Below are 144,179 nucleotides of genomic sequence, written 5' to 3'. Positions count from 1 at the left end.
GGGGGTGGGGGGGGGGGGGGGTGGGGGGGGGGGGGGGTGGGGGGGGGGGGGGGTGGGGGGGGGGGGGGGTGGGGGGGGGGGGGGGTGGGGGGGGGGGGGGGTGGGGGGGGGGGGGGGTGGGGGGGGGGGGGGGTGGGGGGGGGGGGGGGTGGGGGGGGGGGGGGGTGGGGGGGGGGGGGGGTGGGGGGGGGGGGGGGTGGGGGGGGGGGGGGGTGGGGGGGGGGGGGGGTGGGGGGGGGGGGGGGTGGGGGGGGGGGGGGGTGGGGGGGGGGGGGGGTGGGGGGGGGGGGGGGTGGGGGGGGGGGGGGGTGGGGGGGGGGGGGGGTGGGGGGGGGGGGGGGTGGGGGGGGGGGGGGGTGGGGGGGGGGGGGGGTGGGGGGGGGGGGGGGTGGGGGGGGGGGGGGGTGGGGGGGGGGGGGGGTGGGGGGGGGGGGGGGTGGGGGGGGGGGGGGGTGGGGGGGGGGGGGGGTGGGGGGGGGGGGGGGTGGGGGGGGGGGGGGGTGGGGGGGGGGGGGGGTGGGGGGGGGGGGGGGTGGGGGGGGGGGGGGGTGGGGGGGGGGGGGGGTGGGGGGGGGGGGGGGTGGGGGGGGGGGGGGGTGGGGGGGGGGGGGGGTGGGGGGGGGGGGGGGTGGGGGGGGGGGGGGGTGGGGGGGGGGGGGGGTGGGGGGGGGGGGGGGTGGGGGGGGGGGGGGGTGGGGGGGGGGGGGGGTGGGGGGGGGGGGGGGTGGGGGGGGGGGGGGGTGGGGGGGGGGGGGGGTGGGGGGGGGGGGGGGTGGGGGGGGGGGGGGGTGGGGGGGGGGGGGGGTGGGGGGGGGGGGGGGTGGGGGGGGGGGGGGGTGGGGGGGGGGGGGGGTGGGGGGGGGGGGGGGTGGGGGGGGGGGGGGGTGGGGGGGGGGGGGGGTGGGGGGGGGGGGGGGTGGGGGGGGGGGGGGGTGGGGGGGGGGGGGGGTGGGGGGGGGGGGGGGTGGGGGGGGGGGGGGGTGGGGGGGGGGGGGGGTGGGGGGGGGGGGGGGTGGGGGGGGGGGGGGGTGGGGGGGGGGGGGGGTGGGGGGGGGGGGGGGTGGGGGGGGGGGGGGGTGGGGGGGGGGGGGGGTGGGGGGGGGGGGGGGTGGGGGGGGGGGGGGGTGGGGGGGGGGGGGGGTGGGGGGGGGGGGGGGTGGGGGGGGGGGGGGGTGGGGGGGGGGGGGGGTGGGGGGGGGGGGGGGTGGGGGGGGGGGGGGGTGGGGGGGGGGGGGGGTGGGGGGGGGGGGGGGTGGGGGGGGGGGGGGGTGGGGGGGGGGGGGGGTGGGGGGGGGGGGGGGTGGGGGGGGGGGGGGGTGGGGGGGGGGGGGGGTGGGGGGGGGGGGGGGTGGGGGGGGGGGGGGGTGGGGGGGGGGGGGGGTGGGGGGGGGGGGGGGTGGGGGGGGGGGGGGGTGGGGGGGGGGGGGGGTGGGGGGGGGGGGGGGTGGGGGGGGGGGGGGGTGGGGGGGGGGGGGGGTGGGGGGGGGGGGGGGTGGGGGGGGGGGGGGGTGGGGGGGGGGGGGGGTGGGGGGGGGGGGGGGTGGGGGGGGGGGGGGGTGGGGGGGGGGGGGGGTGGGGGGGGGGGGGGGTGGGGGGGGGGGGGGGTGGGGGGGGGGGGGGGTGGGGGGGGGGGGGGGTGGGGGGGGGGGGGGGTGGGGGGGGGGGGGGGTGGGGGGGGGGGGGGGTGGGGGGGGGGGGGGGTGGGGGGGGGGGGGGGTGGGGGGGGGGGGGGGTGGGGGGGGGGGGGGGTGGGGGGGGGGGGGGGTGGGGGGGGGGGGGGGTGGGGGGGGGGGGGGGTGGGGGGGGGGGGGGGTGGGGGGGGGGGGGGGTGGGGGGGGGGGGGGGTGGGGGGGGGGGGGGGTGGGGGGGGGGGGGGGTGGGGGGGGGGGGGGGTGGGGGGGGGGGGGGGTGGGGGGGGGGGGGGGTGGGGGGGGGGGGGGGTGGGGGGGGGGGGGGGTGGGGGGGGGGGGGGGTGGGGGGGGGGGGGGGTGGGGGGGGGGGGGGGTGGGGGGGGGGGGGGGTGGGGGGGGGGGGGGGTGGGGGGGGGGGGGGGTGGGGGGGGGGGGGGGTGGGGGGGGGGGGGGGTGGGGGGGGGGGGGGGTGGGGGGGGGGGGGGGTGGGGGGGGGGGGGGGTGGGGGGGGGGGGGGGTGGGGGGGGGGGGGGGTGGGGGGGGGGGGGGGTGGGGGGGGGGGGGGGTGGGGGGGGGGGGGGGTGGGGGGGGGGGGGGGTGGGGGGGGGGGGGGGTGGGGGGGGGGGGGGGTGGGGGGGGGGGGGGGTGGGGGGGGGGGGGGGTGGGGGGGGGGGGGGGTGGGGGGGGGGGGGGGTGGGGGGGGGGGGGGGTGGGGGGGGGGGGGGGTGGGGGGGGGGGGGGGTGGGGGGGGGGGGGGGTGGGGGGGGGGGGGGGTGGGGGGGGGGGGGGGTGGGGGGGGGGGGGGGTGGGGGGGGGGGGGGGTGGGGGGGGGGGGGGGTGGGGGGGGGGGGGGGTGGGGGGGGGGGGGGGTGGGGGGGGGGGGGGGTGGGGGGGGGGGGGGGTGGGGGGGGGGGGGGGTGGGGGGGGGGGGGGGTGGGGGGGGGGGGGGGTGGGGGGGGGGGGGGGTGGGGGGGGGGGGGGGTGGGGGGGGGGGGGGGTGGGGGGGGGGGGGGGTGGGGGGGGGGGGGGGTGGGGGGGGGGGGGGGTGGGGGGGGGGGGGGGTGGGGGGGGGGGGGGGTGGGGGGGGGGGGGGGTGGGGGGGGGGGGGGGTGGGGGGGGGGGGGGGTGGGGGGGGGGGGGGGTGGGGGGGGGGGGGGGTGGGGGGGGGGGGGGGTGGGGGGGGGGGGGGGTGGGGGGGGGGGGGGGTGGGGGGGGGGGGGGGTGGGGGGGGGGGGGGGTGGGGGGGGGGGGGGGTGGGGGGGGGGGGGGGTGGGGGGGGGGGGGGGTGGGGGGGGGGGGGGGTGGGGGGGGGGGGGGGTGGGGGGGGGGGGGGGTGGGGGGGGGGGGGGGTGGGGGGGGGGGGGGGTGGGGGGGGGGGGGGGTGGGGGGGGGGGGGGGTGGGGGGGGGGGGGGGTGGGGGGGGGGGGGGGTGGGGGGGGGGGGGGGTGGGGGGGGGGGGGGGTGGGGGGGGGGGGGGGTGGGGGGGGGGGGGGGTGGGGGGGGGGGGGGGTGGGGGGGGGGGGGGGTGGGGGGGGGGGGGGGTGGGGGGGGGGGGGGGTGGGGGGGGGGGGGGGTGGGGGGGGGGGGGGGTGGGGGGGGGGGGGGGTGGGGGGGGGGGGGGGTGGGGGGGGGGGGGGGTGGGGGGGGGGGGGGGTGGGGGGGGGGGGGGGTGGGGGGGGGGGGGGGTGGGGGGGGGGGGGGGTGGGGGGGGGGGGGGGTGGGGGGGGGGGGGGGTGGGGGGGGGGGGGGGTGGGGGGGGGGGGGGGTGGGGGGGGGGGGGGGTGGGGGGGGGGGGGGGTGGGGGGGGGGGGGGGTGGGGGGGGGGGGGGGTGGGGGGGGGGGGGGGTGGGGGGGGGGGGGGGTGGGGGGGGGGGGGGGTGGGGGGGGGGGGGGGTGGGGGGGGGGGGGGGTGGGGGGGGGGGGGGGTGGGGGGGGGGGGGGGTGGGGGGGGGGGGGGGTGGGGGGGGGGGGGGGTGGGGGGGGGGGGGGGTGGGGGGGGGGGGGGGTGGGGGGGGGGGGGGGTGGGGGGGGGGGGGGGTGGGGGGGGGGGGGGGTGGGGGGGGGGGGGGGTGGGGGGGGGGGGGGGTGGGGGGGGGGGGGGGTGGGGGGGGGGGGGGGTGGGGGGGGGGGGGGGTGGGGGGGGGGGGGGGTGGGGGGGGGGGGGGGTGGGGGGGGGGGGGGGTGGGGGGGGGGGGGGGTGGGGGGGGGGGGGGGTGGGGGGGGGGGGGGGTGGGGGGGGGGGGGGGTGGGGGGGGGGGGGGGTGGGGGGGGGGGGGGGTGGGGGGGGGGGGGGGTGGGGGGGGGGGGGGGTGGGGGGGGGGGGGGGTGGGGGGGGGGGGGGGTGGGGGGGGGGGGGGGTGGGGGGGGGGGGGGGTGGGGGGGGGGGGGGGTGGGGGGGGGGGGGGGTGGGGGGGGGGGGGGGTGGGGGGGGGGGGGGGTGGGGGGGGGGGGGGGTGGGGGGGGGGGGGGGTGGGGGGGGGGGGGGGTGGGGGGGGGGGGGGGTGGGGGGGGGGGGGGGTGGGGGGGGGGGGGGGTGGGGGGGGGGGGGGGTGGGGGGGGGGGGGGGTGGGGGGGGGGGGGGGTGGGGGGGGGGGGGGGTGGGGGGGGGGGGGGGTGGGGGGGGGGGGGGGTGGGGGGGGGGGGGGGTGGGGGGGGGGGGGGGTGGGGGGGGGGGGGGGTGGGGGGGGGGGGGGGTGGGGGGGGGGGGGGGTGGGGGGGGGGGGGGGTGGGGGGGGGGGGGGGTGGGGGGGGGGGGGGGTGGGGGGGGGGGGGGGTGGGGGGGGGGGGGGGTGGGGGGGGGGGGGGGTGGGGGGGGGGGGGGGTGGGGGGGGGGGGGGGTGGGGGGGGGGGGGGGTGGGGGGGGGGGGGGGTGGGGGGGGGGGGGGGTGGGGGGGGGGGGGGGTGGGGGGGGGGGGGGGTGGGGGGGGGGGGGGGTGGGGGGGGGGGGGGGTGGGGGGGGGGGGGGGTGGGGGGGGGGGGGGGTGGGGGGGGGGGGGGGTGGGGGGGGGGGGGGGTGGGGGGGGGGGGGGGTGGGGGGGGGGGGGGGTGGGGGGGGGGGGGGGTGGGGGGGGGGGGGGGTGGGGGGGGGGGGGGGTGGGGGGGGGGGGGGGTGGGGGGGGGGGGGGGTGGGGGGGGGGGGGGGTGGGGGGGGGGGGGGGTGGGGGGGGGGGGGGGTGGGGGGGGGGGGGGGTGGGGGGGGGGGGGGGTGGGGGGGGGGGGGGGTGGGGGGGGGGGGGGGTGGGGGGGGGGGGGGGTGGGGGGGGGGGGGGGTGGGGGGGGGGGGGGGTGGGGGGGGGGGGGGGTGGGGGGGGGGGGGGGTGGGGGGGGGGGGGGGTGGGGGGGGGGGGGGGTGGGGGGGGGGGGGGGTGGGGGGGGGGGGGGGTGGGGGGGGGGGGGGGTGGGGGGGGGGGGGGGTGGGGGGGGGGGGGGGTGGGGGGGGGGGGGGGTGGGGGGGGGGGGGGGTGGGGGGGGGGGGGGGTGGGGGGGGGGGGGGGTGGGGGGGGGGGGGGGTGGGGGGGGGGGGGGGTGGGGGGGGGGGGGGGTGGGGGGGGGGGGGGGTGGGGGGGGGGGGGGGTGGGGGGGGGGGGGGGTGGGGGGGGGGGGGGGTGGGGGGGGGGGGGGGTGGGGGGGGGGGGGGGTGGGGGGGGGGGGGGGTGGGGGGGGGGGGGGGTGGGGGGGGGGGGGGGTGGGGGGGGGGGGGGGTGGGGGGGGGGGGGGGTGGGGGGGGGGGGGGGTGGGGGGGGGGGGGGGTGGGGGGGGGGGGGGGTGGGGGGGGGGGGGGGTGGGGGGGGGGGGGGGTGGGGGGGGGGGGGGGTGGGGGGGGGGGGGGGTGGGGGGGGGGGGGGGTGGGGGGGGGGGGGGGTGGGGGGGGGGGGGGGTGGGGGGGGGGGGGGGTGGGGGGGGGGGGGGGTGGGGGGGGGGGGGGGTGGGGGGGGGGGGGGGTGGGGGGGGGGGGGGGTGGGGGGGGGGGGGGGTGGGGGGGGGGGGGGGTGGGGGGGGGGGGGGGTGGGGGGGGGGGGGGGTGGGGGGGGGGGGGGGTGGGGGGGGGGGGGGGTGGGGGGGGGGGGGGGTGGGGGGGGGGGGGGGTGGGGGGGGGGGGGGGTGGGGGGGGGGGGGGGTGGGGGGGGGGGGGGGTGGGGGGGGGGGGGGGTGGGGGGGGGGGGGGGTGGGGGGGGGGGGGGGTGGGGGGGGGGGGGGGTGGGGGGGGGGGGGGGTGGGGGGGGGGGGGGGTGGGGGGGGGGGGGGGTGGGGGGGGGGGGGGGTGGGGGGGGGGGGGGGTGGGGGGGGGGGGGGGTGGGGGGGGGGGGGGGTGGGGGGGGGGGGGGGTGGGGGGGGGGGGGGGTGGGGGGGGGGGGGGGTGGGGGGGGGGGGGGGTGGGGGGGGGGGGGGGTGGGGGGGGGGGGGGGTGGGGGGGGGGGGGGGTGGGGGGGGGGGGGGGTGGGGGGGGGGGGGGGTGGGGGGGGGGGGGGGTGGGGGGGGGGGGGGGTGGGGGGGGGGGGGGGTGGGGGGGGGGGGGGGTGGGGGGGGGGGGGGGTGGGGGGGGGGGGGGGTGGGGGGGGGGGGGGGTGGGGGGGGGGGGGGGTGGGGGGGGGGGGGGGTGGGGGGGGGGGGGGGTGGGGGGGGGGGGGGGTGGGGGGGGGGGGGGGTGGGGGGGGGGGGGGGTGGGGGGGGGGGGGGGTGGGGGGGGGGGGGGGTGGGGGGGGGGGGGGGTGGGGGGGGGGGGGGGTGGGGGGGGGGGGGGGTGGGGGGGGGGGGGGGTGGGGGGGGGGGGGGGTGGGGGGGGGGGGGGGTGGGGGGGGGGGGGGGTGGGGGGGGGGGGGGGTGGGGGGGGGGGGGGGTGGGGGGGGGGGGGGGTGGGGGGGGGGGGGGGTGGGGGGGGGGGGGGGTGGGGGGGGGGGGGGGTGGGGGGGGGGGGGGGTGGGGGGGGGGGGGGGTGGGGGGGGGGGGGGGTGGGGGGGGGGGGGGGTGGGGGGGGGGGGGGGTGGGGGGGGGGGGGGGTGGGGGGGGGGGGGGGTGGGGGGGGGGGGGGGTGGGGGGGGGGGGGGGTGGGGGGGGGGGGGGGTGGGGGGGGGGGGGGGTGGGGGGGGGGGGGGGTGGGGGGGGGGGGGGGTGGGGGGGGGGGGGGGTGGGGGGGGGGGGGGGTGGGGGGGGGGGGGGGTGGGGGGGGGGGGGGGTGGGGGGGGGGGGGGGTGGGGGGGGGGGGGGGTGGGGGGGGGGGGGGGTGGGGGGGGGGGGGGGTGGGGGGGGGGGGGGGTGGGGGGGGGGGGGGGTGGGGGGGGGGGGGGGTGGGGGGGGGGGGGGGTGGGGGGGGGGGGGGGTGGGGGGGGGGGGGGGTGGGGGGGGGGGGGGGTGGGGGGGGGGGGGGGTGGGGGGGGGGGGGGGTGGGGGGGGGGGGGGGTGGGGGGGGGGGGGGGTGGGGGGGGGGGGGGGTGGGGGGGGGGGGGGGTGGGGGGGGGGGGGGGTGGGGGGGGGGGGGGGTGGGGGGGGGGGGGGGTGGGGGGGGGGGGGGGTGGGGGGGGGGGGGGGTGGGGGGGGGGGGGGGTGGGGGGGGGGGGGGGTGGGGGGGGGGGGGGGTGGGGGGGGGGGGGGGTGGGGGGGGGGGGGGGTGGGGGGGGGGGGGGGTGGGGGGGGGGGGGGGTGGGGGGGGGGGGGGGTGGGGGGGGGGGGGGGTGGGGGGGGGGGGGGGTGGGGGGGGGGGGGGGTGGGGGGGGGGGGGGGTGGGGGGGGGGGGGGGTGGGGGGGGGGGGGGGTGGGGGGGGGGGGGGGTGGGGGGGGGGGGGGGTGGGGGGGGGGGGGGGTGGGGGGGGGGGGGGGTGGGGGGGGGGGGGGGTGGGGGGGGGGGGGGGTGGGGGGGGGGGGGGGTGGGGGGGGGGGGGGGTGGGGGGGGGGGGGGGTGGGGGGGGGGGGGGGTGGGGGGGGGGGGGGGTGGGGGGGGGGGGGGGTGGGGGGGGGGGGGGGTGGGGGGGGGGGGGGGTGGGGGGGGGGGGGGGTGGGGGGGGGGGGGGGTGGGGGGGGGGGGGGGTGGGGGGGGGGGGGGGTGGGGGGGGGGGGGGGTGGGGGGGGGGGGGGGTGGGGGGGGGGGGGGGTGGGGGGGGGGGGGGGTGGGGGGGGGGGGGGGTGGGGGGGGGGGGGGGTGGGGGGGGGGGGGGGTGGGGGGGGGGGGGGGTGGGGGGGGGGGGGGGTGGGGGGGGGGGGGGGTGGGGGGGGGGGGGGGTGGGGGGGGGGGGGGGTGGGGGGGGGGGGGGGTGGGGGGGGGGGGGGGTGGGGGGGGGGGGGGGTGGGGGGGGGGGGGGGTGGGGGGGGGGGGGGGTGGGGGGGGGGGGGGGTGGGGGGGGGGGGGGGTGGGGGGGGGGGGGGGTGGGGGGGGGGGGGGGTGGGGGGGGGGGGGGGTGGGGGGGGGGGGGGGTGGGGGGGGGGGGGGGTGGGGGGGGGGGGGGGTGGGGGGGGGGGGGGGTGGGGGGGGGGGGGGGTGGGGGGGGGGGGGGGTGGGGGGGGGGGGGGGTGGGGGGGGGGGGGGGTGGGGGGGGGGGGGGGTGGGGGGGGGGGGGGGTGGGGGGGGGGGGGGGTGGGGGGGGGGGGGGGTGGGGGGGGGGGGGGGTGGGGGGGGGGGGGGGTGGGGGGGGGGGGGGGTGGGGGGGGGGGGGGGTGGGGGGGGGGGGGGGTGGGGGGGGGGGGGGGTGGGGGGGGGGGGGGGTGGGGGGGGGGGGGGGTGGGGGGGGGGGGGGGTGGGGGGGGGGGGGGGTGGGGGGGGGGGGGGGTGGGGGGGGGGGGGGGTGGGGGGGGGGGGGGGTGGGGGGGGGGGGGGGTGGGGGGGGGGGGGGGTGGGGGGGGGGGGGGGTGGGGGGGGGGGGGGGTGGGGGGGGGGGGGGGTGGGGGGGGGGGGGGGTGGGGGGGGGGGGGGGTGGGGGGGGGGGGGGGTGGGGGGGGGGGGGGGTGGGGGGGGGGGGGGGTGGGGGGGGGGGGGGGTGGGGGGGGGGGGGGGTGGGGGGGGGGGGGGGTGGGGGGGGGGGGGGGTGGGGGGGGGGGGGGGTGGGGGGGGGGGGGGGTGGGGGGGGGGGGGGGTGGGGGGGGGGGGGGGTGGGGGGGGGGGGGGGTGGGGGGGGGGGGGGGTGGGGGGGGGGGGGGGTGGGGGGGGGGGGGGGTGGGGGGGGGGGGGGGTGGGGGGGGGGGGGGGTGGGGGGGGGGGGGGGTGGGGGGGGGGGGGGGTGGGGGGGGGGGGGGGTGGGGGGGGGGGGGGGTGGGGGGGGGGGGGGGTGGGGGGGGGGGGGGGTGGGGGGGGGGGGGGGTGGGGGGGGGGGGGGGTGGGGGGGGGGGGGGGTGGGGGGGGGGGGGGGTGGGGGGGGGGGGGGGTGGGGGGGGGGGGGGGTGGGGGGGGGGGGGGGTGGGGGGGGGGGGGGGTGGGGGGGGGGGGGGGTGGGGGGGGGGGGGGGTGGGGGGGGGGGGGGGTGGGGGGGGGGGGGGGTGGGGGGGGGGGGGGGTGGGGGGGGGGGGGGGTGGGGGGGGGGGGGGGTGGGGGGGGGGGGGGGTGGGGGGGGGGGGGGGTGGGGGGGGGGGGGGGTGGGGGGGGGGGGGGGTGGGGGGGGGGGGGGGTGGGGGGGGGGGGGGGTGGGGGGGGGGGGGGGTGGGGGGGGGGGGGGGTGGGGGGGGGGGGGGGTGGGGGGGGGGGGGGGTGGGGGGGGGGGGGGGTGGGGGGGGGGGGGGGTGGGGGGGGGGGGGGGTGGGGGGGGGGGGGGGTGGGGGGGGGGGGGGGTGGGGGGGGGGGGGGGTGGGGGGGGGGGGGGGTGGGGGGGGGGGGGGGTGGGGGGGGGGGGGGGTGGGGGGGGGGGGGGGTGGGGGGGGGGGGGGGTGGGGGGGGGGGGGGGTGGGGGGGGGGGGGGGTGGGGGGGGGGGGGGGTGGGGGGGGGGGGGGGTGGGGGGGGGGGGGGGTGGGGGGGGGGGGGGGTGGGGGGGGGGGGGGGTGGGGGGGGGGGGGGGTGGGGGGGGGGGGGGGTGGGGGGGGGGGGGGGTGGGGGGGGGGGGGGGTGGGGGGGGGGGGGGGTGGGGGGGGGGGGGGGTGGGGGGGGGGGGGGGTGGGGGGGGGGGGGGGTGGGGGGGGGGGGGGGTGGGGGGGGGGGGGGGTGGGGGGGGGGGGGGGTGGGGGGGGGGGGGGGTGGGGGGGGGGGGGGGTGGGGGGGGGGGGGGGTGGGGGGGGGGGGGGGTGGGGGGGGGGGGGGGTGGGGGGGGGGGGGGGTGGGGGGGGGGGGGGGTGGGGGGGGGGGGGGGTGGGGGGGGGGGGGGGTGGGGGGGGGGGGGGGTGGGGGGGGGGGGGGGTGGGGGGGGGGGGGGGTGGGGGGGGGGGGGGGTGGGGGGGGGGGGGGGTGGGGGGGGGGGGGGGTGGGGGGGGGGGGGGGTGGGGGGGGGGGGGGGTGGGGGGGGGGGGGGGTGGGGGGGGGGGGGGGTGGGGGGGGGGGGGGGTGGGGGGGGGGGGGGGTGGGGGGGGGGGGGGGTGGGGGGGGGGGGGGGTGGGGGGGGGGGGGGGTGGGGGGGGGGGGGGGTGGGGGGGGGGGGGGGTGGGGGGGGGGGGGGGTGGGGGGGGGGGGGGGTGGGGGGGGGGGGGGGTGGGGGGGGGGGGGGGTGGGGGGGGGGGGGGGTGGGGGGGGGGGGGGGTGGGGGGGGGGGGGGGTGGGGGGGGGGGGGGGTGGGGGGGGGGGGGGGTGGGGGGGGGGGGGGGTGGGGGGGGGGGGGGGTGGGGGGGGGGGGGGGTGGGGGGGGGGGGGGGTGGGGGGGGGGGGGGGTGGGGGGGGGGGGGGGTGGGGGGGGGGGGGGGTGGGGGGGGGGGGGGGTGGGGGGGGGGGGGGGTGGGGGGGGGGGGGGGTGGGGGGGGGGGGGGGTGGGGGGGGGGGGGGGTGGGGGGGGGGGGGGGTGGGGGGGGGGGGGGGTGGGGGGGGGGGGGGGTGGGGGGGGGGGGGGGTGGGGGGGGGGGGGGGTGGGGGGGGGGGGGGGTGGGGGGGGGGGGGGGTGGGGGGGGGGGGGGGTGGGGGGGGGGGGGGGTGGGGGGGGGGGGGGGTGGGGGGGGGGGGGGGTGGGGGGGGGGGGGGGTGGGGGGGGGGGGGGGTGGGGGGGGGGGGGGGTGGGGGGGGGGGGGGGTGGGGGGGGGGGGGGGTGGGGGGGGGGGGGGGTGGGGGGGGGGGGGGGTGGGGGGGGGGGGGGGTGGGGGGGGGGGGGGGTGGGGGGGGGGGGGGGTGGGGGGGGGGGGGGGTGGGGGGGGGGGGGGGTGGGGGGGGGGGGGGGTGGGGGGGGGGGGGGGTGGGGGGGGGGGGGGGTGGGGGGGGGGGGGGGTGGGGGGGGGGGGGGGTGGGGGGGGGGGGGGGTGGGGGGGGGGGGGGGTGGGGGGGGGGGGGGGTGGGGGGGGGGGGGGGTGGGGGGGGGGGGGGGTGGGGGGGGGGGGGGGTGGGGGGGGGGGGGGGTGGGGGGGGGGGGGGGTGGGGGGGGGGGGGGGTGGGGGGGGGGGGGGGTGGGGGGGGGGGGGGGTGGGGGGGGGGGGGGGTGGGGGGGGGGGGGGGTGGGGGGGGGGGGGGGTGGGGGGGGGGGGGGGTGGGGGGGGGGGGGGGTGGGGGGGGGGGGGGGTGGGGGGGGGGGGGGGTGGGGGGGGGGGGGGGTGGGGGGGGGGGGGGGTGGGGGGGGGGGGGGGTGGGGGGGGGGGGGGGTGGGGGGGGGGGGGGGTGGGGGGGGGGGGGGGTGGGGGGGGGGGGGGGTGGGGGGGGGGGGGGGTGGGGGGGGGGGGGGGTGGGGGGGGGGGGGGGTGGGGGGGGGGGGGGGTGGGGGGGGGGGGGGGGGGGGGGGGGGGGGGGTGGGGGGGGGGGGGGGTGGGGGGGGGGGGGGGTGGGGGGGGGGAGTTCTGCAGCATTCTGCTTCCCTTCAGACTCCACCCCTTTCTGGGTCAACCCATTCTGGGCATGGGGGTTACATACATAGTAATTTTCAGCACTGAAAAAAATCACAGTTCTGGAAAACGTGATACTGGTCGTTTTTGCAATAACTTTAATTCTCTTGTACTAAATGGAACCACTTTTGAAGCAAGAGAAAGAATTCTTAGCATTTCACACCACTGAAGAACAGGATTAAAAAAAACGTCTGGTTAGATATCCAAAATCCTCCAGATTTGTACACATTAATCTTAAAGTGTTATCTTCCCAACAAGTTTGCCTCCTTTGGAAAATCCAAAAAGCTCTAACTATGTGACATTGGCTTATTAGGCTCTTTGAACAGGATGATTGATAGTGGCAGAAAATTGAAATAATAAGAAGTGCTGGAAAGTTCACGAAAATACACCATATGTTTCTCTGTTTTTTTCTCTGCTAGCATGATTATGTTTCAAGATTCTTTGCTGAAGTCAGAAGAACTACGAAAAGGGTATATTCCCCTCAAGCAAACAAATGCAAAGAAGGAGGTGGTAAAGTAACAGAAGAAGAAAAAACTTCACTGAAATCAAGTAGAGCATGCAATTTATATGGGAAATAGCTGATGCCAAAACATCATAGCAATTCTGTGTTTTGGGGTCATAATAGTGTTCAAAATTATACAAGGAGCACAAAATGATTAACATAAAAGAGAAAATGGGACAAAATAAGTAAGAGATTATTGCAAGTACAACAGGGTACAGGAATAAGGCAGAACTGGGCTTTTTTTCTAAAAGAAAGACAACTGTATCACAGAGCCATGCCAGTGGATTTGCCTTCCCCAAGGCACTTGCCCCAGTGGAGGGTGAATCAACTGGTGGGTGGCTGCTACAGCCCTCCACCATTGCCCTTGTTGCACTGGCAGCCAGAGCTTTGTCCATTAAGCCCAATGGGGGCTTCCCAGCAGCAGGGAACCTCTTTGGCCCCTTCTGCACACGCAGAATAATGAACATCCAATCCATTTTTACAACTGTTTGCAAGCGCACAGTATTCCGCTATTCCGCACAGTAAAATCCAGCTGCAAAGGACATTGAAAGTTGTTCCTCCTTTTTGCCCACAGAAATTCTAAATGGGATCCAAGCTTGCCTTGCCAAGGGATTTCTTCATTTTCCTTAGCTATTTCCATTTGATCCCATGTCACTGTTTCATATCTGACCACAATAACATGATTAGCAGAACAAAACACAAAGATTGACTCTGTTATATTTTGGTAGTAATAGTTCCTTATAATAATCCAACACCCAAATAGCTCAAGCTATTTATCTGAAACATTTATATCTCAACAGCTTCCAAGGTGGTTTCCAATAAAATTAACACTAGTTAACCAAGCTTTTATTGTTAAAAAAAAATGCCAGATTTCCAGAGACTGTATCATGTTGGCTCACAAAGCATAACAATATAATAAAATCACAAAAAAGTAAAAGAGTTATTAGCATTAATCTAACAATTAAACAAGCCAGGGCATAAAAGCAGCATACAACACATTCTAAAATAGTAATATTCATAAAAGGATATAAGTAGACCGCGAGAACAGCTTTTAAAAGAAGAAATCCCGCAATTAAAAATCTGAGTAGAAGGAAATGATTTAGCTGGGTCTAGAAAAAGAAATAAGGTAGGCACTAGGCAAATCTCAAAATCAACAACAAAAATGTCAGAAAAAAATAATAAAAATCCCCCAAAATTAGTTAGAAAAATCCATTATCAGCAGAATAAAATGCCACTGATACTGTGTCCTTTCATAGGCATAATTCAAGTACACAAAATGAGTATAATGTATGCAATGAATAACAAAATAATCTCTATAAATGACATCCAGTCATGATATTCCATATAATAAAAGAAAATGCTCATACAAATATTAAAATACAACATAGATAAAATAACTAGGCCAATTAAAATAGCACATAATCAAATAATACATTAGACTGGAATGTACATAAAACCCTTCAGTTTTAAATCTAAGGTGAACAGTGTTAATTAAAATTTAGATACTAAAATGGAGATCTACCTATTAGAGCCTGACAATAGGAACAGAATTTTCTGAGAATTATTAAAGAAAAATTTTCTCCGTAATGAAGGTGAAAGAAATATATTACGGAGCTCAGCAAATAAATTGCATTCTAGAATAATGTGAGTTTTTTTAAAAAAAATGCTATAAAATTGGATTTTAAAATAGTGAGCATATATACATAACTTGCTCTTTTGGGATGGGGAAGTAAATCAACAAAATAAAATAATCAGTATAATCTTCGGTCACTGAAAAAGAGCCAAGTTCAAACTGTTTGGAAGTCAGAGTATTAAAACATGATTAATGTGTTCCTTGCACCCCATGATTAGGTTCTTTGCCTTTTTCTCTCTCTTTTTGGGGGGAGGGGGGCAGGTAGGATCTACAGTTCCACTACATCACTAGGAAACCTTGGCCAAAGGAAGGATGGACCATTCTCAAATCAACTTGTTGCCTTCCTTGCATTTCACAGGTATAAATGAACACGCCCATCACTTCACACTTCCCTCTTCCATACCTGGAACCCATACCTAGGATAAGGTGACCAGATGGTCACCTTTGTGATCCGGGACGGGAAGCGGCCGCAGAAGCACAGGGGCTTCTGGGGCTTGCCATTTGCCGCCCTGTGACAGAGCGGCAAACGGCAAGCCCCAGAAGGCCATGCACTCCTGCGGCCGGGCGCACAGGAGGCTGCCGCACTGCCTTGCACCCCCAAGGCAGTGCAGCAGTCTCCCAAAAATCGGGACAATTTGTAGAACCCGTGGGACGCGGGACAAATTGTCTAAAGGTGTGACGGTCCCGCCAAAAGCGGGACGGCTGGTCAGCCTAACCTAGGAGAAGGAGCTGCCGGATGGATTTGCCTGTGCCCAAGATAACACATTAGAAACAACTGGTAAATGTCATCATAAAATGTATATATCCAATTTAGGCTGAAAATTTTTCCACAGAATGAATTTTTTAAAAACAACAAATGAGGTGGCTCTTAATGACATAAGTATAGAGAATGAGAGACAATAACTAGTCCAAGATTTGGTGAGAGTGCACATAACGCAGCAGTTTTGCTAAAGCTACGCAGCTCTGAGTCTGGTCAAGAGTCTGAATGGGAAGGACAATGCAGTAATGGAAGAAAGTTAGCCTTTTTAAAAAATCTAATAACTAAGATATCTCAAGGATGGGATAGCTCTGTCAATACTGGTGGAAAATAGCAAGATAAAAGTACTTGTTCAGGCTAGCTCCTTCACTTCTGGGATGGTGAGATTTCACAGTCAATAAATAAGTCGCCCATAATTTATGAGAAGTTTCCAAGCAATGAATGGAGGTGGGGGACCCTCCAGGAAGAAGCTGTGCCCATTCATAAGCAGAGATCAAAAGCTTAAGCATGCATGAAATTATTCTTCAAGTCGGGTCTAAGCACAGCATTTTATAGCTGCAGGAAGGAAGGAAGATGCAACTTTCTCAGCTTTATGGAAGTTACAGCTTATTTCCAGCTCTCCCATGTCAAGAGGTGATGGGAAAAAGAACAAGGTGACATGCAGAGTTAAAAATATATCTCCCTTTGGTAGAAAAGAAGAGAGGGACATTTGTCAACATAAGCTGACGTGGAAGATGACAAAAATAAGACCAGAATGTCCATAGGGGGTCAAATCCTTTGCATCTTGAACAGGTGTCTGTGATTACACTTATTCCACAAAAGGAAATGAGATCTGGAAGCAGGTGCTTTCATCTGGACAAAGATAGGTCTAGCTTTGCTGAAGCTAATGAGAGATTCAATGTGAAGGTGACAAATTGCCTATGATGAACTTTATTCTGTGACTTCTTCTCTCAGTTCAGTGAGTCGTGTTTTCTTATCCACCATTATTCATCCTCAAAATGTGGGCACAGAGAAATATATGAAAACTTCCCAACATGAAATTACTCCATTCTGCCTTGCTCTATGAACCTTGTGCCATAAAGGAAACACTTTGTAGCTCATGATCATTATTTTCTATCAAATATTCTTAGAAATGTTAAGTCACACATGTGTATCAGGTGTGTTTTGTGCTATCAGGATTTTTTACTGAGTTCTATGCAAGAAACATGACTGGTATGCATTTCAAACTGTAAAATTCCAGCTATCTGAATCAAGCAAATGAACTCCACTTCTGAATAGTATTTCAAGTATCTATTAGTTCTTTCCCCCACTGTTGGATGGGTTTGTTCCATGGGTTTGCTACTGTTTAAAGTACCATTGATGCTGTGGCAACTATGGAAGGATAGGGGGACGGACAATGGAAGCTTTCTGAGGCAGCTGCCTTATGAACCAGAGAATGTCCAGTCTTCCACTCTGACTTCTCCTATGGATTCTTTAAACAACTACCCACAACCATGTAAAAGGGGAGGGCACAAACTTGCCTTAAAGAGTTGGTACCATGTATGCTATGTGCTTCCGAAGGCTGTAATATTTATGAGATAAATAGAAATCCCTTTTTAAAAACCTAGAAATACAAGGTCAATTGAGCTGAACAAAAAACATTTACTGAATGGAAAATAGAAATATTTAATAGTGTAAATGTTTTGTGTGGATTGCTTCAGTACATGAAGAAAAACTGGCTCTTAACTTCACCCCCATAGATTACATAGTTTTCTCCAATGAGAGTAATTACTTCGTAGCTGAGCCTCAAGTAACATAAATAAACCCTGAGGGGAGATTTGGTTTCCCTTTCTTCAGACAGGTCTCCTCAGCTTACATGGTTTGACTGGAACCTGTTTTCCATGACAGGATGCTCTGTCTGATTTTGCACAGATAATTAATTTTAAAAGATACAGTGCTAGAAGATGAACTCCCAGATTGGATGGCATTAAGGCAGCTACTGGGGAAGAGCTGAGGACAAGCACAAGTAGTGCTATTCTTAATGACACAATTGGACTAAAGCCGAAAAGGCCTTCAGTCGTTGACATGAATAGATGTGAAAGGAAAGTTCAAAGCTGTTTAGTGCATATAATAGGAACATGAAATGTAAAAACATATGAAATTTGAAAAGTATGAAATCAAGTAAAAAAGAATGAAATCAAGTAATTTTTTTAAAAAAGTATGAAATGTAAAAAGGTAAGTTTGGAATTTTAAAGTAGGAATTGGAATGTTTAAACATTGCAAACATTGGACAGGGTGAACTAAAGCTGGCTAGATTAGGACATTGTCAGTCAGAAAATTATGAAGTATTTTATTCAAAAAATGACAAACACAAGAAACAAAGTTGCAGGTTCAAGGAGAGAAAGGTGGTGAGGCATACAAGATAGAGGACAACACATAAAACCCATTTTCTTTAGTAAAAATTTGCTGACCACAGCTTATTTATTCAATCCAGGTCAAGGAGCATCATGGGGCTAGATCGTGGCATCAGGTGGCCTACCTGCCAACCAATGAACTCATTCTCATACTCCACCTGCCGGGGGAAACCCATGGAATTGTATATTAAGATGCTTAAGCAAAGTTTGGTCTGATTAAGGAGAACCAAATGCAATTTTTTCCATTGTTACAGTAAGTGGATTAAATTTCCCAGGTAATTTTTTATATGTATAGTATTTATATCTGTAGGTTGTTCTAAGTATTTTTGGACCAAATAAAATTGGCATATATTTCTAATCATCTGTCTTTGTTATCATCTTAGATTGTGCTTCGGCATTTTGGGGGGCGTTTTGGGGCGTGTTCAGTGCAACTTTAACTCCCTCTAGTGGTACATTGTTAATTTGTAAATCGGTAGCCAAGAGTTTAATTCATATGTGTGGGATCCAACAGCGCTCCCAATGGGTCTGAGTGGGATGCAGTCCCTATGAATTTTTTTTTTTTGGGGGGGGGGGGGGCCATATTGTTGAGGTGGAAGAACTTCTGTCTTGCAGAGTTGTTGATGCATGTTAGGATGGAGCAAAGAATTCTTGATCAACTTGTTCGCTTGTCAGGTGATTTTACTGGTTGGGTCTCATTGTATGTTGTGGGGTCCAAGCAAAAGAAGACAAGGGGAGGGGGCATAATCAAAACTCTGCTCGGCCATGCAAAACAGATCTGTGAACCTCACCTTCTCACTGATGAACTGAATCAGCTAGACTGGGCTCTACAAGCAAATGGCTACTCCACAACAGAAATCAGAAGAGCTATAAAACTATGAGAAAAATGCAGAACTGGAAAAAACAGCCTCCCAAAGGAAAGGTATTTCCATTGTACATCAAGGGAATCACTAATTGAATGGGAAAACTAATGGAAAAACATAAACTTCAAACACTCTTCAGACACACCAGAAAAATACAACAAATGCTACAGTCAACAAAGGACAAGACAGAAGCCTTAGGAGTCTATCACATATCATGTGGACACATACACATAGAGACTACAAAACACAGCATACCAACAAGAATAAAATAGCATGAAAGGCACTGCTGACTAATCCAACCTGAGAAATCCGCAGTAGTTGAACATGCTCTAAACAAAGTCAGACACAGGATCTTATTGGAAATCACAGAAATTCTTGACAACTCCGACAGCTACTATGTCAGACTCACTATACAGAGAAGTCACTGAAATCTACATACACCAGGATATTTCCACAAAAGGCAATACAGTCTGAAAATCAACAAAACCTGGCTAGCAGCACTAAAGAACACCAAAACCAGAAACAAAGGCTGCTGAAAATGAACTCCATCCGGACACATGCTAATGTAATTGCAAATGTGATTGCAAGTGCAGCAGCAAATACAACTGTAAATGAACCCTGCCTCGGCACATACAAATATGCTTCACCCCCCGCCCCCCGTGAGATGGACAAAATGTATACCCCACCATGCAATCATGCCATACTGTGCTATGAAGAGAAACACGCCTCACCATGACATGCCCCTGAAGATGCCGGCCATACATGTGAAACATTAGGAGCAATAACTACCAGACCATGGCCACACAACCTAACAAACCCACTACAGCCAACAAAAGCCATCCCCACCCAGTTCTGAAACAATATCAGACCCAAAGCCTACTGAGACTTTGGGCATTCTAAAGTCCCTGCTTTTATTTATTTTATTTATTTATTTCTTCGACTTTTATACTGCCCACCCCCGGAGGGCTCTGGGCGGTGTACAACAACTAATATAATCTAAAATAACAAGAAGAGCACATTCAATAAATACATACAATATAATAAAACTAGGGCTCCAAATCTCACATTAAAACTGTTTAAAACAGCGCACAAAACATTGCATCCAGCAATCTAAAGGTCCCTCTGAGGAGGGAACGGAAAGGCCCAAGATGTAAAAGGCCGCAGATGATAAAAAGGGAAGGAGGGACTATAACCTGCCCTATTTGCAAAAAGGAAACAGAGGGAGCATAGTATGTGGGGTGATCTTAACTGATGGGAAGGAACATATAGGAAGAAGCCAGTCCTTTAGATATTTATCTTTTAAAAATTAAAATCTATCATAGGTGAAGAGGAAATCAGACTGCAGCCATAGCACTGAGGAACAGCAGGTGACAGTAACTCATACCCAGGAGCCAATATGATCTCCTCTTGCAGATGGCATAGGTGCTTCCAACCTCTTTGCTTCCAACCATAAAACACATAGCAAGTTGGAGGTTGGGAAGGAACCCAAGTGGAAAAATTGTGTGATTGAAGGCTTAACCCCACCCTCCAACAGCCAACATTTCACAGATTTTATTCTTTTTGCAGCTGATTTTACAAAGGGAGATCCAATTATCAATCTGCTGCCAGCTTATCTAGCATAGTTCTGAGAGTAAAGTAGTAACTATCTGCGATAAATTTTCCTTAATGATGCAAGAAACTTTCTACAACCTGCAACATAAATGGCAGACAGGCTACGCAAGGTTTTTCTGCAGCGTTTGACCACTCCAGAAACAAAGATCAGCAGTTGAGCTTTTCCCCCTTTTACATATACAGTTTCTAGCAAAGGCATTTTTATAAAGCACATTTATTGAGCATGAAGATGAAATCTTTCCTCCTTACCACTCAGACCTCTTTATGGCCCATGGCTCACAGGATCAGGTTTCTGTCCTGATGCTTAACTTGCCTTTGAGCAGGGCCTACACCTGATTGCATTACTGGAAAGGCTACAGATCAGGATTTCATTTAACCCTTGGAGGGTCAGCCTATTCAGCTTTACGATTCCTCAAGCCTCTAGCAAAAGTCTACTATTACCTGTAATTTCACTACAGTTGGTGTTAGGCCAGTATTTTGAAGCAGGGGCTTTTATCTTATGGGGTCCATATCAATCATTGCAATGGTATTATATTGTGGAGGGTGTCCTGCACATGGTAAATTCTTGCAGACTGAGGTTTAGATCTTGTTGAAATTTTCAACAGGTGGTAAGATTTCCACCCACAGAAGAGAGATTTGTTTCCTCTCCCACTGCAGCCCAAAAATACTTCTGAATGCTGCTCCCAGAGAATGGGAGACCTCTAGGAATAGAATGATGAGGACTCGGAAGCCTGCTATGAGAAAGGGGAATCGACAAAATCACCAATCAATCAATCAATCAATCAATCAATCAAACCTTTACTGACATATCAACAATAAGCTAGACATGAATATCAGAACTGCAACCAGAGGGAAAAATGTAGTCCAGCATTCCCATTCATTTAAGAGTGCAGCTTAACAACAAGATATAGGAATTTAGCTATTGATTCTGTTATAGCACTAATGTTATTGTTCAGTAGAAAAAAGTATTTTCTGTTGGTCAGAAAGATGCTCCCTTTTGTTCCACAAGGGGGACAATAACTTAGTCATAACTGTATTATAAAAAGGGCAATAAAGTTATACATGGTCAACAGACTCTACAGATTTCAGACTGCATGCACATAATCTTTGTTGATAAGAAAGTTTTCGATGTCTCCTCATTGTTATTGCCAAAGGTAACATATTACACCTAGCAAGTGAAACTGATCTTCAAAGGCTAGGCAAAGTTAGACGGTAAAGGTTCTTAGCCACACTATCTGTGGGAAGCTGAATTCCCAGAGAGAGAGGGGAATAAGACACAACAGCTTTCTGCATTAGATTTTGAGGTTCCTTGTCAAATAACCTCCATTTTAAAGTTTGAAAAATCTCTCCCGCTGAAAGCATGGCCAGAGTCCAAAGCGAAACTCAGTGTGGAGATTTTCTGTACCACGAGCGGCCACCAATCAGACGATTGCGGATTGGCAATGGATTTATAGATCAAGCTCAAATCCTCAGAGCTAAAACAGAGATGGAGCGAGACCTTAACATTTGCAAGCCATGCTCTTGTTTCTAGGAGATGTTGACCAGTTTCCAAGCAGAGAAATGCATGGGGCCCATAATGAGGTAGATCTAATATCTTACACAGGAAGCAGGATTGAACCCATTCAATGTTATGATTCCACACACACATCCATATCAGAACTCCATAGAGAAGTCCATGTTGTAAAATAAGCATGTGATGGCTACAATACGGGTAGTGCAGGTTGCGATCGCCTGGCCCTGTCTTTGGCCCAGCCACTTCTATGATGGAAGTGGGGGCCCAAATATTTGAAGAGCTTGACTTGCTCCACAGTATTGCTCTTAAGCATTCATCTAACACGACTCCAAACTCTTGAGAAGTCCACAATCTAAGGCTGTTTCAGCACAGCCCAATAACAGAGTCCTAGGGACGGTAAATACAACGTCCCTGGGGTGCTGTTCGCACAGCTGATGCTGCATCGCAGCAGCGCTGTGCTTGTGCCGCCTAAGCAGTGCAAAGAAGCCGCTTTTGAGCGAAGTTTTTCGAAAGCGGGGAGCAAACTGCACCAGCATGAGGGCACCACTTTTGGCCCCTCCGGTGTTTGTGAGGCACTTACCTTTCCTTCCTGTGCAGCTCTGGATGGCTGGAAAGGCATGCCCACACTGCCCTCTGACCCCCCCCCCCAGGGGTTGGGGGGCAATGTGGGCTTGTCTTTCCAGTTGTCCAGAGCTGCACAGGAAGGAAAGGTAAGTGCCTCACAAACACCCTGGGCAGCTCCGTGCAGAGCCGCCCCTGTGGGCAGCAGTGGCATCGGGACTGCCCGCACAGGACCGTGCAAGTGGTCCCAACGCTCCACCAGCTTTATTTGAGCCAGTGGAAAGCCGCTGCTCTGGCCATGCGGAAACAGCCTTGGACTTGCCAAAATTTAGTTCCAGGCTGTTCTTTATGCAATATTCATTGTAACATGCTAGCAAGCTTTTCAAGCCCACTTTTGTAAAGGTCAGCAGAACAGCATCATCGGCGTATAACAAAATTGGAATTTAGAGATCATCTAGCTTTGGGCAATGAGAGTTGATATTCATGAGTGTGGGGGCAAGGTCCTTGAGATAAAAGAATACTAGAGCCCAAATGCATTCCTGTTTAACTGGTGACAGATATGCAGGGCACAAGCAGTCCAGCCTGATTGCATTTAATTGGGCAGACTGTGTCCCTATGTAAGGAATTAATAAATATTAAAAGTCTATTGTCTATGCCCAAGATTTTCTCCCAGAGTCGAACTCTTGAGGCAGAATCAAAGGCCCCCTTAAGGTCAAGAAAAACAGCATACAGTTTTAGAAGAAGAGTTTGGATTTATATCCCCCCTTTCTCTCCTGCAGGAGACTCAAAGGGTCTTACAATCTCCTTGCCCTTCGCCCCTCACAACAAACACCCTGTGAGGTAGGTGGGGCTGAGAGAGCTCCGAGAAGCTATGACTAGGCCAAGGTCACACAGCTGGCGTGTGTGGGAGTGTACAGGCTAATCTGAATTCCCCAGATAAGCCTCCACAGCTCAGGCGGTAGAGTTGGGAATCAAACCCGGTTCCTCCAGATTAGATACACAAGCTCTTAACCTCCTATGCCACTGCTGCTCCTTGGCTTACCCTTGGTTTGCTTCAGATCTTCGCAATCAATCGATCAAGAATTAGACAGTGATCAAGGGTAGATTCTTCTTTCCTGAAGCCTATCTGTTCAGGCCCCAATATTTTGTTCTGAAATATCTACTCATGAGTAGAAATTTGGCATACAATTTCACTATTATTGACAAAAAATTGATAGGTCTATAGTGTGATGGAGACAGATGATCACCTTTCTTAAAAATAGGTACTACTAAAGTGCTTGTCTAAGCTGATGTAATTAGCCCAGTTTTGTTAATTGATGTAAAAAAGGAAGCCAACAGAGGAGCCCATCAGAAATCCTGTAAATGTAAAGGAAATCTCTCCGGAAACCTAGGTGAGTCACTTCTTATGTGAGACCAGTGATAAGATCTCTGAATTGAAACATAGCTTGGCCTTAGTTACAGAAACATGGGAGTATGTTCTTAGGCTGATCCATCAACTAAAGCCTGGTAAGGCTGAAGATCCAGACATCATTCCTCAGAATTGTTCCTCTTAAGTCCTACCAGTTGGCTCTGCTCTTGGCTATCCTTTTTACCACAATAGACTCAACAGAAGAAATCTCTGCAGATTAGCAATGATCAGTTGTGGTACCCCTCTACAAAAAATAAGGGTGCGCACCCAGATCCCACAATTATAGGCCCATTAGTTTGCTTTCCATGTTAGGCAAATTGTATGCCATGTATTTGGACCATAAGCTGAAGTCTTGGATAGATGCTCACAATATTCTGGGACTTGAACAATTTGATTTCAGGATGGGTTACACAATAATGTATAGCGGGATAATTTTGTCTCATCTGGCTGAAAAATATCTAATGAAGGATGGATTATATACTGCTTTTTTGACCTAAAATCAGCATTTGGTACTGTAAATCGAGAAAGGTTGTGGGCCAAGTCGAAAAAGTACACAATTTAAAAATCTTTATTGTATTTAATTCAACTGCTGTACAATAATACATCATTACAGATCAAGTAGTTGAGGAAAGGTCTCTTAATTGATAGTATATCTGTTGTAAAAGAAGTCCAGCAAGGCTGAATTCTGACTCCCACTCTTTTTGCACACTATCTAAACAATCTGAATACTCTTCTGTTGAAAGCAAATGCCATGGCTCCATGTCTAGGGGAGCACTGTATCAATATAATGCTTTGTGCTAATGATGCCTTATTATTATAATTGACAAGGAGGGTTTAAGAAATCAAATAAAATGATTCATTAACTATTGCTAAATTGAGCAGCTTACCATAAGTCAAAATAAATCCGGACTATTACTGTTTGGAGACTCTAGGAAGACAGGATGCCTTTGGAGGTTGCAGGGAATGGAGTTTGAATAAGTTTTCTCTAACAAATATTTGGGTATCTATTTTGATGCTCAAATGACATGTAAAAGGCATTTGAAACATATTGCAAACAGTTTTCAGCTTCTGTCCATATCTGTGAAGAAATTCTATTTTATAAAAGGTGGACAGTCCTTTCCAATACTGTTCAAGCTATGTAAACATTTTGCCTGCTGTCCTATATGGAGCTCCATTATGGCAACATATAATAACTAAAATCTTGACAGACTGCAAACATGTTTCTTCCAAACCATCTTGGGAATTCCCAAGTGTATCTCCAATTCAGTAATTAGACTAGAGATTGGATTGTACTTCTTACAATCAATCACATGAAAATATGCTATCAAGATGCAGCTAAAATATTTGTATTGAAACCCCTGGGTAATTAATGCATCTAATGAGGCAACTCTGCCATAGCTGGTCCCAAGCCTGGATGTGAAAGGACGAGGGATGCGTGTCAGGCCAGCAACCAATCCGTCTAAAAACCCCAATTGCTATGGAAACAACAAAAAGAACTTCAAGCAGTTCTGGTAAACCAAGAGGGAATTCAGCTTCACATAACATGATGGTGTCAAAGCAAACTGGCTGTGGTATTTGGTACCTGATGTCAGAAACAATCTTCTCTGCCAAAAACATTACTAGAGTTGGAACATGGAATGTACAAGTAGGCTTGGCCAATACTTTAAATATTCGGTAAAATTCGGATTTGGGCTTTTTCAGGCATAAAAGTATCTGTATGCCCGAATAAGCCCAAATACTAGATTCAGTATGCCCAAATATATTCGGATGTCCAAATATTTTTGGGTCCATCTGATTTTTTTGGTATTTTGGGGGTTTTTTTACATTTTGGCCTGCAGGGGGCGTATTTTTAATGTTAGTGGCACCAAAATTTCAGGGTCTGATCTGGAGACTGTCCTGATGATGTCACCCAAGTTTTCAATTGGAGCTAACAGGAGATGGGGGCTACCCCTTTGTGGGTCCATAACTTTGGCCCCTCCTGAACCAAACTTCACCAAACGCGAGGTGCCTCTACCTTGGAAGATGTGCAGCCTGCTTACACACTCAGAAATCTACATACAATAGAAATTGTTATTGCAAAAAAGAAATCTGCAATCATGGTCCACCCCCATGCCCCCGGATCTAAAATCATGATAAATGTTTTCTCAGAGCACACTCTTAATTGGGATACAAATATTTAATAAGTAATTGAATTGTCTGTCATTAACCTATATTTGCTTTTTAACTTTTCCCCACATGAATGTGATCACATGCCAGTCACCTACCTGTGACGTCACCTACCCGTGATGTTATCATTAACTGTCACACATATGTTGCTGTTCTAGTTTGCTAAAATATATTTATTATCAATATCTTGGATACATTAAAACATCCATGGAAGGACCACTGCTATTCCCATTTTGGCAGCAAAGAATTAAGATTGATATGCAGATGTATCCAGACATCAAGTGAGTCTTTGGATGGTGTAGACTGGAATCACTTTACACCCGGGTTCTAATAATTAGGTGCATCATGATTAAAATGTGGGACAGCAGAAATGCTGAGTGGTGTGGTAATGCCTATCATCAGCTTAAAAAAATTAAAGGACTCACTACAGTCTGACAGCAGCCTCCCGATTGTCTGTAGCTGCTCTACTAGGTCTCAAGGACTTGGCGGCTGCTTGCCCACTCCTGGCTTTCCTACTAAAACCAGCTCCAAACACTTTCCCAGCAGTTGTAATCTGAGCAGATGACTGCTGCCTACTAATCCACCTGGATTTCTCCTTTCCCATGTTTTTAGCTTTAATCCTTCCTTTGGGGATACCAGTTTGCACAAACTCATACTGTTTTCTAGCTGGAGAGCCTCTTCATAAAATTTTTATTTAGTTTTCAAGATCTATTGAAGATAATCCCAAAGCAAGGAAACTGGTGTCGGTTACAAGCCTTTTCCAGACAGTGTTTTAGGTTATGTCATTTCTAATAAGTCAAAGCACAAGAACTGACTGTATCAGCTTTGTTTTGCTGGCCTGAACTCTGTCGATTCGCCACCTACAAGGCTTTGCATGTTTGCTTTGAGCTGACTCCCTGCATTTGCTTAACAAATTCCTTCATGCCAGCTTGAATTATCCAGGACAATGGAAAAACTACTCAGCATATTCCATTGTGCATAGTGCACACAGGGTTCCTTCTTTTCTCCATAGAGAGAGAGTATAAGTGTGTGAATATATGCACGCAAGCACATGCAACAAGAGGAAACACATCTAATTTTATACACACAATATTAAAGCTAGTGTATCTCAGAGGTGCAGCTCTGTTGTCCGCTACACCCGTAAAAGCTATCTCCCAACCCAGTTTTCCTCATAAAACCTCCACTTCACAACCAGTCTACACAAGAAAATGAGGATCTATGGTCAGATTGTCAGGCATGCAGCTCAGCTGCTGTATAGGGGGAGTTGACTATATTCCATTCAGGATGGAAGATATTCTTTCTCTAGTTGCCACTGGCTCCCCAGGCTGCTTTAAAACCAGGTGCGTGGAAGGGGGAAGAGACAGGTGTATATATTCAGTCCTGATCTAGCTCTAAGGACCTTGGTACAGCATACAGTATTTCCCTCTTTCCTCATTAGGAGCAGTCACAGGTGTGTGTTTTTTTAATCAGTGTTTTTTGGTTGAGGTTTAACCATCCTGGAAATTTTCGAAACCCCCTCCCCAAAAGAGTAGATTCCTAATCTCATATTTTGGAGGATTTTTTGAATGTTTTTGGTCTATTAAACCCAACCCACCCTCCAAAAAAACTGTGCTGCCTCTGGCTGCAGGTAGGCACAGAGATGAATGCTGGGCTCAGCTTTTGTGCCTGCTGCTTCTGAGCTCAATGTGGAGCAATGTTGGTGGTGGGTCTGAAGAGGCCCAAATCATGATCATTTTTTTTCCAGCATGGTTCAGAATCTGTTTTTTGGATCCCTTTTAGCTGCTGCCTTTTGGGGAGGAGAGAAAAACTCCAAAATACCAATAAGGCAGCGGTGGGATCCAGCAGGTTCTCACAGTTTCCCAAGAGTAGGTTACTAATTATTCGTGTGTGCCAAGAGGGGGTTACTAATTGGTGATTTTGCCACGTGATTTTTGCCTTAGATACGCCCCTCCTCTCAGCAGTAGCGCGCAGAACTTGAAGCAGTCTAGCAGGAGGTGCACCGGCATGCGTGGCAGCCTGCACCTGTGTGCATTCGTTTCCCACCTTGTGTCCTTGCCAAAGCCCCGCCCAGGAATGCCCCACCCCCAGAATGCCCGGCCACGCCCCTGTCGTGTCCCACCCAGCCCCATTGGCACTACGCCACAGTTTGAATCCCACCACCATGGGAACCTGTTACTAAAATTTTTGGATCCCACCACTGCAATAAGGTTTTTTTTTGGGGGGGGGGGGGGTTCTGTTCAGCTTTAGTCAAATTCCCACACCTATTCCTCACAGCAACCCCCCTTCCCTCCCCCTTATCAGTTATGCTGAGAGAGACTGGTTCAAGGTCACTGAACAAAAGCTGGTGTTTTGAGCATGTTTCTCCCTGATACTAATCCAATTCTGTAAAGACTACACCTCACTCATTCTGATACCCTTATTGCACCTGTCCTTTTTCTCCTACCAAGGCTTAAAACAGCCCAAATGACACATTTTCCATTGGGGAAGTGGCTTTAGGGAGAGAATTAAATGCCATTCCCCCATTACCTTGGCCTCAATCTACGTCCCACTCTATCTGCTTTTTGCAGTAAAACCACATACCTGGAGCTGCATTGTTGAAGGCTTTCACAGCTGGAATCAGCCGGCGGTTGTGGGTTTTCTGGGCTGGGTGACCATGGTCTGGCATGGTTTTTGTTCCTAGTGTTTCACTTGCATCTAAGACTGGCATCTTCCAAGGCAAGTCATAGTAAGATGTGTTTCTCTCTGTGGCATCCCTGAGGCTGCTATCATGGATCCCCAGCATCAGGTTAGTTTAAGTATAAATGCCCTACACTTAATAAATCCTTACCTAAAATTCCTTGATTTCAGATTCACCAACCCTGTCAGCTCTATTTGTTTTTGTTTGTTTTGTTTTAGTATAAAATTAATCTTCCTATTGTTAATGCTATTAAGCCATTGGACTTCAACAGGTGGAGCTGGACACACCAATGGGTCTGCATCCCAACATAAGGTGTTTTTGAAAGGGAAGAGAAAGGAGGCAAGAAAGAGAAGACATGAATGGTTGAAAACAGATAAAAGTGTTTTTCCATCCCCTCACCCCCACCTCAACACCCATTACAGATTGGGGCGAGTGACGGATCCTGAGACCAAACTGCTTTTAAGCAACAGCAATAGATTTGAAGATTCTGCTGATGGAATTTTATCAAAATGATGGAATTTTATCATTAATGAAAGCGGGGGACCACAATGGAACACAGTGCCTTATTTCAATGGGCTTAAGCATGTCTAACTCTGCCCTTGATTGTGGCCAGTTTATGTTTATACGTTGCTCAAAGAGCTCTCTCCCTGAAGTGATATGAATAACTGGATTAATATAAAAGGATTTTCCTTCTAACAATTGGCATCCAAATCACAGCAGCCAAATCACAGAGAAGAAATTATTTTAGAAGAAATGGAAGTTGTCCAATGTAGATTCAACCAGCAATAATTTAAGTTTGGCTGCCCTTTTCAAGATGAAGTTAAATATCTGACTGGGTGGCCAGTTAAATAATGTTGAGAAATCAGTGTGCTCTGCAGCTTGTATATATAGGAACAAAAAGAAGTAGCAGGCATTGAATTCCACATTCGGAGAATGTCAAAGAAGCATGTTTCTGGTCCTTAAAGGTACTAAATCTTATGCGTAATCCCTGATGAACATATGGTCTTTCAAGGTCAATACTTTTTTCTCTGACTGAAATGGTTCTTCAGGGCCTCTATCTAAGATCTTTAATAACACGTACTAACTGATCTCTTTTAACTGAAAATTCAGGGGGCTGAATTTAGGACCTTCTTCATGCCATGCAGATACTCTGTCGCTGATTCATGACTCCTTCAATGAAATCTGTGAAAGCAAAGGAAAACGTAGCTGGGACTGAATGGCGAAGAGGCTCTGATATGGGCCAAGTAGAGAAGGTGCATTCCCATGTTTATCTGGGGGAAGCACCACCATTTTAAAGAGTGACTTTCCAGTTGGGAATTCCTTTAAAAATGTGCCATGGGTTTCGAATCCTGATCAGGAATACCCCTGGAGAGGGGAAAGGATCCTGCTTTTCCCTCTGAGCTGTTTTTCTGAGCCACAATCAAGGGCACAATTGAGCTAAAACGAAGCCCATGGACTTTTATGAACAAATAACACCCGATCAGATGCAAGCCCAGGGAGTATTCCTGCCCTTCTCCAACTCTGGGTCAGCAACAGTGCAAATTCAAGACATTTGATCAATTTATTTCCAACTATTCAGTGTTTACCCAATTCAGCAGGATGCTAAGCTACTGCTCTGGCAAACTGTACAGTGCAAAAAATGGAATGGAAAAGATGCAGCTCTGAACCTTTTGCATCCTCCCTTCTTCCATTGTTAGATTTTTATCTGTGACTTTTAACAAAATGTGGGAGGATGACTGCGAATGATGGAAAATGAACACTCAGTGCAGTGGCAGCTTCTCAGGTATCTGGCAAAGAACACACACGCACACACCCCTTTTTTTCCAAGTGCAGTGCAATTTGTGTAATTTGACTACCTGGGGGGAATGTTGGTAGGATGTGTCTGTCTCCTCAGCAGGTCAGAGTTTTCCACACCTCCCCCATCTTTACCAGCAGCACAAGTGTTTGACTTTGAGCCATCCAGTTCCCCAAGCATTTACTTTTTTGCTGAAAAAATCCAGTTCTCAAATAATCCCTAGTTGCTGTCCTGTTCAACATGGAAATGTGTGTTTTGCTGCCTCCATGTGGTTGGTTCCAGAATGATCTGCTTATCAGAAACCTGTGCTATACTCGGGGAAGCTTCAACAGTAGCCATCTCTTTAATATCCTGAATTACTAATGTCCATTTCTGAACTGCTGAAGTTCCTACATGGGAACAACTTTTTATACTTTATCCAAATGTCTGCCAGTAACTGTTTGAACTGTGATGCACAAAAGGAGAAAAATTATATGAGGCTCCAACTCTGCAGCTAAAATTATACATGGGAATGCCACTCTCCAGCCAAAGATTTGCAGACAGACAATCAGTTCAAAACAATCTGTAGCAATTCAATCTTCTGCACTGTATTTCTTTCTAATGATGCAGATGCAGTGATGCAGTGCAACAAGCACATCCTCACACAGCCCAACTGAATACTACTACCTCCTGCATCCTTGCTGCATAACTGTTTAGCAGGCAATTATTTAAATTTCCCTGGAGAGAGCAAGAAGCACCCACAGAGCAAGAGGAAGTGCATCTCCTCTCTTGACGCGCCATGAACAGGAAGCACGTTGGGACAAGATTTCTTGCCCCAACATGCTTCCTGTGCCATGGCGTGCTCCTGCGCTGGTGGGTAATTGACCTATCAGTCACAGATCATACAAATTGGTAGCCATAATAAATGAATGCTTTTAAATAAAATCCTACCTTTTGGTGTTCGCCTAAGTCATCTCTAGTGAAGTAAATGGCTACCAATCAATTTGAATCAGAAGTGTCTTTGATCATGTACACTGCTATACGAGATACAGACCTTCTTATACATGTGGAGGAGCAGATGTGTCATTTAGCAGTTTATGGGCCCTGTGGCTGTAAAGGCAGGAGTGAAATCTCTGGTGTCAAGAGGAGGCATAAGTAGAATCTTCAAAAGTTGAGCCAACTGACTTAAATTCACTGTGTCACTTCTTTTCCCTTGCTCATAACCAACCATATGTTAAGTGTAGAACAGCGAGCATTTTTAAAGAGAGTATACCTATTCTTTCATGTAGCCCTGCAGAGTCCTACAAAATCTCACTCAACTGTGAAAGAATACCACTAAGATTTTCAGAGCAGTCTTTACACAGCCTTGTTCCCCAGCTATAAGCAGAGGCTTGCACACCTTGCTTTGGAAGTCAATCATACAAGGTAACCAAATGGGTGTCACCTACATGAAACTATGGGGTGGATAGCTTGCCTATTTCCTTTTCATTTCCCCAAACATCTACTTCTTCTTCTTTTTGCTAAAGCCCTAAAGGGAGTATAAAACCACAGCTTTCTCTCCTACTTGGAAAATAAAGGAGCTGTCACAAACTCATACATCTCAAAATATTAATGTCTGCTGCTGAAATTTCCATTGGGACTGCCAAAAACTTTGCCTAACAGTACTGTGCAGGGCTCAGCTTACAACTTTCTTGGATGGTTCCTTTCTTGGCCCAAACAGGAACTTCAATAATGCTTAACATCAACTTCTCATCTTGATTAATCAAAAGTTTTTAGAACTTATTCCTTACATGAGGTACATCTCTCAACAGGATAAAAATGGAGGAAACATCCAACTCATTTTTCCTCTCATTTATGGTGCCCTGCTGGTTAAGGAAGTGTCTGCTTTGTGTAGAACTCTAAACCAGTGTGGTAACCCCAGCACTAAGGCACCTGCTGACATTTTCCTGGTGCCCACCAAACTTCACATACACGCTACAGGGGTCAGTGCTATCAGTCACATACCAGGAAAGGGACTTGGGCGTCTTAGCTGGTAGTTCAATGGAAATGTCAACTCAATGCATGGCAGCTGTGAAAAAGGCAAACTCTATGCTGGGGATAATTAGGAAAAGAATTGATAATAAAACTGCAAAGATTGTCATGCCCTTATATAAAGCAGTGGTGCGACCACACTTGGAGTACCGTGTTCAGTTCTGGTCGCCACATCTCAAAAAGGATATTGAAGAGATAGAAAAAGTGCAGAGAAGGGCAATGAGGATGATTGAGGGACTGGAGCACCTTCTTTATGAGAGGCTGCAGCATTTGAGACTGGAGAGGAGACATCTGAGGGGGGATATGATTGAAGTCTATAAAATTATGCATGGGGTAGAAAATGTCGACAGAGAGAAATTTTCCACCCAGGAGGAATGTAGGAGTGCGGAAACACATCTGGTTCACCAGATAAGCCTCTGCCACTCAAGTGGAGGAGTGGGGAATCAAACCTGGTTCTCCAGATTAGAATCCACTTGCTCTTAACCACTACACTGGCTCTCTTCAAACTGCAAGTTAGAATATGCACAGCTGAATTGTTCTTCATGACCCTTCAAATATCTCTGCAGATAGAAAACTAGCGTCAATAAACAGATTAAATAAAATCCCTTCACCTAACTATAAAGCTCTGTATGTGATGGAGTTGCTTTCTTCTTTTATGTCAAAGCAGTCTATCCCACCTCCTGTCAGTCTGAAGTGCAATCCAGACAGATTCAGGACCTCAGTAAATGGAAAAATAGAACAGATATGTATTAACTAGTGTGGACCTTAATAAAGCACTCAGAATTCACACCAATCTAGACTTGGGAGAGGAAGAAGTTACAGAATGAAGGGAAGTAGGAGACAGAGAAAACAAACAAATGACTTACAAAACAAATCAGGACAAAACTATTTTGTTAAACCTTTTAGCTTCCACTTTTGTCAGTCATACAGTTAGATTTCAAAACAGAAATTGGGAGCCAGGGTGGTAGCTTGTGGAGTATGGAAAGAATGCTCAGGAAGGCAGCCTGTGCCCTATAATGGGAGTTTATGAGTGCAAGAAGAGTTTAAAATAGAATTTAAAACACAGGCAAAGTCAAAGTCTTCTAAGTCAAAGTCCGAGTGTTTCAGGCAAAGATCCACACATCACAGTATATGGCACTTTTGAAGATCTGGTGTCAGCTTACTCAGATGTAGCTCATGGATTTTTGAGAGCATTCTGAGAGTGAGACCCTTTGAGACATCTATGATCTAGTCACAGATCTTTCCTGGGAAAAAAATAAACCAAATTTAATCTGGCATTTATTTCTTAAGAGGAATCTTCTCCAAAGCAATGCTGCAAAGAAAAACCTTATTACCAGACCTCTGAGGCACTGTACACTGTAAAAAGAGATGTCTGATAAGTAGAATTAAAAAGTCTCCTATGTGTTCTCTCTCTCTCTCTCCCCCCCCCCCAATCATTTGGGGTTTGGTGGGTTCTTCTTGTCCTACTTTGTCCTTTAGCAAAATATGTCCATGGAAGTTAAGCCTTCAGAAGCTGCTTCTGATCAGAAACCAAAGTAGCAAAGCAATACAGTACAGTAGATCCTCTGAAGATGCCAGCCACAGATGCAGGCAAAATGTCAGGAGAACATGCTACTGGAACACAGCCATACAACCCGGAAAACCCACAACACCCTAGTTATTCTGGCAGTGAAAGCCTTTGACAATACAGTACATTGTTGCATCATATTGTAAGGAGAGCATTCAACTGGCAAGATCATAGTTACAGACTAGTGTGCACACATCAACAAGAATGAGCAACCAGGAGGAGCTTCATTATAGGCTGCAAATGAGAAGTGGGCTACTTCAAATTCATATTTTCATCCTGCCACTGACAATAAGTGTCTGGCCACTCTCCCAAAGCAGTTTCATGCATTCAGTCCAGAACGCATAGTAGCTTCAGTCTAAAACTATCAGTACAAAACTAAATCCCGGTTGATAAAACATCTGTCTTCTGGGGGTGGGGGAGGAGGTAAATAGAAGATAACAAAAGCTTTACCTAAATGCACTAAGGGGTTTTGTGGCCATCTTTTGGCAAAGATTGGTTCAGATACCCTACTGTCACACAGAAGCAGGGCAGGGACAACAATCTGTGCCTTTGGCTAAGATGCTCAGCTAGGAATAAGACAAGTGTCAGCTTTATTGTCGTGGTGTAACCCCCTTGAAAATTTCAATTTACAAGCTTCATCAGGGGGAGCTATAAAATATAATTTTACAGTATTTTTAATTGGTTGATTTGATTTTTATTCCACTGTTCCCAAAAAGGAAAGGCTCAGCGCGGCTATATAATTATTATAAATATGAGTTATAAATATAACTGTTTTGGGGTTTGCTGGCATGTTCCTTGATGTAGCCCTATTTCTCCTTTCTCTTTCTGATCTAGAAAGAGTGTAACCCTGCCCTTTATCCCCTGCCTTATGAAATATTGGATTTTCATATTATTTGCTACACTGTGTGCTATAAAATGCCAGTTTCCATGTTTGTATGGGTGGATAGCAGAGTTTCCAAGCTGAAAGCAAGCCTAAAGCGAAACAGTCTGTTTGCAAGGATTAGATCTATGAGTTACTCCAGTGATACAATCTGGAAGCCTCATGACAAGGACATGCATCTTGATTATCACACCCTGCCACAGAACTTCGTTAACATAATGGAATCTATAGAACTCCTGGATATCACACCTTGCCATGGCTGCAGCTATGCAAACAATACAGGAACATCCTGCCCTGAGATTGTAGTATCTCTTTGTATTTTCTCCCTAACAAAATGATCCCTTCCTGATAACAAACGCCTCAGGCAAATTTGAATACTCTGGGCAGAGACTTTAGGAAGTACCTCTGCATAAACCATTCAAGGTTTCACTGATGCACTCAAGGACCAATTGTCCCCATTGTCCTAGGAAGTAGAAACAATAGATAGAGTTGCTAATTAGCTCAACCCCGCAAGCACAGCAAGGAAACCCCAAGCAGTTGCAGAGAAATGAAACCGAAGTTTGAATTTCCCGCCTTACCTGCACAAGGGGGTATAAAAATACTGCACACCCAAGCCTCAGTGCTCAATACTAGCCTGAACCTCTCTTGGTCCCGTTGGTTTGAGACGCGATATCGTCCTTTACATTGGGTTTCTGTGCTGGCATAGAAATCCTTGCCTTCTTCTAGATCTCCTTCAGCTGAATTTAGGTAACATATGGTCCCCACTTCCCCTCCTATTCCATCTTTTCCTCCCTGTTTATATACTTAGGAACTGTGTGTATGAGCCTTAACGTCTCACTGTATGATTGCTTGCAACCAAAATTTATATAAAAACATTTAAAACTACAATTTGGTCTCTTTTGCCTTCTCTGTAGAACGTTTCAAAAGCCAATTCTGGTATAGTTGTCTAAAAGATCCCACCTAGCCTGCCTCTCGCACTGCCGAGTTATTTTCCCCATCGCTACTTTGAAAACTACATTCATAACTGTTAAACTAGGTAACAAGAGGCAGGCAGAAAGGCCTTGGAAAGAAGGGGTGAAAAAATAGGGAGTAAAATTACATAGAAAACTGATAATTAGGATTGAAAAGGTAACAGGCCAAAGTGGCAATGAGGCTGGAGGGGAACTGAAAAAGACTGGAAGAATCAGTAGATGTAAGGGGAAATAAATGAGTTCGGAAACAGACAAGGCTATAGCAAACACACTTTGAAATAACTAGCCAGAGCTTTGACTGCTGGCCAGGGCCAGAGCGAGGGGGAACTGCGCCTGGGACACGCGTGTGCCCTGCACCCCTGCCATGCCCCCAGAACACCCCTGATCCAGGGCGCGCCCAGTGCATCAACCCCCCCGTCCCCTTGGTGCAATGCCACTGCTGCTGGCTTTTCATGTACTACTTACATTCACTTTGTCCCCCATCCCAAAGAAGCAGGAGAAAGTATGGCTTTTCTTCAAAGATAGTAAAGACATCCATATTTATAATCAAGATAAGATGCAGCGTGTGCCTCAGTATTTTGGGGTGCATTCATTTGTATCTTTACACCCTGTCATTTTTTTTCTATATCTGGAAACTGAAAAAGGTGGCCTGATTGTGAACGAAGCAAACATTTTCTGTGACTTGGCTCAATAACTCAAAAAAAAACCTTTATCGCATAAGGATTATAGAAAACTATACCAAACACAAGGAAGATTATCATGGTCAGGTCAAGAATATATTTTTGAGGCCAGTCTGAAAGATTCTCTCCAGTGATAAGCAAAAGAAAGTAGAAGGGAGAAGTAACTACAATGGAAATTGCAGTGGCTCAAGGTCTCATACTTGCCAACCAAAAAGCAACCTTCAGTCCAGATTCAAAAGGTTTTGGTTAATATCATATGTGCGCATTTATTTTAAAAACTAGAAAATGGAAGTAAATGTAACAAGAACACCATGAGAAATTCCATAATTCATTATATTCCTGGCATGGCTAAAGCTACAAAAATACTAGAACTCTCTGATTGGTGCCTGATCTTGTGACATTTTCATGCTTGTTTTCAAAGACTTCAAAGAGGCACTTCCAAATGCTTGTGGAATTTCCCAAGCCCTAATATGTGGTGTCAGTATCTCTCAAAAATGAATTTGAGAATCTCTCTAGGAAGTGGTTCTTGCCTGTGTATGCTAAGAATACAAATTCAGTATCTTGTTGCGGCAGTTTTATGGCTGAAGATAGCTTTCATGAGCCAAACAAAAAAAGAGCACCCAACGTTAATAGCACAAAGTTAATGTTTACACATCTATGGAAAGCATTCACAAAAATCCTATTGTGCTGTGGCTACAATGCAACATTGGACACTGTTCAAAAAGCTGTGCTTGTGCAATCGTAAGCTGTTCACCAAAGGCTACATCATGGGGTTTTCAATCATCAGTACTCATGGAAACATATCTGCACCCATCCCTACACATATATGTCCCTGTGCAGAATTCATCCAAAGGAAAAGAACTATAGGAACCAAGCCTTTAAATATGCCATGCAGATAGTAGAGGATTGTAAAGGATTCAATGGTGTTGATGAGAAGGGCAGCCGCCTGGCCTTGACTACATTCCACAGCCCGGGCGATGGGCCAGCTTCTCCGGCGGAGACCTTATCTCTGCGAGGGAGATGAGACCTCCGTTCCCATGGGAATCCGGGAGGGGGGATGGGATGGACAGAGTTATAACCTGTGTTTCTGGCGGGAGATCTTATTCCTGCCACTGCGTGTACTTGAGCTTTCTAAGATGTCTGAATAAACGGTCTTTTACACCAAAGAGCCTTTTATTTCTGCTTCTATGGAATTCCTTACATTGTGGCAGGAAACCTAATTCATCTATATTCCTAGTGCAGTGGACCTCTGGTGTCTCGGCATGGAGAGGTTGAATGTTTCTGGGGAAGGTGCGGTAGCCCCCAAAGAGGGCTCCGACCTTTCCCTTCTGGATCTGGAGGAACCGGCGGGAGAACGGGTCTCGCTGGTGACTCTTTCCCGCCCTCGTATCAGCACGAGTCTTCCTTTACTCCGCTGGAACGAGGGACGTGAAGACGACCATGGGGACTTACATGAGTCGCTTGGCGCTGTCTATGGATCGAGCGCCTGTGGATCGGATATCTACCCGTTTCGTATGGATTACAAACCTCAGATGCAACCTGTCACGGAGGAGACGGGCCTGACCACCTTTCATGCGGCAACCCAGGAGTCCATTGAACGATTCCTGGACTCGTATTTTGGTGATGCTCCCAAGGAACCACCGTGGCACAGCACTGGGGCCCGTCCGAAGACCACCGGTGACACTGGGACTATACCAGGGATTGGGAGGGGTATCCGTACCGTCTTCCGATCGGCCCCCCCTGATCCCGGACCAGCGGCTGCACCTGAGATGCCCCGTGGAGCCACCGGTGGGCACGATGTCTCAAGCGTCCAGACGACGCAGGAGTCCGAGAAAGCCTGCACTTCCCAGCCGGATCTGTTCCCTCTCCCATCGAAAGAGAGCTGGGATGAGGAAGTGGAGCCGACCGCACGAAAGATGCCAAAAAAGCTATGGGCCCGTGGAACGCCATGGCTATGGGAAGAGGAACGAGGAACAGCTGCAGCAAAGAGCGTGAAAACTCTGGCAGAGAGACCGGGAGCAAGCAGCGGCATGAAGAAGTCCAACTTCGAATTGGACCGTGCCAAAGAGGCGCCCAACGGGCAATATGCGCCAGAATCTATCAGTCCATGATAAAGTCCTGAACACTCCAAACTGAACTTTACGAAGCGTCAACACGAAAAGTGTTCCGAAGGCCTTTGGCGCATTGCACAAAGTGAACTTACCTGCAGCTGTTCTAACGGGACCTGAACTGGCTAAATTGGAACGGGAGAAAGCAGCAGCTTTGCATGCGCACCAGGTGATGCATTGACTCTGCAAGGAGAGAGAGCTGGCTGCCTTTGGAGAGGGAACTGAAGAAGCAGCAGACCAGGACAGCCCAAGTTGGAGTCTACGCTGTCACGGGCAGATTTACAGCCCGGCTTCAGAGGGGCGACGCTGCTGGGTCCAGCCACCTTCCAAGGACGAAGGCTCCCACCTTTGGAACATCTTCAGCTGCACCGGCGTTACCGATACCTCCACCGATTCCGGACCCCTGGCGCAACCGCTGCCTCAACCTCGCTCAATCCTGCGCGAACCGCCGCCCCTGTGGTAGCCAAGGAGCCATGGAGAGGGTTACTACAGACCTCCAATACCTGCCCGCTTCGACATGTGGGGACCGCCTTCCAAAGCTTCCCTACTTCAAATGCCTTGCAACTTTCGCTGATGCCCACATGGAGGACTATGATGATTTATACCGGGTCTGAGCTTGAAAAAATACGGGACATTCGGCTCAGTCCCGGATGGGGGGAACTTACAGCAGCCGCAAAGCTGGTTTTGGTGACTCTTTTGAACCTGCGTAAGATGAAGATACTCGCGACCAGGGTAATTCCCGCATTCCTCCAAGCCTTGCGAAGGGCTCGCTTCGAAGATCCGGGTCGCGGGAAAATGAAGCTTATCCGCGACCATCAAAACTATTCAGCAAGGCAACCGCGTCGCTTGCAGAATTGTGCCCGCGGAATTTCGGTGGCGGCGGCTGTTACTCGACTCCCTCCTGAGTGGCCTTGAGCGCATGAAATGCGAATACTTCGGATGCTGTCGACGGCAAGCTGGCGTTGGAAACGGTATTTTTAATTCGGGTCCCCTCGCGACTATTAAGCTGATTGGATTGAAGGTTGGTGGGATCCCAGAGTGGCGCTGCCTCGCTTTGATGTGTTACGCTTCGTGCCGGAGGCCGCCCACGCCCGAAGCCGGCCACTGCGCCCACTTCAAGCTGCTTCCAGCCGCCCTACCGAGAACCCACTCTCCGAAGCCGTGCAGCCGACTGGGATTGTGTTCCTTTTACCGCGATAAGTCCCGGTCAAGTAGCCGCCAACTGCCCGAAAAAACAGAAGCCAACCACTCCAGAAGCGCGCCAAGACCCCATCTGCCAAAAGCCACCACGCGAAATCTTAGGGCCGCCCCCAACGGCTCGCCTAAAGCAGTCATCGAAGGCGAGCTTAATCCGGAGGAGGGGAAGCAGCTGTTTGCCTTTCTTCAGTTCCCTAAATGGACATGGGTTAGTTCCCCGACAATTTTTCCAGACGAGCGGTGAGTGAAGGCAGCGCTCCCATTACAATCCAAGCGTTTCTGGCCAACCCCGCTAAGCATACTTCGTCATTATAGCCTCAGCCCTTGTGGATTCTGGCTGCTCCCATTGTTGTTTAATCGCGGCCCCAGGTGGCATGGAGGAGCTAGGTCTAGACCAAATCCCCCTGGTTGCCTAAACCATACCTTTCACCCGCAAATGGATTCGGCAGTCCTTCTTCGAGTGAAGCGACCGGCCCAGTTCAAAACGCAACCGGTTCTCCTCCGCTGCGCCGACCATTGGGAGAAAATTAGTTTTATTCTGGCGCCAGTGGCTTCGAAACACTCCATACGGTTCTGGGCATGCCATGGATTTGTGCTGTTACATGAACCAAAATGTCCCTTTGGAAAGAAAGCGGATCTTGGAATTCACTTCGACCCTCCCTGCGGGGAACACATGAATTGGGGAAAAAACTTCGACTTCTCCTGACACACCCCCCTGGCTTCATCAGCTTATTTTGCTCCTAAGTCTACCGTGCATCCCACCGGGCGTACCAAGATCTAGCCAGCCAGTATTTCCTTAGGAGTTAAAAGAATGCGATCCAGCGTTACCACCCCATAGAGACACTGACTGCAAAAATCGTGAATTACAGCCAGGGGCGAACATTTGCCCAAAGGTAGAATCTACCATTATGAGTCCCAATGAGGGAGGAAAGGAACTTCGTGCCTTCTAGGATAGACAAGCAGACCATCGCCTCGCTGGATTTCATACGGGCGGAGCTACCAAACACACACATGCTGCTCCTGTATTGTTTGTAAAAAAAGAAGGATGTTAGGTCTTTCACGGCTCTGCCACAGATTACCGAGGTCTCAATGCAGTCTCCCACCTTGTCCAATAAATACACTTTGCGCTTTTGATCAAGGACCTTTAGACGCATTGGGCAAAGTGTATGACGATACTTTACTAAGGTTGGACTCTTGAGAGAAGAGCTTACTACACAGGGTCATCAACAGAATTGCTGAAGGCTATGAACACTTGACTGCATTTAACACAAAGTTTAGCGGACAGCTTTGAATACTTAATAATGCCATTCGCCGGTTAAGTGGGGCCCCTCGTGAGCTTTTATGGCCCTTATCAACGAAGTTCTCCATGATTTATTGTACAAGGGAGTAGTGGTGTACTTAGGACGTGACGTTTTAATTTATTCACAAAACCATGGAGGAGCATGAAGCATTGGTTAGGAAGTATTGAAACGGCTTGCTCAGCAAACTCCCTCTTTGCCAGAACTTTCCAAGTGCTGTTTCCCGCAAACCTCTATTGACTGGCATTTGGGTTATCGGGATCGCCCTACCAGAGCCTAAAATGGATCCTGCTAAAATTGATGCGGTCCTCCAATGGCCACAGAAGTTCCCCTACCAACCGAAAAGAACTCCACAATCTTTTCTAGGTTTTGCTATAATTTCTATGTCGTGACTTTATAAATTCCCAATGGTCGGGCTGAACTGGGACTCTCCCCTCTCACAGACCTCTCTTACGCACTAAGGGTTGCAAGATCCACTGTCCGCCCAAACCCGGGGACTACTTCCTGGTCCAAAGAATGTCAGTGACAGCCTTTCAGCTTTTAAAGTCTGCTTTTACCACCGAATCTCCTGGCATCCCTGCAAAAGCTAACCCTGAAGCCCAGGATCTCCCGTTTGTGGTTCACGTGGATGCCTTACCGGACAAAGCGCTTGGGGCAGCCCTGTTGCAGAAGAAATAAAGATGATAGGCTGGTTCCGCGGTTGCTTATTTATCAAAGAAAATTCTCCGGTGCTGAACTCAACTGGATCTGTGGGGGGATAAAGAGACTTCGCGGCCATTAAAGTAAGCACTCTCCCACTTGGCGCCATTGGCTGGAGGCGGCTAAACACCCCTTTCAAGTTTGAGGTCGGATCACAAGAACTTCTAGCGCCCTCTCCACCCCCCTCAAGATGTCCAGCGAAGCAACCTCGTAATGGGCCGATTTCTTTTACCGTTTCTCTTTCACGGTCCATTTTTCCCGGAAAAACCAATAAATCCTCGGCTGATTTCGCTCACGCGCCTACCAGGGGACGGGTGGAGCCAGGCTTTACGGAGACATTCAGCAAGCACTGTTTTCTCCCCCTCCCAATTGATGGGGCTGGCTGTCACCCGATCTCAGACATCCACTCCTCCTTCTCCGCCCATTCCCCAGCTCTGGTCTCTCCTTTCCTAAGAGAACTTGAGGAGGCGGGGCGACGCAGCCTCCGGCGGAGGAAGGCGACTCCCACCAATTCGCGTTTGGAGAATTAGGCGCTTTGGCGGCGATTGTTGATACGTGCCTCCCCTCCGCCAAAGCAAGCAGGTTCTCGAGGCCTGCCATGATGCCCGCTCGGCTGGACATTTTGGCTTTCTAAAAACTCTATCATTCGGCCGCGTGAATTTCACCGAGTGGCGCTTGCTGATGCGCCAAGGACATTGTAGACGTATATTAAAGGTTGCTCTGTTTGTGCAGAAGCCAAGACCGTTCCGGGAAAGCCCCTATGGTCTGTTGAAAGCCCTTCTCCTCCGGTGGCCTCCCGCCTCTGGGAAGCCATCTCCAATGGATTTTATTACAGATTTGCCAGAAAGTCATGGCAACACGGTCTTGTGTGGGTGGTGGTGGGACTTATTTTCTAAACAAGCCCATTTTATTCCATGTGCTTCCATCCCCTCCGGCCTTCCCTAAGTTAGCTTCCGTCTGTTCATTTCAGCATGTTTACCGTCTACACTCCGCCCCCGTATAAGGTGGTCTCCGACCGCGACCCCCAATTCCATTCTCAAAGTTCTGGAAAGCTTTTCTACAGGGTTGTTAGGGGCCGCCTTCGGCGGTTTTTTTTTTTTCCTACCTTCACGTCTCCAAAAGTGACGGGGTGAGTCGGTAGAGAACGAACAGAACTCCCTAGAGCAGTATTTACGCTTTTGTTACACCAACTACCACCAAGACAATTAGTGCGAGCTAATTCCTGGGTTTGCGAAGCACGCATACTGCAACAATGCGGTTCATTGCCAGCACAAAAAAAAACCCCTTCGAAATTGTGTCTGCAATCGCATCCTTCCCGCCGTTGCCGCAACTTCACCTCTGCGGAAGCATTGGATCCTCCAGGAGTTTCCAACCAATGGATTTCATCTCTGGCCGAGGGTGGAAAAGCGGTCCAGGACTGCCTTTACAAACAGGCTAAAGACTCCCAAAAGCTGTAAGCGGATAAGCACCGCTTCGGATTTCCCGCTGCGTGTAGGCGCCTGGGTGTATTTGAGTTCTTACCAAAAAATTCTCAGAGACGATGCATACGGTGAAACCAAACTAGGCAAAAGATTCGTGGGACAGCTTTTCAGATTACTAAGAAGTGATTAATGATGTCACTGCCCTATTGGATTTGGTTGTCTCCTTACAACTCTCTTAGTAACGCGTTCCATCCTGTCTTCCATTTCCAGTTTACTTCCAAGGAGGCTCCATACGTTTCCGATTAGCAAGTTCTCGGCACGCACCTTCGGGCCGGAGAGGCCTCTAATCGCATTATTATTGATGGCCACAAGCATTCACAGGAATTGACGCATCCTGGACTTCACCAGCTTTAATCGCATGGCGGCTTACAATATTTAGTCTTCTTGAATTTGGGGTATTCCTCTGGGCATAATCAATGGGTTTATTCCGAAAATATTGGTATTTACGCCTGCCTCTTATTTCTGCTTTCCACCGGGGCTCTCTCCGCACATTAAAAACCTGGGGAGGGGTCTTCTTTAAGGGGAGGCAGGAGTGTAAAGGATTACAATGGTGTTGATGAGAAGGGCAGCCATGGCCTGGCCTTGAGCTACATTCCATTGCAGCCCGGGCGATGGGCCATAGCTTCTCCGGGCGGAGACCTTATCTCTGGGCGTAAGAGGAGAGATGAGACCTCCTCGTTCCATTATGGGAATCCGGGAGGGGGATGGGATGGACAGAAGTTATAACCTGTGTTTCCTGGCGGGAGATCTTATTCCCAAGCACCACTCGCGATGTGCACTTCTTGGAGGCTTTCTAAGATGTCTGAATAAACGGTCTTTTACACCAAAGAGCCTTTTATTTCTGCTTCTATGGAATTCCTTACAGGATGCATGCTCCTACAGTCCAAACTGGACAGAGGATTACTGTTTGTTTAGCTGGGAAAGCCAACCCATAATTATGCTTTATTTCCTGGGAAAGTCAGACCAGGATAACAGCAAATCCCAGTCCTCCTTTCCGAGACTCAGCCAAATCTATTGCCATAATACTGAATGCTCTGAAATTATATCACTTAATTCTGCTGTTATAGTCACCACAAAAGTCTCAAGATGTTATTTTCCTCTCAGAGAAACAACAGCAGAAACCCCATGAAGGGCACAGGATGTTCATGAATCCACCAGCCAAAAATAAGAATCCTGACTCGCTTATGTATGTGTTGTAAAGTTGCTACCAATTCATGGTGACTCAGCAGGGGCTTTCAAGGCAAGTGAGAAGCTGAGGGGGTTTACTATTGCCTCCTGTTATGCCATTGCATAAAATGCTACTGGACTCGAACTTTGCTCTTCTTGAGGCTTCTTTAGAGGAAGTTCTTTGTATCCTTGTGTGTGCGTTCAAGTACATAAAACAGGGTTCATTGTAGACTTGAATATGACTAATAAGCCTTATTTGATGTTCATTACCACTATAACTGAGGAACTCATGCCAATTGTGAAACCCACATCAAGCTACCCATATAAAAGGTGGAAGTTTCCATATATTCGGTGGGGGGGGGGGCTATGCTTGAAAGGGAGGAAATTGCAGGGAATACTCACAATTTTGTTTTTCATAGGACGTTTTCAATTTTCCAAACAGAAAAAAATGAACTTCGAGGGAATCACTGACCCAAAATCTCCTGCTTGGAAATGATTGAGATATTTCTTAAGACAGGTATTTTCTTACTCCAAATGTGCTAAAATTTGTATAATTTCCCCCCCTTCCATTCAACTTAGATCCAATGGTCCCACAACAATATGCATGCTGTTTATCAATATTAACTGTTCTGTGATATTGCTGGTTGTTTACACTGGCTAGATTTAACATGCTACCATCTAATTGATGACAGGAAGATATAAAAAGATTCCTTCCAATTGCAGATTTTTTCCTGATTGAAGAATTTCTTCATGTGTAGTTTCCTTGTAGATTTTATGCACAGGAATACGTGGATTTTATTGGAACCTGTGTTGGTTGACAAAAATTGTTTTCTGAATAGAAGACTCTCAAAATGTTATTGTTAAAAGTTGACCAAAGAACTACTGTATCTGTATCTATAGCTAATGAAAAACCAGGCTGAGAGAATGCCCTGGGTACAATTCACTCAGATTCTTACCCTAAAACTGCTATATATACTGGGATAAATGATGTGTACAGAGATTTTATGCCAGCAATTAACTCAATAACAGTGTGGTTTTTCTGCTTCCATATGACTTGTGGGCCATAACAGTGACTTGACAGACTAATAAAAAGTATAGAATTTTTTTTAAAGACAATCTACAGTTTTAGTAAGTGATAACTTCTCTACTAGACATAGCCAACATCTGAATCCAAGATGCATTTCTAAATCTATAGGGCACTGATATTTTTCATGAGAAGAGGGTTTTTTATCAGTAGATTACTACTTGCCTTCCTCCAGTGACCCTTCAAACTAACGTATATGTTCTTAAATAGCATAGAATGCAACCATTCGCAACTGTCTCTTGTATTGGATATATTTGCAATTTTTCTTTCTAAACTATCAAGTATAAATGTTTTAGTTGTTTACATTTCATAAATATGCCAAATAGCACAATTTTATACAGAAGCTAAATTATAAATGATACATTTCAGGGAACTAAAACCTACAAAGCAAGGTTAAGTTTGCTCTAAAATGTTATTTTTTTTCCCTAGCTTTAAAAAAAACATGAAAAAAATTCATCCATAGCGTTTACACCACCGGGTCTGCAAAAAATATGCTTGTAAATTAATCTAATGAGGACGGAGTGTGTTCCAGGAGGCACAAAATGGTGAATGAAAGGGGGAGGGGGAGAAAAGTCGGAGAGATGAGGAAATTGACCTGCTGAAGCTCTTGAAAACTTCGAAAAATATTAGAGGGAAGGATTTCCAAATTGTTTAATTTCGCTCCCCTCCCTCAATTCTTCACAAATCTCAAGCTTGCGCATTGACATTTTATCAGATGATTATTCTAGTTTCTCCAAAGAATGGGTATGGTGGTGCAAATGCTATTGTGATTCTTGGTTTCTGGCTTTCAAGGAATGAGCATTGTGATCATTGTGGACTGCGACTCCATGTCAGTGTATGACAGGGAAGCTCCTCTTTTGAACGTCATTCCCCAGATCCAAACCACATGACTTACCTTACTAAGGACATTGTATGAATAACCAATATAAGGGCTACCCCATAAAAGGGGTGAAGTGGAAATGGCTAAAAGCAGCAGCAACTCATATCAATGTTGCTTAATTGTTTTATCAATAAAGGATCCTTTCTAGCATTTGATTGAGTCAGAAGGAAAGCCAAGCATACTTAAACTACGTATGGGAAACTCCCTACTATGAAAACTATTCTAAAGACAGATTTCACTTGGAAGAGTGATCAAATCAGAAGCTTGCTTTGGAATCAATGAATATACACTATTTAATGACTGGCAGATAAACATGAAAAATACCACTACTGGAATGGATTATGGATGGTAACTAGAGAATCTGAAAGACATATACATTACTTTTGTCCTGTGATGGCTGGTGAGTGTACTGCAGTCATTAAGAGATGAATGTGTATGTCTGAAGTCACTCTAACAGCAGACTGAAGAAAATAGGAGAATAATTAACATCATTCCTCTCCTTGAGGACTTGAATGTACATCCAAAACTCCTGCACATGCAAGTTTTAATTAAGGGGGGGGGATCATCATGTATGCACAGCATTATGAATAGAATTGCTCTCCTGCAATGAGGTAAACGTGGAAGCCCTAATAGATTCCATTGTGCATATTAGGCTTTTAAGCAGTTTAAGAATATAGTTGATTTTTTTTCTTTTCAAAGGTCTCTGCGTGTAAGTTGACAAAGCATGCATGCCTTGATAAAACTGAAAATTAAAAGCAATCACAAAAACAAAAGATTCTCTCTATAAGGAAAATGATGGAAATTGTTCTGTACAATAAATCGAAGTGATAACATGAGAAACACTGGGGAACATAAAGCTGCCATCATCTAGAAATACACTGGCAGAGTTTGCTTCCTCCCACCTGAAGGTGAGTGATCACAGGTCTGATTGCCTGTATTCCCCTGCAGACAGCATAAGCCACCAGAACATATGTTACTGCTTAGATCTGGTTAAACGGTCTCAGCGCAGGTCCAGATGAAATATTAATTAGGAAATGCAATCCTTCTTGCTAAAAGAGAAAAAAAATCCACACATCTTTCATGACTGGTTCATAGTTTAAGGAAATCATAGAGCTCTAGGGGGCATAAAACCACAGAAGTTTGGATTGTAAAGCATGCACGTACTTTATAAATATTATAATCATAGTATGCAGAGAAAGGAGACACTGGATTCCACAAACACAAATGGCTGTAGCAATGTAATAAAAATTAATGAATGGAACTGGCCACACAATGTAATACTCCAAATGGGTCAGAGATTTCCATTCATAATTCTTTATTACTCTACAGTGCCTGCGGTTTATTTATGTACATGAAGAATTCTCAGCTGGTGAGAACTGGCTGTCACACCAACAGAAAGAAATTATATAGGCCTGCATGTCAGTGAAGATTAATTGGGTATGAATTTTGAAGGATTTTCCCTATTAAAAATTCAAACATTTGCAGGCCATTTGAAAGCTGCAGTGTGATAAAATTACTATACATATGCTTCCCTCACCAGTGAAGGTGTATTATACAGTGAAGGTTCAGTATAGGATACACCAATAGTGGATACACTGATAGTTGGGCTGAGGTTGTATTTATCACTGGGTAGAAGATAGAGATGTGTACATGGAAGTATTGCACCGGATCAGAGACTGTGTAACTATTCAAGACACATTGCCCATCCAGAAAAGATATGCTGCTTCTGGTGGGCTTCACACGGCTTGTATCAGACCAAGGGGGAAAATATTTGGGAACAGGCCAAAGAGAAGTCACGTCTCTCTAATCCTCCTCCATAAAATTTAAGGGAGAGCAGCTGGGCACTGACATAGTTCAGAAATTTCAAAACAGAAAGGCTCATTCATAAGTGTTGCAATTAGACTGGGGAGAAAAGCAAACCATCTCTTCAGATCAGGAACTTCCCAACATGAAATCCAAGTAAGTGAAACCAGGAATGCTAACAGATTTATTTGTTCTCTCCTTACAACTATCGTAGGCGCAACAGGTAACAGCATGCACATGACCAGCCCTCTCCCATGGCAGAATTCATAGAAAGGCGCCCCCCAGTAATTAAGAGGCAGGGGAAAAAAGATTATGATTTCTTCTTTAATGAAACAAAGGGTTATGCTATCGTGGTAGACATTTGGCGGTGGGGAAAAAAATCACCAAGTTGTGTGGCCTGAGATGGAAAGAAAGCAATATCTTATTGGTAACAATGCAAGAGTTGCCTGTCGGTTGAGCAAGAACTGGGCAAAATAAATGGTGTGAGCAAGTCCCATGGACAGCCCTTTTCCTTCACAGTTTCAAAGAATATTAATGAAAGGATATTGTCACAGCTTTGTAAGCTTCCAAGACATGCAACCAAAAGAATGATAGCTAGTAATAAACGTGACCACCCAAAAAAAATCTAATATGCAGTGTTTATTCATTTGGCATCATGCATGGTTGTATGTGCTGGTGTCAACAACAGGATTTAGTCCCATGCACAGACTGTGCCTTGCTTGTTTTTTGCTCTGCAAGCAACAATATTTAAACAATGACACACCCATCTCTAGAGTTGACATCATCATTTGACTCCTGAGGCAAATAACCATTGCTTTACACACTAGAAAGCAGAGAAAAAGAAAGTACTAGTTTGTCCAGTGCAGCACATGGGAGAGTATGGAAGTTAGGTAGCATAAAATATTCCAAAGTACCAAAGTGGTGTAAGAACCTTAAGTGGATTAGGCACTTTGAAAGTCAAAGGAAATTGGAACAGACATAGAACTCAACCTGATCCACACGTGCTAGAACCACAGTCTTCCATATGAAGCCTCTGTTGTTCTCAGGGCTGAGCACACCTAGATCCAGTTTCATGAATGGTTTTGAGAACCTGGAACAACTATTTCTTAAAATCCATTTAAGCTTCAATTTGTGTAAGTTACACTCAAAGAATGAAGTAAAAAAAAAGTGAGGGGAGAGACAAGCCTCTGGAAAGTGATATGTCATTTGTATGAATATTTCATTTCCATGTACACGCTGTTATATAAGAACATCTGACAGAGAGCTGGTGCCAATTAGAGCTTCCACAGTAACACCCACCTGCAAGTGCTTATCACATGTAATGGCACATACAATAAAGTTGCACTTACCTGCAACTGTTGTATATCTAGTGCCTTCTGCGCAGGCACAAATGAGACGGTGCTGGTCATGGAGAAGTAACTAGAAGGCTTCTAGAAGCTTTGAAGCACTTGGAGCACTCCCCTTCCCCTCCATCTGGAGCTGAGGGCTGGCAGGTTTCCTGCCCAAATAGCCGTGTGACAGAGGTGGAAAGAGTGCTCCTCCCTCAGGTCTCTCTCCACCACCGTGGAATGGTACTAATAAAGTTAACAGCAGCCCACAGCAGGAACAGGAGGGGGGGATGCGTGCCTGCACAGAAGACACTTGATGAACAAGTTACAGGGACTTGCAACTTTGTTTTCATTGCTGTGTCTTCAGTACAGTCCCGCATGGGACAGTAGCAAGTTCACTTACCATGGAGGCAAGACCGAAACAATGATTGAATAACTGCTCTCCCAGCAGCTGCATCTCTCCTGGAGTCCACATTGATAGAGTAATATCAGAGAAATGTGGACACAGTAGGCTGGGCAGCCGCTTTGCAGATATCCTGAAGATCAAGCCCGGCAAGGAAATCAGCGGAAAAGGCTCGGGCCCGGGTGAAATGGGCCTTAACACAGTGTCAAGTTCAGGACTGGCATAGGCCAAACAAAACCCAGAAACGGCACATCTAGAAATGGCCAGTGAAGAAGTAGCTTCACCCTTTTTAGACCCTCTAAAACAAATAAGTTTTTGTCCTGTCTGACCAAACTGGTATGGTTTAATTATTTTTTAAAAAAAGAACGCCCTTTTGACATCAAGCGAGTGGAGTGATTGTTCATATGGTGACTGGGGATTTGGGGTGGGGGGTGGGGAAAGCAAGTAATGTAATGTCCTGGAACATACGGAACTGGGATACTACTTGGGGCCTAAATTCTAAGCTAACACTATCGAGGAAGCGGTACCTGGTGAAAGGGGAACCAATCTGAAGAACCAATAACTGACTCAGTTTCCTGGCCAAGGTGACAGTGACCAAAAGTGTGACCTTGAATGATAAAAAAAAGACAACTCAGAGGTTGCCAGTGGCTTCTGGGGTTTATGCATAATTTGCAATAAAACCAAAGAGAAACTCCAAACAGGAAGAGGAAGCTTTAACACAGGAAAAAGATTAATTAAACCTTTCAAACATTTCTTGAAATCAGGGGCTGAAAACAGTGTGAGAATCAACACGAACATGAAATGCAAAGATGGCAGCCAAATGGAGTTTAATAGAACTAGCGGCTAGACCATAACAAATAGCAAAAAATATCATGTAAGGAACAAGAGTCGGGAGGTGAACCTTCATACTGAGTCCATTGCACAAAATGCACCTACTTTACAATATAAGCCTTGTGAGTGGACAGTTTGTGTGATGCTATTAATATTTCTGTGACTTTATCTAGATCCCAGCTTAAGACTGGAGTAGCCATGTTGTTGGGTGTAGGGAGAAGGTATTGTAATGGAGAAAGGACCCTATCATAGTAAGATCCTCTTTTATTGGACAGGCTATGAAGGTTCCGAGAGAGTCTGGGTGGGAAACCAAAATCGTTTTGGACATTTGAGGGCTATGGATGGTTGACAGGGAAATGTTTCACTGAATGGCCCATTGGCACAATCAGGAAACGTCAGCACAGAGAGCCATGGAACTTGTGCCCATTTGCTAGTTGATGTAAACTTTGCTGCTGTACTGTGACCAGATGTTTTCCCATGACACAGACTGAAACAGACTGAACAGCATATCTGATTGCCCTGACTTCTAATAGATATATATGCAAACTAGATTCAGGTTCTGATCACAGGCTCATAATAAATGAGAGGAAACTCTTCAACCAATTAAGGAAGCATCTGTGAAAATGGTAACCTCAAGAGGAGAAGTACCAATGATGACATCTCTAAGTAGATTATCTTGAGAATTTCAGCACTGAAGAGATCTCAAAACCTTCTGAGGCACTGAAAATCTACATCTTCCTACATTGGCCTTAAACCTCCTGAGGAACCAATTTTGTAAACAGTTCATGTTCAATCTGGCGTGGGGTACCACTGCAGTAGTTGAAGTCACCAGCCATCAGAGCTTCTGGATGCAAATGGCCCTTTGGAATATTGTAAAGGTGGTGATCAAGGTCTGAGTGGCCTTGGACCTTTCAACTGATAAGTATGCCTTAAAGGAAATGGCATCTAAAACTGCCCCAATGAATTATATCTTTCGGTTAGGCTGTAATCAGAATTTTTCCACATTGGTCACTAAACTTAAATTGGTTAACATTTGGAAAGCCAAAGACAGATCATTTTCCAGGGACTGGCAGGAAGAATCCAAAAACAGCCAATCGTCCAGACAGGAGTACGCAACACATCCCCTTGATGCTGAGAATACAACATAGATGGTATGCATTTGGTAAAAAATACAAGGCTAACTCAATGGGAAACCATTATATTCGTAGTTGAAGGGTAACACATTACAAGCATAGTGATTACCTCCATATTCAAATCTTAAAATCTTCCTGAAAAACTTATGGATAGAAATATGAACACATCCTTTAAATCTAGGACTGCAAACCATAGGTTGCTGAACAAAAGGGAAGAATGTCTGAAAGATACAGCATTATAAATGTTGAAACCTTTAAGTATTTGTTGAGAACTCAAAGGTCCAGTATTGGCTCTTACCACCAGTCTTTTTATCAACAAGAAAGTATCTAGAGTAAAACACTTTTGCAGGAAAAGGTGGACCAAGTTGAGAAATGGCCCCTTTCTGCAGCAGAATTGAAACCCTGGCTGCAAGCAGAAGGGAGGAACAATGAGAAAGAGGTGGTGGAGATATACAATAGGGATATTTTTAAAATGTAAATGATAACCAAACTTTATTACAAAAAGAACCCATTTACTCTTAGTGATTAGAGACACAGTGACAATTTATTAAGGAAATAGTAATGCAATCTAGTCTTGCAATCTGTTTTACCCTTGAAGGTGATCTCTAGGGGACTGTCCCCTCCCCCTCCCCCTCCCCCACCCCTACACTTTCTGCCTATGGTGGGTGCATCTCCCTTACTGTTGGGAAAAAAATGGGATATGAACTCCCAAGATTACTGGTTACAATAGGACCTACTGGAAAAAAATAATGTTGAGAATGATGAGGAAAATACCTCTGCTTAAAAGTCCCAGCGCCCTGAGAGGTGATACCCAAAGACTTTGAAGTTAATCTACTCTTCCATATGCTATTGAGGATGGAATCAATCTCTTAATTGAAAAGGTTCTTTTCTTCGACATTTTGGAAATACAGCTGAGGCAGCAACTGTTATCACCTTTGGGCCTCCCCTCCCCTCCCTTCCCTTCTCCATTTCACCTCACTTTATTTTATTTCATCTTATTTTATTTTGCTCTGCCTTAAGTGGTTATGTTATTTGTTTTCTACTGATTTTGTTTAGACTGATGTGGTTTTATCAAATGCCATCTTAAAATCAACAAAGACGGTAAATAATGCCCCATGTGGTTTGATAGTATATTTCTATGATAGGTGGTGGAGTAAAAGACAATGGTCCATTTTGGATCGTCCACCTCTAAGACCTGTTTGTCCCTTGGCAATGATATTTTGCCTGTCTAGCTCATCCCAAAGCTTCCAACACAGATGTGTGGCATACACTTAACATACTGATTGGTCAGTAATTGAAGGGATTTAATTTCTCAGAGCAGCCTTTGGAGTACCTTGCTGTATATTCAAAACCTTGCTTAGGTTAGAAGCAGGCTGGTCTTGCTAGAAGTGCATGCCTGGCTTCAAACCATATATTTCTGGCTCAGCTCTTTCCCTCTGGCTTAAGTCCATTAATCTTGGCAGATAATTTCCACTCAAGATGGCTGCGAATAATTGAAGGAAAACTGCTTCATCTTGGCATGTCCAGCATAGCTCTATGGCATGTTGGGCATCAACGGAGTATTAATTAACAAAGATTATGGGACATTTCCCTTGGAGCTGAAAGAGTGAGGAGTGACTCCACTCTTGCAGTGGGGAACACTAATACAAACTTTCTCCCCCCAAGTTATTTGTATACTTTGGAATTCCCTAAACATCGAAAGAGTATTTAGCTTAGACTAGTTCAAAACCCTTCCATGGGCTTTATTGAAAGGAAGATATGCCCGCATTCCTTATTACCTTTGTCACTGTCCATGCCAGTCAGGAACATTGAACATGTGTCTTTATATTGTAGTTTCTATAAAGAAATTTGGATTTGGTTCATCTCTACAATTTTGTCTAAATAACCAGGCAAAACAAACCACTTTTATATCTCCATTCCGATAGCTCCAATGAAACTACCTTCAAGGTAGCAAAATAATGTGCTATGGCATGCTCATTGTGGTTCAGTTTTAACAACCCAGTATTTTTATATTTTAAACAATGCATATGACCTGCATTGAGTATTTTAATGCAATCATTGTAGAATAGGTATCATCAATATGTTTGTTTGCTGATCTGGGAACATAATAATGTATAATGTAAGGAAAACAATTGTTCCCTCAAAGGAGAAGTCTTCCTCCCTGGCCCTAGTGTCATGGGGTAAGGACAAAGCCCTGGGCCAAGCACATCTTTGTAAAACTATTCTAGATACCATGACTTTGCTAGCTTTGCCAGCCATATGTCTCATAGCATTTAACTGCTGTTTGCCCAACTCAGACCCATCCCCAAGGTCTTGTCTTTTGGTAGGCAATCAATACACTGTGCCATGCCATCTTTCAAAGGAATATTTCATAACATCACGTGACACCAGTGAAGTTGGAAACCCTCAGGCCAAGAGAATCATAAGGATATACTTTTCTCCTTAAAGCATCTAATTTCATCCCCATCTCATCCATTGGGGAGGAATGGGACACAGAATGGTAATGGGAGGGAACACATCTGTCCCTATCAAATTAGGTGTGCAGTGATGGAAGAGAAATTCAGACCTTTGTTTTTTAATTTTATATAGGTCTATATAAATTTATATAGGAAACTCTGAGGTGAAAAGGATGAGTGGGGATCAGACCTTGATCCCTTTTTCTGATCCAAATGAGGTAAGGGAACTTCAAAGATATCACCCTGTAAGGAAGAAGAAGATGATGATGATGGAGGAGCTTGGGACTCTTTCTGACAGCAGTGGAAATTTCTGACAGCAGACTCAATCACTGGACGATATTCAAAACTGAGGGGAGCAGCAGCTTCAATATCAAGAGGCCCCCCAGACTCTGACCCTGACTGTGACAAGCCTCTGTCTAGGTGGGGACAATCGACATCAAGGAAACTATTGACCCCAAACAGGAGAATCTCAGACTTTAGGCGATCAAGAGTGAAGCGCTGGCTGACAAATCAGGTAATTAGACTGTGTATGCACTGGCAATTAGCTTCAGCATCAAGGTGACAACAGCTTAGACTGAGAGGAATTTTTTTAATCTTATTTTTAGCCTATTTAACAAGGGGCTCAGAAATTTCCCGTTTGGCCACCAAAGCCAAGTCAAAAGTCAGATCAGATGGAGCCTTCAGGACTAAGGAGACCAAAGGTATACAAAGCCTCTTCAAAGATTTCTCTGTGAGAATATTCACCATAGTGAGGGATTTTTTCCCCATTAATGCAACTTTAAGCCTTGAGGCACATTCATATCTGGCCTTTGGAGTAAAAGATGGGTACATCTCAGAGACATGAGTCTCACCAAGGCAAAAAAGACATTTCTTATGCTCATCATTCCAAGCCATATTCCACACTTGGAACAGTGAATAAAGCCAGTGGGACAAAGAAGAAAAGTAAAACTGAGGTAAATGACATGTTCAGCTGAAGTCATTCCTCTCTCCACGGCAGTGAAGAGAGATTTGAGGAAGGAGTGCTCTCCCCACCTCCATCACATGGCTGTTTGGGCAGAAAACCAGCCCACCCTCAGCTCCAGATGGAGGGCAGGAGGAGAGCTGTAAATGTTCTGAAACTTCTAGAAGCCTTTCAGTCAGTTCTGTGGCAGGCCTGTACAGTCCTATGTGGGACTGCACTGAAGACATGGCGAAAAATTGCCAGTAACACACAATCCCAACTGAAATTGTATCTCTTGTCATGTAGGAAGCTAAAATTATAAGCAAAGAACCTCAGAAATCCTAGAAGGGTCTGATCATGAAATTTGTTAGTTTCCAATAAATGAATGTGAATTTCATCATCTCCAAGATATGTTTTGGCATTCCCATGAGCTTAAATAAATCCCAAGTATCTGACAGAAATATAATTGTGATTCTTAGTTCATTTTTTGCCCTTCTAATTCCAATTATATCATCACTGAATTATGTACCCAAAGTTCTTATCCTGTTCAGTCCTTATCCATGGACAACCTAGGCTATATTAAAAAAACATTCACTCCAATAGATGCTAGACTAGAATCGTTTTGACATACTTTAAGAATGAAGATCCCACAACCTCTCTAGGCAGCATGCTACATTGCAAATCTGCATTTACTACAGTCAAGAGATTCCTTTTAATATTTAACTTCAATCTATTGGTTGGAACCCATCTGCTCTTATCATTGGTGGACTGTGTAATCAAGTATTTCCTCTCCCTGGCCACCTTTGAAAACTGAACAAAAATCTGGATTGTACAGGAATAGCTTAAAATATCTAAAGAAATAATGACCATTAATATGGCATGTGAACATAAAATAAAAAAGGAAATCAAATTTTAAAATTCTGATTAGATAGGACAGATAACGTAGGCATGTTTTACTCAAAGACTATGGAAAGGTTTTTGCATCTGCCAAGAAATAAATTAAGCTAAGTCATAACTGATGGAACAACTCAAAAAGCACCTAAGTGATTAAAATACTAAGGCTCCATCTACAATCTAATGCCTAAAATAAAACCTGAGGCATGTAGTGTTGATTCACAGAACAGTCAACTTTCTAGACTGACTTACAGCAGACAGCACTGGCATTCTTTTACTATTGGAAACCAATGGGAGTATTAATATCTGCTATTAACACTGATTCTATCATATAAATCCAGCCTGTCTGTTACCACAGCACTCAAATAAAGGTGTTCTGAGGTCAAGAGGATGTGGCATCTAAACAGATCTCGCTATTCCAAGAGGAAAGCAGCAAAAACACTCTCTAAAGCAAGCATCAGATCCATATGTAGGAAAACCAAAAAGCTGGTTTTAAATGTCATGTTTTTCAAAGTGAGAATTGATGCTGGAACCAGTTCTAAACACTGTCTGGCTGAGCTTTAACCACAGCTGAAGACAATCAATCAAAACAGCTTGAAATCAATGGTGGGGAGGGGGGTGAAGGAAAAGGGGAACCCTGTGCACATACAATGGAAAACTAGGGGCAAGTTACAAGGCATCCTGGGCCTTTAATATTACAATGAAATGTGAACCTGCCTTATATTTTGTCTGCAGTTAAATGCCTCCTGAAAGGATTTCAGCAGACATACACAAAGAACCAGTTGAATTGTAAAGTGTGGACTGCAGGAAAGCAGCAGAGCAACTGCCTTAGAAAAAAATCTGTGTTACAAACACCAGTGTTCTTGAACATCACCTGGTGCAGCCACGGCTGGATTTGGCACTGCTTCACACTGATGTTATTGCTCTTCACAGGGGCACACACAATAAGTCATCAGTCAAAGGACAGAATCTTTTGCACTAAAATGTCCCTTCAGTACCAAACACTAGCAGCACAATACCTTTACCATTCTACAGAATTAATACTGCCACATTCAGTTCAGGAAATGCAATTGATTCATCAGGAAAAACTAGCTCTGGCATACTGAACAGCACCAAAGCTCTGGTTTCATCATACAATACTGAACAAAGAGATGTGTCACATGAACTTAAGAGATCCCTGTGATCCACCATCACAGTATGGCCATAACTAGTAGTAGTGAAAGCAGAAGCCTGTTTTGCACAGCTTTAGAAACAAGTACCACTGGTAGAAATCTGAGTTTGGATTTAACCCTATGAGTGTTAAAAGAAATAATTAGAAGGAATGTTACACTTCAATAACTCCTATGCATGTTAAGTTCTAAATTCAGTTTGGACAGAGTCTGTTTCAGCCAAATCCGTCATGAGCAAGACTCATTCAGGACCAGAAACAGAAGAAATTGGGGAAGTAGAAGGAGGAGAGGAAGAAAAGGTAATGTGTCAAATTGTTAGTGTATGCATGAGGTCTGAGTGTCCAAGACAGGCTTTCCATATTTTTTTGCCAGCTTGAAACTGGCATTATGATTCTGTGCATCTACCTGGACTTCACCCTCTTACTGAAATCTGCATTTCCTTTGTTCTAGTTTGCTTTCAGGAATCTCCCTTTATCCAGTCAAGTGCACTGAACTTATAGTGGCCCACAAGGTCTCTTGCTTAGTTGGAGGTTACATATCGTTGCTTAGCTAACCACCAAAAGATCAGCACAGCTACATTGTTTCCATGTATCTTAAATCCCATGTAACATGGATCCCAGATCGCTCCAGAAGTGCAGATGATTCCTACCACCATACCTTTGAGGACATCGTTACTCACTGAAGATTGCAGGAATAAACCCCCCAAAAAATTGGATAATAAGACACCAATAACACCTCAAACAGCAGGTTTCTGGATCCCCAGATGCCTTTCAAGTACAAGTCTTTCTTCTCCCAACTTCCAAAGAACTGAGCCATCTAAACATAAACCACGTTTTTTTCTTGGATTTAAATAGTTCCTCATTCTAATTGATCCTATCCTTTCCCAGCAAAGCCCAATAAATACTAATCTTTGTAGCTTCAGCTGTTGTAGCCTTTCTCATCACCCATTGCTTAAAAATAAAAACAAAGATTCTGTTCAAATCAAGTTCTTAACATAAATATTAAAATAACGGTAGGAACAAAATATAACTCTACAAAGGACTTCATAACTACTGAAGAACCTGTTACCATAAACAAAAGCAATTCTGGTTTGATAAGAAACAGGAAAAAAGGGTGGGAGCTGAGAATATGGTTATAGAATTCTTGACGGTCATTTAAATACTTAAATCACTCTTTTTAATTTTGTTTTAAGGTTGACAACCTTATTAAAATTCATTTCACTAACCAGTTCATTCTATCTCGCTATGGATACAAAGAACCTTTAAAAAATTCAGGAGGAGTGGCTAGGATCTTACAACAACAAAAAAAAGGCCAGTGGCAGATTCTCCTCCAGGTTCCCTTCCGATGAAGACTTCTCTCCTCCAAAACACACCACAGTCCACAGAAGGGCAAAACCATTCATGTATAAGTCCATTTCTCAGTTTCCCAGGATAAGTTTGACAAAAGAAGCCACATCTGTCTCTTTGGATTCATGTAGGGTGAAGAAAGGGTGATGCTTAAAAAAAAAAGATGGAAGAAAAAGACAAGAAGTCATGTTAAAAATTTCAGTTTGAACTATGATAGTCGTCCTAATATCTACTCATCTGTTTCTTTTTAGATCTGTTTATATTTTAAAATATGTTTTAGTTTCCCCACTTTACAGTTTTGTTTGATTTATGCAGCCAAACTTTACAGTTTTTACAGGCAATTTATATAGACAACATAGACTATTTATAGTGCAATTCTAAGCAGGGAACAATTCAGTGAATGGAAACACAATGGCACAATCTTTCCCCCATACGGTCATGTGGGAAACAGTGAACAAAGACACCACAGAGTGATCTGAACTCTTATTTTTCAAACATTTTATATAAGCAGACTAATGTCTTTTGAGGGGGGGTAGCTTTGAGGGTGCACATTAGGAGTCAGCACCATATTTGGGGCATTTTTTTCCTATCTGGATTTAATAGTCCTGGAAATTTTTGAAAACCTCCGCAAAAGGCAAATCCCTATACCGGTTTTTTTCAAGAATTCAAATTCCTTTGGGTCTATTATACCTGAACACAAAAAATTCCAGCTGCCTCCAAACTCTACATGGCCTTGGAGGTGGCAGGCGGTGCGGGGTTGAACTCTGGGCTTGGCCTGGTCTAGCCCAGAATTCAAATGTGTGCCATTTGTCACCTTTGAGTCCATGAGAAGTTCGGAGGTAACAGCAGTGCAGACAGGGACATAGGTATAGATTTTTTTATGGGGGGGGGGGGTTCAGGGGTAGGGCCACGCCCCCACCTGCCCCTGGGGCATGGCCATGCCTCCCCAAGCCCCACCCCCAGTGCTTATAAAAGCAGCTCTCAGAGGCTGGGTACAGCAGACTCTCTGCCCTGCCCTCCCCCCCACCAGCTGGGCTCCCAGTCAGCAGCCGGCAGCCCCTTCTGCCCTCCCCTCTGGGCAGAGGCGTAGCTAGGGAAAATGGAGCCTGGTACAAAACCTGAATTTGTGCCCCCCCTCCCCCGGCAGCTGCTGTGATGCTGGAATCCACCCCCAAACTGCATCACTTTCAATGGTGTTTAAACAAGAGAGCCCAAATTCTCCTTTTAAATCCACCTTAAAGGGAGAATCTGGGGTCCCCAGTTAAAACAGCATTGAAAGTGATGCTGTTTTGGGGTGGATTCTCCCCACCCAGAAACAGCATCACTTTCAATGTTTAAACTGGGGACTTCACATTCTCCCTTTAAATCCATGCTGAAGGGAGTTGATTTAAAAGGAGAATCTGGGGAAATTTTGAAGATGCCTGCTGTCAGGGGTGCAAAATTTCAGGGTATCTGTAGGAGACTCTCCTGATGATACCTCCCAGGTTTGGTGAAGTTTGGTTCAGGGGGTCCAAAGTTATGGACTCTCAAAGGTGTAGCCCCCATCTTCTATTAGCTCCCATTGGAAACAATGGGGAATGGGGCTACCCCCTTTGGGAGTCCATAGCTTTGGACCCCATGGACCAAACATCACAAAACCTGGATGGTATCAGTAAGAGACTCTCCTGATGATACCATCCAGGTTTGGTGAAGTTTGGTTCAAGAGGTCCAAAGTTATGGGCCCTCAAAGGAGCAGCAGTGGCTTAGGAGGTTAAGAGCTCGTGTATCTAATCTGGAGGAACCGGGTTTGATTCCCAGCTCTGCCGCCTGAGCTGTGGAGGCTTATCTGGGGAATTCAGATTAGCCTGTACACTCCCACACATGCCAGCTGGGTGACCTTGGGCTAGTCACAGCTTCTCGAAGCTCTCTCAGCCCCACCTACCTCACAGAGTGTTTGTTGTGAGGGGGGAAGGGCAAGGAGATTGTAAGACCCTTTGAGTCTCCTACAGGAGAGAAAGGGGGATATAAATCCAAACTCTTCTTCTTCTAGCCCCCATCTTCTATTAGCTCTTATTGGAAACAATGGGGGATGGGGCACCCCCTTTGGGAGTCCATAACTTTGAACTCTCTGAACCAAACCTCACCAAACCTGGGTAGTATCATCAGGAGAGCCTCCAAAACAATCCCTTAAAGTTTGGTGCTGCTAGCCTAAAAACTGCACCTCCTGCAGGCCAAAAACTGAAGAAAACTGAAAAATACAAAAAACCCACAAACGGAGGGCGAATCTTCGGACATGCAATGGGGGGGGTTGAACCCGAGAACCCCCCCCCCCACCTACGTCCTTGAGTGCAGAGGTGAATGCTGAGCTCTGCACCACCTGCCAGCTCCAAGATCCAGCCAGAAAGTAAGTTAGGGGAAGATGGGGAGAGAGTTTTCTTAAACAACCAATGGGGCTGAAACTGCCCAAATAATACCAAAAAAAATCTGGCATTATTCGGGATTCACCTTTCAGCTCCCTTAAATTGACAGCATTTTGTCAGCATAAAAGCCTCTGGAAATACCAATAAGGTATTTTTCATGTTTTTTTTTCAGTCTCACTTTGTCAAATGCACACCCCTAGTGCACCTCACTCTGGTCTCCATGGATAGGATTGAATTTCTGGTTTCAAAATAGCATGCCCTATTTTCAAAAATGTCTGCATCTCTGCTGAGGAAGAACTGCCTGACAGTACACTTTTCTACCATGTGAATGACAGCACACCCCTCTGTATCCCTAGAATGTGCTCTGTGCACCAGTTTATGATAGTTATCTGTTTAGCTACTGGGCCTGTTGCCCAGCGGACGCAACATCCTTTCAGACAATCTGGCCTTCTGGGATGTTTGTCTGCCACTAATTATATGCTCATTGGGAAACCCCCAATAACCTTCCAAGAAACCCCAGAGTTCTCCCACGGGCATTCTGAAAACCACTCTATAAAGTAGAAGAAAAGAGAGTTCAAAAAGGAAAATTAGGCTTTCTTTCTCAGTGGCCAAGTCACCATCTCATTTTCCATCTTAAACCTCAACTGCCCAGAAAAGCAAGGAAGGAGTCTCAGCCCAAATAGGCAAGCTTGTTCCACTACCACAATGTCTACTGCCATGAGAAGGCGGGATGGGGTGGGGGGGGATCTTAAACCACAAAACCTTGCAACAATAATGTCAGCTATAAAATACCACAATGCTGAGATATGTTTGAAAGGTGATCCAACATCCTAATTCAATAGAAATGAACAGGGTTGCCAACTGGCTCTTGGCCGTAGCAGATGCCTTTCCTCATTACCTACCCCAGTGAACCCCGCGAGTGCTAAAAAGCCACCTAGTAAAACAATGCTATTCAAAAGGGGTGAGGAGAGACTCTATATTTAAGTACCTATTTTTTTAACCAAAAGTCAAAACAAAAAAAAGCTAAGCCTCTCTCAGCCTCCAAAGTTGTTCATAAAAGCAGATCTATATATAGCCCATCATAATGGCATTATAGACCACAGTGCAGAAATGCCACAGAAATTATTTAATGTTACCATTAGGGTTTTTTTAAAAAGACTGGCAAAGCAAATTGTTAGCAAACACAACCAGGACCAAAACTGCTATTTACTAAGAGCCAAAAAGTGGTGGCTGGCCTGTGGCATCTCAGAGTTATTGTACCCTGACTGGGTGCCAAATATAAGGAAGAGCAAGTTAGATAGCTTACATCTGGATAAATCTGCTCCTCAGGTGCTTCAGAGAGGAGTATGTGAATAGGTTGGCTATCACCATAGGAATAAACAGTAAGGACATTTTTAGCTTTAAGGGACCATAATGCAATGACTATAATGCAATGATTTTCAGATTAATGAGATTATCAATATTGGCAGGCAATCTGTCCAGTATGCTGCCTCGCAGGGGTACTGAGTGCATGGAGTGATGATAGCTAAAGCTTCTGTAATACGAAGTAGCACTTATATGGAATTTACAAAAAAAAGATTGCTTGGGTTAAGTATATCAAGGCACTGTTCAGCCCCTCATGTTTGATCACCACAATGACACTCTCTGAACTGTGTGATTTTAGGACACCCCCATTGTATCTGCCTTGAGAAAAACTCACCATTAGTTCAGGGTATGTTGGCCTTTCTTCAGAATTCTTCCTTAAGCTTTAAAGATAAAAGGACAATTATGTATTGTATTCACAATAACAAAATTGTTAAACAACCCTACAGCAGAGATCAGAGAAAACAACCCTGTAAATGGGGAGAACTTGCTCAGTACCAAAAATCTCATAAGGAACAGATCATGGTATGCTGGTTGGGGAGAGAATAATAATATAGGAACATCCTAGCCATGGCACCCTCAACAAATATTTATTTTTAATTAATTCATTCCATTTATACCCCACCCTACACTGAAGTCCCAGGGCGGCTTACATACTAGGGTTAAAAGTCCCATTAAAACATTACAATCCTAAAAACATAAAACATTAAAAACCACCATAAAAACATCCTTTAAAAACAATCAATAAAAACATCCATTAAGAATCCCTCCCCCTCCCTCCCCCCACCTTTCAGTTGGATTCGATAAGGGAGACCCCAGAGGTCACACACTAAAGGTCTGAGTAAAGAGGAGGGTTTTAACCAGGTGCCAAAACCACAAAGTGTCGGCGCCAGGTGAGTTCCTGCAGGGAGGCTGTGCACAGCTTGGGGCCTGCCACAGAAAAAGGCCTCTCGTGTGCCCCCTCCTGCTGCACCACGGCAGCTGAAGGGATCACCAGGAGGGCCTCCCCACTTGAACTCAGTGCACGAGTGGACTCATATGGGTGAATACAATATGAACACAAACACCAGGGAAGGACATTTGGGAACACTTGGGATAATGCTTCTGGATTTCATTTTAGGGAACTAAAAGATCAAATGTAACAGGGCAACTTTTCCTGTTCTGATTGTTCAAGGCATTAGGAAGGGATGAAAGCTGTAGGAAAGACAGAAGACAAAGCTCTGGGCTGACTGAATTTAGGAACTATGAATCAGAAAATTCTGTTGATTTCCTCCAGCATTTTCATCAAATTCTTGTGGAGAAACCATGATAGTTCAACTGGTGTGAAACTGTTAAATGGTTGTAGTGTATGTATACGTTTATAGGACATTTCTAACCCATCATTCACCAACAGAGGATGCTTTTCGGGAACCCACAGATATATATACAACATCAGTTTATTGGCTTTAAAGAACATTGTAGGTCCCATTACCTTCCCTTCACCTTTGTTCTTCTTAACCTTTCACCAATACACATGTCTTGGTATTATAAATACTCCTAAGTATCATCACCGTCCTTTTTCTAAACAGCTTTTACTACAGTGGATGGTTGGGAAAGTTTGTCCGTTACAGGAGAGTGAGACGAATGCGTAAAACATTGTTTATTTCCACCTCCCTCCAGCAGAAAATAGCTTTGAAGACAGGATGTAATAGGGACTTACTTCCTGACAGAGTATTTACAGGGAAGATGCTGGGGGTGACTTTAAAAGATTTTGACACGTACGCAAGCTTTGGAAGAGAGGGGAAGGAGGTATAGTGTCACACTGAGAGAAACAAAAGTGTGCTCATCAGCTATAATAAACACGCCCTCTTCTGGGATTTGCCAAACCAGGCAGGAAGTGAAGGATGCTTACTGAAGGGACTTTTCCTGCCCGTCTTTCATTACATCATCTCCGAACTCAGGTTTATGGAAAACTCTTATGCTGCATAATGACAAAGACCATTGATTCACACATACACACATTGCTTACCAAAACTGACCGAGGAGGGAATAGATCAGTCTAAAATAGATTAGTTAATCCACATCAGACAACCCAAGCTGCCCATTAAGAAATACCAGATTCTAATTATGCTGTTTTCTTACTCTGCATAAATTCATTTAACAGATAGGAGAGAATCCAGATTCAATTTTCCACTGATGGAAGCGGTGGGGTAATTCCCTCTTCCTGCAGCAGGCTCCTGGTTTGCCCCTCCACAGCAAAGGAAGCCCAGAAATGGTTTTTGAAAAGAAAAACAGGCTAAAAATCCCCTATAGGGGGGAGCAGAGATATGCCACAAAAATCATGGTTTATCTCTGCCAATGCCTCTGCTGTTCTTGGGGCCCAGCCAGGCAGTGGAGGCCAACTAAAATCAGCACTGCCCCCCAGCACTGCCAAAACAGCATTTTGCACTGGTGGATCTGGGTAACAGTGGAGGCTTCTAAGCCAGGTTCTGCAGAGCCGCACAGAGCCCAGCCACCAGGGTAAGTACCCCCTCCACTGGCGCATTTGTCTCTTGCGCTGGCAGGGTGGGCACCCATGCCGGCACTAGGTTGCACCGACTCCAAATTCGCCCCCCACCTTTGGATTGGGCTGATAATGTCCATTAGCATACAATACAAACAGTCCAAAACTCAGACAAGCTCCCCATTTTTTTGCCCGTTTCATGGAATCAATCTGTTTTTTCAGTATGTATTCTCCTTCTTTGCTTGCACTGCTTTAGCAAACTCTTCTTCTTCATATAATTCATTAATTGTAAATTCCTATGTCCATGAGTACTGTATATGCCAGGCTAAAAACAGAACGATCCAAACTTGTCATATATTGGATGCAAATTAAAAGGGCATTGTAGGCTAGATTCATATCTAGTTCACTATAGTCATTACTGCATAATGCCCCAGTTTAATGATGCAACTGTAATGCAATTAAACTTGAACAGCTCAAAGAATATTTTGCTAAAAAAAATCTCAGGTGGCTGCAGGTGTCAGATGCCTGAACGCTATATGATTTTAATGAATGTTGTAGTATTCTATGACTTTCATTTCATCTTATGCAGGATTGTACTTAACCTCTTCAAGCTTTCAGCCAGTTACATCACTGTGCATTTTGTTTTCCTCCTGGACTGTTGTGTCCATTTTATTTTAAAAGCTATGTTTTAATACTTCATGTACTATTACATTTTCTTTTAACACTGCATGCCACTTTGGTATTATTGACAGCAGAGGATGTGGCTAATATGCCTCATAAAACAAGAAAGGAATCAGAAACAAACAAGAGAAAGAATCACAAAGGGACGTGCGGGAAGAGTCTGAGATGATGTTTCTCATCCCTGACAACAAATAACAACTGCAACTACCTTCCACATGGCAATTTCCTTCAGCTGCCCTTCAATCCCCAGTATTTGTGTTTTCTTTTATATTAAATTAGCTAGCTGGATTTGTTTGGTTACCATACTCAACATCTTTTTCCTATACACCTAGCAAGCACAAGCCAGCACTAGAAATGACTGACATGAGAACACTCTCCAGTAGCTGCAAAGAGGGCAAAGCACTCAAAAAGAATGAAAAACCATTCAGGCAACCCTCAGGATCCCGACAGCCAAATTTCTTTTTGATGACAACCTTTTGCTTTTCTTCATACTCATATTGCATTCTCATCAAGCTCCTACAATATTTACAAAGTAAAGGAATATAATCAAACAGATCCCAGTTCACAGCATACAGGTTCACATATTCTGAGTGACAGCTCCAAGTCAAAATTACAACCTCTCTACCCAGCTATCCGCCCGCCACAACTGCCCAGATATTGAACAAGGCATCTTTGCACAGAAAAAGGAGACTTAGAGCTTCAACATGCTGCCTAGCTTCCCACTCAGCCAGTCAGCATGACAGTGCCTGAAAGCCACAGGAAACATCCATTCCTTCAGGAAAGTTCACCCAGACATTCACGTCTGAGCACAGGAAGAAGACAGTGGAAGCAGAGTTAGCTGACGCATACATATATACCTTGCCAAATTCTCTCAAGGGCTTTTGCCTCTACAAAACAATGAAGTTACTTCCACGGCAAGGGTCATGGCCATACCATTAGCAGTTGCAGGTGACTATATTCTGACTAGTTAACGTTCTGACAAAGAAATTAGTGAACTGAAATAATTCTCCTCATCCTGCTTGTGGAAGAACATTTGATGTGTATTTGCTATCTCACTCCTTAAAAAGGCCTGAGGAAAGAAATGAATTATTTTGCCTGACAGCCAATCCATCAACCTAGTCCTGCAAAGCTTTTAATGAAAAATGTGACCTCTGCGACAAAACAAGCATTTTTGTACCAGCCATAACTCTCAGTAGCTCTCAGTGGTTTCACACTGTATTGGCATAGAATCACCACTAGGTGCCATCATTACTCCAAAAAGAAAATACATATATTTTCTTTCTGCCATGTGGACATCAAAAACATTTCAGTAATTCTTAATAGTTTTTAAAATATTTTTCTCTAATCTACAGTCACATTTATCTTCGCTTGAATCCGCAGGGAGCCCTTCAGAATGCAATTTAGAAAAAGTTTCCCCAAGTGCAATGAAACAGAAGACCAATAATTCTCCAAGCATCGCACACTTTTAACCTGGCCCACGGTAAAAGTAATCCAGACACAACATGGGTCTATGACAGCACAAGACAGCCACAGTGCCATAAGGAAAGAACTAAAGAACAATCAGGCCTGCAAGGACATAGATAAAAGGTAGTTGCAAATATTTCATCAGCACTATTAAGTTGACACAAGATAGAGAACAATGCAAGCAAGCTGCCAATATTTCTCCTGACTGAAGATATGGAGAGAGGGGGGGAAGGAAAGAGTTGTTTCAGTTAGCAACTGTGTTACATAACTGTGAAGAACAGCTTCTCAGCCAACAAGCTGAAAGATGTTCCTGGGTCAAATCTTGCCTCTTCTTGGGCTCACTAGGCAGCCTCAAGACAAGCTATTCTGTCACCTTTAGTTTTCCTGATCTAACATACAAGGTTGTTGTAAAGATTACAACACAATAACATATGTGTGCTGTTTTCCACATTCAAAGGCACTTCAATAGCATTATACATCATCACAGTATTATGCATCATCAGGCTCAATATCATATAACAGTATTATATATGATCAGGCTCTGGAATTGTCTCCCTTCAGAGATTCTCTAGAGATCTGTCTTTTATGGGTTCAGACAAATGCCAAAGTCCTTTCTATTCACCTGGGCATTTGGCAAGTCTTCCTGGAACAACTGTACGGCTGCAGGTCTAGGGGATGGGGGTGGGGGAGTGAGGGGTGGGGTTAATTTTTATGCTGCTTTTAATTGTTTTGTTATAGTTTATTTATGATGTTTTTGTTGCGATATTTTACTGTTTTAACCTTGTGTAAGGCCCCTAGAGATTGCGATATGAGGCAGGGTGTAAACGTGTGTGTGTGTGTATATGTATGTATGTATGTATGTATGTATGTATGTATGTATGTATGTATGTATGTATGTGTGTGTGTGTGTGTGTGTGTGTGTGTGTACGTACACACACACACACAAATCATCATCTTCCTAGGAAAAGGAGCCTCAGAATTTAAGAATTATTGCCAAGGATTTATACCCATGAAAAAAGCTAATACGTGGGTAGTTTATTCAAGCCCAAATGCCACCTTAATGCCAAATAACTCCTTTAAGAAACAATCTAGCAGTATTTCCATGCTAGGAAAGGATACTAACTTTTAGGCTGCATGTCTAGAATATTGCCTTGCTTTCTATGATCAAGGCTCACGCTTAGAAGAGCAAACAATATGAAGCTGGATCAAAACTGATGGCAGCAATTTGAAAGGAAGGGTGTTAAGGGCTCTCCCATGACTGGCTTACCACTGTGAGGTAAAATCAACAAATTCTGGTGAGAACTTGTCCCCTGGGAGCTGTGGCGACGGCTCCTCTACCACCTGTTTGAGCTGCTGGAATGGCGTCCCCCAAGAATCGTATGGAAACCGCAAGATTGCCAGCTCAATCTAGATTGGGATGGGGAAAGAAAGGGAGAGATCAAAGACAACTTAATTTCAGCACCAAAAACACAACACATTCAGGATGACCACATTTTCTTAATAAATGCAGCTTATGCTGCCATCTGTGGGTAATCCCGACAATTACATCCAATTTCAGTGTAGACTCTTTTAGATCTTGTTGGAAACAGCGTATTCATCAGCTGCCTCTGAGGCACAGCCTGTGCAAGCCCATGGAGTCAGCATGTCTCTGGGAATATTAAAGCAGCAACATGTAAGGCCAGTTCTACTTGTTAGAGCCATGTACCCACAGCCTCCCTGAAAAATGAAGTGTGCCACGGCTCTCTTGCCACTCCACCCTCAAGGCTGTTGCAACAATTCTTCAGAGAACATGCTGCCAACAGAAACCTTGTGGTTCTTGGGAATGCTAATGCCCTACCACAGGCATGGTGCCAGTGAAGCTGCAAGGAAGATAAAATATTACCACAGCATTCTATGTTTCTTCCAGTTTACTTACACACACTGCTACCCTAATTTCTTCTAATGAAGCATTCACCTTGTGGAATCAACAGTCCCCCATCACTATGCTGGAGAATGGCAACAATCTGTTAACTGCCCTCTGCCTCCACACCACTGTTCAAAAGGTACATGGACGCTGTTTTAAATATATAAAATCAATCAACCTCAGCACAACCAAACCTGCAGTTTTAGGGGGCGGACTTGTATTAGTACGCCTATCTTACCTCCGCCAATTCTGAGGCATCTAAAAATCACTAATTTTCATCTAAACACAGTTTTTTAACTGCACAGGAATTTTGTTTACTCGTGGTTAAAAGACACACGAGAAACTCTTTGCCAAAAAACAACCATCCACAGTTTTGACAATTAGCTCAAAATAGTGATGTCAGTCCTACAAGAAATCAAAATTGAAGAAAACAAAACTTGATCAACCTTAACAAAGTGTCACACTGTTTTGAAATCAGACAGTGAATCCAAAAATTATGAAAACGAACTGCTCCTTTAAAGTATATTGTATAGACCTGTGGTTTTTGAATGAGTCTGAGGAATCCTTCTCACAGTGTTTCTCAGAATATTATTGGGAGTTCTTCAGATAAGAAGATTGGCAATCAGAGACAACCTCCCTGATAAGCAGCTTGGGCATTACCTAGATCTTCCCAGCTATCATGGGAGAAACTGCATATTCTCACCTACACTTTCAACTCACATGGTCTGACAGCGAGGACTTGATCCCCACATGAGCACACCTAGAGCCCCCCACCCACCCTTGATCCTAAGAATCCTTGGCAATTCACAGGATGTCTCTGAAGGCAAAAAGTCAGAAAACTGCTGTGATATGCCCTCAAAGATGATCCTTAATGGTGACATATCCCCTATCCTTTCTCTCTTGCACACACTACTCCATGCTATTATACCTTCCTAGTCATTTCTATCATCCCATTTCTCTGACAGGTGGTATACTCCACAACTACCACAACCTTCTCAGGATTATTCACAGCTTATTTGATTTAATAAGATGTAAAAATTCAGGAAAAGGCCATAAATAGAAGTAGGCCTCTGATGGAGGCAACAGGAAACTCTTCCCCCTAAGGTCCCATCTGTCACTATTTCTGACCGTCCACAATTCTATGGCCCACATGTTCAACAAGACCAGGGAAGGAGGTCATGAATTCACTGACCTCGCAGTGAAACAGCTGCTTTTCCTTTTGCTGAGTGTTTTGCATTTTATTCTGAACTTACAATATCCTTTTCTAATTGAAGGATTTGGGTCTTTTGCTGTTTAAATGGTTTGTCAATCTCAGCTAGGTCCAGATCCCAAAATACTTTCAACCAGCAGAGTGAGAACAGAAATATTCTTAGTTAATCAACAGATGTAGTTACTAGGTGTTCATAACAGTAACTTAATAATACCATTGTAATTCCCAGGCTCCAAATATCAGATTTGACGCTGTATCCCTTTTGGTTAAATTCTGGGTTGATTCTTTCAGGCTGGGGGAGAAAGAAAGACAAACGCAGACAGTTTGAAATGTAATTTCAAATTTCCAGAGAAATTATAACAGGGACATGCCTATGGATGAAATAAAGCTGGGACTAAAAACAGAGACCAAGGACCCATACTCTCAAAATCATCAGCCCCTGTAAATTTAGGAAGTCTCATTTTGGGCACCTGAGTAAAGTTGCACTAAAGATGTCCCGACCCTTTAAACTTACTGCCATGTAAGGTTTGCAGCCAGCATCCATCGTCTTAGCCACGGAGTCAACAAGATAACCACTAATTCCAAAGTCACACATTTTCACCTGTCCCAGTGTATTGATCAGTACATTGGAGGGTTTTACATCTGCAAGGTGGAACACATGGACACTGATTACAAACTGACTGTAGCGAGTGGGTCATGGCAGAAATGGAAGCAGACAAAAGCTGCATCCACACATTAGCGAGCAGTGTGCGGTTCTTGCACTGCAGCATAATTGGATTCCCCTGGGTGGACAGGGCAAACAATTGCAAATGACTGCTACGGCGTAATATCCAGTAGTACCATACCTAGTCAAAGCTTTGTTATTATTACTACCAGGGGACAATAAACACAGTTCAACTCCAGATCTCAGGATTCCAAAGACGTGCTCTTTTGGGGGGCACTTGTTCCAACCCAAACCGCTACAGACTTCTTTGAGGAATATTCAGATTGAGGAGAATTCTGGCTCCCTCCTTAGCTAAGGAATCAGAAGCCACCTTCAAGAATGCACTCCTCCCGGAGTCCCTCTTCTGACTGGGAGGATCACTCAGATTAACATGTAAGAGTCAGGGTTCAGATTATGAGCTAGCGCTAACACAAAGAATTTGGTTTAGGCAAGGGAGGGGCTGATGAGGGGAGTTAATACTCTTGAGGCTAGTTCTTGATTTGTGACTTGGTTGAAGTTATTTGAGACTGGATATAACTAGTTCACAGTTATGTCCTCATCATGAACAGTATTTGGTAACATGGACTTTTATTGCAGCAGCAAGTGCAGGGAATATCTCCACACTTAAAATGGAAAACTATGGCAATCAATACAACAGATTATGACTTTGTTAATTTGATCATAATGATCTGGCCATGGTGACCCCTGCACTCATTAAATCTGGGTTAGATTACTGTAATGCACTGTAATGGCCCAGAAATTGCAGCTGATCTAATATGTAGCAGTTGGGCTATTGTCAGGGGTGGGGTGCAGTGATCCTATGTTGAAACAACTACACTGGTTGCCCTTCTCTTCCTGGGACCCATTCAAAGTGCTGGTTCTTACCTTTAAGGGTACTTTCCTATCCATCCAGCCCACCAGCTAAGATCTTCCTCACCAGCCCTGCTCTGTATATCCCCATCTTCCATCTTCAAAGGGAAGGCAGGTAGCAACCAAGGCTTTTCAAAGGCTTTTCGGTGGCAACCAAAGAGAAGGCTCATCTGTAGAATGCCCTCCAGGCTTAACCAGTGCCTACTCTATCCTCACCATTTCTGTGTTAAATAAAGAGGCTAATTTTTTAACCTGGGACATGTTTTTAGCCTGGGACATGTTTAAAGATTTGTTTTACGCTGCTCCATGTCTTATATTGTTTGGTACTCTTGCTTTTTGGGAATGATAGGTTTCAATCACTTTTACAATGTTTTATGTTTTATTGTGCTTTATTTTGAAAGGTGCCTTGGGCAAATTCCCAGGAAAGGTGGCATAGAAATTCCCCAAAACAAACACACAACAGTATTTTCATAATTTTTTTCTTAAGAGTCAAAACGCTTCATCTAACTCAGCTCAGTAATCCTATATAATCACAGAAGGGAGCCCTGGACAACAAAGGTTTAAATCCTCTGGTGCTATTTACTGATGCAGTAGCACCTTCTCCAACCAGAGGAAAATGGGGCAATTTCCGCCAGTTCCCCTCTCCTGCTGCAGACTGCTCATTGGCCCCAGTTTACTCTTTGAATCCACTGAACTATCAAGGAGCATGTTCTCAAGGGCATCAAAACCAATATCGTGAACTGTGCCCAGAGGACATGTACAGACACACAAGCACTGGTGTATTATCTAGCTGGCTGAACAGAGGAGAAAAGCAAAATTTGTGTGATTTTGTAACTAATCAAACCCAGCACCCAATACTATGCTTCCATCCCTTCCAGGAACTGTCAGACACGCAACGGTAGCCATACTTACCTCGGTGAATTACAGAGAGCTTACTGTGTAGATGTTCTAGTGCTTTTACAATCTGAAAACACAACAGATGAGGAGTGAACTGTAACTGACTGAAGCAACAGGCTCACACTGCCCTCTCTGGCACCCAGGCCACAAGTTCATACTCCTTTCAACACTAAGCTGGGTGGAGACACTCTTAGGTTTGGCATTTTGGCAATTAAGTGGCAGGAGAGTGCTGATCCTGCAGTCTGGCAGGAGAAGGGTGAGCCGTGACTCACACTATCCATGGCTGTTCCAACCACCCTTAAGAGCATGCTCAAAATAAAGAGCGATCGCAGTAACTTGCCAGAATCAGGAAGCACCCAACTTTTTTGCATCTCTATTTAGAAACTTCTGTTGGCTCAGTTCCAGAGATCACAAAATTCCAGACCTCTTTCAACACTGGAATTTTCCACATACACAGACATCACCTATATGCAAGCTGCTTCCCTAATATTATTTTTCCTTTGTAGTCAAGGACGAGGCTATGTATGATGCAGAAGAATCACAATTAATACTTCTTAGCCTCATTTCTTTCCCACTGACTCTACCCAAACTCACTTTTCTCTCGCACGATTTCAATAAATGCTCTTCTGCACCACCACAGCTGCCAATAAACACTAAGTTTTTTTCCCTCATATTCCAGGTTACTCTACGAAAATGTGGCTCATTAATAAACAAACCGCTAGAGAGAAGCAGCTGCTATTCCTTCTTCATCTCCTTTTGCAGCTTTGTGTAGTAATACCTGATTGCCAAATGTGGGCTAAACTACTCTCTGCAAAGGTGGGAAAGGGTACTAAATCCCTCTGGAAAAGGATCTGAAGGACAAAAAAGAAAGACTCACTGAGACTGCTATTTTCCCTAGGATGTCTTCAGGAATCGTTAAGCCTTTGTCTAATACTTGTTTGTAGAATTTGTCCAGTGACGTGTCCATCAGTTCCATACAGATCCACACATCTCCCTAGAGAAATATAAAGTTACCAGAGTAAACAAACTGCTGCCTCTATCCCCTTCCACCAAGTGCACAGCATTGCTTTCCAGTTCTATCTCATGCTTAATTATGTGACTTTTAAATATTACAGCAAATTAACTTTCTCAAGGAGTGATGGACCTTCAGCGATTTATATTGCACTTCAGCAATTTATATTGCACCCTGTTTTCTTATTTAAATTCCAATCTACGCTTGATTTAAATTCCAATCTATGCAAAGATGCCCCCTCTCCCTACATTGGCTTTCACATGGTATGCAATTACTAACCATTGGCACAATTCAGATATTAAGTGCCCTGTGACAGTTTGCCACCTCTGAGTCAAACCTTACCACTGTCCCAAGTTCCTACCATATATATTTGGCATATATATTAAAATTCAATCAAAAACTTCCCTTTCTTCTGCCATTGTCCAGTAATTTAATCAGTTCTATGGTTATCTCCTGATAAGCTGCCCCATTCCCAAGTATTCCTTTATCCCCTGTAGTAATGTTATCCTATGGGCCTAAAACAGTATGGCGGTTTCTGCACATGCAGGCTTGCGGGCTTGCATCGGCATAATTGATGCCAATGCAAGCCCTGGGGCTGTTCGCACGAACGGCCGCGCAACCCCCCGAACAGCAGCCTACCTTTCCCCTGCCTTTCGTCGCTCTCAGGAGAGCCAGAGCGACGGCTGAAGCGATGGAGGCAAGGTGTCGTGTCCCCTTCCTTCCTTAGAGTGACGAAAGGCAGGGAAAAGGTAGGCAGCTGTTTGGGAGCGTCACGGGAATACGCCAGCTTCCACCTGCTGCTGTTCGCTCGGCAACGGGTGGAAACTGGCGTATTCCAAAAAACTCGCCCCCCAAGCGAGTTTCGGAAGCGGCGGCTTCACGCCACTTCAGGGGAGCAAGGACGCGCCTCCTGTGCGACCAGTGCCCCAGGGACCGTTTTTTTCCGTCCCTGGAGCGTTGTTGTTTCCCCGTGCGGAAACTGCCTCTGACTCGTCTAACTTCAGATATATGAGTCTGGTCCTAGCTACAAATGGACTGCAATTCAGGCTCCCAACACAACCTCTTCCATTCTCACTTCTACACAGACTAGGACAGATATAACCTTTGCTCCCCATCTTGATCTGTCATCCTTCATTTTCCAGCCCATACTGTACTACACAGAAAGCTGGCAGTTTGTTCCTCTCTGCTATTTAGGCCTCACATCTGGAAAACTAAACCCCTCTGTCCTAATGAATTCTACTTCTCCTCTACTCTCCATTTCACTGCAGTAACACTTTCCTTTAAAAGCAACTCCTGATTTAAATTGGAGTAGCTCTGGTTGATTTTTGGTTGTTATATTGTCAGTTTGGACAAGGAATGTGCTTTTATATAGTATTTGTTAGTACATGCTTAGGATAAGCGCCCCACATACGCACGCGCGCACATGCACAAAATTGTATTAAATCTCTCAATAAATGCCATACTCCTTTAAATCTGTTTTCTGTCATCCTTTTTCCTGCTGAAAAGTACTACACAGCTACCTCGTTTGATAAAAGATCCCAGTTTTCTACTCCCTGTGCACAAAATTCAAGTTAATTCTCCATGTCAGTCTGAATGTATCTTCATACATTTATGAGGGTGTGGTAACAAAGATTCCTGGCCACTCCTGACTAGGTGTGTGGTTTTGGCTTTGTCAAAATGTAACAAATTGTGCCTTTTAACAATAGCCAGAAAATCCTGAATCCACCCCCACCCCCAAATTTGGCTTTTTTCTGCTTTTCTGTAAATCTCCCTGTCCCATTATATCTGTGAGGAATCTTTCCAGGGCTCTGGGGTTGCTGTTTTGTTAAGGTAGACGCACCATATTTTCAGCATAGCTGCCAGTGACTCTTACAAGAATCACCAAGTTTGGTAAAGATTGGGTCAGGAGATCCCATATTTTCTTCCATTGGACCCCCTGACCCAATCTTTACCAAAGTTGGGGGTTCTTGTAAGGAAAGTCACTACCGTATATGCTGAAAATTTTGTAATTCTACCTCAAAACCACCAAAAAACCAGCCTTGGAAAGATTTCCCATACAGTACAGCGGAGCAAAAAAATTTCAGGAATCCTCAAACCAGTATGAGGATTCAGGGTTGTTGTTTGTTGTTTCTTAAATGCTGTAAGTTTTCTGGTCTAATATACCTGAATCCATAAAATACTGATTGGTGAGTGGGTCCACACTCCTACTTCTGAGTATTGGTGTGTGTGGGGGGTGGGGGGTGGGGGGGTGTATGTGTGTGTGAAAATCATCAGGCCTCAATTAGCTGCCTTAAGAAAGAGCTTGCTTGCTGAAGGACTTGACTCAAGCAAATGCCATTTTCCTCCCAAACCTCTACATTGTGCAAAACAAAAGTAGGACTTGCAATGCCTACAGTTCTTTTTTCATAGCATGAAATATCAACATGAAAAAACCAACCCTGAATTCTGGCACTGAAGCTTGCTTTCCTATTTTCTGGAATGTGTGTTTTGGAAAGAATACGAAGAGTGCACTAGATAACAGAAGGAAGCAATAGGTAACAGCAGTACTAAGGAGGTGGGAAAGGTGAGATTAATTGACTCTATAAAGGAAGCCATGGCCCTCCGTTTGCAAGACTTCAGCAAGGCTGAGGAAGATAGGACATTTGGGAGGACATTCATTCATAGGACTGCCTTAAGTCAGAAGCAACTTGACAGCATTTAACACACAAATATACAATCTTTAAGCACATTTAACTCAGTGGTAAGTCCCTCTGTATTCAGGGGACTTAGGCCGTTTCCGCACGGCCAGGATGCGCCCCCACGCCACCAAGAGTTCTGGCGGCGTGAGAGCAGAGCTCCGTTCGCGATGAGCGAGGCGAGAGTGGAAAGGCGGCAGGCGGCAGGCAGCTCCGCCGATTAGGCCACCTCTTCCCCCTTCCCCGCCCCACTCACGGTGTCCTCGCTCGGTAAATTAGCCTGCTGGGCTGCCATTACAGCCCTCGCCCACACTGCCCTCACGACCCCTGGCTTAACTGCAGCGAGTGACACCGTGGAGTGGTGGGGGGACGGAGAACAGCGTCTTCCCCAAGCAACAACCCTTTAAAAAGGGTTGTTGTTTGCAGCGGCGACCCTGACGCCATGCCTGCAGCAGCGGGCAATGCCTGGTGCGAACGTAGTGACCTGGGGCGGTGTTTTACGCCCCAGGTGTCGTCGTTAATGGGCCGTGCGGAAACGGTCTTGCTTTCAGGGAAGTGAATCTAAAAACAAAAACAATATTGATGGATATTCAGGAACCCACAAATAAGGTACCTCTCGAAACAATGCACCGTAGAACGTAACAGTGAAGTGGCAGTCTACCGTCCTCATAGAAATGTCTAGATCCATCAGCAACCTCTTCTGCTCCTGGCTGTTCACAGTTGCCCGGATTCGCTGGAAGACAGACCTGTTGTTAATTTTCCACACCTCTGCTTCCCAGCCACCATTTCATCTGAGAAACTCATCCAAGATCATGGAAATTACAAGAATGTGACTTAGCCCATTTTACCAAGTGCGATCTCCATCTTTTTTAAGGCAGCTTCACCTCCTTCTTAATCAACCTAACAGACCAGGAAGCCTCAAACCTGGCCTAAATTCTGAGTTCTTTTTTTAAAACAAACAATGTCAGCCACAGAATGTTAAGCCAGCAGAGTTACTTGGGAATCTCTGACTCTTGATGAACTTGAGCTTTGTGGCACTGGTCAATAAGGTTGCAATCCTAAGCAAACTTACCTGCAGGGTGAGCCCCATTGAAATCCTTCACTGTTGAGTAATTATGCTTACACTTCAAGTGCTTCATGGGGCACCCAAAAACCAGAGGCCGCATTTGATGATTTAAGCCTCTCTAGGCCTCTGTGAAATGAGGATAATAATGCTTACCTACCTCACAGGCGTAATTTATGTCTGGGAAGCACTGTGAGATCCTCGGATGTGAGGTGCTATAGAAGGGCAAAGGATGATGGTTACTACAGAAGTGCTTTCTTTACCTTTTTCCTCTCTCTGTTCTACCATCAATACCCAGGCTATGATGGCAGAACGTTTCATGCAGGGTGATTACTGAAAGTGGTCCATGCTTAGCAACACCCACTTCTGCTTCAATCCAGCAACTCTTTGCATGTGCAGCATCTCAAGTGCACACAGCAAGGACTTTCCCATTTACTTTCTAGGGTGAGTGGGTGCACAGGTGTGTGCATCCACATACATCTATTAGATTCATACAGATGTCGCCAGCACTGAGCTGGACAGAAAGGCTTTTGATCAAATTGGAGATATAAATGTGAAGAGAAGATTTTGTGGAATTAAAATCAGACTGACTGGATCTATACAGGCCTAATGCTTAACCAGGGCTGTTTTCTTAGCCACCATTTAAGTCTTAAACCATGTTTAAGAATTAATAGCACAGCAGAATGTGAAAGAAAGGTTTGAAGCGTTATTTGCAAAGCATGATTTGCATCAACCATGGTTTAGATATTGCTTCTGTCCCACCAAACCATGGTTAAAATAGTTTCCCGTCTTTCTGCTTCCAGTAAGAAGCAGACTTTGTTGCCAGTTCACTATAGATAGTCTCCCAAGGCATAGCTTAGCTCAGCAAGTTAAACCATGGTTTCACTGTATGTCCAGGAACTTAAGTAGGGTTAAGCTGCGTTTGGTACTGAGCCTTGTGTCAAAGACCCTGGAAGATAATACTAATGTGGTAGAATTTAAACAGCTTGACATGATGAGTAGACAGGAAGAGAGTAGATAATAGCTTCCTGCTTGCTCCTTGGAGGGGACTAACCATTCTTACTACCTTCTTCAAAGTGATTTTGAATTGGCTCCAGAGGTTCATTTTTAGAAAGCAAATGAACAAACCAATGATCACCTACATTCTATAGACAAACAGACTGCAGTGGAACAATACTGGTAGAAGCAAACCGTTTCACAAGATATTGTCGAAGGCTTTCACGGCCGGAATCACTGGGGTGCTGTCTGGTTTCCGGGCTGTATGGCTGTGTTCTAGCAGCATTCTCTCCTGACGTTTCGCCTGCATCTGTGGCTGGTATCTTCACAGGATCTTCAGAGGATGTTCAGATCCTCTGAAGATGCCAGCCACAGATGCAGGCGAAACGCCGTGAAAACATGCTGCTAGAAAACGGTCATTGCTGCCCGAAACTATGATCAACAATGGGCTCAATTCTTAAGTCCTGAAACTAGAAATACGAAAAGGTTTCAAATAAACTTTCTGTTTCTGATTGGAAGCATTCAAAACGATAATACTGTATGCTCAAATCAATGATTTTCATTGTGGAAGGCTTATGTAAAAATAATTATATCTAAATATAACACCACACATTTATTGACAGGACATGGGGGAGGGGGGAGTCATTACAGGAGGCTCTTTATGGGAATGTATGAAATACATGCTTGCTAGAATCTGATATAAAATCAGAAGTATCAATCAACCATAAAAACCAAATAAACATGGCTGATTATACGAGGAATGACTAATATAGCTGACTGTACTATTTCCAAAAGCATTTGTTACTATAAAACCATTTACATTTCTGACTAGCTCTCTGGTCCATAATACCCCGACTCCCCATATTCTTTACTCATTCTTTGATTCATTTGTACAGTGAGAAAGAGAGAAAGAAAGACAAACACAGTCAGGTACAGTTACATGCATAATGCTGACTGATTACACACAGTCATAATATCAAACAAATCAGGAGTATTAACAAATGGGACTAAAAATACAAAACAAGATTGCTCCCGAAATGTATCTGGAGTTCATTCCTGAAAACAAGACTGCAAAGGTTAAGAAAACCTGTCATACTAAGTACAAGACAAGAACCATATAAGCAGGATTAAAATGCTCATCTGCATATCCCATCTCTTACAGTCTTGCCTTGTATGAACAGAATAAACAGCAGATACAAATAAGTCATTCATAAGTTAACAGGCCCAGTACATAAAAGCTTGATTCTGTGTAGAAAGGTACTGCTCACCCTTTTGGAAATCACAATTAGAGTCAGGACATACTTTGCAAAGTCAAAATGATCCAGTTAATATTATACAAATTCTTATATCAGACCAAGGCATCCTGTTTCTAATGGTGGGTTCCAAGAAGATCATAAACAGAGCATGATAGAGATCTAGTGATCTGAATAAACTTAGCCCCATAATTCACTGTTGCTTTTAAAATCCAGGCCAAGTGGAAACAATAAAAAGCTGTATTCTTGTCAGGGGCAGTCTGATATGCCATTTTTGTTCAGCCGGAATATGTGTCCAATATCTCAATATTCTAAACATTCTAGCTACTTGTTTGCCACACTTAATGAATGTTGACAGTTCAAGCTTGCTACATTCAGCTCTCTAAATTAAATCCTGACATTTGACTTTACTTACAGCTTTTTCACATGATGGCACATAACTTTAACCCTCCTAGGACACATATAGCAGAGTTGGAAAGGAGCAAATAGAACAGAATTTAGGAGGTCAATGTATACATATACTGTGAGCAACCAAGATTCTCTCTCTACCTTTACTGCCATAATCTGTCCACTGGGCATGTGCCGCATCTTCTCTACCACCCCGTATGCACCACGTCCAAGTTCTGATATTGGCTCCAGGTCATCAGCCTTTACTTCAAAGTTCTGTTGTGGAAGAGAAAGCATTATCTGTGGCTCAGGGGCAGCAGCCCACTCTAATGCGACTAAAGTGAAGATCTGTCCAATGATAGCTTTGTCCTGAAAATTACTATATGTACATCTGAAACAGAAAGGATCTTAATAAAATCCTCTCAACCACTTCATAAAATTAAGAATTAGCATAATGTTTTGCATTTTACCATAGAGGACATTGAAATTCATTTGCTTAATAACAACTTTTAAATGTTTTGAAACCATGCAATTTCAGCCATGAAACACTATTTTTTGAGCAACTCTACTGAGTTTCTCAGTGCCACAGTGCTTAAAAAAACAGTTTGAATAAAGGTTTTTATTTCTACATGGGGTGCACCTGAGGATTGGGTGGTGGTGGGGAGAGACTTGCACCCTCTATGACTTTCCTACATATGTATTCAAAGTAAATTGAAACGTGTGTCACTTTCAAACACTGTAGCATGCACAAGTTCATATATTATTTTAGCTTACTCTTATAATTTATTTCCAGGGCATTACCATACAAAGGCAAGTAGTTGCTAAGGGAGATGCAATGACCTCTTATTCTGGGAGCCTAAACCAATCCCCATCTCTTCCTTCTATTCTATTCTGTCCTATCACACTAACATGTAGACAGATGTCACTCTTGCGATGCTTGTTCTGCTCAATTAATCGAAGTCATACTTGCCTAATCCAGATCAAGGGCATTCTAACCACCATAAATGTCTCATACCACCACACCATTCCCCACCTCTGAATACACTTTTGTTAGACAGGACTTACAATGTTCTGACAAAATGACCCTCATTCCCAAGCATCAGTCAGGGTCAAAAAACCAAGTACCTTTCTTTCTGAGGAGTCCATCATACCAGAATCAAAGTCATCACATACCCACAGAACCCAAAGGTTCTGCCCCCCCCATCCCCCCCAAAAAAGACAGGGATTCCTTCCTCAAAGAATTCAGCAACTTCAAAAGAGGTACCTTGAGGTATATCCCACTAGCTACAAGATTTGCATCTGGGCTACACCAATTCAGATGGTACATGAAGATACAGCTGAAAAAAACCTTGTATTCATACAGAAAACTATCATGACAGAGAGGAAGTTAGGATAAAACTCTTGGCATGTGTTTCTTGCTCAGTTTCAAAAATGCAGTCTGAAGCAGTACACACCAAGAGGACACCAAATATTATTTTCCTATGGGATGCTGCGATTGGCTATCTGTTATGAGGACACCTTGGTGTCGACCGATGCTTCCTTTTCTAGCCCCTTGTGGTCTTAATCATATTTTGTTTATTTACAAAATGTATACTGTGCCTTTCTGCCCCTCTTCAGAGTGGCTAACAGATTAAAAACATACATAATAAAAACATGTTAAAAACCATTACAACTAAACCAAAACACATTATTAAAACAACTAAAAGCTAAAGTATATATCTTAAAAGTGGTAATTAAAGCAAGGCAAGAAGGGGGCGGGGAATCATTGAGGGAATGCCAGACTGAATTAAAATCTTCATCCACTGGCATAAAATGGCAACAGAAGAGGATAGATTACTCTCCTTAGGGAGAGGGTTTCAGAGTTATTGTGACCCAAGAATGCCCTCTCCAGGGTTGCTACCCACCTAATCTGAGAAGGCAGGGGCACCTGAAGCAGGGCCTTACAAGATTATTATAGTGGTTAGAAAGGTTTCTAGGGCAGTATGCTGGTCCCAAGCTCTGCAATGTTTTAAAGGTCTATACCAGCTCCTTGAATTCAAAGATCAGGGGCTGTGTCTTAGTGACAAAGCACCTACTTTGCATGTAGAAGGTCCCTGCCATCTCCAGTCAAAAGGGTCCAAGTAGTAGGTGATGTGAAAGACCTCTGCTTGAGACCCCTCAGAGATGTTGCCGGTCTAAGTAGACAACACTGACCGTAATATTCTAACAGTCTGATTCAGTATCAAGCAGCTTCAAAAGAGAATTGTACCTGGAAACAGATTGAGTATCAGTGTACATGGGCCAAGACTAGAGCGATATGATCCCTGCAATTCACTCTAGTTACAATCCTTACTGAAGCATTCTGCAATGAATGATGTTTCAAAACACTTTTCCAGGGTAGCCTCATATAGAGTGCAACAGTAATCTAATCTGGATGTAACCAGGGAATGCACCTCATTGGCCAAATCTTTTCTGCCCTGGAAATGCCACAGTGGGCTAATTGGTTAAAGCTGGTACAAGACACCCTGCAGAGAACAAAATGTCAGCTCAAAAACATGACCTACATAATATGTAAGATCTGTTAAGTAGCCTGCCCAAGACACTCATTGTTATCATGGATGCCATATCCAGAACTGCTTCGGAAAAGACAGGCTTAGCATAAATGCTGATGTTACCCAGGACAACCAGTCTAGGGGGTCTTCAATACCACTCCTGAGACCAGGAGCAGCAGTGGCGTAGGAGGTTAAGAGCTCATGTATCTAATCTGGAGGAACCGGGTTTGATTCCCAGCTCTGCGCCTACACAGGCTAATGGAGAGGTTTATCTGGGGAATTCAGATTAGCCTGTACACTCCCACACATGCCAGCTGGGTGACCTTGGGCTAGTCACAGCTTCTCGGAGCTCTCTCGGCCCCACCTACGTCACAGGGTGTTTGTTGTGAGGGGGGGGAAGGGGATTGTAAGCCCCTTTGAGTCTCCTGCAGGGAGAGAAAGGGGGGATATAAATTCAAACTCTTCTTCTTCATCATCTTTGTTAGCTTGGGTAGGGAGAATGTTAAACTGTGGGTTGGGTGGTACATTAACAGAATCCTACCCTGTCTCACAGTCCCAGTATTAGGTACTCAGCCTCAAAACTGGAAACATCCTGGATGGGCCACTGAATTAGGGGGATAGAGGCTGTAGACTACAGTGATACCACCTCTCTACCCATCAGACCTAAGCTGATGTATCACCAAGTACTCTGGGGAGAACAGCCAGTCGGGGAATGTTAAACCCCCTTCCCACAGTGATAACATGCCCAGCCAGTCCTCTAAGGTGGGACTATATGGCTTTAATTGGGCAGGGAGGAAGGAGGAAATAAAGTGCAAAAATTACAACCCTGAGTTAGGATTACCAAGGGAGCCAGAAATACAGAACACTATGGTTTAGCAGCAATAACATGTCTAGGAATACAGACACTATTTTATAGATTTACCTCATAAAGGGATCGTAGCAGCAGCGGTGGCTTGGGATCCCAAGACCCACAATGCCAAGGTAGGTGACTAAATCCTACCTGAGCTGTTACAGTTAAGAAAGACTGTTTCCTTCAAGGACTGAGCAATAGCAGCAGGCCCAGAAGTCAGTCTTCCTCCTCTGCAGAATTCTCCATAAAACAGGCTAAGCTGGGAAGTTTATGAGGGCAAGTCTGTATTCCTTCCAGACCCAAGCTGTCGCCTCCTTTTTGAACATTTTTCTCATCCCACCCTCCCCCTTTGGATTGAGGGGAAGCTGCTTTTCTTGGAACAAAGGTACTCTGGCATGAGGCGTTTCTTTGATTCAGTGCACTGGGTCAAAATTTATTGCTCCCGAAATTCATCCACCAGCTCAAAGCTTGTCTCAAGACCCCTTTCAGGGGAAAATAAAATTCAAGAAGACAGGGGTTGTAAATTGCTAATGAATTTACAACACTGCCAGTAAACCAGAATATAAGAAGAGCCCTGCTGGATGGAACCAGTGGCCTATCTAGGCCAGCATCCCACTTCACACAGCAGCCAGCTAGCTTAGGCTCTGAGTGGCTGCTGTAAGGCATTACCCAAGATGTTTATTGCTCAGCTGTTCAGTAATCCTGCTATATTTCCTCAAACTGAATCTTACATGGTGCCTAGGGCTTTGATAAGACAAAACTGGCTTCAAAGAAAAGCAATGCCTGAAAAGGGGGGGAGGGGCTTCACAGAATACAAAACTAAAAGGCTAGGTCAATCATCCTCCACTCCAATCACCTGCCTTCAGAACAAGAAACTTTACATCTGAATCCCTCAGCAGATTGGCCTGTAGAGCAGCAGTGGCGTAGGAGGTTAAGAGCTCGGGTATCTAACCTGGAGGAACCGGGTGTGATTCCCCACTCTGCCACCTGAGCTGTGGAGGCTTATCTGGGGAATTCAGATTAGCCGCAATGGCGGCTCCCACACACACCAGCTGGGTGACCTTGGGCTAGTCACAGCTTCTCGAAGCTCTCAGCCCCACCCACCTCACAGGGTGTTTGTTGTGAGGGGGGAAGGGCAAGGAGATTGTAAGCCCCTTTGAGTCTCCTACAGGAGAGAAAGGGGGGAATTAAATCCAAACTCTTCTTCTTTTTCTAGAGTACAAACATGTTCTCGATGGTTAGACTATATGAGAACTAACAAGCCACATCCTGAAAAAAATCCTTAGAAGCCAAAAATCCTTCTCCAGGAAACCAACCATGATGTTAGCAGGTCACACAGAAAAGAAAAAAATTGTTTCTTGACAAAAACACATTGATGTCTACAGCAACTTGCCTATCAGGGTTTCAGACCCTTGGAAACAAGACAAAGCCTCTCTGCTTTCACAGGATAAATATTTATTGGCCTTCCAAGCATTTATTCATTCATTCATTGGAATTCATACCCTGCCCAATACACAGGTCTCAGGGCAACTTACAACATTAAAAACATCGTAAAAACATCATCATATGAAACATTCATAAAAGCCACCCACATACCCTCCCTCACTGGTGTATAGTCTTCACAGGGCATCAAAGGGAGTCAAAGGGTCTGGAGTGGGCGGAAGGATCTACAGTTTAGGCATCTAACTTTACCATCACATCTGCATTACCCGATGAATTTCAACTTGTTGTGCACTTATGCAACTACTCGCATATTGCATTTTGCATATATGGCAGTCACGTGTATCTTTAAATCCATCTCACAATCAACCTAGTCTGTCCTCGGCCAGGATCTTTCCAGCATTGCCTCCAGCCTGGTGGAACACACTGCCAAATGAGCCCTGGGCCCTGTGGAACTTATCACAGTTCTGCAGGGCCTGTAAGACAGTTCCACCAGACCTGCATTTTAGGGCAGCAATGGTATTCTGTCAAAGCATGCCTCCCTTTTCCTCCGTCCCCCTTCCCTTCCCTTTCCCCCTCTCCTTTTAATACATTTCCCTTAATTTAGTGAGGGGTTAATTGTATGGCTACCAGTACTTTGTAATGTACTACTGAACATTTTAATCTGGTAAACCACCCAAAACCCATTAAGGGGAAGGGTTACCTAGAAATCAAATTAGAAATAAATAAACTAACAAAGTCTCATACAGAGACTGCTGCAATCAAGAAACTGAGAACAACACCTCCTACCAGATCAGACTATTACAGCTACAAGAGCAATGGGATGTGGAATGGTACGGTATAGCCCAACATCGTCAGATCTCAGAAATCAAGCAGGGTCAACACTTGGATGGGAGATTAGATAGTAAAATTCTGCAGAGGGAAGCAATGGCAACCCGTCCCTCCTTCTCACTGGCCTTGAAAGCCCCTTGCTGGGGTCGCCATGGGTCGATTGCTACTTGACAACACATTCATACATACAAGCTCAACAGTGCTTACAGAAAGTTGCTAACGTTACTCAGGGCTGATACAGATACTGGCACTGAGCAACCGTTGCTATTAATATCAGTAAGCAGGTGCCACAGATGAGATATTACATAAAAAGCTGGAGAAGGGGTTACGGGTTCTACATAGTCTTCCAGTCTTACTAAACTGAGTTAGTGTAACCCCCATGCCCAGAATGGGTTGGCCCAGAATGGGCTGACCCAGTAAGGGGATGGAGACTCAGAGCAGCAGAAAGGCTGCAAGAGCTCTTTGCAGAAGACAAGGGTACCAGACTGGGACTGTGATTTCCTATAAGGGCCCTTAACACTTGTTAAGGGGTTTTCTTTAATGGTTGTGGAATGGTGAGAGTTCTCTCGGAGACCTTCATCATGATACAGACCTGTTCATCAAGCTTCCCCTTTGAGTTCCTTTTCAGGTTTCAGCCAACTTGCAGCCAAGAAGAATTTGGACTCTGGCCATAAATATCAGTGAACTGTAACTAGAAGGGACTTGAAATGCAACCTTCCCGAACAGGACCTTGAATTGTAACGTTAAATGTTGATGTTTTTAAAAAGTGTTGTAATTGTAAAGAAAAGAGTAAACCATTTTGTTGTTTGTAATTAAAGTTGTTGCTGCAACTCATTCCAAGTACTGCCCCACAAGAACCCACACAAGCTGAGGGTTACAAATGGCCTCAACGTGGGGCTTGGAAGTGAGATTGCAAAATATAAAGTCCGCTACAATGGAAGTGTGGCAAGCGCAAGTTGCCAGGGTTTTGGATCCCCATATAACCTGCTTTTGTTATGTGATGTAAGTTCAAGAGATGTTGCTATGTGAATTTGAAGCACATGATTCTGTTTGGCAGGGATTGCATGAAGGAGGGGATTCCAGTTGCAATCCCCTCCATCCCTTCTACCAAACTAGTAATGGCTGAATCTAAACATTTGCTAAAGAGTTTTGCAGGCCTGCCAGTGCAGCTAAGTTTAGGGAAAGACAATGTTCTTGCATTCAGATGCACAAAATGTGGTTCCTTCTCCAATTTTGGGAATCTCTGGGGGAAATCATTGTGCAATGATTTCAAGAGAGTTGCATTGTAATTACTGTTGGGACGACATGGAATTTTTTTAGTGGGTGGGGAGAATGTAACCCCTATGCCCAGAATGGGTTGGCTCCAGAATGGGTTGACCCAGGCGTAAGGGGGGGTGGAGACTCAGAGCAGCAGAAAGGCTGCCAAGAGCTCTTTACGAAGACAAGGGTACCAGACTCGACCTTGATTTTCTATAAGCCCTATAACACCAAATTTGTTAAGGGTTTTCTTTTAATGGTTGTAAATGCAGGTGAGAGTTCTCCTGGAGACCTTCATCATGTTGCAACCTGTTCATCAAGCCCTTGGAGTCTTCAGGAGCCAGCCAACTTGCAAAGAAGAATTTGGACTTGGCAATATCAGTAGACTGTAACTAGAAGGACTTGAAATGCAACCTGAACAGGACCTTGAATTGTAACGTTAAATGTTGATGTTTTAAAAGTGTTAATTGTAAAGAAAAGTAAACCATTTTGTTGTTTAAAAATTGTTGTTGCAACTCATTCCAAGTACTGCCCCACAGAACCCACAAGCTGAGGTTACATTAGCCCTTGGAGGATCACAATACACCATGCTTTTACAGGACGATTTGTATGCAGGCCTCTATCTTTACTATAATGGGAGACTGTTTTTCTGCTTGCTCACAGTACTTCTGAAGGGTACTAATCTCACAAACACACAGTCTAGACCAAATGATTCCTAATTTTTTTGTTTAAATGTCAGTTTGTCAATTGGTGTATTGCTTAGCATATTTGTTGGTTTTAAACTCCTGCGGCTAAGCTGTACTGATCAGGGGACCAGCTCACACAGTGAAATTTTTCTTAGCAAGACACATCCCATTCATTCCTTGGAGAAACCTTTGCATAGGAAGATAATATGTACCTTGATTCACACATTAAAGTGCAGCAACCAGGCTATGTAAAAATTGCTTCCAAGCAACTGTGGGTGTACATATAACTCAGGATAGCTCTAGACACATGTATAGATTTTGATGGTGCACAGCAGCCAAAGAAACATGAGGTACGCCTGCAATTAATATCTGGTTGAATCCTATGTACCCTTAAGAAATGGTAAAGAAGTAAAACAGATTCAGTTACCACCAAATGAATCCATACACCTAGAAGCGTAAAGCTTCTATAAGCTTTAAACAACAGAATCCATAGAGTTATGTATGTTTATTAATCAGTTTTAAAATGTTGGACAATGCAAATGCTGATTCTTGTGTCATGGAACAGAACTGACAAGAAACAGTCAGTTCACTGTTATATCCCATTCATTCGCAGTCCTTATTCATGGTAGGTTCTTTAAAAGTTGAACCTTTTTGACACCTTACCTTGTCACCGATATTGATGCAAGCTTTGGAATCCAAATCTCTAGGCGGCCTGAGAAATTTAAAAGAAGTTGGAAAGAGAATAAAATTGGCATAAGTACTTCAGAGCTCTTTTGACTCAAGCTATAACCTCATGGATGTAAAAGTGCATGGAGACAAGCATGGATAAAGTATTTGATCACTCTTAGGGAGCAGAGGAACCTAGCCTGTCTGTCACAGTGACATTTCTATAATTAAAAGATATGTTAAAATGCTGGGATGGATCCTACCCTAAACCTACCACCCACTGAGAAAGTTTTTCATCCTCCAACTTAAGTGACTTTTCCATTGGATGAAGAACCACTTTTGCAGCAAAAAGCCTCCTGATGCTGCAGGAAAACTCCTTGAAGGATGGTTGGATGCAGCCCTCTGGATAAGCTTTCCTCTGGGATATCTCAGAATTATTTAATTAAGACTTTATTATTGAAAATGATATATTATTAATGATGCATCATTACAATAAGTGTGTGGTTGCAACGGTTATCACTGGTTTAGTTTCTCATCATCAACCGCCGATGACATAAAGCTATGGACCAATGACAAATATGATCACTGATGTCTCAACATAATACAAGTTCTTTTTTTCTGAACCCATTTCAATCTGGTTTCAGGCTGGGATTTGATACAGAGACTGCTTTGGTTGCCTTGATTGGTGACCTCTATCAAGGTGGAATCTGACTCTGCTAGTTCTGCTGAATTTCTCACCAACCTTTGATACTATTGGCCATAGAATCCCATTGAGCACCTCTCAGGACCGGGACTAAGTGGTTCTGTGTTACAGTCATTCAAGTCTTATTGAGGGGTGGACTCAGATGTCAGTGTTGAGAGATTCCTGCTCTGTCCCATAGCTGTAGGTCTGAAGGGTTCCTCAGGGATCCATCTTTTCTCCCATTGTATTTAATATCTATATAAAGCCCCTAGAAGTGGTCATTAGGAAGTGCAGGCTAAGGTGTCACCAATATTCAGATGATACCGAGTTCTACCTTTCTTTTCCACCTGACTTATAAAAATCCATTCCTGTTAGATTATTTTACAAACCTCAGGATCTCAGCACTGAATCCTCCATGTTCTGAGTGAGCCCCTTTTTCTCTATTCTAGATATTCTTATATTAACAAATGTCTAATGTTTCCACTGAGATATCTGGACATGGGGATTTATAAAGGTGCATCTACATATACTAATAACATGGGGCCCTTTTTAAAAGATCAAAGACAAATCTGCTGTACCAAAGATATTTTTTTAAAAAAATTAGTCTAATGAAAACTTCAGTCTCAACATGTACTTCCATCAGTGTTAGCATTTCATTCCTGGTAAAGACCCACCTTCCTTTTTCCTGCTTTTGGTGCTGCTATGCAGGCTTAGCCTGAATGACTGAATTCAGAGAAGAACCAAAAGCTAAACATGCCTCTTTTTGAGAGAAGGGAATGCAACAAACACAGTAAAGAGAAGCTAACATGGTGTTGCTCAGGGCCAGGACCGGCTGTAGCAAGTGAAACAGAAAGGACTGTTTGACATAACCCATTTCTAGTTTAGTATGGTGATAAAAGCTACCTAATTAATTGTTGAGGGACCTTAAGTAACAATTAAGCCAGCAAGTATCGAGAACTACTCTCCCCTAGGTTACAAAACAAACACATTTAATTGAAACAAATGAGAGTTGCTTACATGTATTCAAACATATTCCCTTTTATCCTATGTCAAGATGACCAATTTAAGCAAACAAGGTGATATCAGGAACTGAGTGGTCAGTGTTGCTTTGGAGGATTTTCACAGTGCCTCTGCCCTTTGTTCACTGCCCTTATCAAAAAAATTGTCAGTGGCACGTCAACTGAGAATGTAATATCCCAACAGCCTGCCCTTGAGTAAAGCAAACTGAAGATTACTACTTTAGTATGATACTTTATGGGAATTGCTTTCAGTATTTCCAAACCAGAGGTTGTGACTGTTTTCCTGCTAAAATGCTGCCAACATCCCTGGATGTCATTAAGAACTACTTTTGAAACATTGTAAGTTTTCCATTTAAAGAATTAGTCAAAATCCCTGCAGTAGTTGCAGAGTAATTCCATGGACTTAAGTCACTGTCAGAGAGCAAGCACATCACCACCTTGTTTACAAATTAACCAGTCCATGGAGAATGAAAGCCACGTCACATCATCAATCATCATTACAAGCTTGAAACACTCACAAAATACATTTGCCACATCACTTAATTCTGACCTTGAGCATTCTTTAAATACTGTACAATCAGTGATGTGAAACCTGCAAGCCAGTGTGGTATAGCAGTTAAAGTAGCTGGACTTGACTGGGGATCCTCATTGTGCCATGAAGCACACTGGTTGACCCGGGGCCAGTCATTCCCTCCTTCAGTCTAACACGTGTTACTGTGACGCTAAAATGGATGTGGGGAAATTCACAAACAACACCTTGAGCTCCTTAGAAAAAGATCAAGTGTAATCCCTGTCCCGCTCCCTCCGCAAAAAAAAAAGTGAAAGTATTTTTCCCTTGTCTTTGCATGGAAAAATAGATGCAGTATTAAAATCAGATCTTAGTATAGATTAACTAGTTTGGAGGGGCTGCATGATTATCATCTGTCATTAAAATCAATATTTATTTATTTATTTATTTATTTATTTATTTATTTATTTATTTTCAGATTTCTAGACCGCCCCATCCCCAGTTTAAACGCTAGGAAGAACAGAAATATTCTATGGTTTTTCTGTATCTTCCATGGATCTGTGGACCAAACCCTATGAATAATCCTTTCCTCCATACAACTGTTTCAGTTCCCACCCCTCAACCCTACCACAATGTGATCTCAAGACATACGTAGAGCTTGTCTGTGGTTGTTCAAATGCTTCTTTAGGAATTTTCAACCCTGGATTTTTCTTCCTGCCTGTGAAATAAGAGGGAGAAAAGGAAACATATATTACCAGAGTAGGGAGCTGTTGGAAAAGATGGCGTCGGTGTAGGAGCTTCGTAAGATTGCTCTAATCTTTTAACCTTTTAACTTTTAAAACTTTATTAAGAGGCTGCTGCTTGGTGCTATTAGCACATTTTTGTCCGGCAGCATATTATTTGTTTCCATTATAACTGCCAAATTAACAGTTATTTGATGTTAAAAGGTGACCTTCAATTTTTTGAGCTCTGATTTTATACAATATTTAACATGCCACTTGCGTTACAGTATGCTTTTTAATTACATGGCCTGGATATTTTTCTTCTGATAAGAAGTTCAACCTTGTCACTAACTATATTGTTGAACTTACCATCTGGATTGCATTATCTAAACTGCACTCCCAATAGAGATGGGGTCAAGGAAATGCCACTGTTCAGCAAACTCACAGACTGGTAATTCACAGAAAATGTGCAAACAAAGATGGATCAGTTCTGTGTTGAAAATGACTGGGACTGTTTTGCACATGCTAATAAATTTTGAATTCTTGATCTGGATTCTGAACCTCCGTCCCCTTTAAATCCGATTCCTAAATGTCATTAACACCGCTTGATTCTAACACCTGCGCAGATTCCTCTGTGAGTGCTGGCAAGCCTTCAGCTAGTGAATTACTGACTCAACAGCCAGATCAAGCCATTCCTCGGGATAGTCCTCCTACAAACTTACCCTTGTTCCATGATCTTCTGTCTCAACAGGCTGTGCTAATTGCCAATATATTTCAACATTGCTACTTTGTCTAGTAAACTACATGTTTTTTTCTGAATGGTATCATCAACTGACAACTCATGATACTACAAAAGATGCATATATTCTAAAAAACGCTGTCTAGAGCAATTTGCAACATATTATAGCTCTATCTCTTCAGAGAACGCAAGTGGCCATTTTTATTAGAAATACCAAGTTAAATTACAATTGATGGATTAATTATAATAGAATTAAAAATTCACTTAGAAGATTATTAAACTGTAGTATAAAGGATACTGAGCTTGATTCTTATATATGGCTCCCTCAGTAAAGAACAACAGCAGCCTTGCTCTCATTTAAATCACCTAGGTCTCCAAAACAACTACTGATGTTGAAAGACAGCTTATATGCTCAGTACAACACAATCATAACCACAGCTTTTGTTCAGTAGTGTGATCAATATGGCACAATGATAAATGTACTGGCAGAAAATGGTGCTTGGGGCGAGACCAAAGCCCGTCCCTGGAGCCTGTGGAAAGACCTGATTTTTTTGCCACTCTTTCTTGGGCTGAGACCACGCCAGTATGCTATGTCTTACAGGGAGGATTAAGCAAAGTTTTCCCCAAGGCTCTCATGGGGAAGTCCCGGCTTTGGCTCTTTCTCTCCACTCACCTCTTCTTGGCTGGCTGCGAGGTTGGGTGGGCAAGTAGGAAACTTGGAACACAGAAGGGAACCCTGAGCAGGACTTCCAGGCAAAAGGGCTTTCGTGCAAAACCGTCTTGTTTCTAATCATTTAGTCCCTTGCCCTGTTCCTTCCTTGTACTTTATGACCCTTAAACAGTTTTAAATCTATGACACCACAAATGAAGCCTCGCAGACCTAAGGCTGCTTTCACACACGTAGAATAATACATTCTCAATGCACTATAGGAATCATTTGCAATTTGGATTTTCCTGTTTCCGTTGCAAATGATTGCTATAATGCTTTGAAAGTTCATTATCCAGCAATGTGTGAAAGCAAAAGAGATAACAAATTAACTGTTTGATTCAAAGCATCCTGAATTAAATAATTTATTTCAAGGGCAAAATTAAAGTTTCGTCAGTACTGAATGTGGGTGGTTGTGAAGATGACACAGGTCTATCACTGTCAGCCTCCAGATGTCAGTACATGGGTCACAAACCACTGCTTTTCTTTGTTTACATATCGACCTGTCACCTATTCTTTAAACCCATTTCACCTGAATAATGTCAAAACAGGCAAAAAAGTCAGCCCAAATTATTTTCAGCTGTAGGTGAGGTAGGACATAAACCAAAATGTTAAATAAGCCAAGGCAAGTACAGAAGAAGAATGAACATCAAGTTCAGAAAAGCAACATAAATCAGGCAAAAACAGCAAAAGCCCAGGATAAATGCAGATGCTGTTTGGGTATCTGGGTACCAGAAAATATAGGCAATTTATTCTGACCAAAAATGTATCTTAGTTATTGTTCTTTTTTCAAACAGAGGATTAGTCTTGTTAGTCTCCACAGCAAAATTGGACCACCTTCTTGTAGTGCCTTCAACACTAATGAATGTATTGTGACACATCCTTTGTGAATGAAAGTCACTTCATGAGATTCAGCTCATTCAATATCCTTGGAAAACCAGACAAAATTCAGCTAGTTAAGCATGCTTAAAGTCCCATCTAATTCAACATGAATCATGTAAAAAAGCATTTTATCATGTTTTCCACAACATGGCTACACCCACGGAAACCAACAAGACATAAAACACTAGACTTTAGCTGGATCGTGACCATTATTTTTACGTCCAGAAATTTCACACACATGCACAGGCAATGGATTATTACTAATATTAACTTTTGTTATGGACCACTGCTACATCTTACTGTTATATCATTGCTGTATTCTAAAGAACACTATTGCACTTGTTACTGATCCTCTCCTGCTGCTAAAATTTGTGCTGCTGGACATTAACAAGTCTACCATCTGTACTTAGAATTTAAGCAATTACTCACTCAGATCTCAGAGCTTTTTAACAGTGCAAGCCACAGGGGAAGGGGGGACGAAATAGCTGTGGAGCCAGCATGACCCTGGCATCAGTATCACTGACAGTCTACATGACATAAGTGGGGAAGGGGGCAGCCAGCATTGTTCAAACACCATCGCAGTCAATGCACTGGCACTTCTCCACCACAAGAGCCAGTGTTGAGGTGGCGTTCCCGGAAGTGGGGTCAACTTTACTCAGCTTTCTCAGGTTTCCCAGCCCAGGAATGCCCTCTTTTGCTGATGCTGACGCCAGCAAAACAGGCAGTTATAGTCACTGGTAAGATTCAAAAAATTTAACAATTGGTTCCGAACGTCCAGTGGTGGGATTCAAATAATTTAACGATCGGTTTGCTACCCTAATGACCGTTTTAAGTATTAAAAAAGATATACCGAAAGGTAGTTTATTATTTCATACAGTTAATACTTAAATAAGAACAATAAAAAGGCACACAAAACTAGATTAAAAGAAAGAGTCTTAAAATATTAATGAAAAAACCTGCTTGAAAAACACGGATCCTCATGATTTTTGCATGAAGTCATCCCAAAATCACCAGCACATCACAACTCCAGCCATTAGCCACATGTCTGAACACAACAATCACACACCCCATGCTTTGTGGTGCCGCAGCGGTGCAAAAACTTGCTTGAAAAACATGGATACTTGTGGATCCTCCTGATTTTTCCACTTGGTCACCCAAAATCACCCGCACAGCACAGCTTATACCCCTAGACACATGTCTGAACACAATAATCCTGCATCCCATGCTCCATGCCACCACAGGGGCACAGACATGTAGTTAAAACACAGATCCTCAGGGATCCTCCTGATTTTTGCACTTGGTCACCCCAAAATCACCAGCACATCACAGCTCATGCCTGGCAACATGTCTGAACACAACAATCACACATCCCATGCTCTGTGGCACTGCAGTGGCGCAAAAACCTGCTTAGAAACATGGATCCTCATGGATCCTTATGATTTTTGCACTTAGTCACTCCTAAATCAGCACCAAATCATAGCCCAAGGCCCTGGCCACATGTCTGAACACAACAATCATGTATCCCATGCTCTGTGGCGCCGCAGTGGCACAAAACCTACTTGGAAAACACAGATCCTCACGGATCTTCATGATTTTTGCACTGTTACCCCAAAATCACCAGCTCTCAAAACAATGCCAGCTGAGCTAGAGGTGGGAGGGAGACAAGGGTTCCCTAGGAATTGGAGAAGGTAGCAAGGGATGGCTAGGGGTGGAAGAGATGGGAACGAATGGCTAGGGGTGAGGGAGGGTGGGATTTTGGGGGAGTGGGGGAGAGGGAAGGTCTCTGCCGGGCCCCCAAGGGCCCAGGTGGCCTTTTGGAGTTGGTGGGGGTGAAAGGGAAGGCCTCTGCCAGGCCTCAAGTGCCCAGCTGGTCTTTTGGGGTGGGTGGGGGGAGAGGGAAAGGCCTCTCCTGGGCCCCCGAGGACCCAGGCCATGCTCCACCCCATTGCCCCATTTACTTTTGGAGGCTTGGCTGAGGTCTCAGGCAGCCTTGCTGGGCCTGGAGGGTCCGCTGGCAGAAGGATCAGTCTGAGAGGGCGGGTCCAGGTGGTGGAAGGGAAGAAAGAGGGATGTGGGGAACCTCCTCCTCTTCCTCTCCACTCCTCCCTTCCTCCTTCCCGTCCCACCTGGTAATCTCTCCTTTACAGCCTGGCTTCCATCCCTCCCTTAAAACTTGGCTCTTAAGGGGAAAGGTCATCTTAAGAAAAAAAGGTCCTCTTAAAAGGAAAGGTCCTTTTCCTTTAGGAGCCTGGGTTTTACGGGAGTGGCGGAGGCCAGGCTGGGGGATAACAACTGGTTCTGCTAGACCAAAAAACAACTACTGGTTCTAGAGAACTGCTGTGAACTGGTTGAATTTCACCACTTGTTGTAGTCCATTGGGTGTATCCCTTTCAGCACAGGAGGTAAATTTAGCAGTGGCGTAGGAGGTTAAGAGCTTGTGTATCTAATCTGGAGGAACCGGGTTTGATTCCCAGCTCTGCCGCCTGAGCTGTGGAGGCATATCTGGGAAATTCAGATTAGCCTGTACACTCCCACACACGCCAGCTGGGTGACCTTGGGCTAGTCACAGCTTCTCGGAGCTCTCTCAGCCCCACCTACCTCACAGGGTGTTTGTTGTGAGGGGGGAAGCGCAAGGAGATTGTAAGCCCCTTTGAGTCTCCTGCAGGAGAGAAAGGGGGGATATAAATCCAAACTCTTCTTCTTCTCTTCTATGTTACCATGTCACCAGGAACCCCTATGGAGAGTCTGAATCATCCCCATTCACTGCCCAACTCCTCCCTCCCATGGATTGGGCTACCTGAGAGTGATATCATAGGTTTCTAGACAAGGGTGTAGCTATAGAAAATTGTGCCTGGGGCAATCATTGAAATTGCACACACAGTCTACAGGGGGGCAATGGAGTCTGTGCAAGGAGGAAAGTTGGGTGACCTTGGGCTAAGCACAGTCCTTTAAGAACTCTCTCAGCCCCACCTACCTTTCAAAGTGCCTGTTGTGGGGAGGGGAATGAGTTTGTAAGCTGCTTTGAGACTGGGGGGTGAAGGGCAGCAGCCCAACTCACTGCTGCACCTACTGACCCCAGCGATTGCAACAGCCCAAGGCAACAGGGGGCAAAGACTGTGAGGGCGCAGGAAGAGGAAGCATCAGGCGGCACAATGCTTTTCCTGTTCCTCACTCCTGAATTGATGGTCTCTACAGAACTACAGGACTCAAATCTAGCTCTTATCATGTGTGTTGCTGATTCTTGAATGTATTTATTTGTTTGTTAAAATATGTTCTCATACTCTATAGAATTATTCGTAACCTTTACAGATTATAAACTGTTGCTTAAATTTAAATTTTGGTGCATTTTAAAGGAGTGTCATTAGTGTTTAGTTATTTGTGGATGATGCTCATTTGTTGCCATATTTTTATTGAACAATTCTAGTACCCCAAGAATTACCTCCGCTGGCTGTCTAAAATCATTGTTATGGCCTTTGTGAAACTTTGATATTACAATATTGGTGCATTTTAAAGGTGTATTATTAGGAACGTAAGAATAGCCCTGCTGATTCATACCCGTATCCCATCTAGTCCAATCTCCTGTCTCACACATTGGCCAACCAATTCCTTTAAAGGTACATAAAAAGGCCTTTCCCTGAAGTTGCCTCCTGGGATTCTAATGCCTAAGAACATGGAAGTTCCCTTATCACTGGCTATGAAACACTTGCTCCTGATATCTTTCCCCTGTTAAATTCTGCCTAAGAACTACAGCATTTTAAAGGATCACTATTAAAATTCCTAGTTTACAAGTCTGAAGCAATAGATTAAGTTAATCTCCTGCTATGACTGTTGTGCTTTAGGGCACAATAGTGTTATAAATACTAACAACTTAGTGGGGTGCTGTGTGGTTTCCGGGCTGTATGGCCGTGTTCTAGCAGCATCTGTGGCTGGCATCTTCAGAGGCGAAACGTCAGGAGAGAATGCTGCTAGAACACGGCCATACAGCCCGGAAACCACACAGCACCGCAGTGATTCCGGCCGTGAAAGCCTTCAACAATACTAACAACTTAGTTGTGGCTTTTTAAGAAGCAGTGCTGATATTCAAGATGCTTCCACTTGTAGATTTAGTTTTTGAATGGAACCATTATATTAATACTTTTGAGTCATTGTCAGTATTTTTTCTATAGAAGTGCTTTCATCCCTTCAGTATCCAAAGGCTGACCTTGTCCAGTTTCTATTCTTCACTGACGAAAGCTACAAATGTCTATAAGAGGAAAATAATAATGTCCCTCATTACAAAATAATGGTGTACATAAAGACCTAGATTATTTGGACTGTTGCATAAAGCATATGAAGTATTATGAAAAAAACACCAGAGAAATGCTAAATATTACTATATTGTCTTTACCTTTGACAACCTCAAGAATCATTCACTTACTTTTCTATGTGGCATTCATATTTTTGTTGCTGCTTTCTTTTAAGAACTAGAAAAGGGAGTACAGAAAAAATATGTAATCATGTCAGGGTTTTTTCCTTGAACAAGATAAGCAGATTTCTATTAAGAATTTATTCGACTATGTGTCCCCTTCAATTTTTTATTTTTTATTTATTTATTTATTTTTTCAATTTATATACTTGATCCGAAGGGCTCAGTGAACAACAGAACAATCACACAATGAAACACATAGAATATGCAAAATGAAACTAAAACTCATAAAAACAGCGAATAACCAGAATACATAATAAATAGATAGAAGGCGTCTGGCCCCAATTTAAAACCTACCTCCCTGAGGGGGGGCCAGTGGGGCCCCTCATATGAGGGGACCCTGATGTAACTGCCCCTGGACAACTGCTCCATTTGGAACAAACTAAGGAGGGAAAGTAGATACTTTTTAAAAGCATCTTCTCAAATTATAGATTTCTGTTAACAAAATGATGAAAAATAGCCTTAGGCTTCTATTCTAACATTAGTTAATTAACCCGCCTTGTTAAAACACCTCTCTCATGTTTAGTCTGTATTTTCTAGGTACTGCATATGTCTGGACTGGGAAAGATGAAGGTATATCCTAAAAGAACATAACCTTCATTTGTCCAAATAGCTATGAATTACATATTGCCATGTGACACTAGTTTAAAGTGCACGCAGCAAAGATTTTTATCCCAGATAGCTAAAATTCATCAGCTGAAATGAGGAGAAAAATTGACATTTTAAAACATTTGTTGAAAAACAGGAATTTGATCAGGAAAGAAAATTAAGAAAAGGAGTTTACAAGCCTGACTTAAGTTCCTAGTCCTCCGGATATCATATAAAAATTGGTTAAAAGTTGTGATTAGAATATTATGAGATAATACATACTGAAGGGGGATTTAAAAGCATTCTCCGCTCTCCTGATTCAGTGATTTCTTACTGGCAATAGTCCCTCTAACAACTGTTTCATACCTATGTACAGAAATTCCCAACACCTGAACAGAACTTCACCACCAGTGAGAGCTCCCCTGCTGGGCAGTCACCCAATCTGCAAGGTACCAATACAGTGTCTGCGTGGCCAGGTGACTTACAAGGACTTGCTTGCAGGCTGTGCAGCTGTGATCTGGTAGGTTTTGCTCCTAAAATTTCACCTGCATCTAAGGCTGGCATCTTCAGAGGCATGTTTCCATCTGGACATATGCAAACATGCCTCTTACACAGACCTTCCACCTGTGAGGTGGACAAAACATATATACCACCATACAATCATTCCACACTATGCCATGAAGAGAAACACATCTTACTGTGATATGTCTCTGATAATGCCAGCCATAGATGTGGGCGAACCAGTAGGACCAAAAACTACCAGATCACGACCACAACCTGGAAAACCCACAACAGCCAGTTGATTCTAACCATTAAAGTATTCAACGATACATTGTGCTTCTCTGCTTTAAAATAAGAAGGAAACAGGCAGCACTATACAAATTTGAGGGAGGAGTCTTTTCCCTTAGCGGTTCTCAACCTGTGGGTCGCAACCCCTTTGGGGGGTCTAACGACCATTTCACAGGGGTCACCTAAGACTCTCTGCATCAGTGTTCTCCATCTGTAAAATGGATAAATGTTAGGGTTGGGGGTCACCACAACATGAGGAACTGTATTAAAGGGTCGTGGCATTAGGAAGGTTGAGAACCACTGCCTTATATCCTTTTCAACGTAAAGAACTCAGGAGATGTGTGAATTAATTGGCCACATCTTCCGGCGTCTTCTTTATGTTGAATGCTCCACTGGGTCCTAGTGCCTGCTTTCTCCCGTCAACCATTATTATCTGCACTGGGAAACAGCACATTAATAAAACAGCATTTATATTGCTCTGGATGCCTATAGCAAAATTTATCTTTTTGTAAAGTTGGGCCCACCATTTTCTTTTCTGGGGCAGGAACAGGAAAGAAAATGGCTGGTGCAACTTTACAAAAAGGAAAGCCTCACTAACAGGCATCGGGAGTAATATAAATACTATTTTATCAAAGTGCTATGTTTCCCAGTGCAGATAATGGTTTCAACAGAAGCGGCGCTGAAATAACATTTTAAAATGCTGCCAGAAAATCCTCGTTTCTTTACAACATGGGCACATGCTGCCCCAATGTCCGCTGGAGCATGCACAACTGCACTGAGTTCTTTTTGCTGAACAGAGTATAGGAGGCATCCATGGTAATTACATGATATTGCCTACTAAGTATTCCGTCATATCCCAATTCGTAGCATTGATCCATATCCATCATGCACACTGCAATGAAATCCTCTTGTTCTGGCAAACTATCTTTGCACCTGCATACAACCTCTTTCCAAACATCTCTCACGCTGAATCAGTACTGGCTACAAAAATATACACATTTAAAACAGCAATAACCACAACCCTCATCTACAATCACGTATGGTCCAGCTTGCCCTGTAGAATGGATTTAGTGTGAGATGTGTGTGTGTGTGTGTGCGCACTCAATGGTGTGTGTGCACTCACTCCCTCTTGCATGTGGGTCTCCTTTGCTTCTGGAAATGCTGACTGTTTTCCTCCTCAACAGTACTTCTGCGAACATCCCTTCAAGACTGGCAACTATTAACCTTCCCTATATGCCAGTGATGGCGAACCTTTTTGAGACTGAGTGCCCAAATTGCAACTCAAACCCCACTTATTTATTGCAATGTGCCAATAACCTGAATGCTGAGGTTTAAGTTTAGAAAAAAACGGTTGGCTCCCTCTTTCTCCGCCCCACCCGCTCAAGCAGGAGCCAGCCTGCTCTAGCCTCCAGCAAGTCCCACGCACACCGCTCTGTGCCTCTCTAGCATCTCTGCCTCCTCTGCACACACACCCCCAGGCAGCAGCCACCCGGAGCACAGGCACCAGACCCGCCAGCCAAGTCCTCCCTGCTCACCACGGTGCGCGCACGTTGTGCTCAGTGGCCCAGGTCAGTCTAGATGTGTGTGGTGTGTGTGTGTGTGATTTTCCACCCCTCACATGATGAACTCTGTGTGCGTGTGCCCACAGAGAGGGCTCTGAGTGCCACCTCTGGCACGCGTGCCATAGGTTCGCCATCACTGCTATATGCTATCCAACCTCCTCCCTTTTTTCTAAGTACTGTAAGCTCTGGCATGCTTTGCATGTGTATGTTCATGGTTTGATATATATTTCTTATTTTATTTACTTATTTAATAAAACCCATTCCAATTATAGCTGTCTGCTCATTTAAGAGTTCTCACCGGGGCCAATCCTGTATAACCCAGTTATCCTCTCTCACTCTGTCTCCAACTAATTCCCCCAACTTAAGTGGAGACTGCTTGCCCAGGGTAACAACAGCTATATTTAGGAGGCAGTGGCTCCCTCATTCCTACAACCAATGACTTCTTAGAAAGGCTGGTGTGGTTATGCTGGAAACAATTTAGATGACTTCAAAGCCCCTTAGCAGAATTTCAGGGCATAAGGCAAGCTAGGCAGACTTTGATTCAGACAGTCAGGGACTATGCATTCTGCTTCTTTCGTGCAGACTTGAAGGCTCCAGGTATTTGTGTAATGAGCGATAGAGCTAATAATATGCTCTAATATGTTATTTTGCAAAGAGAAAGTCTGGAAAACTCCTAAACTTCATGGGCCTCTGAAGTTATCTCTCAAATAAGACCCTCATTACAGATCATTTTTCCAGCAGTATTATTTAATGATTCTGCCAAGTGAGTGCAGGTTCTGACTTGGTTGTGCTAAAATTCTTTTGTAACAGTCCTGCAAAATGATCTTATTTGTCTAGTCTTATTTGCTTAGTAAGTCTTATTTGCTCAGACATCTCACCTATGGCTGAAGACAGTGATAGTAGGTATCTTAGCTGACCTCCCTTCCTCCTTCCCCTTCCTTCCCTTCATTCTTTCCCTTTCTTTCCTTATTTTTGTACCTTCTCTTATCCTTTCTTGCTTTGTTCCCTCCCCCTGTATTGGTTTATGATCTGTTGATTGAGATGCAAGAATTGTTACTGCAATATGATCTTTTACCATACAAAATTACTGATGTAAGCCGCTCTCAGGTCATCTTCACAAGGGAATGCGAGTCATTAAACTAATAATAAATAAATAATCTTTTATAGATGATTTGGTAAATGCTGTATGGAAGTACCTCTGCGTATTGGCTATTCTCCAGTATCCAAAAAATCCTATAACCTCCTTTAAAGAAAAGACATTTACATTTATCTACAAACATGTAGATAGGAGTGAATCTGTAGACATTATATAGTCTAAAGATTTGTGCTGAAAGTATCTTATCGTGTTTCTCTCATTCACTTGGAGTCAAGGATGAGTAATGAAAAGGTCAAATCTCCAGACAACATAACATTTTTCAGGCTGATGAAAACCCAGGAGCCTTCAAAGACCTCCAAGAAGATCCCTCCAAAATGGGTCAGTACTCAGCAAAATGGCAAATGAGATAGACACAAATGGGGCAAAAAAATCAGTTATGATTATTCATGAATGAGATCTTGGCGATATCACAGAGGATAGTACAATACAAGAATCATTTCAATGTGCAGTGGAAGCAACAAAAAAGAGGAAATATTACACGAGAGATAATTAGGAAAGGAAAGGAAAACAAGGCAATATCCTACTATCCTTGCACAAATTTATACTGCAGTTGCATTTAAAATATCACACACAGTTCATTTATTTATTTTATTTTTAAAAGGACACCACAGAGTTAGAAAAGGTATACAAAGGAAAACCAAAACATTGCCCTACCTTTTGTCTGAGGGAAATCTAAGTTATTTGGAGGTTTTTCTTGGGGGCAGGGAGTTGGCAGGGTGACTATTTCCTTAGACACGCACCAAGGAATTCCGTTATTCATACAAGGCTCTTCCTTTAACCATTTTATCCTCACAAACAACCCAGTGAGACAGCCTAGGATGACAGAGAAGCTCAGTACGATTAACTGAACTTTATGGAACAGTGAGGATTCAAATCCAGGTCTTCCAGTCCTAATTTGACCCTGGGTCCAGTGTGAGGTGACACAGCTTTGCAAAGTTACAATTGATATGAAGCAAGGGCTTAGAGAAATCCACCCACCAATTTCTCGTAAACTTTGCATCACCTAAAGAAACTGACTGACAGTTCATAGGGGAGATACCAAAAGCACGTCATTATGCAATACATAAATAGTTAATGCAATGCACTCTCATAAGGTGAAGCGATAGCCACTTGTTTAGAAGAAGGTTGGATACAGTACTGATAAACACTTTGTCCCATCAATCAAGGCTGTTCTTAGGCAAAAGTTCCATGAGTCTACAGGGCCTTCCCTCAGTTCCCCTTTGCAAACATTATCACCCTTAGACTAAACAGAAGTCATTGCAGGAGGCTCTTCTTGGCCAAATCTGCAGCTTACAGACAGGCATAACATAAACCGAGAAACATAACAACAATTCCTTTCTCAGAGGAACCTGGCACAAAGGAAGACAGATTCTGAGGACAAGATTCTTCTTCATTTGAGCAACATTTTGGGATCCTATTTCAGCCAGACTTTCAAAACAAAACAGCAGAATAGGCAAGATTAGTTTATAGAACTCTCGGGACCACTTCAGACATTTGAGATCCATTCAAGTATGCAGAAACTGATATTATACAGTGTATCTTATTATTATTATTTGGTCCGTCCTAAATTCTAAAATAGTTTTAACATTCCCCAGGCTGCTCACCGACCCTCAGCTGATTAGCTGGTGAATTCAGACCAGCAGAAGGGGAACAATCTACATGCCCAGTACTATGACATCACTTAAGATCTGATTCGGAAGAGCTGACATCATGCTGAATGATACTCTAGCACTCTTCTTGGGGAGAGAATACTAGAGTGTCCTGGCCACGATGGCAGTGCTTCAGCACCAATCTGGAAATTACATCAATGTGGGGGAGGCTCAGGTAGCTGTCCTCAGCTGCACCCCTGTGAAGAACCCATAGGTTGCCAGAAGGGACCTGGCAATGCTAGCTAACAGTCCTATGGGGATGAAGAACTGTTTAATAAAATTTTAATAAAAGTTTAATAAAAAAAACTGTTTAATAAAATTTAAAACTGTTTAAATAAAATTTTAAATTTTAATTAAATAAAATAATTAAAATAGAATTTTAATAAAAAAAATCTGCACAGCCAATCAGAAGCCTGGTAGGAGAAAAGCCCTTCCTGGCCTCACCCACTTTTTAAAAACACTTGGTGGCCACCAGGAAAGCTGTTGGCGAGTACCACGTTGGGGACCCCAACCTAGAAAATGAAAAGGGGAAAGCTTGTAAAATGCTGAGATGGCACCAATGTTTCAAAACAAACATTAAGTGTAGCAAAACGCTCTGCTTGCAGCTTCTAGGGTCACTTTCTCTAAATGAAGAAGTCTACTTTCTAAATAACTGGAAAACACATGAACTCTACACCTCAACAGCTCTTAGCAACTTTCAGAACATAAGACGGCTATGTTCTTGTAGCTATACACTGCTATACTGTACAGTGACTAATAGCTACTCTCAACCTACAATTCTCTTTTGTTATTCCAGGCCTGCTGGATTACATCCACTGGACTACTGCTTTCATGTAAAGGCTGATATGATATTGGCTAGCGGCTAGCCTGTAAAATCCTGTCCCTGAATGAGTCACACAACTGGTCCCTCTTTCTCCAACATTATTCTGACAGACAGGAGGCTGTCTTACCCTTGAAGAGAAAAAAGTCAATCAGATGAACCCATAAGAGTGTTGCTTCAGCATCCAAGCTTCTTCAAGAAAGGGGATGAGAAAAAGAAGTAGCTGATTTCTGCTCAGGTCTGGCTCAGGAAAAAGAGCAGACCAAATGAAGGTAGTATGGCAGAGTGCTTTAGCCCCATCTCTGGGACAGAAGAGAGCCCTCTATGGTTAGGCCTGTTTCTGCTGATGAGCAAACCTTGTACCATTTGGCCTGACTCTGGGGAAAGGGCAAGCTGGTCTGGGTAAAATCCTGTGTATGGGAGGATTCAACCTAGTGGCTAGTCAATAAATCCAATCCAATCCAAAACCTTTATTAGGCATAAAACCAGAAGTACCATACATTCCAAGTACAATGACAGGATCATTGTTACACATCATGTAGAACACGGATTAAAAATGTGGCAACTGCTTCAGAAATTTCTACATGAGGGCTGTTCAGTAGCTTAGACATTTTTAGTTTGTCTGAGAAAAACAAAAATTCTAGAGGTAGTAAAGCTCCCAGATTGGTTCTAATATCATTATACCTCGAACAGTAAAGAAGAATATAAGGAATTGAGTCTATAGTGTTGGGACAGTACCGACAACAATGCTCACTTCGTGGGACGTAGTCAATAAAAGTCTGTTTGAGCCTGCAAACATTGTAGAAAAGTTTAACCACTCTCTAAAGTCTTAGCCAGTTGAAATGTTTGTCCCTCAGCCAGGTTTCTACTGGTTTTCTCCTTTAAAACCAACCTGTAAATAAATAAATCCTCTAAGTTGTTTATATATTAATCCAACCTTCAGTGATTTCAATAATCTGCTTGTGCACCTCAAAACCTACCTCACAGATGCAAGCCTGTACAACACCTGGACACAGAGGGGAAGCTTTATAGTTTAAAAATGAACCTATATCCCAAAAATGTTAGGAGGCTCTATGTATCCCCTCAGCAGAAAAAAAAAGGGGGGAAGGCTTGTCACACTGTTTACCCCAACCAATAATGGTTTGCGACTGGGTCAGGAAAAAGTATTTTCTAGCCCTGCTACTGAGACAATCTGATATAGCGTTTGGAATGCTTGACCAGAATGAGGCAGACTTGGGCTCAAATCCCCAATTCAGCCATAATCCTCACTAAGTGACTTGGTCCAATAAATGTCTCCATCTAACATAATTTACAGGGCTGTTGCAGATATAAACACACAGGAGAAGATAATCACGCATATTACCCTGAATGCCTGAATAGAGAGATTGGTAAAGATTGGGTCAGGGGGTTCAATTGTATGGGGCCCCAAAGAGGGCGCTCCATCCATCTTACATTGTCTCCAATGGAGGAAAAATGGGACCCCATGAAATAGAACCTCCTGACCCAATTTTTTTCCAAACACGGGGGTTCTTGTACAAAGCGTTACCCAGCAACTGTGATGAAAATGTGGTTCTCTATGTTAAAAACACACCCTCCCCCAGCCCTGAATGAATCCCCATAGGTATAATGGAGCAGAAGGAATAGGGGGTTTAAACTTTAAAAAGCTGAATGAATGTGGCAAAGCGGGGGGCGGGGGTCTTTTAAAATGAGTTTCTTCCCTTTGCACTGTGTAGCCAGCAATCCTGAAATGATCCTAGAAAAAAGCAATTTTTCCAGCTTTTTCAGTGTTGGGAATACCTGCTATAGTTTAAAATCCCTTTTCCAGTTCCTTTCATTGAAGTCACACCCCTACTCCTGAAATGTGAGAAACACAGACAAATGTGTCAGGGCTGAACTTGGGTCTTTATAAACAGAAGCACAAGATAAAATCCATCCTAAACTATAGTTCCAGACATTAGGACAATTGTGTTTAAATGCTCTACCACTTTAAAAAAATTCTGCACAAAAGTAGCTTTCTACAGGCTCGGAGAGGTGGTTACAAAGCAGGCGTTTGTTCAAGCATCTTATCCTCTTTTTATCTGCTGGCTGAGCTTGTTCACAATGTCTTTTCACACATGCGTTTTTGGAATATGGATCTCTGTAGAAACAGATATTTGGACAGAACCATGTCATTTGATTTTATGCTTTCTTTGAAACTCAGTCCAGAAAGACAAAACAGTCTTTACCTCACAGTTTTCTCGTTGGGAAACACTGATGCCAAAATACAACATGTGAGCAATTTAAGTGTTCTTTGATTCTGCTACATTCCTTACCTTAACAAAAACCGCACAGTGCCTTGCTATAACTGGTACTGAGCTCAGTTCTACCAGGGAATGAGTGTAAAACCTTACCCAACAGATGCCCAGACTGAAATTTATACAGCAAATAATTATACTGTAAAATGTTTCAGTAAATTCATCATTGTCTCTGAAGGTAGCAGTCTAGCTTCTTAGTGCAAACAGATGCCTGCAGGGCTTTAGCTGGGGTCATGTTCCTTAATTTGCTTCAAACATTCAGGAATATATTCTAGAAAGTATATCATTTTTAAAGACTGTTTGGAGGCATGCAACATGAAAAAGGGAAGTCACTGCTGCTAAGGGATGAGGTACACTGGATGAACAATGAAGACAAAAGCGGCTGGGAGGTTCAGATCACTTAATTATTTGTCTTCCAAATGACCACACATTTCTAATACCAGGACTATGCTAGTGGCAAGTATTGCAGTTAGTTCTCTTTCAGCGGGATTGAAGTAGCTTGTTAATTGTAAAATTACAACTATTAACCAAAATGCCCTCTTAAGTACAGAGAGCAATTTTATATGTTTGTGCACAACTTTTGGGGGGTGGGGGACATATCAGTCTGCATTTATAAAAAGTTTATTTTCTTAAAGTATGTATTTTGAAAGCCAGAGTGGTGTAGTGTTTCAGGCGTCCAACCCAGGTTCACTTGTGCCATGGAAGCTTGCTGGGTGACCTTGGGCCAGTCACATATTTTTAGCCCTGATCCTACCTTGTGCTTAGATTGGAGACCTCCAAGGAACAGAATCGTGTCATAGAGGCAGGTAATGACAAACCATTTCTAAATGCCTTGTTATGTACCCCTTCCACCCCACATCTCAGATCACGCATCCAAGCTGGGATATTTATAAATACAATATATAAGTGAGATATATTTCTGAGTTATATTAAGGCTAACAAATATATATGGTGTGGCGCAGGATAAAATGGGCTAACAGCAAGCCTAAGGAATAGCAAACAGTAGAAAATAAATCTACTCATTTGCTCCTTGATGTCCACACCCAAACCAGAGCTACAGTCAACAGAATTGTAAATGTGAACTATCCCTTGAATTGAGATGCTGCAACTTTCCTTCCCTTCAGCTGTTCCTAAAAGCTCCTAAGTGCTCCCATCCCTGATTTAATCTCGCTGCCTCAGCAAAAATTACAATAGCCAGAGACTCGCTCTTCCAACTACCTATTCAAGGTGTTGCTAATGTAATCAAGGAAACAATTGGCTACCATCCCCTGGGTTAGGACAATAGATAGAGCTGCTGATTAGCTCAGCCCCTGCAACCCAGCACAACTGTAGGAAACGAAACTTAATGCAATGGGTCTCCTTTTCCCGCCAAACTAGCGATCCACCCTTTTAAAAGCCCTGCTCACCTTAAGCTCATTGCTCATTTCTAACTTGAACCTCCCTTGATCAAGTTGGTGTGAGACATGATATCGTCCTTCTCCAGGATCTCTGTGCTGGCACTGAGTCCCTGCCTTCTACTTCGTCTGCTGCATTGGAACCATTAGGTAACGTATCACCCTGCTGCCTTCCCAATTCCCTCTCTATCATCCAAACCTATTTTTCTCACCTTTTTATATCTCTAGGAACTTGTGTGTATGTGCCTCCATATCTTCCTGTATGTGTGTTTGAAACCAATTTTATATAAACATTTTAAACTCAATTTGGACTCCTTGTGCTACGCTGCAAAACGCTCCATGCTATATTTCCCTGTATAAATAGTCTAAAAGATCCCCTCCCAGTCTGCCTCTCGCAGTGCTAAGTGAGCCATTTCCCCAAAGCATTGTCAAGCCAAGTTATTTTCCGCATCACTATTTTAAAGATATTTGTGTGCTGTTACACTCTTAGCGGCTGGTGGAGATTGCCTTAAAAATATGTCCTTCTACTGTTAAACTGGGTAACAGTCTCTTGCCTTGAAAACTCTATGGGGTCGCTGTAAGTCAGTTGTGATTTGACAGCAAAAAAAAGTATGTAAGTTATGATAGGTGGATTCCACATGGGCCAAAAACAGCAGTGTGAAAACAGTTTAAACCCTTTAACACCATTTTACACCATTTTCACACCACTATTTTTGGCCTTACACACAGAAAATCACTGTCAATCTGCTGTACTGAATGGTTCCAGTCTATCTAGTCTAAAGCATGATGGTGAAGGCAAGACACAAGGATATATTTGAAACTTATTTCTGATTTACTGGGCTTAGCAACCTATGGCTCTCCAGATGTTCATGGACTTCAATTCCTATCAGCCCTGACACTTGGCCATGCTGGCAGGGGCTGATGGGAATTGTAGTCCATGAACATCTGGAGAGCCACAGGTTGCAGACCCCTGGTTTAGACAATTTTAAACATTCCATGATTCGGGTGATCAACCTACAAATAGGGACTGGAGTTCTCCTGAAATTACAGCTAATCTCTAGACTACACAGATCAGTTGTCGTGGAAGGCAAACTGTGTGACATTACATCACTAATGACCCTCCCTACCATGGCACCAAGAATTTCTCAAGCCAAATCTGACAACCGTACCCTGGATAGTACCCTCAGTTCCTAATCCAGGAGGACTGACCCTCACTGCCACAGACAACACTGCAGTTGTGGCCAGATGCATTGCGAGAGCTGCTCACCTTCTCTGGAGTAGTTTAAAGCACAGGTTATTGTTCATGGGGTTCTGAGTTGAGACAAGGGTAGAGGTATATACAGTAAATGGCAATGTGACAGAGAGGCAGGTAGGTGGAACTCAGCTAGAAGAATGAGGATAGGAAGCAGAAGACCTGCTGATGTTGTCATTCCTTCACTCTGCCTTAATTTTCTAAGGGATATCCATCTCATCCTGTACAGCAAATGGACATCACTGGAATTCACTCCCACTCTCCATCTGCCAGTGTCTGTGCAAATACACTACAAAGGTCTGTTTCTGTCAAATGGGAAGATACCAGTTTCCCTCATTACCGGTTTTTATTATTTGTTTTAACGTTAACTGTAACTGTGTTTCAAAGCACTCCAAAGCCCAATGGCAAAAGGATGCTATATAAATTTATAGAATAGAATTCCCTCAAAGGCCGACCAGCCTGGGAAAAGGCCCAGCCGTCTTCCCCTGCCTTTTACTCGTAGAAACCAAGCCTGGAACCCAGCAACCTTCACTGAGTGAAATCTGTTTGTTAAAGCTACAGGCACTTCTTTTTATCATTTTGTAGTGTTTTAAACCTTCCAACGTTTCTGTTCGTTTTTTGGATTTCAGTGAATTTTCAGGTTTGTAGAAAGATTTGTCTTGCACTTTCACAATGTACTTCACTGGATTTAGGTATCCTCAGATTTGGCCAATGTTTGCTTTTAGAATATCTGAGGAGGGGGAGAAGGAGGAGGTTGGCAGAGCCAGTGTCAGGCAGTGCCTTTGGTCTTCCAGGAAGAAAATGGAAGCATCTAATTGAAAATATGAAAACCAGTAGCTGATGAAATGTTTCTTTTCCACCAATAGTTCTCACAGTTTCCTTAGGTAAGGGAGCAACAGTGGTGTAGTGGCTAAGAGCAGGTGCACTCTGATCTGGAGGAACCAGGTTTGATTCCCAGCTCTGCCGCTTGAGTTGTGGAGGCTTATCTGGGGAATTCAGATTAGCCTGTGTACTCCCACATAAGCCAGCTGGGTGACCTTGGGCTAGTCACAGCTTTTCGGAGCTCTCTCAGCCCCACCCACCTCACAGGGTGTTTGTTGTGAGGGGGGAAGGGCAAGGAGATTGTAAGCCCCTTGGAGTCTCCTATAGGAGAGAAAGGGGGGATATAAATCCAAACTCCTCCTCCTCCTCCTCCGCCTTCTTCTTCTGTCTCTGCTTTTAACTCTAGTCAGGGAATTTGCAGAATTTTCCACTATCTGGGGAAAATACCAAGTGTCGCTTAGTGTCAACATGTGAGCAAGAATTTACTCATGTAATGTTTCACATAGTCAACTTCATGTCTGAACAGACTTTTCAATTACTTAACCACTCAATGCTAGATTGGAAATACAGGGTCTCCTCTACCACAAGCTACTGACATATCATCTCTTGAATATGTAGAAGAGAGAAGAAATAAAACTGCAGTTGCTGGTCCCACCCCTGATCTCTAATTTATCAGGAGGTTGCAGTAGAGTCACAGACACTCTCCGCTTTATATGTGAAGAGAAACTACCATATCCTTTCACTCTAGTGCCACTGTGACTCGATTTGTGCGCCCCCCCCCCCCGGTGCAAAGTGTTTAAAATTCATAGCCTCAGTTCTGAGAAATAGAGAAATACCTCTATTTTTGTAGATGATAAGCAATTCTATTTATTTCAATGGAGCTTGCTTTCTAATGAATGTACTTCAGATTGCAATTAAAAATGTTTCATTTCAGATTTTGAAGTGTTCGACTTTTTCTGAACTAAGCATGTGTCAAATGCCAGCTTTTGTCTTTTGAGTGAGGCTTACATTTTAAACAGTAAAGATTTTATATGGAGACTGATTTTCCAGGTTCTGTTACGTAGTTACTTCTTCAAAATAGATCACCAACTTTCTTATTTACAGATGAAAAATTAAGGCAAACAAAAAGGGCTGGAGCCAGAGGACTGAACTGTTCCACTTGTGAAAAGTGGCTTTTCTCACTGCTATTCCCATTCTCCCATTTTGCCCCTCCCATCATCCACTCTGGTTAGGGAAGTTATCCACTTTGTAGTACCTCTGACTGGTGTCCTCACGCTCTTGTGCAGGGCCTCATGACTACTGTTATTGAAATTCTCTCCACACTTGATCTCATGAAGGAATCCAATCCTCCAGGCTTTGAATCTTTCTCCTCTGCAAATTCCATCAGTGCATTTTTGACAAGTGTCAAAAGTTTAATTATTCATGTAATAGATAAGATAATGTATAAGTGCCATTATCCATTCATAGAAGGCAATATAATTTATTCTATCATTCAAAAGAGCTGTTGCTTATATATGTATATTATCTGCACTGATTATAAACATATCAAGAAAAATACGTATACAATTTACTGGAGGGTCGTTTTGTACATTTGCCCACCTTAAAAAATTGAGATCTGGCCCTGATGTCATATAGAACTATGGCAGCTACACACACAGTTCTATTTCAACAGCAGAAGAAGCTGTAGTTGGTCACTCACCATCAGGGACAGAGTCTTCATTCACAGTCCAACCAATACACTATAGTATTTAAGAACCTATATACAGCCACAACGGAAACTAAATCCCTGTTTCACCTCAGAGAGAAGTAGCATGGCACAGGCACACAATCTAAACATTTCACAAGCCCTCACAACCTCCATCATCAGTTATCTCTGGAAACAATACTAATAAAAATCCAGAGACAAGGGCAGTTGCGGGAGCAGTTAGTATTCCCCTCTGGAACATAAATCACACTTGTATTTCCATACTGCCAAAGTCCATGGGCTACACTGACTTCTCTCATCCCCAAAATAGCATTTTTGTCCATTCTTATCTCCAACTAGGAAAACCACAGAAATTCCAGACTATAAAATCTGCTAGTGAGGGATTTTGAGACCTTTTAGTTACATTGGGGACCTTTTTGTTCAGCTGTCTCTTTGTTTTCTAATCCTTGTGAACAAGTTTCTAAAGCTGCAACATTCCTAAAAAAAATCGTCCTCTGTATGTCATCATTTAAACCAGTTTTTTAAAACACACATTGCTACCACTACCTAGGATCTACAAGGGGGAAATTATCAATGTTTTATCTATGTAAACAAATTTATTTTGAAAAATAAATTTGCTAGCTATCTTATATAATCATACAAGAGATCAGAAATTTCAGAACATAACTATGGCTTTGGTTTAGGTGCCAGAACAAAGTTTGGTACGCATATTCAATTTACATTTCTACATGTTACGTGTGAGCAGAGGGAAGAGGAACGGACCATTGGATACTCACTGGGAAGGGTCCTTCTCCTGGGGGATAGTAAGCCATCTTGGATTGGGTGGTTTCGAACCTCGGTCTCTGGGAGGTAGGAAGTTGTTTCTTTAATTTCCTGTCTGGGCGTTGCCTTCCCCTTCTGCTCCAGTATTTTCCACTATGAACTACTAACATTGAACTGAACAAACAACATGAAACTTGTCAAACAGTAAGGAGAATTAAGCAACAGGGGGGGGAAATAAGGAATTCCCCCCTTTCTTTCCATCTCAGGTCCCATAACCTGTCCTGGTGAAAGTGTTGGCTGTGAATGCTGAGCGTGGTAGAAGGACACATCCGTAAGAAATGCCTAGGGAGGGCCAAGATGGCTTACTATCCCCCAGGAGAAGGACCCTTCCCGGTGAGTATCCAATGGTCCGTTCTCCTGGAGGCGTAAGCCATCTTGGATTGGGGCCTCCTAGAGCAGTGTCCTCCAAGACGGGAGGGTTAGGCATTGTCCTCCAGGATGTGTTCTAGTACCCGCCTGCCAAATGCCGTTTCAGCCGCCATCCATGAACTCAATCTATAGTGTTTCACAAATGTGGATGGTGTGAACCATGTGGCTGCTTTGCAGATACTCTCAATTGAAACGTTCTTTCTAAACGCTGCGTTTGTGGCTGCACTTCTAAGTGAATGTGCTGTGATTCCGGATGGGACCGGTAAGTTGGCCGCCTTGTGTGCCTCAATGATGCAGGCCTTAAGTGTGGAACTAATGGAACCTATAGACATCTGTGCTCCTAAGTTGGGAGTTGATATGTTTATGAAGATGAAGTCTGTTTTGCGTACACTTTCGGTCCTGATGATGAAGGCCTTCAGTGCTCTTCTGGTGTCCAGATTGTGCCATAACCTCTCGGTTGGGCACGAAGGTTTAGGGTGAAAACTGGGGATGACAATCTCCTGTGAATTGTGGAATGTCGAGTTTGCTTTGGCTTTGAACGTAGGATCCGTTCTAAGAGTAACCCAGTCGGGGTGGAAGACACACAAGTTCGGGTTAGCCGACAGTGCCCTGAGTTCGGAGACTCTCCTGGCTGAAGTGATTGCCAACAGGAACAAGGGTTTCATACGTAACCATTTAAGATGTATGGTCTGGACCGGTTCAAAAGGAGTTTTTGAGAGTGCGGACAGAACTGTGTGTAAGCGCCAGGACGGAAATCTGTGTACTGTCGCTGGTTGTGTTTGCCGTACTTCACGAATGAATCGCACTACATCTGGGTGTCGAGATGCCGGGAAGCCCTGGAAGGTGGGCCAGATCGTGGAGAGGGCTGCCACTTGCCGTCGAAGAGTGGCGCTCTTCAGCCCCCTTTCAAATCCCTCTTGCAGGAATTCTAAAATGGATGCTAACGAAGGTGCTGTGGGGTCCAGGCCCTTGGGTCTGGACCAGGTAACGAAGGTTTTCCAGGTCGCGCTATATATGCGGGTTGTGGCCGGTCTCCTTGACGCCATGAGAGTGCTGGTGACCTGTTCCGAGTATCCTTTGCGTCTTAAGGATTCCCTCTCAACCTCCACGCGGTTAAGCGGAACCATTCGGGACGTGGGTGTAGAATTGGACCCTGATGGAGAAGGTCCCGTCTGTGTGGTAGATGAAGAGGAGGAAGGATGGCCAGTTCCTGGATTACTGAAAACCAGGGGCGTCTGGGCCAGAAGGGAGCGATCAGTATGACCTCTGCCCGGGTAGCCATGACCTTCCGAAGGAACTTCAGGATTACTGGTATTGGTGGGAAAGCATAGAGCAGACCTTGTGGCCAGGGGGCTGTCAGTGCATCCATGTCGTATGCGTTCCTGGTCTGGAAGCGAGATATGAAGTCTGTCACCTGGTTGTTCTCCGCTGTGGCGAATAAATCCAGGATTGGCTGGCCGAGTCTCTTGGTCACCAGTTGGAAGGTTGACCTGTTCAGCATCCACTCTGCATCCTGTATCTTTTGTCTGCTCAGCCAATCCGCCCCGATATTCAACTTCCCTTGGATGTGCTCCGCCTGGATCGACAGGAGATTCTTCTCTGCCCAGAGTAGAATCTTGGTGGCCTCTTGGTGTAGTCTGGAAGATCTGGCTCCCCCTTGATTGTTTATGTATGCCTTTGTGGCAATGTTGTCGGTCCTTATTAGGATGTGTTTGTGAAGAACGTCCTGCTGGAAGTGTTGAAGAGCTAGGAATACAGCCCGGATCTCCAACAGGTTGATTGGTAGTTGTGTTTCTTTTTGGGACCAAATACCTTGAACGAACTTTTGCTCCAGGGTGGCGCCCCACCCGACTAGGCTTGCGCCTGTGAAGATTTGGGGCCTGTTTGGTGTTAGGTAAGCCTTTCCTTGTGACAGATGTTGCCTGTTCGTCCACCATAGGAGTTCTGTCTTCAGGTGGTTGGGAATGATCAGCGTGCGGTCCCTCTTCTGTATGATGTCCGCTTGGTACGGTCTTAGAGATTGCTGCAATGGGCGTGCATGCATCCGTCCCCATTGGAGTAGGTCGAAGGTTGCAACGAGAAGACCCAGGAGGCTTGTCAGCTGGAGCAGTTGGTATGTTCTGCTGCGACGTACTGCTGTTACTGTTCTCTGGATCTTCAGGATATTGTCCTTGGGTAGGTAGAGGCGGTTGTTGGAGGTGGAGATCAGGGCCCCCAGGTGTTCCATTACCTTGTTCGGTGTTAAGGAGCTCTTCTCCATGTTGATTACAAAGTCGTGGTTTTGAAGTACCGATATGACTGTGTGCAAGTCCTGTGGTGCTCTCTCCCTGGTCTTGGATCTGATCAGAATGTCGTCTAAATAAGGGTGTAGATGGATTCCCTGTTGTCTGAGCTGGATCACTGGAGCCAGGAGTACCTTTGAGAAAACGCGGGGGGCTGTGGCTAAACCAAATGGTAGGGCACGATACTGAAAGTGTAGGCCGTTCACCGTGAAGCGCAGAAATTTCCGATGAGCCGGGTGGATCATGATGTGTAAGTACGCTTCTGTAAGGTCTAATGACGAAAGGAGATCGTGATGCCGGAGTGCTTCCGAAATGGTCCTCAAGGTTTCCATCCTGAACTTGCGCAGCCGGATGTGTCGGTTGATGTGACGTAGGTTCAGGATGGCCCGCCAGTCCCCGTTTTTCTTGGGGACTATGAAGAAGTGGGAGTAAACCCCCAGCTTCTTCTGGTTGTCCGGTACTGGTTCTATGGCCCTTATTTTTGTGAGGTGTTGGATGGCTTCTATTGTTTTGCGGGCCTTTCCCGGTTGCTTGGACAGTGGAGACACAAGGAATCTGTTCTTGGGGAAGTGATCGAACTCGATAGAGTATCCCTGGGATACTACTTCCTGTGTCCATTCGTCTGCGTGTTCGCCTGACCACGCGTGGAGGAAGTGGTGCAGGCGGCCCCCGATGGGAATGGTGGCATAGTCAGGTTCTGGGGGGCTTGTCTGCTGTCGGGAACTTCCCTCCTCTATGGGAGGATCGAAAGGAAGATCTTCCTCGAAAGGATTGGTTGTTCTGCCATGTGCGTTTCTCTCCCCATGCAGGTCTTCTATTGTCCTTGTTGAATTTGGGGAGCGTGCGTTGAGTGCGAAAGGACGTTCTGGGGGAACGTTGAGGTGAGGAAGCCTTGACGGACTTGGGTAGGCATTTTCTCTTGTCCTTGCCCTCTACTAAGATTTTGTCTAGGTCCTTGCCAAACAACATCTTTCCGTGGAAGTCGAACCCGGCCACGATGACCTTGGAGTGTGGGTCCACCATCCATGGTCTGAGCCAGGCGTTGCGCCTGGCCACTACCATGGCTGCCATGGCTTTGGATGAGAAGGACATGGAGTCAAAGGTGGCGTCAGCTATGAATGCATTGGCCTTCAGGACACACTCCAGTCCCTCCTTGATGCCGATCTGTTCAGGTAGCAACATGTCGATGAGCCGCTTGATCCAGACGATGGAGGCTCTTGCCATGATGGAGGAAGGGATGGTAGCCTTGATGGAGTTGGCCAACCACTCGTGCACGCGTCGAAGGGCTGCGTCTGATCTTTTGTCCAAGGGGTCTCTTGGAGAGCCCTCTCCTTCCTTGGATACCGCTCCTCCGTACTGTAGGTTGACCATGGTGGAGTCGACGAGGGGTGCCTGAAGTATGTCGTTGAAGTATTCAGGGAGAACGTAGAGCCTCTTGGCCACGGCCGGGAGTCCTTTGCTGGCTGGGGGGCTAACCCAGTCCTTGCACATTCTGCATTCAAACATCTCGGGCACTGGGAAGCAGGAAGAGCGGTCCTGCTCCACCCTGAAATAGTCCTTGCTTCCCTTGGGTCTGCCTTTGATGGGTTGACTGGTGGATGGTTCTGCTCCGAGGGGTTCCAATGCGTCTTCCGCGTCCTGGAGTTCAAGAGCAGCGATGGCCTTCGTGAGTAGAGGAGGTAGTTCCTCGGCTTGGAACAGCCTGAACGATTTCTCTGGGGAGTCCGTCTTGGCCTCTTCCTCGTCTGAGAAGTGTTCTTGGAATTCCATGACCTCCTCCTCGCTAAATGATTCATCTCCTGAAAAAAGGATGGGCTGCCTATATTCAGTTTGGCCACTGGAGAGCAGAGCTACTGGAGAGATTGATCTGTCTCTGAGAGGTGGCTGTTTTCTCAATGGAGACCTGGAACGGCCACTAGATGGCACTGTTGGTCTGTGTTTCTTCCCTCCCATGGCCGATTGTAAGGATTTAGTTAGCAGCTGGGCGAAATCCAAGGGGGAGAAATCTTTCCATCCCCCGGGTCCCAACTCCTCTGAGTGGCTTCTGTTTGAGACGGAGGGGGACCTATCACCCCTCTGGCTGGAATGCCCGGGTGTGTGGCGTTCTGGATCTTGCGCTGGGTCAGCGCGGCTGTTTGGCGCCCTTTCCCCGTCGGCTGGGGGGGTTCCGGATGAATGGCGGCTGCCGGAGCGCTGGAGCGTCGGGCCGCTTGTCCCCTCTTCTCCCCCCTCTTCTCTGCTCCCGCCCTGCGCAGGGGCCGTGGAGCCGTCGGATCGGGTGCCAGTCGCGCCGGGGCTTGGCGGAGCTCTGCTTTTGCGCGTGCTTTTGTGGCCGCCCAATCTGTTGGAAGCGTCTTCGTCCCGTCCCGCAGAAACCGACCGGTTTTGTGGATGGGCACCGTCGCCCAACTCGCGGCCGGCCGAACGGCTGCCCGAGTGGGAAGGGGGGTTCTTTCCTGCTGATCTGGTCCCCTCTGCGGCGGACCTGGCGAAGGATTCCCTGGGCGGTGAGAAGGACTTAGCCGCCATCTTGTGGCTGGGTTTTGGCGCCAAAACTGGTGTAGCTAATGGGCCCCTTCTCCCTATGCTACTCTAGCCCGGTGTTGGGGGGGGAGAGGGGAAGGGAGGAACACACAGAAAGGAAGACAACGACTAAACCAGACAGAAGGGTAAAATTCAAGACTTGCTGAGACTCTCTCAGGAGCTCTTCAAGATCCTTACTCTCCCGTTCTGAGGTAGGAAAATACTGGGGCAGAAGGGGAAGGCAACGCCCAGACAGGAAATTAAAGAAACAACTTCCTACCTCCCAGAGACCGAGGTTCGAAACCACCCAATCCAAGATGGCTTACGCCTCCAGGAGAACATACAAAGACATTCTGGAATGTATCAGACTTGAAAAATTGAATAAAAGATCATGATCTACTCTTACATGTGTGATCCACTGGACCAGGTACTACAGTGGCCTCTGACATGCATTGCAATTGATCATGGAGAAGAGTGCCATTGGCACTGTCAAAGCTGACTATCTGACCTGGACATGAGCTTCTGATCCAACAATGGGAAACACACATACAGTTTCAAGTGTCCACAGACACAGAAATCCAGCATGATACTCTTTTGCATGCACAGAAACTATCAGGAGACTCTTGAGGGTTCAGACTGTGTTAATGTTCAGGTTTTCAGAGAAAATCTGGGGAAGGAATGTCTCATATCAAGATTTTAACAAACATCACAGTATGCTACCTTGAAAATGTACCAATGTTTATAAATTGTAGTCGATTTGCAGAAGCTATTATAGACTAGAGAGAGTCCTGTGAGGTTTTAGTGCCATCTGTAAAATTGTTGTTATACGTTTAACACTGTGATGTTTAAAATGGTTTAACTATTTATTGTGAATGTTGCATTAAAATTATTATTGAAGTGTGTGTTAGCCACCCTGAACCAACTTTGGCTGGGGAGGGTGGGATATTAAACTCAATAAATAAGTAAATAAGCTTGTATCTGAACACAAACCCATTCATTCCTTTACAAAAGAGTGTAAAAAAAAGGGTAAGGAGAAAATTCTTGATTCAGCAGCATAAACAAACCATTTTGACTAGATAATCATGTAAAATTTGGTTACTCCAAGCAAAAAAAATTATCACATGCCAATAGACACAATTTTCAAAAATTCTGTGGTATAAAATAAGATTTTGCAAAAAAAACCCAAAAAACCCTGAACAATTGTATTGTATTGTATTGTATTGTATTGTATTGTATTGTATTGTCGAAGGCTTTCGCGGCCGGATTCTTTAACCTGATCTTGTCATTAGAGAAACAAAATATCTTTTCTTATAGAGATTAACAATTTGCTTTTATGCTGGGATATACCTTAGAATATTTGTTGCTTAATCACCATTTTATTGTTTTTATGGCTTTTATTTTGTTTGTTTTATAATGAAAAGAGGTATATGTAAATGTTAGGTAAAGAGCAGCAAAGAAAAGTGTTTAGCATACTTTAAAAAGTCCTTCTTGACAACAAATGTTAGGTAAAGAGCAGCAAAGAAAAGTGTTTAGCATACTTTAAAAAGTCCTTCTTGACAACAATGAACAGTATTGCAAAAATGTCACATTAAACTTTTTTCCTACTCATTTATGGGTTCCCCCATACATTGATTGCCCCTTTCTTCCTCCTGAGGTAACCTGAACATATCAGCCACACTGGAACATAACTGCTAGACTGATAATCATATTATATAAAAGGCTAGCCATTGTGGAAATGACTCACTTCCAGCCAATCACCATGCACATTCAGAAGAAGAAAAGCAGGAAAGAAGATTCAAACACTAATATAAAACAAATTATCAATGTAAAATCTCTCCATGCAACACTTGTCCTGATAAATCTAACAGATTAGGTTAGAATCTGAGTAAATTATGCACTGGATATCACCTCAGGCCCATATTTTCATTGTAGCACACAGAAACTTCAGTTCTTTGGTTAAACTCTGCCAATAAGATTTTGAGAGACTTCTGTTCAGATCACACTTTTTTTATTAGCCAGGTTCCAATCATTAATTTTAATATAATGTAAATCAGAATGAAAGGGGGGTTAAAAGGAAAACAAACAAATGATTAAGAAAAATGATACATAGTTTTTACTATGTGATCAAAAATTTTAGAAAGTTTTATTAGGGTTTTTTTGTGTTTTTACATATCCTAGAGTTTTAGAGTTTATATTAACAATAGCCATCATTAGTAATTAGTAATTGTTTTTGGTTTCTATGTAATACTATATGTAAATTTTGGTACTTTTTTTAGTCTTTGGAACTAAATCTAACTATGAATTGATTCTGGTTTCTTTTTCTGGTTTCTTAATTTCTAGCTATTAAAAAAATAAATACAATGACAAAAAAAATTAACACAGCACAATCCTTTAAAAAACCCAACAATTAGTTTGAATTTTTTAATATCGTTTTTGATAGCAGTGCATATGCATGCTAAATCTAGCCAACATCACTGCATGGCAATCATTGGAATTAAGTGAAATAGTAAGGGCGAGAACACACTGCATGCTTTAGCCAACAGTTCTTGAAAATCAATATCCTTTATACAGCCATTAATTACTTAACTAGCTTTACCTAACCCAATGGATTTTAAAAAGAGAGGGGAAAGACCCAAAAATATTCAATTTCTCATCTGTGAAATTGAGCCAAATTGTCATATAAGGATCTGTCATTGGGCACCTGCCCATACGTGACAGGTCTTCCCCATCTTGGAAGACCAGCTCTCCAATGGCCAGGTCCACCCATTCCTTTCAACCTTTCAACCTTTCAACCAATTCCATTCCTTTCAACCAAGGTAGACCAGCTCTAAGGAGAACTGGTTTACCCACTGTTAAAAACTGGTAGACCTCGAGGGCCTGGCGCTCCCCCCCCCCCACGTGATAAAACAGCGTGCGCCTGGAGACATGGGATACTCCATGTCCCCATTAGCAGTATGCCACTGCCCATATATCAGGCTGTGAAGATTTGTTCTAATTGTTCTAATTACTGATGAACAAAAACTGGATTCTAAGTCTAAAACTGCTAGCCAGGCCAAATTTACAAGTAATGTCTCGTCTTGACCAGGGCCAAAGAGGCCAGAAAAAGACCAGGGCCAAAGAGGGCATGCACCTAGGCACCTTAACTGTTCTTAAAAATTTGAATTGAATAAATTCAGTAGAAATAGCTGCTTGGACCCAGAGCTGCACATAGAAGTTGATGAGTAATCTTAATGGTAAATAATTGGAGTGCTATTTAAATATACTGCCCTCTTTCCATAAAAACATTTTATGATTGCTCCAATCTCCCTTTTGGCCTTAACTAGTACAGATTCAACATTCAATTTCCAACATAATTTGTTGTCAAAAAATGTGAAGATGATTTCTGGTGAAAAGTTGGATACAAATAATTCTTTTAAAAACGAATAAAGCACACAGATAAAGTTTATCATTAATGGCCATTTCAAAATCCTCACTATACACAGAAAACATTATGAAGGATGCATCACAAGGTCAATGCAAATTCAGTAGGAACAGTCTTTCATTTTATGACCCATTTCCCATGTGATGGGCGGTACTCATCACAGTCCTTCAGATGGGTTAAATGCCACTGAATTTTATTTTATTTTTCAGCAAAGCTAAAAGGTTGTTTGAGGATTTCTAGCTCTTAACTTTGCTGAAAGGAATTGAAAGGGCAGTTGCATATGGGCTGCCATCGGCAGAAACCAGGAATTTGGAACCTGAATGTTTCTGGTCACAGACTCTCACAGCTGATTTACCTGTATGTATGCAGAGGAACACACAAAAGATTGTTGCTGCTACTTAAGTGAATATGGTAGAGATAGGGGAAATCTACAGATGTAATAGAGAAGATGATAACCTCAAGATGTTTTGAAGCTATGCAGATTAGGCCAACCAGATATAATATAAGTGAAAGTCTGCTTTGGTCTACCAGCAGATACCTACAGGAGTGCAGGCAACATCACCAATAGATACAAAAACACACTCTACTCCTATTTTGCCAACATTAACACACACAACAATGATGAACTTGATGTAAGTGTTATATAAATATGCCATAAAGTGCATTGTGTTAGATAGCACCATACCATATAATATGATACATTTTCAAAACTAATAAGTGGAAAACTGCCTTTTAAACCTCAGATTTAATTAAAGCTTGAAATATAACTACTTTTTTTGCATTACTTGAATTTCACTCAGAATGCATGAAGCTGTCCCGCGCAAGCTTTATTCTCATTACAGCAAACGCACATACATCCTGCATGTATGTGCATATATCCATTTGTAAGAGCCAGCATGTATTCACTTTTCAAATGAAATTGAAGACCATTATGGAGTTTACATTGTACAAGAATTATGACACATATAATTACTGAAGCGTACATTGCCTATGGACGGTTCATACACTCACTGTAACTTATGAACAGAACAAGTGAGTCAAGCCATTCTTTCATATTTCCTAGAAATGTTTGACCAGCAGCAGCCTTCCGGGATCTCATGGCCTCATCTTTCACATCACCTGTTACCTGTAAGGGATTGAACTTGGAACCTTCAGCACTCGAAGAATGTGCCCCATCACTAAACTCCACATTTTAAAAGCTGCACTTTGATCACATTTATTCAGAAAGAGTCATTGAAAAAAAATATAAGCATCTGTAAAATGCAATGTTGATAAAGTAACTGAGCATTCCATTAATTATTTACAGCAAACCCATGAAGTTCAAATCTCTGCTAAACATATTAGTTAAGATTGCTAGCTAAACGCATGAAAATTAGAAGCTATAAATTTAATAAGGTGATTTTCTTCTTTCTGTAAATCAGTATTAGCAATGACAACTACTAAAGTGCCAGCTTATGCTTTGGGCTCCTCAAAAACTGTATGCTGCATGTTTTTTTCCCCAAAAACAAAAGGTATAAGTGTTGTATAAACCACAGTTTTAACACACACAATCAGTGCCCAGTTGAAGATGGTGACTTAAAGCAATATTTTAGTAATCTTATGACAATCACATGGGCCCCTTGCCAAGACACTAAAATATTTACTCTTTCCACATACCCATTCGTGGAAATTTCAGTGAGTTACACCTGTGAGTTACATTCCATGGAACTTAACCCACAGCAGCCAGTAAGAAACCTGTTTCTTTTCCAAGATCCCAGTAGGACTGCATCCAACACTTCAGGTTTTGACCATCTGCAAACTCTTTACTCATTTAAAAATAATCAAAAGTTTTTGTTTTGCATTCTGAGACCGCAAACAGGTTTCACTGGTAGTTCCTTCAGGCTTACACACTTCCTCAGAAAACATATATCCTCTTCATTGCTTCAGTAAGGATGAAAAATAAACTGATGCTTAAGAGCACTGGATGTGGTAGTTCATGTATGGGCTCAGCCCTCTGACAGGCACAGCCAGGGCTGTTTTCAGCATTGCATGGATCCTGGGTAACGGAGTAAAACTTGGGACTCTTTTGCTCTGACATGGATAGTCCCAGGTTAGCCTAACTTCATCAGATCTCAGAAACTATTCAGGGTTGGCCCTGGCAAGTATTTGGATGGCAGACCTGAAAGGAATAGCAGGATCATAGCTCGGAGGCAAGCAATGGCAAACCACTACTGAATGTCTCTTCCCTTGCAAACCCTGTGGGGCCACAATAAAACAGCTATGACTTGATGGCAAAAAAATATCCCCTTTTTCCTCCATAAGGCACCTCTTCCATTTGACCCCTCCCTTTTCTATTTTAATAGGCTTACTATGTTAAAGAGAAATCATACCAAATTGTGCTTTCTTAGTTACTTTCACTACTTTATATAAAACCAGGGAGAAGAAACTATGCCTTCAATAATTTTATTTGGTGGGCATTCAATAAAACTGATATCATTTTGTGTAAAAGCAATAAAAATATTAATCTGGAGACCCTCATTCTCAAGACCTGTGGAAAAGTTTCCCCAGTTTTATCACTGACAGTGAGGAACCCAATCCATGCCTATCCAAAATGCTTAAGCAATTGAACAATCCTAACCAATAGGCCCCCTAAGTATTCCAAAGAGCTGCACAGAACTGAGCTGCCCGGGAGAGCTCTCCCTGCCAGACAGCCCCTTATCTACGTAGCACCATTACAGTGGCCATGCGGCCGGGCATCCAGAGGCGTATCTAGGCAAACTGGAGCCTGGGGACAAAACCTGCGTTTGGCACCCCCCTCCCCCTAGTATGGGCTGCCACCCTCCCCCACCACGACCAAACAATGATTTTTTGCACCAGCACACAAAACACCTCCCACCCCCAGAAAAACATACATGGCTCTCTCCCCACCAACTCTCTTTCCTAATTTTGTCCTCACGCCAACTTTATGAGGTAGGTTGTTAGCCTGAGAAACAGCTCCAAGCCAGTGCAAGTGGGTATTAAGCATGTAAATCTCTCACAAATCACACCCAGCAAAACATTTACCAAACAAATATCAGCATCATCTCTCACAAAACACCTCCAGTGGAATCCACCCCCAAACAGCATCACTTTCAATGGTGTTTAAACTAGGGAGCCCAGATTCTTCTTTTAAATCCACCTTAAAGGGAGAATCTGGGGTCCCCAGTTAAAAAAACATTGAAAGTGATGCTGTTTTGGGGTGGATTCTCCCCCACCCTGAAACAGCATCATTTTCAATGTTTCCCCCATTTTCAATGGGAACCTCAGATTCTCCCTTTAAGTCCATGCGGAGGGGGTGTATTTAGAAGGAGAATCTGGGGAAATTTGGAGGGTACCTGCTGTCAGGGGTGCAATTGTTAAGCTAGCAGCACCAAACTTTCAGGGTATCTTTAGGAGACTCTCCTGATGATATCACCAAGGTTTGGTGAAGTTTGGTTCACAGGGTCCAAGGTTATGGACCCTCAAATGTGTAGCCCCCATCTCCTATTAGCTCCCATTGGAAACAATGGGGGATGGGAGCACCCCTTTTGGGAGTCCATAACTTTGGACCCCCTAAACCAAACCTCACCAAACCTGGGTGGTATCATCAGGAGAGTCTCCTGAAAAAAAACCCTGAAATTTTGGTGCTGCTAGACTAACAACTGCACCCCCTGCAGGCCATAAACTGAAAAAGCACTAAAAATAAAAAAAAACCACAAACCTGAAATTTTTGCGCACACCCCCCACGTGACCAAATGGAGGTGCCTGGGGACATAGGGTACCCCATGCCCCTAGGAAAATACGACTCTAAGTGCATCTGTGCCCCTTGCGGGGAATGTTGATCCTAGCATACTAAAGATATTCATTTCAAAACATCAAGTAGAAAGAGAACTTAATTTCATCACTCAACACCAAAGGAGCCATAAATTAACAAACAGAAGAAAATAAAACTTATTTTTTATACGTAGAAATGCATCACTCAGTTTTTGAACCAAGTTATATCTACGTTACCACTAATTTAATTTTCCAACAAATATCACAATCCACATCTTTACATGTTGGTTTTATACATACATATTGTTTTTAAAACTGATTCGTACTTTTTAATCGTTGACAGTGTAGAGGGCCCTAATTGGGTACAAAGATGGCCAATTATATTTTTTGCCTCAGTGTACCCATAATGATCAAGATGTGTACCATGAGAAAAAACCAAGAGGAGTATACCCCAACTTTCACTCCCCTAAGGAGTCTTAAAACAGTTAGCAAACTACTTGCCTTCCTTTCCCCTCAACAGACACCTTGTGAGGTAGGTGAGACTGAGGGAGTTGTGAATGGAACTGTGACTAGCCCAAGGTCACCCAGCAGGCCTCATGCGGAGCAGTGGGAAAACAAATCCATTTCACCAGATTAGTGTCTGCCGCTCATGTGAAGGAGCTAGGAATCAAACCCAGTTCTCCAAATCAGAGACCACACACACTGGCTCCCACCTCTCATGTATTGACTGGTTATGGCAACTGCAAACAAAACTGATTTGACAGCATTTGTTCCAACTGTAGCACTCCAAGATGTCTGAGATGGAGCTTTCAGGGCCAGTTTTGACAAATGTCATAAAGCCACCTCTCAGCATTATGTTGCTCCAGAAAAAAAGAATAAATTAGATATAATATTACCACCACCACCCCCAAAAAATCTTATACTTGGCCACAAGTATCTATATTCAAGATTCCAATTGTGGGGAATCAATTTACAAAAAATGCCTGAAGATTTCTTTTTCTAGAACAATGGCTTGCATTCCTTTGGCACCATTATCACAATTTTGGCTACAGATATTAGTCACCAGCAATCAATACTTTGTTGTCACCCTTCCCAACACAGTTCTTGCAAGACCTGTTTCCTGTTATACCTGTGACAGACAGAATTTTTAACAAAATCTCCTGGGTATCTACTGATTTGCTGTTAACAAGTAGTGGGGGAGAGTGTCATTAGATTGGGATATTTGTCCCTTGGCACCTTGGCGAGAGATAAGCATCCATCACCATAAAGTAATAAAGTTCAGTTTCCACTTTACTGTGGTGTCAAGTTTGCAACTTGAGAAAAAAAAAACAATTATTTTCATCCAGCAGCTCTTATTGGTCAGCACATTACCAACTAAACCTGTTTTGACACAGAGTTTGGGCACAGCACCACAGAGGAACTCCAGAGATTCAACTAGGAACTTTGCAGTTTGAAGCCAAGAGTTCATCTAGTGAGTTACCATGGAAAGTGTGTACTCTGGGATCAGATTCCACTTTAGGGGCAGAAGCCTCTCAGATGAACAGGCAGTACAAAACATCTACATGCCTACATTCTCTGGTCTAGCTATGAGAGCAGCATCTTCTGCCGTTACAGTGTTCAAATTCCAGCCTCCAGCAATGGAGAGCAAGGTCTTAGGGACAGACAATCCATATCTGGATTCATGTATAGCTGCCCTTGGTCCAAGCCTGAGTATGACAGGCCACACCATTTTTATACTTGTGGGATATATAGATGTCAGGCCTCCTCTACTTACTCACTGACAGCTTAAGCACCAGTGGGAGGAAATGGGAAGGGGAGTCAGCACTCTAATGTCACCACCAGTAAAGACCAGTTTTATCACAGAGTTTCTGCAAAATATTACAAAGTATGCCACTTACATTTTGCTGGAAGCAACATAAGCTTGCCAGTGTGATGCCTACATTCCAGGCCCCATCTGTCGCATCAGGCCCCATCCTCCATTTCCTCCTGTGGGGCAGTCAGCTGCTGCCTGGCAACCCTTTGAAGGAATGCGATAACTCTTGGCTTACTGTGAGCCTGGGCTGTCAGGACTAGCAACCTGTCCATGTGGGGAATTCTGAAGCAGCAGCATACATAAGAGGCCGGCATCAGTGCTCATTTTATAGTCTTAACAACAAAATTAATGTTTCCCCACCCTTGAGTTAAGTAGTAAACCACACCCCTAGGTCATTTGTCAGAAATGGCCACATTAACAGTATATCACAAGCCAAAAAGCTGCTAGGACTATATGTATCTCACTGTCATTTAAGTTTCATTCATGGTCACAGTAAAATGTTCAGGTACAGTTGGGTGACATCATGCACAAAATTCAAATTCATTTAGTTAACCTGAAGGAATAATAAGTATAAAATATCATTCAGTCCTTGCAAAATCTTAATATATGCTGTCTGAAAACTAAAGAAATGAATGAAGTAGGTTCTATTATTTATCTCCTTGTTCTGATCCACTGGGGAGGACTCTCAGTTAAGGACCAGCAGGTTACCCACTCCATAAGTAAATAAAACCAGGGAGTCCAATGATTGCAAGAAGAGTGTGTTGCTACTCAACACAAACATTGTGGTATTGGATCTAGGGCAGCATTTCTCAATCTGTGGAATGCAACCCACAAGTGGGTTGCAAAGTCTGCTGAAGTGCATTGCAGGCTCCTACTAGCTTATTGCAGGTGTTCCCTTTTCCTCTTTGCCTGCTGCCCAGCTAAACTCACAGAGGGGTGGGGGTGGGGGTTGCACCTGGAGCTTCTTGCCTTGTTTTCTTGTATTTTTTTTCTTTTGCCATTGTCGCCTGTTTTCTTTGATGTTTATACCACCTCCATGTTTTTCTAGTGGTTGGTCACTGAAGTGCATTTAAAATGCCATTTGTGAATTGCCAACATGTTGTAGTAGTTGGAACAAATGGCCATAAGAATTACCAGGAAACCTGATGAAATGCTGCTTCAGATGTGCTGTTTCTTCAATGTGATTCCTGCTTCAGATGTGCTGTTTCTTTAATGCTATGAAGGAATAGAATGATCTTCTTGTATCTTTGATATGTCCCAGTTTTACATCAGTTCTGTATCTCAATATTCCAGGCCAATAATGGAACCAGAGAGGCTAGAGGTCAAAAGAAGTAAGCTTTAACTGGAGGGCTGTGTTACCTCCTCATTTGGCTTCTCCTGAGTGAAGCTCTGAGAGGGTGCACACTTTCTATTTTATAGGAAATGTTGTGGGAAACAGAATACATCAACAGGGGGCAATCTTGTTGTAAAATACATACCGTATATACTCGTGTATAAGTCGACCCGAGTAGAAGTTGAGGCACCTAGTTTTAACACAAAAAACTGGGAAAACTTATTGACTCGTGTATAAGTCGAGGGTGGGAAATGAAGCCAGTGGCACAGAGCAGGGCGCTGCTGCCATTCCTCCTCTGCCCCAGGGAGAAGGCAGCCACCTTTTCCCTGGGGTAGAGGGGGTTCCCTGCTTGGCACCACCGGCTCCCGCAGCGCGAGAGCCGGTGGCACAGAGAAGGGCACCACCGCCATTCCCCCTTTGCCCAGGGAGAAGGCAGCCGCAGAGGGGGTTCCCTGCACAAAGCAGGGTGCCCCCGCCATTCCCCCTCTTCCCCAGAGAGCAGGGCGCCGCTGCCCTTCCCCCTCTGCCCCAGGGAGAAGGCAGCCACCTTTTCCCTGGAGCAGAGGGTGTTCCCTGCTCGGCGCCCCCTGCCCCCCCATTCTCCCCTCCCCGCAGTTACTTTAACAAACGGAGGAGACTTGAAAAGAGGCCTGCTACCTGTGTTCCCTTCCAGGCGTCAAATGACTTGATGGGAACTACATTTCCCAGGGTCTCCTGGGAAATGTAGTTCCCAGCAGGCCATTTCAGCTGGGAAAAGAACACAGGCAGCAGGCCTCTTCTGAAGCCTGCTCCGTTTGTTAAAGTAAATGGGGGGGGGGGCATTGCAGGGGGAATCACTGACTCGCATATAAGTCGAGGGGGGCATTTTTCAGCCTTAAAAAAGGGCTGAAAAACTCAACTTATCCGCGAATATATACGGTATGTGTTCTTTAGAAGCACACAATAAACAAGAAATTCAAAATAATAGATCACAAAAAGTCAGTTTGCATCGTACAATCACATCATCTTAGGATAGATAAGATCTTTTGGCTTTGATGTGAGGGAGGCATTGTTCCCGGAAGTGGGATTCCTTTCCTTGCCAAATGTTTGTCACCCTAAGGTCACAATGTTAGCTGTCTTGTAGCTGACAGGTAACATATATATTTTCCAACTCTCTGGTATTTAACACAATACCTACCTAACCAGGACAGAATTATACTGGGCAGTATTTATTCATTTAAGAATAATCATATTTCCTTGCTAAAACACAGCATTTCTAGTACACGGTTCTCAGATACAATAACTTGGGTTTCAAAGAGAGCTATTTTTATTGCCCCAGGAAAAGGGTCCTTTGAGGGGAAAAAGGGAAAACCCATGTCCTTGATATGCTGGCCTTTTAAGTCAAAGAAGGTCTTTTTCCACATTCTGTTAGTGATTTTGCATTTTACATTGGGACTGGGGGAAATCCTGTTCGTTATCTCTGTTGACAAAATTCAGTGAGCAACCCGGGGGTTTGCTTGGATGCAGAATTCGTTCCCTTGTGAAAGGAAGGCTCTTTGGTTTAATATATTTTTAATAACAGAGCTACGGCTTTGTAAATAAGGAACCTTTCTGCTAGTACTACTGTGAATAAGGCTAGTATGAAATGAATTCTATTAATGGTCACTCTATAAGTATATTAGCTAACGATTACAGTGATTTTGAACAAATTTTATTTTTCTGGGCTGACACAATACCTTTCTCTGATATATCTATATTATTTTTCAATCCAAGATGGATCTCTCGGATGTGCTCCCCAAACCTGTATCTCACAGGCTTAAATTGACAGTTTCATTCCTTCCCTCATTCCAGCATTAGCAGAGACTGGGACCTTTTTTGCATGCTGAACTTACTTCTGATTTTCCTGGGAGTTGATCCACAAGTATTGGAACTGGTTTGGCCACAGTTCTTGTACATGTCTGCCCCCTGTGCATTTTTACAGTTTTAGAATCCGTTTATTTTCTTCTACATGCAGTGGGTGGGGAAAGGGGGGAGAGATTAAACAATTATAATAGTCAAATCACTGAAAAGTGGGCTGGTGATGGGTGGGACAAAATCATCTGATAGAAACATTACACACAGAAAAAAGCCGACTCAAAATCAGTTTCCAAAAAAAATCAGGGTGAAAGTGGCCTCAAGGGCCAGGAACACCCTGAGGAGGAAGGGAGGTAAAAACAAAAGAGAACACTAAAGGCTCAAAAATACATGCAGAAATCATGGGATAAACCAAAGCCATATTGAACCAGAACTGATGAAAAAAAAATAGGGAAAAGAACAGAATGAGGGGACTGAATAGGATGTACTGGTCTGAGCTGATGATCAGAAGAAAACAGAAGATGCTTAATGTTTAAGAACAAATATAATTTCCAAAAGGATAAATGTTCCACTGGAATAAAATGCAATAAGGGTGGGAGGTTCTAAAGCAATATTGCAAGATAATTTTAGGTCTGAAATCTGAAGCTTTCGCTAAATAGGGGGCAACCCAAGCAAACTCCAAACCCTTTTCCATGTTTTGCTTTCTCGATCTCTACTTTAAAAAAGAAGTAAAGAGGATGGAAAACTGATTCTGTATGCCGAAATGAAGCCAAATCCTTCCTCTTGCTTCTATGTGTTTTCTCTGAAATAAATCCCATTTAATTCAATGGAGCTTTCTTACAAAGTAATCCTATGCCCTCTTACTTGAGAGTAAGCTCTGTTCAATATAGACACTGCTCAGGACTGTTCATTCTGACCGGGATTAAGAGATGCATTAATTCTTGGCATTATTTTTTAAATTAAATTTTAAATAAACAAAGAAAAATAAAACTGGTAATCTTCAAAGCTCAACAAGATCCACTTGTTGCGTCTATAATTTTTACAGCTCATGGAGGTAACTGCAATTGGACAGTTGTGTCCTTATATTCTCATTAAAAAGCTGAGTAACTTATGCAAGCACAATAAACATTTCAACAAATTCAACATGAATAGGTCCGTTAAGTAAAATTTTGCTTGGATAATTTAAGTTTAAATAACAATTATAAAACAGGCAAACTTGCAGTTAAAATCAGAGTATTTCCTGGCAACCAGAACAAGTTGGGGTGGGAGGAACTTACTAGCTGCAAATGGAGGTCAGTGTCAGCAAGCTGACATCACTTCTTGAGGTAACATTATCATGTTGCCATTGACCACAGGGATGCTCTTGTATTTGGGGGGAAACTCTGTGGTAGAAACTATTTTTACAATAAAGTTTTGCCCAAATACCAGAGTGTCCCCATTGTCATTGATGATGTCACTTCTAGAAATGACATCAACACATCAACACTGACCTCCATTTATTCCTAGTAGAAATCGCCACTGGCTAGCTAAACATAGCCGGGTTGGGGGGAGCTCAGAGCAGGCAATCCCTCGCCCCTGTGGAGAAATGGTAATCCTAGTTAAAATGCATGAAAAAAATGGCTGACAAAAATCTACAGTCCAAAATTCACCATACCAATAAAGTTAGGAACCAATGACATTCCTCACCCACATAATCAGGAATTAAGTATAAATCCTAAAATTGCCCTCTCCCATATCAACCTATCCAGTCACTCCAGTCATCTTCTGAGGCCTCGAATCTTGTGTAATGTCACAGAGTCAATCTTTGACCTTACTTTTGTCTCATGGGGATCCATTGTAATAGTAGGAGATCTCCAGCCATTATCTGGAAGTTGACAACCAACTAGCACCTAAAGTTAATTATCCCTTGGTTAAATAGTAAGTAATATTAATTTAGTGTTTACGATGCTTTGACCAGTACAGCAGACCCTGCATTAGTGGGACAACACTAGGAAGATGTTTTGACCAGTTCTGTAAATAATAAATTACATACCAGTACACAGTGTGATTAACATTACACACAAAACCAAGTCAAACATAATCATTGACGACCGCTTCACACTGAGTAAGCTGCGAAAGTGACTCACTCATACTGGTCAAGTGCAAAGCACTCCCAGTATTTTAGAAGCATACATGCAACATAATCTGACTTGGTAACTCCAGGTAACCACCAAACTATCTATTTAATTAATTTGGAAACATTCCATTTTCCACAAGTCTGTTAAGAACTGCTATGAGAGTTGAGCATGTTTCAATGTCAACATGATTAAAACACTGCAAGCTAGCTAGTTCACAAGACCACATACTACTGTGCCCAACTGCACTTCCTAATAATAATTGCTGCTCCGATGTGTTAGACATAATGTAGACCACTCAAGTGATGTAGTGACTTTCCAAATGTGTGAGAAATGATTTACAGGTTTTCCTGCAATAAAACCCTCTGGTGCTAATGGGAACTTCCTTCCAAACATGTGTGCTCAGCATCCTAGGCTAAAGACCACTACACATATGTGTAAGGTCTCGATAAAATCCCTCCTGGGTATTCAAAGGTCAGAGACTGAATGGAGATAGACAAGCTGTGCAAACTGACAATTTCCATTCAGACTCCCACCATGATGTACTCAATTAGAACACCTTTCTAAGAGGAAGAAGTAATAGGAAATGCAGAGGGGTATATTTATCCCTGCACTATTCTTTACAAAGGCCTGTACTGAAGTACAGTTCGAAGAGCCTAAACAGTTCACATGCACAACCCATCCCTGAAAGTTTTTTCCTAACATACTGTTAGAACCAGTTTACATATGTTCGTATGCAGTTTATAGTGCAACTAGCACTAAAGCCCATTTTAAATTAAAATAAAATGGGCTCAAGAAGAGGGGGAAGGGGGAACCCATCCTCCTTTGTCTTTCCCCTAGAACAGCCCCAGCCTCTGCCCCAGTCCCAGGTGGACCTATCCTAGGTCAGCGCTTGTAGTCCTTGTCAGGGAGGTTCTATTGTTTGTTTGGGCAGGGCTGGTGGTGGGGCAATGCACTGCTGCAGCAGCCTGGGTTGCTTTTTGGGGTAGTGGGCTCAGCAAGGCAGAGAGTGGCAATCAGCCGCTGGCCTGGCATGCCAATGTGTTGTTTGGAGCAGGGGGAGGCTCCTGGGTTGGGGGAGGGTGGGCGAGGATGGGACGGATTGTCACCCACCAATGGGCATGTGCAGCCATTGGCTGGGAGTTATGGGAGTTAGTCATTGAACATTCTATCCCTTAGCCAATTGTGTATAAGGATGGTAAAACACACTTTCTTGGAAAGAAACCCAACTGAACAGACCTCAGTTAGAATTGGAGTACACCTGAGTAAACCTAAGCAGATCTACTCAGAATCCAACTCAAGTCTATTTTAATGGGATTCCCAAGTGTTTTTAGGTTTGCATTGTTAGTTGCTTTTCACTTGCTTTCTCAAATCTTTCAGCTGTGTGAACTATCTCCACTGGGTAAAGGCCCATCAGAGGGAATGGGTGAATCACACATTAAGAGTTTTTCAGGCCTTTATTGCTGAAGACATCCTCAGAAAAGCTTAAAAATACAAGAATTTCAGTCACAAAGCTCTTCTCCACAGAAGGGAAGTGATGAAAATCAGCCAGGAGTGTCTGGTTCACAAAGTGAAACTGTGCAGGGACTGATGATTTCTGACTATGAAAAAAATATATGGGCTAGTGATATGAGCTACAATGTTCCATCTGAACTATAGTAGAAAGCATCACCACAGTGCCATTTACAGGCATACTTTGCGGAATGTCACACCCACATCAGTTTATGTAATAACAGCAAAGCACATACAGAATGAATACCTGGAAAATGATGGGGGGGGGGGGGGTTTGAATTCTATTTTTATTAACCTATTTGTGGGAAAGGAAGAACACACAGAAGAGAATAGTCCCAGGGACAGTTCTCAAGATGATGCCTCTCTTCATGACGTAAAATGAATGGATGTCCCAAGAGCTCAGAGTGCCACAAAACTTCTTCATTCCTGTTCTCAACAGAAATAAAAGCTAAACCACTGCTGGCATTCCCACCTCTCATTTCTAACACTGGTCGAATCCCCACTACCGTCTTAGCCAGGTTTCAGAACACAAACTAACCAGGTTTGAGGGACAACCTCCCCGGTCGAATCCCCACTACTGTCTTAGCCAGGTTTCAGAACACAAACTAAGGGTCGTTTGTGTTCTGAAACCTGGCTAAGACGGTAGTGGGGATTCGACTGGGGAGGTCGTCCCTCAAACCTGGCTAGTTTGTGTTCTGAAACCTGGCTAAGACGGTAGTGGGGATTCGACCACTGTCTCTGTTGTTCATCCCCATCCTTCTAAATTTAAACTGCAAGATCCTTGGGGCAGGGATTGTCTTTTACTTAAATTAATTGAAAGCGTTCTGCACATTTTGTCAACACCACAAAATAATACAACATGAATCTCAGCATTGGTATGCACCACTGACATAACATTTCCTTTTTTCCTCTCTTTTTTTTAAAAAAAGATCTTTTGGTGCCTGTAGAACCGCCACTGGCCTGGTCTGTGTTCTAAAACACCGGATGAAAACAAGATCCTATATTTAAGCATCTATTGAAACATATTGCAAAAATGCAATTTCATGTAATGCCTTTAATTAACACCTAACTCGAATACTGAAAACACTGAGGGTGAAATAGGTCAGAATGGACAGGAAACAAGAAAGGAACCACTCTTGGAAACTGTGAGGTAGCTAATCCCCCCCCCCTTTTTTTTTCCTACCTGGAGCTCTGCAAGAAGGTAAACAAATTTGGATTTGATATAAAAGAAACTGTAACCTCTATACTGGGGGCTCTTTTTATTTGATTGAGGCAAATCCTGGGGAGAACAGAAAGCTTTTTGCTGGAAAAAAAGGAGCCATAATCATTTATGTTTCATGGGGTGGGGGTTCACTCTTGTTTCTTCTTCCCTCCTCCAATTACTAAATGACGGATTCCCCTCTTGGCCTCTTACTAAAGCTGAACATGTTGGATGAGAAGCCTCAAGTGCGTGCCACATTTTGTAGGCATCCTTTTTCGAGGTTGGCAAAACTGACTGGCCTCTTTCCGCTGGGAGCTTCCAATCACCTTCCAATTGGCTGGGAGAAATGACTGCAGCAAATGGAGAATAAATTATGCAATTCAACTGCCACAAAATGCAAGTGTGCGTTCTTCGAGGTTTGCAGTAATACGCTGCCATTCAGCGTATTGGACAGTTCTGCTTATCGCCTCTGGTCTTCTGCATAACTGTAACTGTATCCCTCTCCTCCTAATTTCTGCATTGAAACTCCTACAAGTGGTTTCCCTAAATGCATCCTGCAGCACCGTGCACACAATCCCAAATTCTTCCTACCACCACTCCTCTGCAGCCTACATATTGCATAAGGAGCAAGGGGTTGCCTTAATAGAGAAAACTGTAAATTCACAAAATTGCATCGGGATCATGAACGTACCCTTCAGAGGATGCATTCAGAAAGACACAGGATAGTTGCACTGGTTTCTAACCAATGCCTCTCTAAAGTTTGAATGGACGCTGTAGGCTACTCTTCAGGTTTTGCAAGGGACCCCAAATATTATCATTTCCCGTTTGCAAGATTTTATTGTCTTGACACCCTTAAATAGAATCCTCTCCCGTATTTTTTTAAAGATCTCATCTGATTCCATTCAAAACACCAAAAAAGCTAATAAATCTGTGCTTGTGCATGTAACTCCACTTCCTTGCATAACTTTCGTAAATCTCGCCATAAAAGCTACACTCAGTGCCTGCGACGGGGGGGGGGGGGGTTCTGCCTGTGGAAAATGAGCTCAGCTCTGGCACCAGAACAATACTTTCCCATGGAAACAAAGGCATATATTCTTAGTAACTCCACTCAAGTTTCACAGTACATTTGCACCAGATACTTTTTTGCATAAAGTTTGATTTAAATTTGCACGATAAACTGTCTGCAGTTTCGCCTGCATTTTACCGTTTGTATGCTGTGTGCATACGTATAAAGCGACTCATGCATAGGGTTCCCAATACCCTTTATCTGTTCTGATTGTGCAAAAGGCAAAAAGAGCTCAGTAATCCCAGGAGAAGAATGCAAACAACGTCAATGCACAGCTGAACTGCAAGCCCTGCCTTACAGGAACTGTGTGTGCGTTTGTGTGCGCGCGCGACTGTGTGTGTGCCTGCAAAAAAAGGCACATATTAAACAGGAAATGCAACTGAGAGCTATTCAAAGCCTCAAACTTCAAAATGCAATTGCATCCCGAAAATTGCATGCATGCAATTCCAAAATGCATGAACGACTTTTTGCATATTTGCAAGGAACATAAGTCGAAGCCTTACCTCTTTGCTGAGACATTTTCCCCTCTGCTTTGATGGGGGAGGGGAGCACAAAAGACTTTGCCTTCTCTCTTCAGTAGCTAGTTTTGCAACAAAGATGCAAACTGCAAGCTCTCAATCTTCATGCAACTGGAGTTTTTCTTACTTCCTACACCAGAGCTCCTTGCAAAGGAAAGAGCTGCAATTGCACACCTTGCAAAACAGATTGCAAAGTGGGTCCCCCCGTTATTGCAATGGTAAAGAAGGCTCTGCTGCACCTACATGATGGGCCAGGGCTGGCAGCTAAAAGCTCCAAACTTGGAACAGAGTGTCTCAGTGCGCAGACGTTCTTTCTACGACCAGAGCTATGATTTCTGGGTAATGTAGTTCGTTCGGATTTCCACGGAGTATTTCATTAAGAAGGTTCCTTGGCTCTATGCTCTGAATTTTCAAAATAATAATAATAAGATACAGGTGTTATGTGTGTTGGGGTGAAGAGATAAATCTTAGATCATATGAAAAAGGTAAGTAGGAAATGAAAACGGCAGCTCATCATTTATTTTGTAGTCCAGAGCTTCTGAGAATCATTACATAGTGTGTATATCAGCACGTTGCAGTACATATTTTCTACCTGTTTACAGTTTCATAATAACGTATGAATAACCGTTCTGTACTGTTGTCTATGTAATCCTCTGCATCCAGCAATCCTCATAAGTAAGGGATATTGACGATTTAGGCAAACCCTTACCCCCTAGTCTTTCGTAATCAGATTGAAGTATAATGAATTGCCATTAAACATGGAGATTCTTATCTGAGATCGCCATTGGAACTGCATTAATGTGACTTGTGCATTTTAAAATTAGCAAATCAACACATTAAAATTAGCAAATCAATTGCAATCCTTCAGGGGGCTGTTAATCAATATTTAATATTGGAGCTTTTAGCTGCCAGCCCTGGCCCATCATGTAGGTGCAGCAGAGCCTTCTTTACAACTATTATGAAGTTTTAGTATTTTATTTTGTTATTCACTTGCTGTATTATGATGTGAACCGCCCTGAGCCCCCTGGGGGAGGGCGGTATAAAAGTGAAACAAACAAATAAATAAATAAATAAATAAATAATAAAGTAAGTAGCTTCAACCAGGATTTCAGTGTTGAATCAAAGGAAAGTCTTCTGATTTTCAGGATTTTGGAATTGAAATTCTTTCTGGAAATAATAATTTGAAGATCGGGTTGGTCACAGTTTTAAATGTTGTTTCTTGTGAACATATGACCAACAGTTTCTCAAGAACCATTATTGTTCTATCAAGAACTATTGCCTTGGCCACCTGCACTCATGCCAGTCCCTGAAAAGCTATCATCTGGTACCCATGCATTGCCAATAGCATCAAAGGGGTGAAGCTATGTGGGGTCAGGGGAAGTGGTGTAGATGTGTCATTCTTCAAAACCAGAAGTGGAACCCAGTGATAGAAAAGCAGAACCCATGTCTCCAGGCTAAACCAGCTTGAATGGGGCACAGAAGGGAACTGGCAGGCAATTAACTGACAAAGCCTTATTATCTTGACATTTCACAGATTTCTGACTGCAGAATTTTATAAATGAAGCTTCCAAGTTGTCTTCAAGAGTACCCCATGTAGAGTCCATTACAGTAATCAATCCCTCCCATGCTCCAAAGAGGATTGCAGTATTCACAACACATATCACTGGTGAAAAGCTACCATAGAGACCAGTTACCTGCCTATTAAAGAGTAAGTCTGCATCCACGATGACATCAGCTTGTTCTGATTGGGCAGTGATTACCCTATCAAGCCCAAGTATATTACACTTACATCTGTGTATTATAAGAGTTCTCTAATAGTAGTACCTCCAGCTTCTCCAGATTTAGTTTGAGTTCTGTTCAGGCACTAGTTCATGATCAGGACCAGTGCAGCAGTTCCTGAAGAACATCAGGGCGATTCCCCCCAAAATCCCGTGACATGATTAAAATCCCGGCTGGGGCAAGGAGTCCCCCTGGCCTCAGTGCCTAACTCGGCTCCATCCCCACCGCAGCAAGTGCTCTCCCCCTCATCCCGCATTTTTTTAAAAAACTGGCAGGAAGGTGCAACTTTTTGAAAAACACAGGCCAAGGCCGGATTGATGGGGAGACACAGGGAAAACAATCGGTTTATTTTTCCTGCCCTAGGGAATGATGTGAAACATTCCAGCCAATCAGAGCACAGTGGGCTGGGCACAGAGCATGCAAAGCTCTCTCTCTCTCTCTCTCTCTCTCTCTCTCTCTCTCTCTCTGTGTGTGTGTGTGTGTGTGTGTGTGTGTGTGTGTGTGTGTGTGTGTGTGTTGGTCGTGGCTATGAAGACACACTCCTGCAAAGAGAGGGGGAGCAAGCGTGCACATTCGTAGCAATGACGGGAGTCGCCATGGCTGGCATGAGGTAAAAAAGACTACCTGCGTAATTTTTTAAAAAACAAGCAAAGGGTAGGGGTATTGTTCCCGCCACAACACAACAGCCAATCAGAACAAAGAACAAAAGAACTGCAGAGCAGATTGTGGATTTGTAACAAATTTGCATTGTTTGATACCGGGATTAACTTCGAACCCCTCTATAGACTCACGCTGCGGTGGGGAGGGAGAAACCACAATAAAAAGGTGCTGTATCTTATTGAACCAGGGGGAAACAAGTTTATTTTTTCAGTGAGGATTTGCCCTGACTGGGTGTCATCAGCGTATTGATGACATCCAGCTCCTAAGCTCTAGATGATCTCACCCCATGGCTTTATCCAAAGCTTCAGCAACACTAGTTGCTGATTCCCTCAGACCTGAGCTGAGATCACATTTCTGACTCAGATGCAGAAATAGACATGGTGATGCTATATGGATAGTCAGTTAGTCCAGAATTACTGAAAAGATTTTCTGGCTCCAGAGCAAATAGTATGTTCAGCTTGCCTCTGGGACAGGATCTCTGATCATGTGACAGCCATCCAGGTTCACCTTTGTATGCTGCTTGGAGTCTGTCTTTCTAGATTAGCTGTTCATATCATGAACATAACCGTATATCTGCTTCAAGATGCTGGTTGCAGGTCTGCTGGAAACTGGGGTGGAGATCTGCTCTGTCACAATTGTATCCTTCTCCTTCCCCAGGGTAGCATAAATTGGCCAGCCACCTGACTCCAATTTTTCCTTGCAATGGTCTGATGCAGTAAGTTAGGCTGAAAGTAAACAAGTGGTCTAAAAGAACCCAGTGAAGCTTACGGCCAATTCCAAATGTGACTAGGGCTGGGGTCAGTGTGACCAAGCTGGGTAGAGGGTGAAGTTCCATTTCCTAAAGGATAGCTCCAAGGCAGTGACTTCAGTACAGTTTTTTTTTTTTTGACGTCTGCAACACATAAAACACAACCAGTGTTTTCTTCACCTTGGGCAATTAAGCTCTCTTCCACAAGTTCACATAGTCTCTCCCATCTTGTTATGTTCCTCCACTACCGGACACCTTTCATTTCTTCATACCACCATCTTAAAAATGTGGCCCAACAACTGGATTTGCAGTCATTGCTCAGGGTCCATCTCTTTCGGCTCAACAGAATGCTCCAACCCCAGACTGCGGTTACAAACACCAGCCCGCCCCCCCCCCCCACCCTGTCCAGCCATCAGTGTGTTGGCCTCACCTGCCCCACAGGTGAGATCTCTTTGGGGTTTACTTCTCTCTGGGGGCCCAGGCTGCCCTTGGCTTCCTAGTAGGGGTCCCTGCTTCTCGCCATTTCTTCTCTTTTTGGTTGAATTTGGGAGTTCTACATTTAAAGAGCTCTGAAAACTCATCAAATGAAGATTACTGTTGGACAGGCAAAAGCCATACTGTTCATTTTCCATCAGGCACCATGGTGGTTCCTCATGAGAAAGGGATTTGCCTTTCCCCATCCATGGCAGTTTTACATTGTGAAGAAAGCAGGCTTTTGAACACAAATAGAGTCCTTTTGCTCAAAGATCAGATATATAACCTTAGCTATGTTATTATATTAATTTTCTGGTTTCCACAGCATCTTTCTCAGATTCTTCAGGCAATAGGACACTTAAAAAAGTAATCCTAAATAAGGAGGAAAAGAACCCTAGGCATAAATAGGAGAAAGCGTTTATAACATGAGCCTGAATATAACTTGGAGTGTGAAAGATTCTGAAGTCACAGAATTTGATTTTTTAATTAAATGGTTTGTTAAAGGAAAAATGAAATATACATATCATTGAAAGTTTATAAGAAACTTTCAGATATGGTAAAAGGTATCAAGTCTGTATCTTCCAAAACTTGAAAGCAACTGAACCCAGCCTCTTTGAAACCACAAAGTTCTTCCCCTTGAATGAGATGATAAAACAGGAAATGGTGGTACCTTCAAGACAACATTTTATTCTAGCATAACCTTTTGTGGACTACAGACCACTTCTTCAGATGCAATGAGCAGACCTGAAGAAGGGGCCTCTCTAGTCTACAAACACTTGTACTGGAGGAAAGATTTGTTAGCATTTAAGGTGGCACAAGGTTCTTGTATAATTTTGCTACAACTAGGGATTTGCACCCAGAAAAAGTTCAGAAGGATCTCCCCATGTCACGCTATGAGGCAACATGGAAAACATTTGATGAATACCTAAAAAAAAGGGACATAAGAGAAATTTAAAATGTTTGCCAGCACCAATGAATTCTAAGTCATATAAAATAGATACAGGTTTTCTTTTGAGATAAGAATTTAACGAGCTGAATAAAAGCAATTTTAATTTTATATATACTTTTTTCCTTTTCTTTCTCTTTTTTGGGTTAATTAATGTTACCTACATCCCAGACGGGTTGTTTTGCTGTTTGTTATTAAGATCAATAGAATGTTTTTTCTTGCCTCTCCATCAATATAAATACCCATGAGAGTTAAATGATATGAATGTCAAGACACTTTGAGATGGACATATAAGATTGTTTATTATGAATAATGGTAACAATATTATTTGGAAAAACTTTGGCAACGTATCTCTTGGAAACTATAAGGGAGTCTTTAACAAGTTATTATAGAGGATTTTTTATTGTTAGGATTTGATTTTTAATATTATATTGGACATATATATATACTTATGTGTCTATTTTAATTAATTAAAAATTGTTGCAAACAAAAACAAAAAAATCGGTATAATTTAGTACCTGAGATTAGGGGTAAAGGGGGTGTCCCCAAGTCAAAAGTCTGTCCTGGGAATGCCCCAAGAACGCCCCTCTCCATGCCAACGGAGGCTTTTACCATGGGGGCATGCTGCCACAGGGTTGTACTTCCAGGTTTGGGCACCACAGTGGCTGGCAGCCAAGCTGAGTTCTTGCATGCCAGCATCCATGCCACTTTGCAAGGTTTTGGTGGCATGTGTGCTGGCGCAACCCTTCCATCACTTACAGTGCAGCTTCAGTTCCCCTTCACCCCGAATTGCACATAAAGTTTCTGCCATGTGGATGCCCGTCTAGTGCTAATGGGCTTGTTATATTTCTGGTGCTGAATGAAGACTTATATATTGCCCTGGCTTTCTAGAAATCTTCTTCCTCCTACCCCACCTCTCTGAAAAACTAGAACATTCTTTTATCTGGCTAGTCTGCTGTTTTAATCTTGTGATTTGCAAATTTAATGGCTGCAATTTGTTGTTGCTTCAATGTTTTGAGCTGTTCTGTTTGGTTTTAATGTTTTGAGCTGTCAAATGTTTTGCTTTGCTCTGAGGTCCATGAGATTTTAAGAACCAATTATTTACGTTGTTTTTAATTATTTTTTTGGCTGGCTCAGGAGCAAGATATAAATATATAAATAAAATAAATAAATTTAATCACCCCAGTTGTTTCATATGAGTGGCATACAACCAAGGTATGATGCATATGAGCAACACTGTAACATAGTGTTTTTGGAAATACCAGTTCTAACCTTAAGGAGAAAGAGTCTTCTGTTGGAAGAAAGTGGGATACGATTTTGCTATTGGGGATTTCTTTCTCTGTACACAGTAGGAAAAAATTAGTGTGACTTCAGTTCATTCCTTACCTAATGTGCTAAAGCTAGTCTCTATCTTTGTTGGTTTAAGGACTACCTCATCTTTCTTCTGCTCTTGGACATTTTGAGGGGACATTTGATGCGGAAGAAATCTCTCAGTGGAGACTAGTCTTTTTCTTTCTTCCACCTGGAAGTCTTAGAGAGTCAGTGTGTTATAGTGGTTAAGACCAGCGGACTCTAATCTGAAGAACTGGGTTTGATTCCCCACTCTTCTACATGAAACCTGCTGGGTGACCTTGGGCTAGTCACAGTTCTCTCAGAACTCTCTCAGCCCCAACTGTTAGGGGGAGGTGGACAGAGAAAAGCGGGGTATAAAAACCAACTTTTCTTCTTAGACAGTGCTTTAAAATTTATCACCACTTAATCTAATTTAGTCTGTTAAATATGCTGCAGAATATGTAGACCAAACAGCGCAATCCAAATCCCTGGACTAAACTGCAGTGGCTGGAGGTGACATGGTGAAGGCAGTGCAGCATCACCTCCAACAAGCTTTCCGGAGTTATGGGGAGGGAGGAAAGACCTAAAACCTTCTCTGCTGCCAGAAAACCCTCCATAGGGCCTAACGGCGCCCATCTCTACTCAGAAAGGTGTAAGGCAAGGGTGCCTTCTACCACCCCATTTGTTTAACTTTTATGTTAACACATTAATAACAGGGTTTCATAAGAAAGATACTCATGCACCTATCCTTACCGCTGATAAGAGTATAGCCATTCTCATGTATGCCGATGATGCTGTTGTATTATCATTGACGAAAGTGGGGCTAAAAAGAGAGCTGAAGATATTTGCTCAGATATGCACAGAGGAACAGCTAAGTATCAACTACGCAAAGACCAAGATAGTGCATTTTAATGCCAAATTTAAGAAACTGAAATGGCAGTTGTTAGGTCATCAGATTGAACACATAAAGTGTTTCAAATACCTAGGTGTGGTTTTCCAGTACAACGGAAAACCCTCAGCCCATATACAAACAGCCATACACACAGCACAAAGGAGTTCACAGGCAATCCTAAGATATTTTTTACAGTCCCACAAGGGGGGGGGATTTATTCCAGAGGCAATTAGATTATTTGAAGCTAAATCCCTGGCACAACTCACCTATGGAGCCCCATTGGCAATAATTTCGGATTTCACTCTATTAGAGAGAGTCCTGTCCACATTCCTTAGAGCTCTTTTTAACACTCCTAAATGTACAGCTAATGTAGTTCTAAGACAAGAAGCAGGGGTTGGTTAAAAATTCCCGGAGACAACCTTTTGGAGGCTAGCTTCTATTATCAACAATGCTGGCTTAAAGTCCTTTCTCCACCCCATGGGCTTATTGCCTTTGCTACTGGCAGCAACAATCCATATCCAAGCTGGCTAGAAAAAAAATAACACTTAAACTTACACCGTGTAGCAGCTTTGGATCCTGTACAACTATTGGAACTGGATCATTGCAGAGCAACAGCCTTTAGATCTATCAGCGGCTCAATGACATTTGAAATGCAAAACAGATTTCCCCTTGTTACCCGGTGTTATATAAACCTATTAAAAGAATCTTGGACAGGTATCTCGGCTGCCCCTTACCTGTCCAATATATAACATCTACTGAATGCCACTGGGGCCTTTTCCAGGGCCCGCTTTTGATGCTTTTCCATCCAGCCAATCCTAATGGGCAGATTCTCAAAAAAATTCCACGACATAGGAGACTATGTGTTTGCAGAACTCAGGAAGTGGACTCTGTATTACATATTTTATTGCATTGTGAACTCCATAAAGGGGAAAGGGAGGCTTTAATTCATCCATTGTTTATCCAGTACAGAAATTTAACTAGAGTTAATCCCGATTCAGTTCTTGTGAGAATTTTGCTGGAAGACCGAGTTTCTCTTATATCTCAGCAGGTAGCTAAATTTTGTATGGTGGCATATAGTAAGAGAAGAATCATGTTGGGACCAAGAGCCAGACCACATGAGGGTGACCGTAATAATGCTACAAGCTGATTATATTCTTTGTGTGGATTTCTGTACAAATTCAGTTTTTTCTTTTGTTTATTGTTCTTCCTCTTTCTTGTTCTTCTCTATTCTTTTTTGCTGGCCTAATGGCCGTAATAAAACTGACTGACTAACTCCATAGGGCCAATGAACTTATGCCACTCAAAAGAGTGACTTATGTACAGGGCTTGAGCTGCATCGCAACTGGCTGCAAATCCAGGGTGGAAGTCAACTAATATCGACTCTGACTAGCTCTCCCCACACTCACCCACCCACTGGCATGGCTGGGACATCGAGCTTTTGTTGTGGCAAGACTGGGGTGGCCGGCTGCTGGTGTCTCTGGCCCCTCCATTGGCATGAGAGCTCTTTGCAGTGGTGGAGAAGGCAAATGCGCTGTCACGGCTTCCACCAGCTCCTGTGACTGATTATGCCCCCCCCCCCCCCCAATTTGGACTGGGCTGAAAGGGTTTTACCTCTTGGCCCAAGAAAAATTGATATCTAAACAT

General features: G+C 46.5%; 1 protein-coding gene and 1 long non-coding RNA gene across 2 annotated transcripts; both read right to left on the bottom strand.

The window, feature by feature from the left end:
* Positions 1-13,935: 13,935 nt before the first annotated feature.
* LOC125429534 lies at positions 13,936-16,507 on the bottom strand. Its single transcript, XR_007244006.1, has 2 exons — positions 14,405-16,507; positions 13,936-14,104 (listed from the first exon to the last, which is right to left on the bottom strand). It is a non-coding gene; the product is annotated as an uncharacterized LOC125429534 (long non-coding RNA).
* A 31,371-nt stretch (positions 16,508-47,878) lies between these two features.
* Positions 47,879-135,978, bottom strand: MAP2K6 (mitogen-activated protein kinase kinase 6). The gene is made up of 12 exons (XM_048487919.1): positions 135,690-135,978; positions 90,233-90,299; positions 87,370-87,418; positions 79,274-79,387; positions 76,026-76,145; positions 72,603-72,719; positions 71,741-71,792; positions 69,770-69,897; positions 69,470-69,547; positions 67,410-67,549; positions 61,853-61,898; positions 47,879-57,903 (listed from the first exon to the last, which is right to left on the bottom strand). Exons 1-12 carry the CDS (start codon positions 135,703-135,705, stop codon positions 57,826-57,828), a joined length of 1,005 nt encoding a protein of 334 aa, XP_048343876.1. The 5' UTR covers positions 135,706-135,978; the 3' UTR covers positions 47,879-57,825.
* Positions 135,979-144,179: the final 8,201 nt, after the last annotated feature.

Source organism: Sphaerodactylus townsendi, linkage group LG03 (assembly GCF_021028975.2).
Source record: "Sphaerodactylus townsendi isolate TG3544 linkage group LG03, MPM_Stown_v2.3, whole genome shotgun sequence".
In the NCBI taxonomy this organism is placed as follows: Eukaryota; Metazoa; Chordata; class Lepidosauria; order Squamata; family Sphaerodactylidae; genus Sphaerodactylus; species Sphaerodactylus townsendi.
This window is presented reverse-complemented; position numbering and strand designations above follow the sequence as displayed.

Excerpts from the sequence above, each read along its gene's own strand:
- MAP2K6 (XM_048487919.1), bottom strand. Across the intron at positions 69,548-69,769 it reads GCTGCAAACCTTACATGGCA|CCTGAAAGAATCAACCCAGA; the intron begins GTAAGTTTAAAG and ends TTTCTCCCCCAG. Across the intron at positions 67,550-69,469 it reads GGAGCCTGGGAATTACAATG|ATTGAGCTGGCAATCTTGCG; the intron begins GTATTATTAAGT and ends ATCCCAATCTAG.